The 121,896-nt window shown below is 36.7% G+C and overlaps 2 protein-coding genes across 3 annotated transcripts; both read right to left on the reverse strand.

The window, feature by feature from the left end:
• Positions 1-13,779: 13,779 nt before the first annotated feature.
• Positions 13,780-34,462, reverse strand: LOC145672155 (uncharacterized). The gene is made up of 5 exons (XM_081741492.1): positions 34,042-34,462; positions 30,402-30,553; positions 21,157-21,692; positions 15,833-15,976; positions 13,780-14,174 (listed from the first exon to the last, which is right to left on the reverse strand). The coding sequence occupies exons 1-5, from the start codon at positions 34,122-34,124 to the stop codon at positions 13,959-13,961; spliced, it is 1,131 nt and encodes a 376-aa protein (XP_081597618.1). The 5' UTR covers positions 34,125-34,462; the 3' UTR covers positions 13,780-13,958.
• Positions 34,463-60,304: 25,842 nt separating this feature from the next.
• REG (proteasome regulator gamma) lies at positions 60,305-98,288 on the reverse strand. Of its 2 annotated transcripts, XM_081741493.1 has the most exons (6): positions 97,969-98,287; positions 87,638-87,670; positions 82,271-82,416; positions 80,217-80,388; positions 70,196-70,366; positions 60,305-60,862 (listed from the first exon to the last, which is right to left on the reverse strand). In XM_081741493.1, the coding sequence occupies exons 1-6, from the start codon at positions 97,990-97,992 to the stop codon at positions 60,674-60,676; spliced, it is 735 nt and encodes a 244-aa protein (XP_081597619.1). In that variant the 5' UTR covers positions 97,993-98,287; the 3' UTR covers positions 60,305-60,673. The 2 variants fall into 2 exon arrangements, with proteins under 2 accessions (XP_081597619.1, XP_081597620.1); XM_081741494.1 differs by lacking the exon at positions 87,638-87,670 and having other exon boundaries at positions 97,969-98,288.
• Positions 98,289-121,896: the final 23,608 nt, after the last annotated feature.

Here is a 121,896-nt window from a genome sequence, read left to right on the forward strand (position 1 = left end):
TTAGGCCTTAGTCAAAATTTAAAGAAGGGAGATTTCCCATATTTGTTCAATACTGAAGAAAATCAAAATTATGTTGGTCCCTACCCTCCGATTGAGTACTATGACCCTGAAGGGCGCAGCACAGAAGAAAGAAAACAACTGGAAGCCTGGCACCAAGAACGTGCGGAAAGTGGCGAGGAGTTTAACCTGCAGAGGGATATGCTGGCTTATTGTGAGAATGATGTTAGAATTCTAACAGAAGCGGTCATTAAGTTTAGCGATATCATCGAAGAGAAAACGGAGGGTTTGCAATGTTTCATAACATCATCTACCATTGCAAGTCTTGCGATGCGGACATATCGTACCTTGCACTTACCGGAGAATACTATTCCTATCATTCCCGCGTTGGGATTTCATCATAAGACCAAGTATAGTACAAAAGCTATGCAATGGCTTATGTATATGGAAGACCAATTAGGGATAGAAATCCAGCATGCTAGGAGAGGTGGGGAAAAGTATATTGGTAGGTACAAGGTCGATGGATGGCACGAAGGACTCAACGCTGCCTTCGACTTTTACGGGTGTTATTTCCATGCCTGCCGCCTTTGCTTCCCCTTTAACCGCGACGCGGTTTTGCACGATGCCCAGGACTCGTACAATACGATGGAGAAACGATATGAGCAAACCATGCGCCGCCGTAGGTACCTGAAAAGTATAGGTGTAAACCTATACGAAATATGGGAATGTTCTTGGGACAATAAGGTAAAGACGGATAAGGAAGTGCAAAAGTTTGTTCAAGAACGTTGTACTAATCTACCTGATTTTCTTATTCCTAAGAACTGTTACAACGGTGGTCGCACGGAGGTCTTTCGTTCCTACGTCAATTGTGCGAGTGATGAGCAAACTTCCTACGCCGATGTAACATCGTTATACCCTTGGGTGATGGCACGTAAACCTATGCCGGTTAAATCACCTAAGATTCACACGGGACCGGACTTTCCAGATGTGGAAAGTATTCACGGTGTAGTCAAATGCACAATCGTCCCTCCAAAGGACCTCTACTTTCCGATCTTACCATACGTTACGGGAGATCGATTACTTTTCGGCCTTTGCCGCACATGCATGGAAGAAGAAAACACTAACGAATGTACCCATAGTGACGCTGAGTGTGCTCTCACAGGAACATTTTGTACACCAGAGTTACACCTTGCTCTTAAAAAAGGTTACAAAATAATCGATATACATGAGATATGGGAATTTGAACTTTTAGATCCTGAAGAGGGGAATTCAGGAGGGCTGTTCGGGACCTACGTGAATTCCTTCCTTCAGATGAAGCAGGAAGCCTCTGGTTTTCCTGCTTACTGTACCACTGAAGAAGACAAACAAAAATATATCGATGAATATTATGCCCATGAAGGCACACGATTAAATTATGATAATATTAGGATGAACCCGGGATTGAGGCAATGTGCGAAACTATACCTCAATTCATTGTATGGTAAGTGGGGGCAACGCACAGACATGTCGCAGAGTATAATAGTTAGTGATGAGGTTACCTTTCTTAGGTATTTAACTACGGCAAGGTATGAAATTCAAAGTGTGGTGCCAATTGATGGTGACCATCTCATTCTCACGTACAGAGACATTGAAAATGAAAACGTTCCGTTGGAGTTTTCCAATGTGATACTAGCCGCATTTATTACTTCGTGGGCTAGACTTAGACTTTACGAACTACTGACGACTGTAGGACCTGACAGAGTAACTGTGACACTGACAGTATCATGTACTTACAGAAAAAAGATGAGGAACCCTTGTTACCGCTCGGAAACTATTTGGGTGATCTGACGAATGAAATTCCTGAAGGTTGGGAGTTTACAACCTTTATTGGTCTTGGCTGTAAAAATTATGCAATGCGGCTAACAAACGCCCAAGGGGATGTTCGGCATATATACAAAATTAGGGGGATAACACTAAATGATAGGACCTCTCAGAAAATTAACTTTGAGAGTTTCTATAAATTAGTGTCTGGACAATTAGAGTCCACAGTAATAGAAAACCCAAATAGCATCGTTCGTAGACCGGGGTTCCGTATCTTTAGCTGTAGAGAGACAAAGACACACCGTGAGGTCAACAAAAAACGAAAACGGATTGACGAACCTGACATAACCGACGATGAACCAATACGAAAACGTGCAAGTGTACCTTACGGTTATAGACCCACGAATGAGTGAATGTGACTTGTATGAGTGTCTCTTTCGTGTAATGAAACCCCGAACCATCATCAAATGTAAAAACATTTATTTTTTAATTTATTCTTAATTTATTCCTAATTTATTTAATTTATTCCTAATTTATTTAATTTATTCTTAATTTATTTTATTCTTTTTATATTTTCGTTTGCTGTGCAAACAATGCATAAACTAGTCACTTCAGCTTTAATCTTATATCCCAGTGATTTTTTTTAAATTCATTTCATTACTATGTATACTCCGAACAATCAACGATTGTGAAAATATTAAAATTCAATGTGTGAGTGTGAGTGTGTATATAAAGCAGAGTGTCTATTGTATGCATTCATTTGATTACAAGATGTTAAAGTTTCAACATCCCTCTACTATTTTAATCGCTGGTCCTTCAAGGGCTGGTAAAACTTGTTTTGTAAATCGTTTACTTAATGAACATGATCAAATGTTTAGTATAAAGTTTAATGATATTGTTTGGTGTTATGGTGCAGTAATACCAAAATTAGATGCAAATGCAAAAATACGTTTTGTAGAGGGAATACCTGACATGAATAATTTTGAAATCAAAGAAAATTCATTATTAATATTTGATGATTTAATGTCAGAAACTAATGGTGATGTTGCTAATTTATTTACAAAGTATGCACATCACAAAAAGTTAACTGTAATATTTATCATTCAAAATTTATTTCCAAAAGGAAAACATGCACGTGATATTAGTTTAAATGCACATTATATTATAGTATTTAAAAATCCACGTGATAAATTACAAATACAATATTTAGCAAGGCAAATTATGCCTCGGTATAGTAAAGAAGTCGTGAGTGTGTTCGAAGAAGTAACACGAGAGCCTCACAATTATTTATTATTTGACTTGACACAAAAAACAAACGATGCGTTGCGAATACGTACAAATATTTTTCCGAATGAAATCATGTATGTGTACGCTAACGTAAAAGACATGCATACAGAAATTTTTGTTTAGTCTGCATCAAGATGTTGAAGGTGAAACAACACTACAGCACGCTCCGTGCACTGTGCAAATGCAAGAATACCAAACGAAAACAAATTTTACAAAATGCTTCAGGGGATTTAATAAGAACAATATCTCAAGTAGCTAAGAACACAATAAAAGGAAACATCCCTTTAAATTCTCGTCAGAAGCAACGTTTACGTAGACATAAAAAGATCTTACGTGCTCTATCTCAGCAACGTACTGCATTGAATAAAAAGAAAAAGTTGTTACTACAGAAAGGTGGTGCTCTTTTACCGTTAATCTTGGGACCACTTCTTGCAGCAGTGGGAAGCAGTATTTTTAGTCGTTAAGTATGTCAGAATTACATAAAATGATTTTAGTTCCTGAAAATGCTGTACATGAAATTCAATCGAATCTTAAATCCATAGATTCGCATCAGTCACGTTTAGATGAAGAAATGAATAACATCTTAAAACGCCGTGATCTTAGTGTACAACAAAAGTGGAAATTATATCAACAAGCTTTGCATCGTTATTTACAGTATACATCTTCTTCACATAAACCTATTACTTTACCTATCATTCAAGAAGAAGAAGAAGAAAAATCATCATCATCAACAACTTCCAAACAAGATAGCAATACTTCTATTTTACCATTTGTATCAGACATTTTACAATCAGTACGGAAAACACTTCGTAGGAAAACAGATCTATTATTAAAACAGTTGACAAGTTGTAATAAAATTCAGTGGGATAAGTCTGGTACAGTACGTATTCATGAAAAAACAATACCAGGTTCAAATATTATAGATTTAGTAAATGATGTTGTTCGTACAAGAAAATATTCAAGAAATCCTATAGGTATTCATGAATTTAAAAATTTATTAGAAGATCTTAATGTTCCTAAAGAATTTATTGGTACACCTATTAGCACGCCAGCATCAAAAGTGAAAAGTAGTAGTAGTAGTAGTAGTAGTAGTAGTAGTAGTAGACGACAACGTATTCGTAAAGTAAGAAAATCTCCTAGTCCTGCAGTAGTAGCTAATTTATTTAAACATTGGAAAGAATATAGTATGTAAAATGACAAAATTATCAAAAATATATTATGATTATTCAAATCCTGATTCTTTATCAAGTATACAAACATTACAACGCAAAACAAAGTTATCTAAAAAGAAAATTAAAAAATGGTTAGCTTCTCAAGATGCTTATACATTACATGCACCAGCTCGTAAAGTTTTTGAACGTAAAAAGTATTATGTTAGTGCACCAAATGAAACATTACAAATGGATTTAGCAGATATGCAAAATATTGCAAAGTATAATAATAATTATAAATATATATTATGTTGTATTGACATTTTTTCACGTTATGCATATTGTGTTCCGTTAAAAACAAAGAAAGGTCCTGAAATGGTAAAAGCAATAACAAAAATTTTTAAAAATTTCAAGTTACCTGTGTTTAACGTACAAACAGATTTAGGTGGTGAATTTTATAATCGACATGTAAAACAATTGTTTAAAGAATATGAAATTAATCATTATAGTGTTCATTCCGAAATTAAGTGCGCGTTAGCAGAACGCTTTATACGTACATTAAAAGAAAGATTGTATCGTTATTTTACTGCAAAGAATACTTATCGTTATATTAATATATTAGATCAAATTGTAAAAAATTATAATCATTCATACCATTCAAGTATTAAAATGGCACCTGCACAAGTAAATGATTCCAATGTGAATCAAGTGTGGGAAACATTATACGGAAATAAAAAGAATAAGAAAAATATAACTTGTAAATTTAGTTCGGGTGATTATGTTCGTGTTAGTAAGTATAAACATAAATTAGAAAAAGGATATTTACCTAAATGGTCACAAGAAATATTTATTGTTGACAAATGTATAAAGTCAGATCCTGTCACTTACAAATTAAAAGATTGGAACGGTGAAGAAATTAAAGGAATATTTTATGCAGAAGAATTACAAAAAGTAATTATAAATTCAAAGAAAACATATCTTATTGAAAAAGTATTGAAACGTAAAAATGGGTGGATGTATGTAAAATGGTTAGGATATCCATCAAGTATGAATTCGTGTATTAGATCAGATTCTATTCAGTCTGCAAAATGAATTCGAACTTTACACACGACTTTTACGTTACTCTTCCTTCAAATGCAAGTAGCAATCTTTTTGATAATAATACAACATCATCATTTCGAGTTAAATTGGCACAACCTATTGATTTACGTGATGGGGAATGGGGTGTTGCATTAACACAAATTAATATTCCGTGGAGTTTTTACAATGTTGGTGAAAATGAAGAAATTATAATTACTAGTGTTATCGATGGTAAAGTTGAACGCCACCATGTTCCAATTACACCTGGATATTATTCATCAATTGAATCTATGCTACAATTAATTCCTGAAAATGCTCGTATGTTACACTATTTAAAAAATAAAAATCAAATTGTTATTAAACATTCTTTGAAATTAGAAGATCAATGTATGATTGGTGTTACACCAGGATTACAACACATTTTTGGATTTATTAATGAAAATACGTATGATGTTAAAAAAGTTATATACACAAAAGTTAGAAATGTTGATTTAATATTAGCACGTGGAAAATTTCCATGTGATTTAGATTATAATATTCCCAATACAATTAATGTTTGCATTGATATTGTAAAACAACAACAAAATATAGGACCATTAGTTCGAAAACTTAGTGTATATAATGTACAACACGGTCATGTAAAATCTTTTGTGTTTCACTCACCACATTATGTTAAAGTTGAAAAGAAATATTTTGATACGATAGAAGTAAACTTAAAAGATGAACACGGGTTAAAATTACCATTTCGTTTTGGAACTTCAAACCTAACACTTCACTTTAAACGAAAATGATTTCTGAAAGTATTGATGATAGTTTTTACATTACACTAGTTTCAAATGCTAGTGCAGATGTATATCCTACAAATAGTCCAACACAATTTATTAATCAATTAAAAAATAATATTCGTTTATCAGAATCCGATTGGTATGTAGGATTAAGTGAAGTACATATTCCATTAACATGTTATAATGTTACTGAAGGTGAAAATGTTATATGGTACAAATTTAAAAATGCAGAACCTATGAAAAGTAAAATTCTTGTTGGATATTATCCATCCATTCATCATTTACTAGAGGAATTAAACGCAATATCAAGTTTTATAAAATTTAGTTTTTCAAATGTTGTGCATGTTGAATGTGATGAACGTGTAGAATCAGTGACATTGTCGCCTACATTAGCTTTACAATTAGGTTTTTCTGAAAAATCAGATCTTGTTAAAGAATCTTGTGGATTCAAACAACCATATGTTGATATCGGATATCCACATCAAATTTTTATTTATACAGATATTATACAATATCAATTTTTAGGTGATACAAAAGCACCATTATTACGTATAGCAACAATCTCTGATATTAAATACGGAAAAGTTCAATTACCTTTGAAGATATTCATTATATGCCACTTGCAAAATTTTGTTTTAACACAATTGAAATACTATTAAAAGATCATGCAGGGCGAAATTTGCCATTTCGTTCTGGGACACTGACCGTAACACTACATTTTAAACGCTCTCCTGCATCTGCTAAATAATAATAATTATAGAAAAAAGATGAGAGCAAGACGTGTTACTTATCACCGCGGACGCGGAATACCATATTTTTCAGGACCTGTATATCAAAGGGGACATGGTATAGGTAGTTTCTTTAAAGGATTATTTCGTTTTGCTTTACCATTTCTTAAACAAGGTGCAAAAACTGTAGGACGTCAAGCATTACAAACCGGTATGCAAGTTGCGGGTGATGTATTAGAAAATCGACCATTTAAAGAATCTGTTCGTGCGCGTGTAAAAGAAGCTGGTAATAGTTTAAAGACAAAAGCAATTAATAAAGTTGGGCAGTTGCTAACTGGTAACGGCAAGAGACGGTCACGCAAGAGGAAAGCTCCTGCAATAGTAAAGTTTGGACCACCAACAAAACGTAAACATATACACGACATCTTTTCATAATGGCACTCCTAAATTCAAGTAGTTTTGAATGTTGTACCAATGAATTTGATTTCTTTTCTATACCAATGACACAAACAGCTATTGAAGCAACTACAAATGCTGAATATCGTCCTATTTCACATTAACCTCAGAAGGACCTATTGAATTTGTTATTCCAGGAGAAACAGGGGAATTTATTCATCCTGCATATCTATATCTTTATGTGCGTTGTAAAATTACTAAAGCTGATGGTACAACTTTAGCTAATGATGATACTGTTGAACCAGTAAATAATTTCTTACATTCTTTATTTAGTCAAATTGATATTTCGTTAAATGATAAATTAATTAGTTCCTCATCAGGATCTTATCCTTATCGTGCATACATTGAAACATTATTAAATTATTCTTATGATGCTTCTCAAACACATTTAGCATGTGCATTGTGGCATAAAGATACTGCAAAAAATTTTAATAAATTAGATAATACAAATGCTGGTTTTCAAAAACGTGCTAATAAGGTGAAAAATAGTAAATCTTTTGAAATGTATGGACGTCTTCATACTGATATTGTAAGTTTAGATCGTATACTTCCTAACAAAGTAAGTTTACGTGTAAAACTACATCGTAGTAAAGATAATTTTTGCTTAATGTCTCCTGAAAATACAAGTTATAAAGTTGCACTTGAGGAAGTTATTCTTCATGTACGACGTATTGATGTAGCTGCAGATTTAGCTATGCAATTAAATACACGAATGGGTTCGGAAACGGCCATGTTACCTCTGACGAGAGTGGAGACAAGATCTTATACTATACCTGCACAAGTAAAGTCTTACAACATTGATAATCTTTTCCTGGGTAATGTTCCTAAAGGCCTGGTTATTGGTTTCATCTCCAACACAGCCTTCAATGGGAAATCACATCTTAATCCCTTTGAATTTCGAAACTTTAACGTTAACAAACTGCAATTACAAGTCGGCTCAAAATCATTTCCTCCCAACCCCCTCACTCCTGATTTTAATAACAATTTATACCTTCTAAGTTACTATACTTTGATTTCAGGTACTGGTATATATTATCAAAATTATTCACATACTGTTACTCTTGATGAGTATCCAAACGGATATGCTCTGTATGCTTTTATTCTATCTCCAACAGGAACTTTAGACGATAACACGTGGGATGTGGTACGCGATTCTCCTGTAAATTTAAAAGTATCATTTTCAGAAACTTTAACTGAACCTGTTACATGCATTGTGTACGCACAATTCGATTCTTTAGCACAAGTAGACAAAGATAGAAATATTTATACTGATAACACCTTCTAATTTATTCAGTTGAGTAGGATGAGGGTTGTTGTACACTTCTCGGCGTATCATGATAACGAAGATGACTTTATTGTAAAAGAATTAGCCATTGTAAATCCTGACGTTCCCTTTCTCCAAAATTGGATTTTTAAACCACCATTTCCTTTAAATAAGTTAGCTGAGCCGATCGTAAGTACAAACAAATATCTAGGTGAGAATGTGTATGGCATTACCTGGCACGAAGGCGATGTAGAATATTCCCATCTTAAGGAAATACTTCAATCATATTGTTCAAATACTACAACAATATACACCTACGGAATAAATAGAAAGTGTTTTCTTCAAGAAATTCTTCAAAGAGAAGTTACAAATTTAGAAGAAATAAACTGTCCAAAGTATACTGCATTAAGTTTTCACGTTGATCGGTGTGCACATAATAAGCATCGTTTCGGACAATATAGGTGCAGTGTTCATGAAGCATTACTGTATAGTGAATATGTAAAAGTGTATGACTATGTCTTACATGTGAATAACAGTGATAGTTACATACCTACTACAATTAAAAATAATAATCTTCATCATGTATAGTGACGAATTGTTAAAAGTGTTACTAAGTGATAAAGTGACTGGTGCAAGTGTTACTGGAATTTACCCTATTGACAGACTTCCTGTAACGGTAGAACCTCCTGCTGCACTTGTGATTAATCTTGATACATCTGATTCTGCTGGTTCCCACTGGGTCGCAGTGTACATCAATAAGAAAAAACATGGGTACTACTTTGACAGTCTTGCTATGGACATTCCCAAAGAAATAAAAAACTTTTTGTCGAAAAATACTAAAATGTACTTTACGAATAATCATCAATATCAACATGATAATTCTGTGTTGTGCGGGTATTTTGTGTTGTTCTTTTTGCATCATATTATCCGCACTCAATCATTTCAAAAGTGTTTAAAAATGTTTAACAAGAAAAATTTGAAAAAGAATGATAATATCGTTTATAAACATGTGAACAATTTTTTTAAAAAAAGAAAACAGAAATATTTTTTTTATTTTTTTATTTTTTCTTATTATATGTTTACAATTTTTTTTATTTTTTTATCATATATACAATTTTTTTATCAACTTTTTTTCTTAAATTTTCAATAATTTTTTTTTAAACTTACATCCCTGCATTTTATTTACAATTCCTAAGAAAAATCATTACAATCTTGATAATGCATTAGTTAATGCTGTTGATCTTTCATATTTCCACCAATAATTCAACTGTTGTGCATTACGATATGCACATCCTGATTTCTTTACAATATTTGTATGAAAATTACAATAATCATTAAATGTGTTTCCACATAATTCACTTAATGGTGGACAATGTTTTGTTTCTAAATCAATGACATTATCTAATGCAAATATTCTTTTATTCCAAAGAGATTTCTCTAAACCTTTACAATAAAACGATGAATTCTTTGAACATAATTGATATACAAGGTTTCGTATGCATGATACAGTATATCCAGTTTTGCTATTCCATTTCAAACCATGTAAATTTAAAGTTAACCAATCAATTTGTTTTTGACATCCTAATGATAATAAATTATAATCTATTGGTGATTTTACCAAGCAATGGAAATTTACTGTATCATCGCATGCAGTTAAACAAAACTCACGAATGATAAATTCATTATCAGACATTTTAAAACCTTGAATATCGATAATATATTGATTTACACATGGTGAAATTTCATTTGTGTGATAAATGAAAAACGGAATAATCTGTCCAACAAATTCTGTATTTTTTAAAAGATCACAAATTTTACGCACAAACCATATAAATGAGATTTCACTATGTTCTTGTTCAAAAACTTCAAAAAGTTCACTAAGAGTTTTATCAAGAGATAAGTACTTCGTTGCAAATGTTCCAGTATTATGAAGATGAGTACAATCGTGAGGAAGATTTAACTTGCATTCCATGCATTCAATTGGATTGGTGTTACGTAAGTATACTTTTATAGTTTTTAATACACAGTTCACATTAATGTTTTCATCACTGCATAACACACATGAAACACTAACTCTATTCGAATACATTTTCTCAATCTGAAATATTCGCTTTCCGTTCGTCTTTTCTTATGAAAATGTCCAGTAATTCCGGAAGATAGTCTGTATCACTTAATAATTCCACATACGTTTCATAGAATTTTTCTCTTGTTAATATTCCAATAATATGGGTGTTTGCATACAAGTAAAACACATCTTCTTCAACACTAGGACTTGCAATAATACTCCATGCACGGGTTTCCAATGACTCTGGGTGTACATTCATACAATCATGCGCAAAATCATGAGGGGCTCCTTCTCTACAGCCATCGCAAATTAATGTATCGTTGAAATCCCATTTTTCAATAGCCTTCTTTATACATTCACGGTCCACCTTTTGACTATTACAACAGCAATCTAAACCCCAAAATCGTGATGTTCTTGATAATTTTGCTGGTGATGACGGTGGTGTTGGTGAAACTGTTGTTAGCACTGGTAAATCTATTGCATCAAAATCATATTCTTCATCTGACGATGATTCGTATATTTCTGTTTCAGCATCGGATATTGCTTCAGTGTTAACCTCGTAGTGTTCTTCTTTCTCAAAGCGATGCATGGTGTCTCTATATATATTTTTCCGCTATGACCCGTATTTAAAGTATTTTCATAGCCACAAGGTAATCACGTGTTCATGATTCGACGCGCAAAACTTCTTTTGTATTACCAATTAGCATAGGGGCATGATTCAACATGTTTACCTACCACAACCTCAATCCTCTTTGTATTCTTCGCCGACAATGTCTTGTGTTCACCTACCCTGGCGCCAAACTTGTTTTTATTACTCTGTCGGCACTCTGTGATGTGTACTAAACGTGTCGTCGGTTTTCCTTTGTATTTGTGTTCATGTTTTAACATGCACCTGTTACCCAACAACGCCATCTTTCCCTCTTGCACAACGAGTTTCCAAAAAGCGCGCGAAAACTTCAGTTCATGTCTTAAGTTCACCAGCGAAAGACGTACGAGAACTACGCTCTGTATATGTACCAGCATTGCATATCGTACCGAAGTATACATATTCTATACACGAAATTTCTAGTATGCTCACACAGTGTTCGAGAAAATAAAGATACGATCCGTCAAATTAAAAAGTCCCGCATGAATAAAGTTTATTCCCTCCACCATTTTAATATGATCACAATCAAAGATTGTTCTGAATTTGCTATGCAAATGGTCAAATTAATTAATATAATCACAATCAGAGATTGTTCTATGGAGTATGCTTTAGCATACGATTTGGGAAAAATGATCACAATCAAATTTAACAATGTGTATGCTTTAGCATACGATTTGGGAAAAAAAATAATAAGGAGCTTGCTTAGCAAGCAATCCGTAAAATAAGATGTTCCAATTAATTTATTAGGAGAATGCAAATAAGAATGAGCTTCTAATGAAGCGAATTAATTAATATAATCACAATCAGAGATTGTTCTATGGAGTATGCTTTAGCATACGATTTGGGAAAACATAATATAATCACAATCAGAGATTGTTCTATGGAGTATGCTTTAGCAAACGATGCAATAAATAAGGAGCTTGCTTAGCAAGCGAACCAATACAAATTGTTCCGATTAATTTATTAAGAAAATACAAATAAAAGAATAATTAATTTGATCATAACATAGCTGTTAGAAACAATCCTATCAAAATCATGTCCTTCAACCTCTTTTCTAGAAACTACTCCATCCCTCCTAACACTCAACCTTTTCCAGGAACCCGTCTAACCACCTAACAAACAGGGTAATAAAACCACCTCCCCCTAAAACTTCCCCAAGGCCGACACGGCCATATTGACATCAAATGTATACAGTCATAAAAGCAATTAAGGGGGCAATAAAATCTATTGTCGTTGACAAATCTAGTCATTACTACTTAGCAGAAGATCTTAAGTTGCTTGAAGCCTTATCTTTGGAAATATCTTCATTACGAGACTAATTTTAAGATTTTCAAAGAAATGGAAAGTGGACAACAACAGTACAATGATGGAAAGACTACATGGTGGAATGTACTGTTCATGGTGGAATTACATGTAATCTTTCCACCATGAACAGTACAAGGAAGAAAGCAGAAGAAAAGTAGTCAGGAAGAAGTTTTCAGGAGAGAGTTCATCAACAGAAACTTCTTTAATTGGAAGCAACAAATTCCGTGTCGAAACGTTCAACTACATAATCGACAAATTAGCTTATGAGCTGCGAATGAGAAAGGATAAGTATACACGGAACTATTATGAGAGGTTTGGCTTTCTGACTGAGTTTGCACATCTCAGAGCGCACATTTTTGTAATCACGCTCGTTCCTAGCCATAGGAGCTAAATACGCAGTTCTGATTAGTTAAAGTTATCCGTTTCTCGCCACGTAGCGTCTCATGTATGATGCATTGGAAGAATTCGGTACGATTCGTGCAGCTGCCTTCTGAACGCACATTCGAGAAAAAGTAAAACAGCAGATGTGGTAAACGAGCGACAAAATAAATAAATAAATCAGGGCCGTGCCGTGAAGGGGGCGAGCGGGGCGATAGCCCCGGCCGCCGAAGTAAGGAGGCGAAAAATTCGGGAGAAAAAAGGAAAAAAACATAGGAAAAATTGCTTAGAATATATGTATGGGGGCGCCGTCGTATACTCTCGCCTCGGGCACTGATTTTTCACGGCACGGCCTTGAAATAAATAAAGGATTTAAAGAACTATAACACAAACATTTAAAAATTATTCGAATTAAACAACAACAATAATAATAGCAAAAATATAAAACAATAACAACAAAAAGAAAGTTTGCATCAATCCAACAACACTGCACGTCCAGGAGATTTTCTCTGTATAACACGAGAGATGAGACTAGCAAAATTTCATGAATGGGGACTGACGACTGAGACACACTCTCGCGTTCTATTCGGTGGTGAAATTGGTAAATCTAGGCCAAGCTTCACGACTCCTCGCGATCACTATAGTAGTAAATGACGACTGTTCATATCCTTGTTGTTGAGAGTCCATGTCCGTAACAAGAGAGCGGGTTGTCTCCCATAAAGTGTGTTCTTATTATGAAGTGTCCGTTATTCAGAGGTGTCTATTAAGGGAGGTTTTACTGTCTAATAATATTTAAGCACAAAATTTAAATTAATATTTCCATTAAAACAGAAGGTGTTTACTTTACAATTTTTATTTCTTAAAAATATACATATATGATATGAAATAGGCACCTAAAAAGTGACAGTACAAAATAGAAAAGACGAAAGGACACCAATCTAACCTTAAATACTCTTAATGAATAATGATAACGATTAAGAATACACTGTTGTTGTTGACCTATAATCAAAGAGATATTACGCTTCCCCTTGTTCTTCGTCGCCGCCTGCTAAATTTTCCACTTCCCGATCTATAAATATATACGGATGTTTTTCAAGGGTTCGGATATCCTGTTCTAGAACAGCTAATTCCTCCTCAATCTTCTGTTTGCGTTTTTTCTTAGCTGCTGTGTCCGTGATCACTGGTAACAACATGTAGTCCTTCTGCAGTTCTTGCCAACTTCCCTTCAAGCCCTGAAAAACAATCACATTTGCACATTAACTTCTGTTTACTAGGACTGTGCATAGTGGCGTAGCAAGCATTTGTAGGAGGGGCCGGACTGTTTGAGGGGAGGAAAGAGTTTAGATACTACAGGCCTTATGCAGAGTCTTTTTGACGTATGATTAGCGTCATACTATAGGTCTGACTATTGCAGGAAACATATGTTAGTCGAACTCCTTAGTATGGCACTAATCACGCGTGAGAACGACTCTGCATAAGGCCCTACAAAATCAAATCGAAAGTCTTTTCTCAAGATATGAAATGAAGTTAAATTTCTAATGTCACACGATTATAGCCTGTAGGCTAAAAAAGTTGAATCATTTTTTTTCTAATTAAAAGTAAATGATGATAAAAAAAGGTTCAAATAAGAATGTGTGATGGGTCGTGAGAACTCCGAGAAAACTCACGGACACGACATTTTCCAACGTAAGCTCACATAGCATGAAACAGTGTTGTCATATTAGGCTACAAGTAGCGGATAGAGCGACGTTTTGAGTGTCCTTGCTACCAAAATTTTAAATTGGACGACACGCTACTTTTTTCTTTTTCTTTTTCTTTTCTTTTTTTTTTTTGTCTACCTTTAGTTATCAGCAGGCCATAACTATTCAGAATGCGCTACTTTCATAATTTCATACATAAAATCACAAATTATTAATTTTATATAATACGATAAAAGTTTTATTCGTTTAGTATTCTATTCACAATGAGCAATTGTTTGCTAAAACTAACATATTCAATATTAGTTCAATTCTTCTTTTCGTACTTGTTAATGTCCAGATCTCACAACATTAAACTTTTGCTGAGTTTAAGCTCTTGCAGTATCACAGAGCGAATTGCTGCCTCACTTAATACCTAGGCCTAACATTGTTTTACGGAGCTGTGTGGATATTGTAAATTTAATATTATTCTGTATTATCCATATTAACATAATGAGTAGAATGGAGTTTCAACAAAAATCCATGGCTCTCAGATACAGACTTTAGCAAACGAATTAAAGAAGTGAGGAATAACAGTGAAAAAAGCATGCTGTAAACGTTGTAAAGTGTATTTCAGAACCCACAAAACTGACTCAAGCAAACTTGCCACCTTGTCATTTTATACTACCGCCTTTAGCCTAGTTCACTACAGACTGTAGTTCTACTGCTTCTGACGTAGTATGGAGTTTGTCCTTAAAAACACCATCACAAACAGTCCGAAAACATGTTTAGTCAGTGGCGGATCCAGGGGGGTGATCGGGACGATCGCCTTCCCCAGAAGAGGAAACTTTTTTTTTAATTTTATATATAAATGAAACCCATACCAGAGTTTGGAGCTCTAAGTAGCTCTAAGTAGTAGTATTAGAACCCACCGCCCCCCCAAAAGTCGGTCCTGGATCCGCCCCTGTGTTTAGTATGTCAGGCTCTTAAACAGTATGGCCTGGACATTGATCAATCAGTCACTTACTCACTAAGGAATTCTTATTTTACATATAGATATTTAAAATTCCTATATAAAACGTCTTAATATGTAAGCAGAATCTATTTACAATATTATTGCATTAGGAGAGGAGGGCTTGAGCTGGGGCAGACTACCCCAGAGCTACGCCACTGTCATACATATTACTTCACTTTCCCTGCTACCTCATACATACATTGATAAGTGCATCCCGTTCTTCTTCCGTTAAGCATCTGATTGGTGGAGTAAGGTCTATTTTACGTTGTTCTTCAGCCTCACGACGCAATTCATCTGCTTCCTGTTTGAACTGGATGATGTATCGCGGAAGTTCACCGTATTTCTGAAATATAAAGAAACCAATGAATTGAAAGAAAGTGGAATTTTCAACACCAAAGATCTTTTTAATGCTTCATTTATTATTATTATTATTATTATTATTATTATTATTATTATTATTATTATTATTATTATTATTATTATTATTATTATTATTATTATTATTATTATAACTTTCAAACTATGTAAGCATATGTGAATGTAGTAAGTCTTACGGAAGATGTGTTTATATGTTTATAGAGTGTTGTAAAAAATAGCGCTAACCGTTAGAGCGCCAGGTCAAAATAAAGCCAAAATGCTATAACTTCCGAAGCTTCCTTCAGCCGCTATAGGGAATCAAAAATTCACTATGTGGCAACGTCGTAGATTAACCTGGAACCATTAGCATTGTTCTACGAATCCATCAGTTATATCGATTGTTACACTAATAGGATGTGATAGTATCAACATTTAGTGCAGTCAAATAACCAAAAAGTAAGGAACAAATTAGTAACAAGCTAAAAATTGGTACAGATGTTGGGAATGACATTCTAAACAACATACTAGAAGTGCCCTGAATTCCAAACTGACCTTGTCTGCCACATTGGAAAATGGCCACCGGAAGTGTCAAATGAACAATATCCCAAAAAAAGCAATATCTTCGTTATGGTTGAATATGAAACGATAAATTTAGTGTCATTTTATAGAATATAGGTAACAATATTTTTTGTACAGAAACAATTTTTCATAAAACGCATACGTTTAGAAATATTTAGGCTCACGTTATCCATAATATCCAACATGTTAAAAAATACTTTTGAACGGAAAATACTGTATATTTGACAATTTTACAATTGTTAATGTGTTTCATTTTGTTTCCTAAAACCGACATAATGTTCTAAGAGTTGAAAGTAATTTTATTATTTTAACCATTTTTTTTAAATCTCTGTTATTGAAATACATTTACAACGCAACACGAAAATATTTACCTAAAAAAACTATAGACTCGCGTAGATAATTTGATCTCTAATACAGGGTGTCCACTACACAATGCAACCCGGAGTTTGGGATAGTCGAACTTTTGAACCTGAAGTGATACACAAATATTGTTTATACCAAAATGAAGCCTTGTTCATGCATATATTTTTAAACTAGGAAGCAACGATTGAAGTACACTAGAAACCACACAGTGTTGTCAGATGTAACCGAAGGTGTAAATCAATTTTTTTGCAAAACATGTAAATTGACTCATAACTTATAAGTATGGATGTTCTGTCGTTAATTTTCAGTTTGTTTAGTTGGAGTAGTTTGGAAACTATGGAATGGAAAAAAGAACTTTAATTTCCATCGATAACTAATCGAATGAGGCTTCTGTAAGAGGAACTAGGGAAATTGTAGTTTTCATAAATTAACACTGAATTGGCAACCCTGTTGACGTTTCAGTGAATCAAAAGTTGTGTTAAAGATCTGTCTACATTATGCAATTCCTAAAAACAATGAAAAACAAACTTTGAAATTATCATGATAAAATTTTTACTTACATGCACCCGGCAATACTGCTATTCATATCTATGGGGCTATTTAAAGCAAGAACAATTCTCGGACTATATAAGACCTGGAAACGAACATTCACAGTGCCATTGAGAACATTAACACTTCTAATTTTCATAAAGTTGCTGCCAAGCTGATGAAACGTGTGAACCAGTGTTTGACTCAAAACAGGGGACACTCCCAGCATCCGCTGTAGAGCTGGTAACTCATTTCTGATGGTAGCAGTGTTGCCGGGTGCATGTAAGTAAACGTTTTATCATGATACTTTCAAAGTTTGTTTTTCATTGTTTTCAGTAATTGTATAATGTAGACAGATCTTTAACACACCTTTCGGTGCACTGAAACATCAGCAAAGTTGCCAACTCAGAGTGTTAATTTATAAAAACTACGATCTCCCTAGTTCCCCCTTACAGATGCATCATCCGATTAGTTATCGGTAGAAATGAAAAAAAAATTCTGCTCCATAGTTTCCAAGCCACTCCAACTAAACAATCTGAAAATTAACGACAGAACATCCATACATATGAGTTATGAGTCAATTTACATGTTTTGCAAAAAAATTGATTTACACCTTCGGTTACATCTGGCAACACTGTGTGGTTCCTAGTGTACTTCAATCGTTGCTTCCTAGTTTAAAAATATATGCATGAACAAGGCTTCATTTTGGTATAACCATTATTCGTGTATCACTTCAGGTTCGAAAGTTCTACTATCCCAAACCCCGGATTGCATTGTATATTGGACACCCTGTAGTACTTTTTTTTTTCGGAACCAAATACTATCAACTCTATGCACTATCGATAGTTTTCGTTACGCGATTTTGGAGAACGACTACCTTAACAACATATTCAGCAGTATATGGGGAAGATAAACATACATAGATCCTGGAAGTCAATAATTGAATATTACTTTACTACAAATACGCATATTTTGACGATATCTTATTTTACTCATAAATTACAATATTTTGTTTGTTAAGAATTATTGTTAAGAAAACCACACTATTATATTATTATATATTCACATAGCAACATTTTACTACACAGATTTTGAGAGTGAAAGGTGGGTGAAAGAGACTTAAGTCTGCACCAATACTCAAGAAAAATCTGTAGAACTGAAAGTGACAATGCAAGGAATATGGAGTAAAAGTTAGTAGTCAAATGGAATTTGATTGGCTGATCTAAAAACATACGATACGGAAGCTAAAGCCCGTAACTCCACTGCAATTGATATGTTCTAAAATGCGTGAAGACAAACATACAATTACATAAATGCACAAATGGGATTTTACTCTCTGAAGACAAATAGTAAGTTAATACAGATTTACATAACTATACAATAAGTTTAATCTTTCTGCCACACAACTATCGAATTTTCAATATACGTATACTGAGTTTAAGTACGAGTATTTTTCTTAAAGTTTAGTTAACACTTTTTATTTATTTAATCCTTTCGTAGGCCAATTTTTTTTCTACAAGTGATAGAACGATACCTCCTCCATGTTACCAAACACGCACTCAAAACAACCAAGCAATCAAAAGAAATGATTTCTCTAGTGCAATTCCCATTTCCGTGGTGAAAATGACTCATAACCAATGGGAATATCGCTTCCCAGTGGAGCAAATAAGAGCATACATATGCTCCCTTGGCGGGAAATGTTATTCCTATTGCCCACGAAAGGGTTAAACAAATTTAGCAAAGAGCTTTATAATTATTAACTAATTAACTAATTTTATAGCCTATGGAACCCGGAAGTTCAATGCCGAGCTCACAAAAGCTATCCACTGACTTCTGTCCTTAGCCAACTGGATCCAGTTTCTACTTTGTATTCCTATTTCCGCGAGATCCATAGTAATATTGTCCTCCCATCTGCGTCTAGGTCTTCCTAATGGTCATTTTCTGATTGGTCTTCCAGTCAAGACTTTGAAAGCATTTCTATTTTATTCCATTATGGCTACATGGCCTGCCCTCCTGAGCCTCTAGACTTAATGACTCTAACAATGTTTGGTAAGCGGGATAAATTATTTAGTTTCTCGTTACGAAGTTTCCGTCATTCCTCATTTTCATTTCCTCTTAGGTCCGAATATTCGTCTCAGGATCTTGTTCTCAAACACTTTCAGTTTCCGTACTTCTCTCTGAGTAAGTAACCATATTTCGCAACCATACAGAACAACAGGCATGATTATCGTTTTATATATTTTAAGCTTCAAATTCCTCGACAGAATTCGCGACAACAAGATTTTGAACTGAATAATAACACGAATTCCCTGCTTCTAGTCGACATTTAATTCCTTTGTGAATATGGTTTTCGTCTGTTAATATTGATCCTAAATATTTGGAACTATCCACTTTATCAAAAGTATTATTTGACATGTTAACGCATCCATAATTTGCCGTATTACGATCCCGGTGAACTTCTTTTTCTCTGCATTTACTTCTAAACCCATATCCCTGCAACCGTTTAATAAGACCTCTACATTTCTTTCTATTGTTCTCCTATCATCTTCTATTAAATTTACATCATCAGCACAAGCTGGTGAATACCATACAACTCTAGGCCCTTGGTGCCATCTTTTTCTTATCGCGTATTCAGTGGCGGATCTATCCCGGGGCCGGGGGACCTAGACCCCCCAGTTGTTTCGGTGACAAAAATAATTTAAGGTTTTATTTACATATTTTTGAAAGTCTATAGTAAACTCATGATGTATCTATCATAGTCTGGGTTCTAGCTGCCCCCGAGTTTTTACCTTTAGATCCGCCACTGAGCGTACTCCAGGACATAGCTGAATAATAATGATGACAACGCATCTTCTTGTTTCAGGCCATTCTCGACGCGAAAACTCGTGGACAAAAATTTTCCTACCCGGACTTTATTTTGGGATTCATTTAAACATATCTTAGTTAATCTAATTAGCTTTTTCGGTATTCCAAATTCTGTAAGAATGTTCTACAATGTTTCTTTCCTAACGGATTCGTAAGCCTTTCTAAAATCAATAAATAGTTTATGTACCGGGCTACTGTATTCCCATTTTCGATTATTTGTCGTATGGTAAATATTTGGTCGATATTTGATCGATTCGTCTAAAATCGCACTGATAATCTCCAATAATTTTATCTGCGTATGGGGTCAATCAACATGTTACTTTAATGTATACAAATATGTGCACTTGTATAAATAGATAAACTCTAATACCGCATGGGTTTCTTTTGATCATTAGGATTTCATTGAAATGTGTTCCAAATGCGGAAAGGATTTCAAATATACCATTCAAATACTTTTCGTAAGCCTAATCTTCCTGTGCAAGTAACGGTCATTGTAGGTAGCCCACTATAAAATTCTGCAATGATGCTGAAGAAGACGCTGTGGTGATTCAGTAGTACAGCTTTCACCTCTGGTGCGTGGGGTCCGTGGTTCGATCCCAGCCAGCGCAAAGTGAACTTTGTGGTGAACAAACATCGTGTGCGTGGGAGGACATTACACTAAGATATATATATATATATATATATATATATATATATATATATATATATATATATATATATATATAGTACCTGGCAGGACTCAAAAACGGTTGACTGGGACAAAAGTCGTAACTCAACTGCTACGAGTTATCACATTAATAATGAAGAATGTTAAATTGTTGAATAGCTTACCTGTTTGTGGAAGAGCCGTTCAAAAGTTGGTGAAGGTATCCAAGGATTTTTGTCCCCTCGTCTGGTGTCCACGGGTCGTACTTTCGGATGTCTTGGCAATAGAGGTCTTCGGAAAGGTAGAGCTTTCTTCTTCGCTTCTTCCTTTCTCCTTTCTTCTTCCTCAATTTTTACACATGGACATTTATCTCCATCTCCTCCTCCTCCTACTTCTTCCTTCTTTTCCAACATTTTTCTCTCTACTTGCACTTCTGATGGCTCTTTCTCTCTTGGCTCCTCTTGGTCTGGACATTTAGGACATTCACAGACTAATATTTCAGCATGCTTTTCTTTTGTATGTTCTTTAGCTTCTGGTTTCCTAGGTGATTTAACGGTTTCTGCCTCTTCTAAACATTGTTTGTCATCACATTCACAGGGTTTCTCGTCATCAATTACATCTTCTACATATGCTTTCTCAAGGCCCTTTTTCAGTTTTGATTTTCCCCAATTTCTCGGGCAGCGGGGAACTGGTGGCTTTCTGGTGTTGCAGCTACATCTTCCTGTTTAAGTAAGTTAAATAAAGGAATTAATACAGTGAAACCTCTGAATAACGGACACCAATGGGACATGAATTTTTGTCCGTTACTGAGAGGTGTCCGTTACAGACAGGTTACAGAAATGTAATTTCTCACAACAGTAATTGTATGCAGTAATAGACAGTAAATATACTATGTATGAGGGTAAATACGTAAAATTCAATATGAAAATACTTTATTTAGTACGTATTTGAATTACTGGGAGTGATGAGGGAGAAATTCATTTCTGTTAGATAATATTATTGCTGGGGGATGTGTTAATATATTCGTATGTTTATTGACCCAGCCCCAATCACAAATAATTATCCTCTTAGAGAAAGTAAAAAAGGAAGCCGAGAAAACTTCAACCTAGATTTGTTCCAGTACCATAAGAAGAAAAATGCAGCTTTTCCAAACAAGGTAAGAGAGGAAACATTGCTCATTGAAAATGTCATTGTAAAACAAACATTGAAATTATCAGGAAAGATCTAAGACCCAGAGGAAAACGGATTAAATTTGTTAGGAAAGGGAAGATCTTTCCCATAGAATTCTTGGCCATACGACTGACCCTGCATGAGTGTTATTGCTTATTAAATGTTTTCTAGGATTTCCACCAGAAAGCAGTTTATTACGGGAAGAAAAAAGAAGAATTTTAACTTGAAGTTGTTCTCTGTGGTAGTTCACCAGGCCTAGACTCATGATAGATACACTTGTGGGGAAAAGACTTTTCTGTTTACTGTATTATATCGCAGAACCGAGAATAATTCCTGTCCGTTATGAAGAGGTTATTAAAACGTTTTGGGGAGAAAAGGACTGTGCGCGTCCATATCTGAGAGTGTCCGTAAAAGAGACGGCTTTTTTGTTCCTTAAGAGAACATATATTTTTGCCGGGACAAAAAATGTGTCTATATTATAGAGATGTTCGTTATTGAGAGGTGTCCGTTAAGAAAGGTTTCACTGTATATCAGAAAATCAATTAGCGCAGCATTTCTCAATTTTTTTAAAGCGGATGATATTTTTACTAGTAGTCAGAATGTTCTATTCTTGTCCCCTTTGAAAGCAACTAGTAGCGCCACGGTTGTTCAGTGATCGAATGCTCACCTCTAGAGCGCGGCGTCTCTTGTTCGAATCTAGCTCGCGCCACATGGGATTTGTGATGGACAAACACCGTATACGTATGAACATCGGGTTTTTCTTTTTTCTTCCAATTTTCTTCATTCTCGCCAATTTGTTTATCATCATCATAGTTTATTTTAGCCTTGGAGTACAATCGTGGTAATTTAAAAATAAAAAGAAAAGAAAAGAAAATGAAATTAAAGCAACATATTTATATATTTTAGTATGCTACAATATTATGTTTCTAGTTTACACAGCAAAATTATAGTTTATAGGCCCTATTACGGCGAAATTAAAATACCACTAATTTTACAGTAATTATGTGATATCTTCAAATAGATAAAATATAATCGAAAAGTGCAACAAGAGCGCCCTAGACAATATTATTTTACATGAGATACCGTTATCACGACTCACTTATCTGCTTTCTATTTCCAGCCATTTAGAAAATCGGCATTTATTTTCGCGTTTCTAAATGGCTACAAAGGAAAAGCTACTAGATGACTAGTGATAGCGGTCAGTGGCGTCTCTTGACGTGGATGTTAGGGCGTTGGTAAGAAAGAAAAAATATAATGATCCTCACAACCACAAGCGAAACTAGAAGGGACCCCCTCTCCCCAGGTGCAAAGAAGGCTTTTTTTTTACTGATCAAAAATAATGTGGTAAGTTCACCTCAATTTACGCATAACTATTTTAGTGACATTTGCATTCGACATACGAGTATTTAATAGTGACTATACTTTGCCCACCCATTGCCTTCTTGAATATAGTCTGTGCCTGGAAGTTCTCGCAATTTTCGGAAATAAGAGACCATGGCCATCCCCCCATAATGTCCTAGTTACGTCAACCTCTAAATAGCAATTTTCTTCAAACAATTTAGTCTGCAAATTATAAAGATGAATCACGGAGGATGTTATTACGTAACTAATACACTTAATTTCAATAGTTGTATAAGTAAATATAACCTCAAAATATGAAATTAAAAATCAAAACCAAGCAATTATTTACACATTTACTCGAATTCCAGCTCGAGCCTTCTTTCTTTGCGTAGAAACATCTCGATTACTGCTTTAGAAACAGTAATAGGAGGTCCGAAACCGTAGGTCTTAAGAATGACCGACTAAAGACAAAGTAAGTGAAAATTAGGGGGGAAAAATACAGAATGGAAAACGTTTCTGTAGGTTAATGTCCAGGCTTTTTTTTTTTCATCAACTGACCCTTCGAACACAACTTTATTGGATCGAGAGGGAAAGTGATGTTTCTTTTCACTGTGTTCCTTACATGTATTTTAGCAAGAAGTCGATTGTACCCTTAACTTATGAATTGAACGATATGTTTAACAATAAAAAAAGTGCGTAAATCATCTCCCGCTTCCCAAAAATGTATTCCGTATTGCTATAAAGAGTCTGTATATCCACAGATAAATCTACAGACTTGGCAACGCTGGAGACAAACAGAAAACTCAAGACGTTGACTTTCTAAACATCGCCTTGGATCACAGAAGCACGAGGTAAGAAACACGAAACGCATGCGCAATATGAGTTTTCTAAAGCAGTCAAAATGTATCCAAAGCGTTGCCAATGATTTACTCGCAGAGGCGCCTCCTCAACACATGATGAAGATCGCACAGCACTTCTCTGCAGGGTTCCCAAATGTCCCGGATTTCAAGGGACAGTCCCTTATTTTATGATTTTGTCTCGCGTCCCGGAGAGCTTCAATACGGGACGGCAAAAGTCCCGTATTTTGCCCAAATGACAAATTTACCTCACACAACGACTTTAAAGCCCGCATTTTTTAATGACTCGTCTGCCTGCCCGGCGCCCGTGTTCCTCGTCTGTCGCGAGTCGTCGAGTCGCGCGCCTGTCCAGCCGACAAAACAGCTGTTGCAGTCGCGAACAGTTGAAGCTTGAAGACAATTGTAACAATTACGCTCTTAAACTTTACAAACAATTGTAACAATTACTTTGTTAGACGATTTACATGGATTTTCTTCAGTAAAATACTGTATTGATGTCTTGGTGGCGGAAAAGGACATGAGTGTGGGTAGTAAATGGCAAATGCCATTTCAGAAAAGCTCTGAGTTGCCAAATTTATTTAAGTTCGTCTCATTTTTCTCAGCATCCCACCGTCAAATTCATGTGTCGAGTTTTCTCACATAAATTTGAAATGGACTGATTCGAGAAATAGGTGTTCTGCCCAGTTGATGAAACCTGAACTTACAATAGCAGTCAACTCTTCGACTTTAAATTGCAATGATTTTCCAGCAGCCTAAAGAAAAATCCAAACTTGAAAATGATTATAAGTGCAATCATGTCAAACGTGAAGTTTAACTAACCTAAATCCAATGTCTTAAAAGTAAGATTTATGTAATTTTTCTTATAATAATTTTTTGTATTAGTTCATACTTTCGTATTTCTTTCAGTCCAAAATGATTACTCTTTTTATTCGAGGCCTGGATCATCTTTTACATCTAAATCATGTTTATCAAAACTCTTCCTGTAATACTCATTGACACTCGTCAACCCGTCCCTTATTTTGACTATTTTTATTTGGTAACTCTACTTCTGTTCTTCTGCAGTTCAACAGTTGATTCTGTTTCGTTGATTTTTTTTAAATCCCTAATTCTGACGATCTGTTTAATTAAATTAAAATACTCTTTTCTTCATTTTTCGTTGGGCGTTAACATACAACTTGCACACTCAGAGAAGACGCTAATGATAGCGATACCTCATGCAAAATAATATTATCTAGAGAGCTCTTGTTCCACATTTCGATTATCTTTTATCTATTTGAAGATATCACATAATTACTGTAAAATTAGTGGTATTTTAATTTCGCAATGATTAGGCTCTTAAACTTCACAAACAATACTAATAGAAGAAACATATACCCATTAATTTTATATATATTCCGATCCATAGAACGGATAACAAAAAAATTCGCTACGAGTTTTCCAAGGGGCTATTCCAAAAAGTGCGTTCTATAGCAGTGGAGTAAAATAAAATAAAATTTTAGTTTAACGTCCCTTCAGGATAAAGGAGACTGGATGATTAACGAAAGTGAAGATTGTGAAATTATTTTGCGTGTGTGTGTGTATGTTCTCCCATTAGTAATCGAACTCGATACCACCTGCACCAAAGACACACGTGCTAGTCACTAAAGCAGCAGAGAGGGCGCTTCCAGGAGTGGAAGACGAACTGGAAACGAAACTATGTATTAACAGTGGTGGAATCTATTTTGAAGGAAATACATATGAATAAATTCCACAAATGATAAGTACCATTATATTTATGAAGATCGGTTCCCTTGTGGACAGACAACGTATAATGGGCGCAAATTTTGGCAATATTCAACTCGAAGTTCATAATCCAATGACTTCGGAAGCTTGTAACACATAAACCTTCATTGCTGGACATGGATTGATAGGGAAGGGAGTCTACTAAAATTCCAAAATGAAATTTCGTGACTTTTACGTGACCTTTTCTTTATCAAATCATAAAATTTCGTGTTTAATATTCTCAAGAGTGAATTTGGATGTGGATTAAACCGGTTTTGTCTTGTTTTCGTCTCCAAAGTTCATAAACACCCTATACATTTGTTAGAGGAAAAGCTGATATTCTGACAGCAAAGTGATGTTATTAAATACAGAGAGAACAAAATCATATTCCTTTCATAATGGAAGAATAGAAGAGTAAACGTAAATGTGGAACACCTGACTCATCTTCGTTTCGTTGATGACGCCGATTACTTTATTTATCAAATTTTACATTGGCCTCATTATGAAAGTCACCTTGTGGTTAAAAAGCAAGTATTCAATCTTCAATACAAAAGTATGATTTTCTGAGGATATGGATGTACTTCTGATCTCATATTAAACCGTACATAACATCTAACATATCGTCGGTATTTGAAAGAGACAATAAATTGCTAACAAGCAAACGAACAAGCAAATGAAATAAAATTGAATGCAAACCCAGAAGATTCACTGAGCGGACATAAGCTAGTACTTAGAGTCTTTCCTGAAAGATACCTGGTTCAAACTCCGTGACGAGTAGTTAACTTCCGAAGTAGTATGGGAAATCGCATGGAACGGCTGTGTATGTCCGTCCGTCTATCGGTCGACAGACACCAAAGAAAAAAATAATTATATAAGAAGAGCATTTGAAAATATACGAGGATGATTCAGAAAGTAATGCCTTCAAGCCCACTACTTGTCCAATACTACTGCAAACATTCTGAACTGCTTATCTTTAATGCACTGATATTTAAGCTATAGAATGCCACTTGTTTCACCTTCCTATCTCTTCTCGTTCCAGAGTAATAGAACAATGGATGGCATTCAGTGGCGACGTCCAGTTGAAATAGTGGGCTGTCATTGAATTTCTGACTGCGGAAGGTTTGCGCCCAGGAACATTCATCGCCGGCAACGAGTCGTGGATACACCAATACGACCCGGAAACGAAGCGTCAGTCGATGGAATACCACAACACGTCCTCTCCTCTGCCTCCCCCCCCCAAAAAATCAAAGTTATTCCACCTGATGGCAAAATGTTGATATTCTGCCTCATCCAGTCTATAGTCCGGATCTTTTGCCCTGCGAATTTTGGCTCTTCCTCAAACTTAAAGATCACCTTAAGGGCCAACGCTACAGTTGTGACGCGAAGGTGGAAGCACCAGTTCGGCAAGGTGTTGCCAGAAGCTACCATAATTCTTCGCCGACGGCATGAAAAACCATGCTTCGCATTGGTGGAAGTGTGTTGCCCATAATGAGAACTATGTTGAAAAATGATACCACCATTTGCAGCTGATATTACAAGCTTTTCACTGATACCTGTGTCGGTGCTATCTGTCAAACACATATAAAGATATCACTTTGGAGGCATGACTTTCTGAAACACCCTTGTACATGATTAAGTATCCCAAGTATAGGTTCCATTTCCTTTGTTAACAATTTATTCAATCCAAAATGATCACAAAGGTTTTATAGATATTTGAGGTTCTATTAAAATAAAATATAGATAGTGTAATTGTGAAACCGACATAGCTAAAGAGTTACGAACGTCCTTTACTTTGTTTTTGTTTCAAAAGGGATTTCATTCTCAAATTTTTAGAATGAGAGAGTTTAGAACATTAAGCGTTGTCTTTCACCAGCGAGTGTAAATACCAAAAGATTATTTATGAATATTATTGAATGGACATTTTGTTGTAGGAAATTATTCAATTTGTTCTCAAGGTAATGTAAGAGACTTTATCAAAAAGTGATAGATTTTTACATGAATTTCACAGATATTTCTCATATGGTTGCTTTACCAACGACGCCGACTTTCCAAAATTTATGTGGGTGCATATCAATGGCGGGACGTATCAGCCTATGCGTTTTCAGGGAAGTTTCAATGTTTGATTTATTTTTAATTAAAATCTTTCATGCACACTGTCATAAAGTGCTGTGTGTGCTAAAACAAAATACATCGGTACTAGGCCTATAAAGATAAGTTGGGGCTGCCCTAGCTCAGTCGGTAACACGGTTGACTTAAACGCAAGAGAAACGGGTTCAAACCTGGGTCCAAACTAAAAATCTTGTGGGTGCCGGAGCCCCGGAGCACCCACGTAGTCGGCGCCCATGTGCTTTACGCATCTAAGTATTTCACAAACACATTTTAAAGCTTATTTTCTTCGACTAATCCAAATAACGAAACAATGTGAATGAAATCAATATGAAATGGATACTTTACCACGTTTTGCATAACAAAACGTAGGCTATCACTTTTTGATTGAGTCGTATTTGTGCTTACAACTCTGTTTCGGCTGGTAAGTTTACGCATTGAGAGATGAGCGGCGCTACTGTACGTACAAGTGGCAAAACTAAACTTTTTTTGTAAGTTGTGCAATAATTGCATGCTTTTCTCGAAGTATAGGCAATCAAATCTAGAGCAAATTACTAAACGCTTTTCAAAATTTCACTTTATATTATGACACATTATCCTACACATATATGTAAAGATTTATGCAGGGGTAAAAGTGGAACTGAAACGGTAGGGGGAAGCAGGACGTCACGCGTTTCCCGTGCCTATCTTTGCCCATTGTATTTTTTTAGAAACTAGGGGGACGCGGCAGATATTATCTGGAAGTGGGGGGACAACGTCCCCCCGCGTTGCCCCTCATTTTTACCCCTGGATTTATGTAATAGAAGATAGCTTAAAAGTGAATTTTACTACTACACAAAATATTTTGACTGAGCATATTCACATTCAAAGCTTTTTATTACAAACATTAAACAGGATATAACTTTACAAACTATTTCATTTGAAAGTAGAGAGTACAATAAATTTTTGATATGAGTTCCATTTCTTTTCTGTCAGATTGATGAGTAAAACATTGCTATTGAAAACCCTAATTAATTATTAATTGGTTATTTTCATACCAACTAGAAACATGCTTTTATGACTTACTTTGATGGTTACAACTAATTTCATTAATATAAAGTTATGTTGTTAAAAAAAAAAAAGTTTTGAGAGTAATTGATCCTTAAGGTTTATAACAGAAAGCCGCCGTAGCACTGTTTCATCTGAAATTAACTCATTTAAATCCTCACTTATCTTAACAGCAACCTGCCTGGAACTTAATATTCTATCTTGCTTAGCAATCTTTCATTGCCCTGCAGATTTACGCGTTTGTCTTCTTTTCATGGCCACACCAATACCTTAAATTTGGCATTCTAGTTTCTGCTTGTTGTTTTAAAACGTTACCATTTTATGATTATCTAATGAGTAAAATTCTAGCAAGTTTTCTGTTGAGTATTCCTTTGGAATTCCATGACAATAATTTTGGCTTGGTTCCTTGAAGACGAGTAGTTAGCCTTTCCTATAATATAGAAACTGATAATTTGAATAGAATTACTGGTAAACCACTTTTATATAACTGTGAAGTTAAGAATGAAACGACAGTTCACTGAAAAATCAATCATCTCATTAGACTTCGGACATTTTTCTCCTGGTGCTCTGCTTTTATATGAAATCGGCGGGATAGTGTTTGAACAGAGAGGAAAGTGGAAATTAGCAAAGTCACGCCACGCAGGGGAGATGTTTTGTAAACTGTAAACGCATGAATGTCATCTTCTACTCGATTGGTGTAGGCCTACTAATTCTTTAATGAAACATTTATGAAATTCTAACTTACTCAATGAAACCACATGTTGAAAAATACACACGAATCTGCTTACTTACGTTTGTTTATTTTCGAAATGATCAATAAATATAGAGGCAAATATCAATAAAAGTAATTCTACGGATATCACAAATTACATACAATATCCTTCTAACCTAAAGCCTCTGACAGAAAGTAGATATGTATCAAAAGCTGAATGAAAATACATTTAAAGTAAATATTCACATTTTTTTAAAAATGTAATCAAGTATTCAGACATTATGGGCCTTATGCAGAGTCGTTTTGACGTATGATTAGCGTCATACTAAAGGGTTAACTACTGCAGGAAACGTATGTTAGTCGAACTCTTTAGTATGGCACTAATAATGCGTCAAAACGACTCTGCATAAGGCCCTGTAAGTCTATTTGGACTCACCTACTCGAGGCCGATCAACCTTTATCGCCCCTCTTCGTTCTCGAGATTGAGGAGGAGCATCATCGGGAGGTCCCATTGTTTTCCAGTGTCCTTCTTTCTTTTCTTGATACTCTCTTCGTACTTTCTGTGCGTACGGAGACACATAGGGTTCCCTGAAGAAATAAAATACAGTAAATGTAAACAGAAATTTTATTTCAATTAAAAATGAAAGTGGGTTTATCTGACTGGTGAGTCGTGGCCTTTTTAAAAATGTTCAGTGTTCATTAGTTATCTCACACCAGTAGCGGGTATACCAGAAGAAGAACAAAATGGAATAAGTAACAGTTCAAGACTGTGGCGACCTCAGATTTTCGGAGTTGATTCAGAATTCTGAGGCATTAGAGAATTACTTGAGTGAAGAGGTAGCGACTTCTGATCTCGAAAACTAGAAACAAGACTAAAAACTAGACATAAAACTAAACTAATGGAAATGGGATTATGCTGACTACGCCTTCCCAGTTGAATGTGGTATACAGTGACATCAATTTCTATATAACTCTGGGAGACATTCAAGTAGTATGTGTGTTTCGTTGTCAGCTGTCTACTAAGGCATCAATGAAGATTTTACTATAAATACCAAGGATGTTATAAAATAGTGGATCTGCCCATACGTATCTTCATCCTATTAACTCAACGAAGCCAAAAGACAACCGAGCATCGTCCGAGCCTGCACGTCTGATTGGCTACTCTCGTTTCCGCCATGATTGTTGGCTCGAAACATTGCGATCTTAGTGGCGCGGAGCGGGCAGAGTAGGCGTGGCGAAATTGTGGCGTATGACTTCACGATTTTGTTGTATGGGCAGATCCTCTATTTTATAACATCCTTGATAAATACGGACGGCTCAAGAAATCTCTGGGAGCCCGGGTCCCCTTAGCCCCCAGAATTAGGATTCATGATCCCATAGTTGCCAGTTAGATAAACAAAAACATTTTTTTTAGTTTAATGTCCCACGTTTATATTTTATAGGTTAAAAGAGACAGATGATTAATACAAATGAATGATTATAAGATTAATTATAAGATTAATATTTGTGCTCTCCCACTTCTTCGAAATGAATTGAAATCTTTCAGTTTAACGTCCCACGATTATGCCCTTTTAGGCTAAGAAAGACGGATGATTAAGGCAAGCGAATGATGATGGAAGAATCGGTGGAATGCGAACGTGGGAGGAAACAGGAAACCCATGGACACGATGTTGTCCACCACAAACTTGCTTGGCCGGGGATCGAACTGGGAACCCCAGGTACAAAAGGTAAGCGCTCTACCATTGATGACCCACCATGTTCCTCTCTCCGGAAATCAATCGCCGAGCACGTGCACCAAAGGCATACGCTCTAGCAACTGGACCAGTGTGAGAGCATTATATTATTATTATTATTATACCTTTACAATGTATTTAATGCATACTTTATTGTTGAAATGAATTTTCTAGCTAGTATTAAGTTCCAAGTTTATGACCTACTAAAGGAGACAAATGATTAATGCAAGCGAATGATTATGGAATAATTAGTAGAATGAGAATGTGGGAGGAAACGACAGAACCCAATAAAATCTACGGACACGATGTTGTCTGCCACAAAGTAATATATCCTTGGATTAAACCAGGAAGTCCTTGACCACCACTAAGCCACATTATATATATATATACTTAAACTGTATACAATAACAATAATAGCATTAAACTGTATTGCAAATTGTTGTATTTTGCTTTGAGCTGTTTTCATCACGCTAATAAAGATATTATTCTTTATAGGGAATATGGCAGAGTGACTCATGCTGCTTTTGAGCCTCCACATGCTCTGGTATCTTTGGTATATGAACTTCTCAGTCAGGTAGACATATCAACTCACGAAGTTTGTATAGTATCAGAGGAGTCGCTAAGGGTGTGTGATCCACACGAAGGAACGCTTGTAGCATGTTCAAATTAAAACAAACAAAAATCATCTTGCCAAATTTACTAATAAGGACGTTGCGAGCTAGAAAGGTATTCGTCCAAAATCAACCTTTAAAAGAAAAAAAAAAAAATAAATCGTGTATTCTTGTAAGCTTACTTGTTAGTAATTATGCGTTCGATATTGTGTACAGTCCACAGTGAGGAAAAATTTCGGTGCTTTCCCAACATCGTAAGACATTGGCGACGTGCTAGAATTGTAATGGTGAATTTAGATCTAGAAAGCTGGAAATAGAGATGGGAGCGACACACATCACAAACTAAAGTCATTTGGCTGGTCATAATTCTTCGTGGCTATAATTGTGCCAGAGATTGATTGGTTTCAGATACTGGCTGGCCGCCGGGCTATTGAGCATATGTCTGATGCCCTCTCTCCTTCGTGGCACACATCAAAAATCTATTATACAATGAATAAAGCTTTCTGAATTTTTTCTGGAATAATACGCAAAATAATTTCCGTATCTTGAGAATCTTTGCTGGTAATAACTTTTCCTCTCATCTCTCTCGTTTCCTTCTATCAATTCCTTTCATGATCATTAACTTCCATTAATCATACGTTTCGTTTAGCCCACATGACGCAGATGTAGGGGGTGCAATCAAGAAATCCTGGGTTCGAATCCCGTGATGACTGAATTTTCAAAGAACTTTCTCAGTCACACCAGGTTGTTGCTGAGATAGTTCGTTTAAATACAAATCCAAAGCCTGTTTTCATATGTTAATGTTAATTGTATCCATAGGCGCGCACTACATAGGTGTTCCGGGACTTAAACACCTATTGAAGGTTATTTATGGGTATTCAGCCCCCGTAAGATTTATCTGATCTCTTTCCTTTAGACAATGCTGCTTGAAAAAAAAAACAAATTCTCAATATTTACTTTGAGTGTTATTCAAAACGTTTAGGTAATCATGGTTAAGAAAGAAAAGGATTATTTTCAGTTGAAAAATAATTTCACTGTTCCTTCATTTTATTTCAGCAGCCTGTGTGTCCTTAATGGTCTTTGACGCCTCTCACGGACAGTCCCTCCCGGATTTAGAAACTACTCTTCTATTAGATTCCCTTCGGCGCAGAAAATACGGGTTCGATTCCCGATAGGAGCTCATCTGATTCGAATCCCACGTACGTTAACCTATAGGTCCACGTTTTATATAGCCTCGGTGCTGAAAGGGACGCAAAACAAATCAAACAACCAATCAATCTATTTGATTTGTTTAAAAAAGAATAGAATAGATACAATAGTAGGCGGAAACGATGTGATTTATCTCATAATTACAGACACCTTTATTGAATCAATTATTGTTAAATGGGTTAGTATTTTCTCTTATGAACCCATAACGGGTAAACTTTACAATACACACTCCAGCTGCGCATCGATAAGTAGGACCGCCTTAAAAGGGTATAGTAAAGTAATGTAGGGTAGAGTAGAGTAATAAGTAAGATAGGGGTAGGAACGGGTTAGCTTAAGGTTAGGGAAGTTTTGACCCATTTTCTTAACATTAATAGTGTGTGGTTTCTCGTTTCTGAGTGAGTATACCAGCTGGAGCTGGCATTGTAAAATTAACCCCAAATAACTAACATTGTTTACATGCCAACTTATCATAGTAGCCTACGTCAAATTCTACAACTTATAAATTTCTTACATAAATACGTACTTTTCAGGCACAGTTTCATCTGGTTCTTCCTGAATAAGATTGTAAATGTTCTCATCGTGGTTCTTCAGATACACCAAAGCCATGCTTTCGATAATCTAAGAACTTGAATTCTGTTTTTAGAGAAGTGCTAGGCATCAACTGGAAAATACAGGTTCTTGATGTTTTCTCTTAAATTTCATTCTGAATGTGGCAATTTAAAGGCCACAAAATAAACTCATTTTATAACTTCATCTCGTACAGCATCGGTTACGAACGAAAAACACACTAAAAATTGATTACTTAAATGTAAACACCCAGTTAACATGCGTTGACAATTCCTCCTAGTTGTTGATCGGTTGCTAAGCAACGCAGGGGTTACAGCTTACACTGAGTACCAGATGCTTCTGTTTCTTTCATCCGAAACATGCTATTCTTATCAGATTCTTAGGACATGTCTAATTAGAATAATTTATTGTACACTGTGAGAAATGAAAGCAAATAAGAAGGCAAACAAAATAACGAAAATTTTCCTACATAATTCGGTTAATTGCTAAATATAGTATAGCGCCTTCGCGAAGAGTTCTTCGCACCTGCACATAGTTCCTACTCTTGCCACTCGGCGGCGTTGGCGAATGGGGAGCCCAAATGATTAATCAGTCTTTTATCCAGGTGTGTTATAGATGTCTAATGAATATGTTCTCCCCTTCTAGAGCCCAGTGGCGTAGCAATAGGGGAGGCAGGGTATGCATTGCCTACGGGCGCAGAACGTTTCGGTATATTAGTGGGCGCCTCAGGATTTTAATAAAAAAGAAGCAAATTACATAAATGGAGCCTCAAGTTTTCGCCGTCTTCATTTCCGAACATGGCAAGAATCAGGCCCGCAACTAGCCACAGAGGTTTGGGGGGGGGGGGGGAGCATGAATATGTTAGGGAGGGCCAAGTCATTAAAAATTGTCTTGCATATCTAAATTGTGTTTTTTGTGTTGAGGTTTGGAGGGGCCACGAAAAGTTTAGGGGGGAAGGCCCCCTAGCCCCTTCTAGTTGCCGGGCCTGACAAGAAAAAATTCTGATCACTCTACTCGCAGTTTACTACATTTGCGTATCAAATCATTGGTATTACTGTAAACTCGTCAAGGTTGTAACACTGTGATTAAGAAATTAATCCTCCTGTATTAACACGATATCAGTACTAGAGGAAAGTGGGTGAATATCGCGCACTTAAGGTTTAATCGCAAATTACGCTAGGGATGGCCAGACGGATCCGGATCTCGGATATCCGGATCCTATAAGATCCGGATCTCGGATCCGGATTCGAAATTTCGGATCTTGGATCCGGATCCGGATATCCGGTTCCTGGATCCGGATCCGAAATTTCGGATCTTGGATCCGGATCCGAAGTTTCGGATCTTGGATCCGGATCCGGAATTTCGGATCTTGGATCCGGATCTGGAATTTCGGATCTTGGATCCGGATCCGAAGTTTTGTATCTTGAATCCGGATCCGGAATTTTGGATCTTGGATCCGGATCCGAAGTTTCGAATATTGGATCCGGATATGCGGTTCCTCTATCCACACCCGAAATTTCGAAGTTCAGATTCGGATTCCTGATTTGAATATTTTAGGCCTTAGATTGAGACCCAGAACTAAAATATCCATATGTATAAAATTGACAGGGTGAATTTTATCTAACTCAGTGGGAAGACATTTCAATTTAAATGACAAAAGATTACATGAAAATCTCATTTTCATATTTTTCGGGGTTAGACCACTGTTGCGCACACCACATCATTTAGTCTTTAGTATATCTTTAAACGTACTACAAGTATGAAACTTTCATCTCAAGTCAGTAATTGTATAGATCTGCCTTTTGTTATATATTAATCGAGTTAGGATTAAAACTCGATTGTTTGTGAGACCTATGATAATATTTTCAGAATGAGTTATAACGTTGAAAAACTGCATAGTAATGCTGCATATTTTCTTTGTGCCACATTGGAATTTAATGTAGTCTATGTTATACAGTCGGCTCTTATGATTAATTCAATGATCTGAACTCCTGCAGCATTACGGTAAAATCATGGATGTCTTTGAATTTTCGTCATTATTTCTATTCTTTATTACGAGCAAAATAAATATCATAAGCGGCATTTTACATAATACATATAGACGCAGTTCAGTCAGTTGATTGCTTAAAGTTTATAGCAAAGCTATTACATTTCTAAGACACTGGCGGCTTTAGGACAAAATCCATGGCTTTCCCATAAAATCTTAAATCTCTCTATATAAAAAGGGCAAAGTCCTGAGTGAGTGAGTGACAGATCACCGTACAGGCCAAATCGCTTAAGCTACAAACGTGAAATTTGGACAGTTTATAGGCTTTGTGACGTATGATACTACTAAGGAAGGACTTTGGGAAATTCGACGAGGAAGGGGGGAAATGGGGTGGAAAATAATGATGATTCTTGACGTTAGATACTTCAAATTTGGTATTTGGGTTTCTCATTGAAAATAATTTGATACTTGTTAAAGTGCTTTTTGATATTTAAATTAGAAGGGGCAGGGAAGATGTAGAAAGTAAAAGAACGGGTGGTAATTGCAATTATTGCAATTAGTATAATAATATGCCTATATCTTGGAAACTTAAAGGGTTAGAAACATGGAATTTGGTATTTGGACTTCTCACTTAAAATAATTAGATACGTATTTCAACGTTTTTTTGATATGTGGCCCAGAAGGAAAGAAAAAGGGCGAGAAGAAAATTAAGTGGAGATTAGAATTATTGTATTAATATGTTCAATCATTTAAGGTTAGAGACTTGAAATTTGGTATTTGCATTTCTCATTGAAAATAATTTGACATGTGTTTCATAGTTTTTTGACGTTTTAGTAAAAAGGAAAAGAGAAGAGATGGAAAGGAAAGAGGGTGGGGATTGTAATTATTATAATAACATGTCGATATCTGGGAACCTCTGAAGGTTAGGAGCGTAGAATTTGGTATTTGGACTTTACATTTGAAATAATTAGGTATGTACTTAAGCGTTTTTTGATGTATGTCTTAGAGGGGAAGAAAAGGGGCGGGGAGAAAAGACTTTTATATCTCGGAATCCTGGAATGTTAGAGAAATGAAACTTGTTATTTGAACAAAAATTCGTTATGAAATGAAATCTTTGAGTTTTACGTCCCACGCATATGCCGGTTAGGCTAAAGGAGACGGTGATTATGAAAAATAAATGAAATGAAGAAAGTGGGAGGAAACGGGAAAACCCCGAGAAAACTCACGAGCACGATGCTTGACCACCACAAAGTCCACACGGCGCGAGCTGGGATCGAACCAGGGACCCCAAGCACCGAAAGTGAACGCTCTACCACTGAGCCACCGCACCCCCTTAAAAATTCGTTATGTTTGCAGGCGTATGATGTGCGAGGCCGTAGGCCGAGCAAATGTGTGGGCTGGGGGGAAAGCCCCCATGTACTCGCACTGAAATTCGGTATGTCTCGGGATACCGGAATGTTATTATATACAATTTGATATTTGAACTGAGATTCGGTATGGTTGTAGGTTTACGAGGTACGGGGTCATAGGCCGATCAAATGAGATATCAGAGGGTCTAAAGGCAAATCCCCAGACATTTCTTTTTAAATTGATTATGATTAGAGGCTTTAGTGGTGCGAGGCCCTAGTAACGGGGGTCTAGTGGCGAAGCCCCCAACTAGCCGAGGTCTATTAGGTACATAAATGTATTTGCTTAATGACTGGAAATTGCATGTATGCCTGTGGACAAAATTGCATAAGTAGCCACGAGAAATGACAATCCTTTAAGATAAAAATTTTAAAAAGCTACCAAAATGTACTCTTGAATGAGTTGTATATTATGTTTGCGCAGGGCAGAATCCAGAACGGACTCCTGGAGGGGGCGGATGGATTCTTAGGGGGCGGTTGGGGATGCTAGCAGTGAAAAATTACTTAGATGATCTGAAATTGCCACAAATTACTACTAAAGTACACTATTAATGGTGGCGCTGGGTAGAGGTGAACGACGTTTCGCCCTCCCCCTGCATCCGCCTATGTGTTTACATGAATGATATAGCTCCTTATACAACCTATGCAGAGTTAATAGTAGTGGATTACTAATTACAAAGATACGTGTTACTGCTCGAGGCTCCATATGGTATTTTGTATACACATACAGTACATTAATACATTGATTTTGATACATTAATTGCCATTTAGAACTTCATCTCTACTACAATTCTTAATTCTAACTGGAGTGGTACGGTCACAGAGAAACGTATTTTTAAAGAAAGAAAAAAAATCTCATCAAGAGCAAGAAAAGGAAGTTGCTCCTTAATTTGATTTGATCTATATTTTATGGGCTATTCTATTAGCAATGGCCTAGCCCATCACGACTAGGAAATGGCCTCATTCAGTGACCACAATAACTCAGAAAGAATTAGAAAAGTAAACTGCCTGAGTCTAATGAAGAAGCTTGGGCTTGAGACTAAGGTTTCATCTAGTGCTCTCAACGGGTCGGGTCGGGTCGGGTTGAAGACCGACCCGACCCGACCCGTGACCCGAATTGACTGACCCGACCCGACCCGACTGACCCGAACCGTGATCCGACCTGATTGACCCGACCCGACAACCCGACCCGATCTGACCCGACTGACCCGACCCGAGTGACCCGACCCGATAACCCGACCCGAGTTGACCCGATTGACCCGACCCGAGCTGACCCGATTGACCCGACCCGACAACCCGACCCGAGCTGACCCGACTGACCCGACCCGATAACCCGACCCGAGTGACCCGACCCGATAACCCGACCCGAGTTGACCCGATTGACCCGACCCGACAACCCGACCCGAGCTGACCCGACCCGACAACCCGACCCGAGCTGACCCGACCCGACAACCCGACCCGAGCTGACCCGACTGACCCGACCCGATAACCCGACCCGAGTGACCCGACCCGAGCTGACCCGACTGACCCGACCCGACAACCCGACCCGAGTTGACCTGACCCGACCCGACCCGTAACCCGACCCGAGCTGACCTGATCCGAGTCGGGTCGGGTCGGGTCACGGGTCGGGTCGGGTCAACCCGATCCGTTTGAGAGCACTATGGTCACAACACTGGGTGAACACCAAAATGCACTCCCATTGGGAATTGAACCCGGACCACGTGTACCGAAGTCTTACACGTTAACCACTAGCTAGATCAAGCGGGGATTTGTATATGCATCTTAATGAATATTTGGCACTTTTGAGGTTTGGTTATTTCTTTTTATAACTGATACCAATGTCCGACGTGGGAGAAATTTATTTTTATTTTTATTTTATTTATTTATTTATTTATTTTTATTTTATTTTTTTTCTTTAGTTCTATGTGACGAAATTTTTCTTCAAGGTCAGTGTTCTCACCTGCTGGGACGGCAGGGCGTCTTCTCGGAAGGCAGTAGCAAGAGTCTCTTGGCGGAGACAAAAGGAAATCGTTTAACTACAATGATAAGGGTTGAGGAAACAGGAGAACACCTGTGATTTTTTCCAACCCTTCAACTTTCATTCCAAAATAGGTTCTTACGATTCCCGGACCCGTACCACTTTGATTTTTCTTTCTCGGTAATTAAAACGTATTTTACAGTATATATAGTTGCACGTAAGAAGATACATAATATGAATTTAAAAATACAGGTTGATATTTAATTATAAAGTACTAATTTTATTTCATCACTTTCAACCCAACAAATGAAATTCAAACAATTCGCTCCCTAGGTCTTGGTCATCAATATTGCGTCTTATTCTTTGTCTTGCAGACAAGTCTTGGTCCTGCATTTCGTAGTCTTGGTGATCTTTCATGCTATACAAGAGCCAAGAATGCTCACCTCATCGGTACAAATGAAGACCAAGTGTGATTTTGATTATGGTATTTCATACTATACGGAAAGCTAGAAACTACGCTCATCGCTACTTGGTGATCACCAAAACAAGGCCAAGAGCAAGATTACTATGCAATTCGTCTTGCATATCCAATCTTTATCTTGTTCTTGTATCGATGTCCTTGGGCTTGGTGAAATAAAATGAAATATTCGCTTTAAGCAGGGGTGTAGCCAGCAGGTTCGTGTAGGAAGGGCCCGTCGTTTTTGAGGGGGGGGCGGCTACAATGTACAAAGCATAAAATGTGTTGCTGCTAGTGTTTTTCAGGACTAAAAGAAAGGAAAATTTTGGTTTCCTTCTGGAAAGCTAAAAACACTATTTTATCTTATTTATTATTATTATTATTATTATTATTTATTATTATTATTATTATTATTATTATTATTATTATTATTATTATTATTATTATTATTATCCATAAATTATATTCAAGATAGTTTTTATTATGCTTAATCAAGAACTACTGCCCGGGACCAAACGCTATACTTTTGTGCATAACTATAAAAATAACCAGAAAGTTCTGTCCCTTTTCGTGGAGGTCTGTGTTCAATTGGACCTCCACCGTGAGTTGAATGCGAGTGGAGATTAGGCGAACGTCAGTTGTTGGTGTGGGTATATCCAACATACTACCTGGTTGTGGCAATTCAGATACACAGTGAACTTGCGTAAAGACAGAGGGAACATGGGACATCCACAGAGCGTCATAAGAGCATGTATGCTGAACGAGTTCAAATGGAGGTCAAACGCCGCTGTAGCGGGACAGAAAATATGCCAGGCCTTTGTTGAGGGTGTCGTGACGACGCGGACAGTGCAGCGATGGTTTAACAAGTTTAAGGACGATGACCAAACACCCGAAAACACCACATGCCAGAAGACCAACACATGTACGTACAAAGAGGAACTGGGACTACAATTCAGTGTGTGGAGAAACCATTCGGCAGCACATCCATCAAGTTGGGAAGCACTACAAGTTGGGTCTCACATGTTTTGACTCCGGGCCAGAAGGCAACGCGGCAGTCGCATGGGTTTATTTACTGTTTCGGAGCCATTTCTGGAGAGGGCGTTGACATGTGATAAAAAGTGGGTCCTATACGAAGCTCCACGGCGCCGTCATCATTGGTTAGCATCCCTTTGAACCGATTTCAAAACAGCCGAAACCAGCACTGTACCAAAAGAAGGTCCTTCTGTGTGTTTGGTGCATCGTGCATCGGGAACTGCTACCAGCTGGTCAGAGTATCAATGCAACTGTGTAGTGTCAGCAGTTGAGCTGTGCTCAACAAAAACTCAAAACTCTGGAGCCATCACTTCTGAATTGCAACTGGGTCCTCGTTTACGGGACAACGCTAAGTCCCACGTGGCTAGGATGACTCAGGGCACCATTCTCCGCCTTGGATGGGAAACAATATTGCAACCACTATATTCCCCGGGTATTGCACCGTCCGATTATTACCTGTTCCATTCTTTGGACAATCACCTTAGAGGCCGCCAATTCAAATCCCTAGTAAAAGTCCAAAATGCACCTGATACCTTCTTCGTTTCACGGCCCACCAACTTCTACCGCGATGAATTCCATGGCCTTCAGGAACGTTTTCAGAAGGTCGTCGATGTTGATGGGGACTATTTTTGATCTTCCAGGTTAGGTGACGTATCGATGTTCGAAGGTGGTGGGTGAAAAAGCAACAAAACTTTTCTTGGTTACCTTTTTATTTAAATTTAAGACCTTGTATACAGAACCTATGTACACAAGATTGATTTTCTTTAAATTTCACTTAATTTTCTTTATAGTTTCCTGACAAAAATATTTATTTATTATTCGTGACTTAAAAAAAAAAAACAATTATTTTATTACACTGAGTAGAAATAAAAGAGAGCGAATGAAATCCAAACTGAATAAAAACATTGTTTCTCACAAATTTTCCATTCTCTGTCTTTTAAAATACTTGTTAAAGCATATAAAAATATAATGTACTTACAAATCAGTTTAGTACCTTTGTTTTATGGCTGTATTTATAATATCTTGTTAAAATGTTTGTCTTTAAACTGTCAAATACAAATCGCATTAATTGTGTAATCTGCTGTCATAAAAATGTATCCTATTTTTCGATCGGTATGGAAAAACAATATTTCTCCATACTATTTTACCGTATATTATTAATTGTCAATAACTTTGTTACTTTTAAATGAAGGAAGCGAGATAATTTTACTATGATGTTTTTAAAGCTGGTCATTTGGGGGGGGGGCAGGAAACCATTTGGGGGGCCTGGACCCGATGGCCCCCCCTTAGCTACACCCCTGAGTTTAAGGTCCCTCGATTCTGTTTCGAGGCTAAGGGATATGGTGACCATGAGAAATGAATGAAATGGTGGAATGAAGAAAGTGGGAGGAAACAGGAGAACCCCGAGAAAACCCACTACACGGCGTTTCTCCACCACAAAGCCTACTTAACACAAGCTGGGATCGAACCATGGACACCATGCACCAGAGATTAATTCTCTACCACTGAGCTACCGCGGCCCTGCTTGGGCTTGCTTGGTCGTCCATATCCAATCTTTCTTTGGGCCTTGCTTAAACAACTTCTAGTTTTGTTCTAAATCCAGACTCCATATTGGCGTAGATATTAATATTACAGTCGATTGGTAAAATCAATCTTCCACATTTAAAAATTAAAGTACACACAAGTACAAAAATAAGCATTTACCATAAAAACACTAGCTACAAGTGTTCAAAATACATTTATGGCTTCTATAAAATCAATTGAAAATTGCTATTTTTAATTACGCAGGTAGTGTAAAACAGCAGTTTTCGACTCCAGCCGAGTTTAAGCTCAACCTAAACTTAGTTGACCAAAGTGAACTGACCCGACTGACCCGACCCGACAACCCGACCCGACTGACCCGACAACCCGACCCGATAACCCGACCCGAATAACCCGACCCGAGCTGACCCGACTGACCCGACCCGACAACCCGACCCGATAACCCGACCCGAGCTGACCCGACAACCCGACCCGAGTGACCCGACCCGATAACCCGACCCGAGCTGACCCGACTGACCCGACCCGACAACCCGACCCGAGCTGACCTGACCCGACCCGACCCGACCCGTAACCCGACCCGTTTGAGAGCACTAGTTTCATCCCAGCATTTGACTAGTGTTACAGAAAACAAAGGACAAATTTCCATCAGGACGACCGCTTTAAAAAAGATTTACTACGTTTTCGGTCAAGTATTTCTACTAGAATCGAATCTGACAATGAGATTGCTCTCACCTAAGTCGACAGTTTTACTCAATCAAATTTGGAGTAATTATGACATATTAAGGCACGAAAACCAAATATCAACAGAATGAAGAGAACGCAAGGCTGTCACACGATCAGATACCAAAAGTGTCTTAAAATCTTATTTTAAGCATAGGAATGAAAATCACTTTGTCAATAATTTCGAAAATTTTGCTGATTCGGAACACCCGAATTTTCTGACACGGAGTTTCGAATCCGGATCCAAGATCCGGATTTTCGGATCCGGATCCAGTGTCCGGATATGCGGATACCAGATATCCGAACCCAAGTGGATCAGGATATCCGGATCCAAAAATATCCGGATCTGGCCATCCCTAAATTACGCAAACATTTCAGGAACTCAGGAACATATAATCACTTCCTTAAGCTATTATGTCAACTTCATTACGTCATGAAAAACAAGCAAGAAAGTGAGTGAGGCAAATGCGCGGTATTCACCACCCCCGTAGGGTAATAGCGCACAGATAATTTTCTAATATTAAATAATCCAATGTAACATACGTAGAAACCAAATATATGTTTATGTATTTAATAATCTACTGCGTACTATAAACTTGAAATACTATACTTGATATGAAATACTTGAAGTAAAACTTGAAATAGGGTGTACTGCGAGCATTAAGACAAACTATTGTCAAGTCTACTTGCACAATGTTTCTTCTGTTCAGCTTTTGCGTTTGGTTTTCTTTAAGTACTTTCTCGGTATCTCCGAAAATAAGAGGGGAAGAAACTTTTGAGTATATTTTGTTTCCTAAAAAACAATAAGGGGAAAACCGCGTGCTAATGTAATACATTGCGCGCCATTACCCCATATGAACCTTCACACAGAAAAAAAAATTGAAAATAATGTTGTGTAGTTGTTTTATATTTTAAAGGAACATAGTATCCTACGTACGTTAGCAACATAATTTCGTTCTACTTCAAAACACATCCAACACAAAACGTTTTAATGTCTCTGCTCAAATTATAAGCACCTTCCCACTTTGTCTTTTAACATTAATTGCGCAGTTATTATGGTGCGCACAGCCAACTGTTACATGTTGTATTGTTTCATTCCTTGTTAACTACCTGTCACTTGCCATTAGAAATATCATGCTCTACTATATCATGGAAGAAACTTGTACGGAATAACTTCCTCTATCCGTTTGTTGGTTATAAGAATTTTGATAAAATAATGAAACTAGCTTGGCCTTAGCATTTCTTTCCGTTAAATCTAATTACAATAGTACAACTAAGATAATTTCATCGCAATATGAACTATTTTTGGTATTGGTAAACAGTATTACTTCCAGACCTGTTTTTTTTGGGGGGGAACACTGTCCCCCCGGAGTTCTGAGAGTGACACCCCCCAGAGGAGACCAAAATAATACGTCTACAATATAATAATAAATAGAAAACTACCAGCAATGCACCCCGGAATACTAAGTATGCCCCCCCGGAACATTTTTTTCTGAAAGAACGACTGTTGGTAAATCTTACTCAGTAGTGTTCCCAGCAAGTTTTCCTAGATGGAATGGGCGTAATTTTCTTATAAGGGAAAGTACCCAGGTGATTTACACCGATTTTAAAGTAACTCATACAGTGAACCATCGCCCGCTGGAGTCACTCCTCTCGCTCGCCTTCAATACTGCCTGTCGAAACGACGATTTATTGCGTACCGGTACGACAAAAACAAAAAATGACCGCTAGGTGGCAGGGCCAGCCGAGGCTTGTTCTCGTCTATTTCAATGTAGCTATACAATAATTCAGCATATTTTCCCCCAATTTTTGTAGGAAATAGTACACTTTTTTAATAATTTATTTACATATGGCAAAGTTATATATATTTTTTAAATAAGAATTTTACTTTTAATTATCAAAACAAGAAATTCTACATATCTATTATCACGAAATAATAGAAAGGTTAACACAAAAAAAGAGCGCAATAGACATGTAGTCGTTGTTAGCTGTATCAGTCAGTAATGGTATGTAATTTGTGATTTGCATACATACTTCACATATAAAAATAAATAATATTTAAATGAAAATACATAAAGTATCATCCTTATTTTCTCAAAGAAATAAATCCAAAATAGACGAAATACACTCCAACCAATTAAATTACGATATACTCAGTTGATAAGGCCCAACATAAGCAGATCACATTGCTTGTGTTGACAGCACCACCGTCATTATGCTATTATTATTATTATTATTATTATTATTATTATTATTATTATTATTATTATTATTATTATAACAATAATAATACGAAACGGTAGAAATTCTATAATACTCATTTTTAGAATTTCGACTGTCTTTCTGGAAATGAGTTTGAATTTGTAAGAAAATCAAAACGCTTCATTTATGCTTTCTCCATATGTGAATAGTGGTTTCTCAATTTTTTTCACTATTTTTTCTGATAACAGCAATTTGTACTTTTCATCACCATAACAGTTCTAAAAAGTGCATTTCACAGAACTGGCAAACATAATGGCTCATATTACTCAATGAATCTACCGATTTCTTGAAATCCGGTATAGTAGCTTCAACGAACGTAACACAGTTTAGATTATGGAAGTTCGCCTTTCTAGGTGGTTCTTTTAGTCGTCTATTAAGAACACATTGGGCGCAGAGTCTTGTTTCAGTTTCCGAACATTATATTAAAAAAAAAAAAAACCTTCTTTTACAGAATATTGACAACAAACAATAGATCTGTCTGGAGGAATTCAGTTACTTCCCTTCCTAACATCATGTCTTGATATTTTATTTATTAACCATTTTTCTGCAGTTGAATACTCGATGGTATTTCGTGAAACGATATCCCAACGTATTCTAAAATACCTCTTCGTAACTTAGAAAAGACCATATAGCCTCCAGTAATACATTTTAATTTGCGAAAACACTGAACCCTACAATGTATTTTCCTCTATGAGATGTATGCTAACAAGCCTCGCTTAGTGCTGCACCCATGCGGCGGAATTTGGAAAAATATTCGTACGGCGATCTCTATGTTATTTTTGGTGATTCGACAGGCAGTATAGACAGCGAGCGAAAGGAGGAACTCCAGCGAGCAGTGTAGTGAAAACAGACAAAATTTAGAGACCGGTGTTTTGTTATATCGGCAACTGTAAGAGTTGAGAAGCAAGCCCTTCCCTTCCAGCTTCAATATTATACCGGTGCCCTTTCTGTGGCAACAGAAACCGCACAAATACATATCCAATATTAATGAAACTTATACAGCGCAAACTAGAGATAAAATAAAGAGACCCATATTTTGTATCGGCAGCAGTGGGGTTTAAGGATTTTAAAAAAAAAAAAAACTGTAATTTCGAGATAAAAACAATTCCACATTTTGTGAATATTGAATGAAGTTATCACAATTATGGCACTCATGGAAAATAATATTTTAAACAACGAGCGCCTGCACCAAGAATGCAACGAGCGCCTGGCCTTAAGAATGCAACTTTACTACAAGTCGCATATTACTTTTTCGTTTTTCGTTGCAACAAAAGATTAACAGTTGTTTCAAATATAGTACATAAGGTGCCCTGATTTGTACCACGCATATTTCAATACACTTTAAAATTGTGGTGAAGAAATTGATTGTCCACAAGTAACTGTAATTTGATAACGTCATTACGAATATTAAATTTAATATCCGATCCAGGGATGTATCCAGCAATTTTTTCTTGGGGAAGCCAAGGCTTATTTAGGGGAGAGTCGAACTTTTACATACTAAAAACCTCGTGAAAGAATTAATAACTCGCCATGCATCGAATACAAATATATTATACATTATTATTTTTGTTTGCAGCTGAAACATGACTTTTGACCCTGAGTAAAATTAGAATCACAAGTTGCAGGAAACGTGTCAATAAACTATTCATGGTAAAAGAAAAATTATTTTATTTTAGGAAGAAGAACATCTGTTTGACTTCGTATTTAAACGAAAATAAAAGGTACGGACCACCGTACTGAGCTTTCTCACTTTAATTTCTTAAAATAAATTATGTTATGCTGCAGTTATTACTGAAACATTTATTTATAAAATACGAAAAAATGGGGGGGGGGGACTTCGTTCGAAGAAAACTTAGCCTCAAAAGTAAACTACCGTTTGTGGACTTTTTAATGACAAATAGCTATCATGTATTAGGCTTATTTCTGAAATATTTGTTCATGATGAGATATCAACAAAATAGCATGAGTCGTATTTAAGGATACTGTATATAGTAAATAACACTAAGAATAAAAAGGAAACTTCTTGACAAGTGATTTGCGCAACATTGTAAAATTATTATTGACGCGAACAAAACCGTTTGAGTCTTTAAAAAAACTCCAAAATTAAAAACTACCCCTTTTAATTTGTTTCAGGGCAAATGATTTATTCCATAAGATCCTAGTGGCGTATTTTGTGAGCTACCGGACCTAACGGCGGTAGTACTAGGATATTACAAAATAAAGTTATTATAATATAAACTAAATTATATTGATAATTTTATACTATAGTATCTTCTTTCAATGATATTTTTTTTGGGAATTGTATGTATTTAGAAACATCCACTAAATTCTTTGCACGCAGTTTGTCTCGCTTCCTTAAGAGATGTTCGTCAAAGCAACGTAGCAGAAACACTTCTCTAGTCAAAAGTGTGTAGTTATAAGCGCATTCTCCTTCGCTCTACCTACACACATAGTACGATTGGGCTGCCAGATAGCATAAGTTGCCTCTAGATTAATCGGATTCTTGAGTGTGAGCCAGTGAAATAGAGGATGTGCGTTTTGGGGGTCTCTAGGAATTGTCTCGTATATCATGAGTCTCTTTTCGTAGCAGTTTGCGTCAACGCAAAGAAAATTTTGTGTTTTACAGTATTTTGCGATAGTTGACATAGCTGTTATAAATATTTGTTGCACTATTTACGTTTCGTTGCGAAGGACCTTACAGACTGAGGCTCCGTTGGTTAATCGCCTATCAGCGTTTTCTATTACTCGCACAACTTCCATTTACTCTGTCAAGGAAGTGTTGCCATTTATCCAAAGCAAAAATGTAGGGATACTTCATGCAGCAAATTAAGGTAAAAATATACCATCGTTTTGCGTAATACTAATAAGATAATATGTCTTTCTAATGAAGAGAAAATCATATTTCTTTACTTGATAAAAGGAAAGTGTGTTCTTTTATTTTTAAGACTGTATAATAACGTGGAAAGTAAACTCCAATAATAATAATAATAATAATAATAATAATAATAATAATAATAATAATAATAATAATAATAATAATAATAATAATAATAATAATAATAATAATAATAATCACAACTTTATCAATAAACATGAAAGTCGGAACATTTTAAAGTCAGAAAAGCACTTCGGGCAAGGGCGCCGATTTCTCTGTAAATTTGGGGGGGGCATTCAGATGCAGAAGGCATATATGAGGATTTTAAGACAAATTGCATTCAAATTATGCCAAATATTGTATATTCTTAAATACAATATGGGGGCCAACATGAGCTTACGGGGGGCCCGGGCCCCTTTGGCCCCCCAGGATCGGCGCCTTTGACTTCGGGCCCAGTTCATTTTCTCCGAAATCAGGATTGTCCTTACAAAATCGGGACGGTGGTGAGTAATGTACTGGAGTTTTCTTCTCTTTCAGGAGAATGAAAGTTAAAAATAAACTAAAGAAAGAAACCGCCTTATGCAGTCATTTTGACGCATGATTAGAGTCATACTAATGGCCTGACTACTGCAGGAAACATATGTTAGTTGATCTCTTTAGTACGGTTTTAATCACACGTCAGAACAACTCTAAATAAGGCCCAAAGTGTCTAGGCCTTATGCAGTCGTTTTGACGCGTGATTAGTGTCATACTAAAGGGTTCGACTAACATGTTTCGTGCAGTAGTCAGACTTTAGTAAGACACTAACAATACGTCAAAACAACTCCGCTTAAGGCGGTCTGTTTATATTTTTATCCTGCATTAGTGTGGTTACAGAAACATGCTTCAAAGTAACTAAAAGACTATGAAAGTAATTTCCAAGTAACCAAATCGAAAAAAAAAAAAAAATCGAATGATCCAAAGAGATGAACCAAAAATAAAAATAAATAAAAAGTAGTGTAAAATAGCATTAGAAGAGGCGACTGAATTTGTACTTTGTATTTTGAAGCCGTGTTTTGTTTAATTGTAAAAACTGAAATCAAGTTAATAAATTGTTCATTGAGACATTGTGGGGGAAAAGAATGGTAGAGCAAGCCTCAGCAGAGGTTTCTATTTACTACTACTGTATTACAGAAAGTTTATTAAATATGCCTTTTAATCGTCGTTCATACAACGAAAAACTAGAAATTGTGAAAATGGCAAGTCCATCTCTTGAGTTACAATTATCTACAGATGTGCTTGTTATTTTGCAATGAAGCTAATGTGTGGTCGAAGAAAGGGTATTCTAATTTGAATTCCCTTTGCGCTACTGCCCAAAAATATGATAAATTGAAGGCTGACATTTACAGCAAGCACGAGTGTCGCACATTTTGGACATACAAGAATTGATTTACAGTTAGATTAACAACAAACGCTGCACATTGCCCAACATATTGCTGTTGTGAAAAAAAAAAAAAAAAAAAAAAACGGGAAGTTTTATTGCGTTTAATTAATGCAGTTTGTTTTCTTGGAAAACAAGAATGAGCTTTTCGGGGTCATAATGAGAATGAAGAATCTGATAATCAGGGCAATTATATTGAATGTTTAAAATCTTTGACCATTTACTCGCCAGTTATCTTGAAAGCTCTAGGGTTTAGTAGTACTTCTTTAATTCAGAATAATTTGATACCGGCAGTAAGTAGGGTTATGATAAATAATATAAAGTCTTAAATACGTGAGTCACCTTAATTATATTTGATGAAACTACTGACCGTTCCAATCTACTGTGTTGAGATGTATCGATATCAACCCATTGAATCCCGGCTATTCTAAAGGTCATAGATTCAAGTGAAACACTAATTTGAATATTATCATATTACAGTTATATTTACTTATTACATAAATAGGAAGAAGGCATCTGGATCTGAACGGTCGTGCCTATGAAGAAGGCGTCCAAGAGGAGGCCGAAATGAAATGATGAAATGATGTATCGATTTACGGACGTCAGCTCAAGAGAAACCTTAACTGATTTGTTCCAGCACATGGAAAATATTGTAGAATATATTGTCGCATGAGAACTAGAGGAACGTAACTTCATTTTCGTAAGTTTACAGGCGAGAGGACAAAAATAATATTTTCTTATATGTGTTTTTAATAAGATGGTAATTGAGCTACATTGCAACAGATAATCGACAAGAAGAACAGATAGCGTTACGTTCCATTTACACCAAGTGGGGCTTTAAAATTATGTCCAAACATGAAAAAAATGAAAACGGTATTTTCGGAATTATGTTCCTCTGGTTCTCATGCGACTATATAATATCAGCAGTAAGTTAATTGCACACAAATAAGATGGTGCATCAGTAATGACGGGAAATATGGATTAAAAACTAAAGTTCAAATATATATATCGTCGAGCTTTATTTGTTCATTCGTACAGCTCTATTGTAAATTTAATTTTGCACCAAACTGCTCCTTCTATTCCACAATGTCACATTTTCTTTAAAACACTATCAGCTTTAGCTGCTTTCCAAAAGATTTTTTTTAAATGGATAAATACTTCCAAAAGTAGCACCAATCATGTATTAACATGTTCTGACCGAGAATTAAACTCGGGACCACGTCCATCAAAGGTGCGCGCGTTACCCGGCTAGCGACTACATCAATAGGGAAGGTATAGGTGTAACTAAAGAACTGGGCTCCCTAGCAAGTATTAATTACTCCAAAGATGGTGAGCTCGTATTATTATTAGTAATGTATAGGTGTTGTAAAGGTTACTAGTAGCCCAAACAACTATACGCCAGTGGGTGACCCTACACTCAACATCCTCAGGGACGTTTCCACGTGTGATTAGCGACGCACTAAGTCTGACTTCCGCGTGACACTACCTTCTGTATTTAAAAAAACACATTGGTTATATTATCTATGATTTATATCGAAAAAGACAACTACAACTTTACTGCAAGGTTGTCCACACATCCTTTTTAGATATTAATCATGGCTAACCACCAATGTGTTTCTAAATACAAAAGTTACCATCACTGTTAACTCTCGTTACTAATGCACAATGTTGGGTAAGTTACTTGTAAAAATGTAACGCGTTACTTTATTTCTCTTACAATGTAACGCGTCAGTAACGCGTTACTTGCCCCCAAAAAGTAACTGTTACTTTACTTCGAAAGTAACGCGTTACTTTTAGGTCCGAAACTTTAAATATGTGAAAAAAATATTACTTCAATTTTCCATACTACTATTACTACCGCTATTATTATTATTATTGCACGTTCTGAATCGCTTTATGTAAATGCAAGGACAAATTTTAACTTGATATATGAACATTTTCATATAATGTAACATTAATAAAATACCATACTACGTTACTCGTAGGGATGGGCACGAGCGAGTTCGAGCGAGCTTTCTTTGAAACTCGATTCGACTAGAAAAAGACATCTTTGAGCTTGACCCGAGAATTCGGCTCGAAAAATTTCCTCCAACTCGACTCGAATTGGGGTCGAGTTTCGAGCCGAATCCGGTGTGTAGTTTCGAGTACATTCTTCAAGTTTATTACATAGACAATATAAGTATTATCAATGACACTACTACTACTACAACTTTTATTATTATTATTATTATTATAACAACACTGTATATAAACATGAAAGATAGGCGGTTTGTATTTGAATACTGAAAAACTAGTTGACTGCCAACCTCGGTAGTAGTGAAGTCTAGGAGTCAAAAACATTGCTCACAAGCTTCTGAATTTGGGTTTAGGGTCTAGGTTGAGTGTTCGAGCTCGAGCCAAACACTGTTAAAAGTTATAGGGCACTGGCCAAACATCTTCAAAACTGCTCGGTCCGGGTTTAGAATTGTCAACGACCCTAGCAGCTCGGCTCACAGCTCATTCACTATCGACCCAAGCCAACAGCTCACTCAACCGACTCGGCTATAGCCTTCGGCTCAGTTGAACCGAACCGAGTAGATGGTTCATCCCTACTACGCCAGCTCGAGCTGATGGTTCACCCCAAGCGAGCCATCTTCTCAGTTGAGCCGAGCCCAGCTGAGCTTGTTATAAAAAATCTCTTGTGGTCTCGCTATCGAGACGAGACGAGATGCGAGCAGTGTCCCCTCTCGTGAGCAACACTAAAAGAATTCCACATTACTGTTTAGCTTACATTTCTCATGGCTTTTGCTTTCCAGTGTAATCAGCCCATGATTTCAAGACGAGTTAAAACGAACGAGCCATTTATCAAACTCGACTGGACTCGAAACTCGACGCGAAAAACTGAATCGGCTCTAAACTCGACTCGAGAGTATTACCTTTGACTTGACTCGAAACTCGACTTGAATTCGAGCCGAGTCGAGTTTTAGCTTGACTTGTGCTCATCCCTATGCGTTAGAAAAAATGGTTGCTTATTATTATTCTGCTAAACTAATTATGTAATAATAACAATGTTGTTATCTAAAATTAAAAATACAGAATATAGAGAAACATTACACTACAACTAATGAGAACACATGAACTGGGGGTGAATCGAAACTTGCCAGTAACTCTAAAATCGATACATGCTTTTTAAAGCGAGTTTCAAACTCTATAATCAACGGGACTCTAGGATAAGCAAACTGATCTGAAAGAACTCCAATATTACATACCCCCCAGCAAACTATTTTCTAATAATAAAGTAGGCCTGCTCATCAGAACACAGTTTATTCATATTAACCCCTTACTGTAAATCGTTAATTATGGCACCCTAGTTGTTGATAAATATTTTTCGCCGGGGCACTTCAGATACTTTACTTTTAAATTCTGTCCACCATCATCCTCAACTGTTAAGAAAAAAGTATTCTTTCAAATGTTCGAACGGTAAAATATTTTCGTTCTCCATCTTTATAAAAACAACACCAATAAAAGTAAAATAGAATGCCGGTATCATTGCACTCCTAGTTCACTCATTGAATGTATTGATTTGGAGCTGTCAAAATCTTCTAGGTGCTTGCAATCAGTACGTGATTATCCTAAGGCTGTCCTCATCTTCCAAAAACAGCAAGTGGCATTACGAACTTATTTGTTTCTCTGTGTGTCGGTGACTGTCGGTGTCGGTAGTTCATGCTTGATTATTTCATACTGAGAATCACTTACAGGAAAACATTTGTTTCAAAAAAAAAAAAAAAAAAAAATCGTTACTCATCCGAAATGTAACGCAAAAAAAGTAACACAAACTAGGTACGTTACTTAAAAATTTGTAACGCGTTAGTTACAGTTACTTTGGAAAAAATGTAACGCGTTACTAGGAAACGTTACTTAAAAAGTAACGCGTTACTTGCGTTACGTTACTTCCCAAGACTGCTAATGCACACCGTTAGTCAAACTCTTAGTACGACGCTCATACAGGGTGCCCCAAAAGTAGGTTTACAGTCCCATACTGATCACCCCACTCTATTTTATATTATTTCTTATTGTTATCAAACAGGTAGACCTAGTTTCTTTAGTATTTGTTCTTAACGTCCTTTTACTTATAACTTAAGTCTGGAACAGTCGAAGAAAAGAAATCCATAAACTAGAATGGTATACTTGATCAATGCAGGGGTTTATACCTACTTTTGGGCCACCCTGTATATGAAAATGTCTCTGAATATGGCAGCATGTTTCTTCCTGGAAACAGCATTGTAATGCTTTCTCTTGCTTACGTGTACCCAAAAACAGCGCACAGAGTCAATAATATGCCTGTAAAAATATGCCATTGAGTGTATCCGCATAAAAGACAAGTGCGAGAAACACTCATCAACATTGCTAGATGGTCATTACACACCATAGTAACCACAATTACTCGTGGAGCTTTGGCTCTACATCTATCATACAACCGTTTTGCTTCACGTGTAACATATCGGAAGATTTCGGTACGATTCGTTGAGCTGCCTTCCGAACGCATACTTGGAACATCAGAAGTGCACCAAAAATGTTATTAAATTTTGAAAACATGGTGAACAAGTGACAAAAATAACATCGAAGATGTAAAACAAAAATGAACAAAACGACACCTACCAGGCAATCTGACAACACTGTAAACTCAGATGATCTTCATAAAGCGCAGGAATCGACACTGGAAAATTTTATGGACGGAAGTTGACTGGAACACACCCTGGTGTTCTATTGGGTGGTGAAATCTGTAGACTAGGTTAAGCTTTACGACTACTTGCGATCACTATAAATTTGTATTATAGTTGAAGAATAATCAACTATACTAAACGAACCAATGGGTACTTCAGATACATCAAAGCAGAATGTCACTCCAGTAATGTTCGTTGATAGTTCTGACCAGGGTTGGATCAACTTTTCCTTAGGCTCTGACGAGAAAATGAATTACTGAATTTTTGGTCGTCTTTCGCCGCGTCGCGTTTGAACGATAAATGGTCTATGGGAAACAAAGTCTGCAAATGGGAATGGGACAATATATTCCTATTACTGCTGCAAGGAAGCCTGCCGGTAGGCAGTGTTACATGTAAAAACTGAAACCTTATTCTTCAACAGAGTCCTCTGTGTTGCGTGGTCCTGTACCAACGTCCCACGGCGAAACTATTCAGCGAATTTTGAGACCAAATACTTGCCCGGTTCCATGTCAACTGTTTCAAACCATCTTCTTCGTAGAAAATGTTTATGGGATGAAACATACATGAAATGGCAGGTTTGTGTTGTATGCAGAATGTTGCACCAATTCCAGAAGTTTCTGGGTAACTACGCGTAACCAGTGACACGGAGTTACCGACCTCAAACCCACTTCCTGTTAGTCAAAGTCTGATATTTCCGTAGCGTAACATCATAGGCCTCTGTAATTGCTCAGTGTAAAGGTTCTCATAGTACGGTGTCAGGAGAGAGTTCCTAGGATATTCGACTTGATATTTCACCATATATTCCACAGAACCTTTATTTCAAACCTCCCCATTTGGACAGTTGGCGACGCTTCTTGGACCAGTTATTATTGCTGATGACTATTAGCAGACTGTAGAAAGGGATCCATTGTTCATCATCTTGGACGATCTGACGCTAAAACCTATCGACGTTAAGATTTCTATAGACGTTTCCAGACAAAGCCCAGATGATGTAAGACACACGGTGTTTGGGATGATATCATCTAAAATATCCTGTCTTCATGAAGCTGAGAGCAAAATATGTAAGGCTGACTGACAATATGTGATATCTTGTTGATTTCTGCTCGAATAAAGGTTTTAGCCCACTTACATAACAGCGGGAATTACAGCAATAATACAAAGAGTGTAGCCATTTTCTCGTGGTTCCCAAATGTGTACGGAAATTGGAATTTAAGAAACTGAGTACAGCTATAGATATACATAAGGAAGAACTGAATTATTGTGATTGCATTACAGGCATTACTTGTACACGTCATATAACATTATTGTGACATAAGTTCCTTTGACGTGACAGATTTTTCTCTCAATTCACCCAATCTTCCCCTTTCACAAAATTATTTTGGACATATTCAAGTGCATTGAAGGTGATTTTTTTTTTTAACTCGTATTAAAATTCAATACCATATAAGAAAGTAACCCAATAATCATCATGAAAACGTTATACGTATTAAGTCACCAAATTTTCATCTTAAGAACTTTACATATCATCACTTCCATATTATTTTAGTCGGTTTCAATATTATACATCTTCTAAATCAAACTTCTAATAACAAGCAGCCAAATGTTTTTATGCATACTTCACTAACTTGCACCCAGTCTTTTTTTTCAAAATCAATAAATCTATACTAAATTCAGACTCATTCAAACTTTATATAACGTGTTTCAACTATAGTCTTTCAGTCGGAAACTTGATTGGTAGACAATTTCTTTGATTTGGTAGACAATATAACATGTAACGTTAGCTTTGTCTCAAAGATTTAGGTAGTTCTAGAACAGAAAGATAACTGTATCTAACGTTTCTTTCATGTTCTTTGACTTTGGCGTATTTCTTCTTGTCCTACCAAATATAGGTCTGAAAATAACTGCAAACAGTTTCGTAAACTCCAGATGTGTCTAATAACAAAGTAACTTGTATAGGCCGCGAAGTTCTCAATGTTTCTTTGGGGGTGTTAGAACTGCTTTAATGCTTTTTTTTTTTTTTCTTTCTAAACATTTCAACTTCAATTGTCTCTATTATGTTTAATCTTAAATAATTACGACTTTAACCCTTATGCGGGCAAGACATTTTTGTAACGTAAACGGGCAACCGGGGCCTGTGAGGCCCAGTATATATTTTAAGTGCAGAATACACAAAATCAATGCCTATTGTCACTTACTGTTTAGACTAGTCTAGAATGTACCGGTATATATTTTTGTCAAGTAGCGAAACTTCGTGTCACGCTTTTGTAAGCCGCCAAGCAGAATAGCAAATCCGGTCCAGACATTTTTGTAACGTAAACGGGCAACCGGGGCCTGTCAGGCCCAGTATATATTTTAAGTGCAAAACACTCAAAATTCAATGTCTGTTGCCGCATACTGTTCCGACTAAAGGTTACAATAGTCACGTGTTCAATATATAATTATGTGACAATTTGATCTAATATTTGACAGGAATTTCACTAAAGTTATACGGGGCCTCCTAGGCCCCGGTTGCCCGGTTACGTCAGGAAAAAATTTTCAAATAAATAAATTAAAAAAAAAAAAAAAATAGCTTTACCAACTCGATGTGTTCATGATTTTAACTTCGACGAAAGATAGAAGAATTCAGTATTTTATGCCTTCCAAATATGTATGGTTATTGAGAAATTTTAGAAAAATGAAGCTACTGGGCCTGGGAGGCCCCGGTTGCCCGGATAAGGGTTAAATCAATTTTGGAAAATATGCTTGTTAACATTTTTTTTTTTAAATCTCCTTCATATAAAAATGAAATTTGTTTTAGCTTTTACAGTTCTTCTGAAGTAATCTTCTTGTATGTGAATTTTAGTTTTATTTGAGTGAGATGAATAAATGTTCTTTCTTTATCTGTATTTTGCTTTCAGTGAACCTACGTATGAAAGTTTCCTTCCTTTCTGTGAAAATTTATCGGCTCAAGACTTCCTTTGTACTTACGAAATACTAATGCCCTAATATATATATTTATAGGGTGTTTCTAAACAACACCGACAATGTTTGGGAGGTGATTCCTAACACTAAGATAAAAGATATAGACCAACCTGGGTGCAAAAATCCATCACTTCCGAGTTATAGGCTGCTGAAAACACGGAAAAATGAACTTTAAAGGTCCACAGCTTCAATACTACGGGACCTATCGTAGTCAGACCAAGACTTCACTTAGGAACCAGTATGTACCCTATCCAAATATCCATATATCTAAGACCCTGGGGTACTTGCGCAACGATTTTTATAGAGGTAGTTGGTGAATACTTCAAATTATATGCTCGTAGCCAAACTACCTCTATAAAAATTGTTGTGTGAGTACCTTAGGATTCTGAAACACGTATTTTTGGATAGCGCATATAGTGAAGTCTTGACCCGATTACTGTAGGTCCCATTGTTTTGGAGCTATGGACCTTTTGAAGTTCATTTTTCATGTTTTTGGCAGCCTAGGAAGCATTTGTGCACCCAGGCTGGTCTTTACTTTTCGCCTTTTCTTTGTGTCAGGAATTACCTCCCAAATGATGATGGTGTTTTGAAAGATCTTTTATATTATATATAGGTCCTATATATATAAGTAAAGAAGGATTTCATACGTTATATTAGATGCATCAGGAGTTTGCAAAATTACTTGCAATTGTTGTCAAGACCTATATTACTGACAAATATATATATATACACTACCCCCGAAAAGTTTCCGTACAAAGTAGGTTTATGCATACTTTACGTGTATTCGAGAAAAAGCAAAGACATATCAATGGAATTTATTTTTATTTGGAACCTACAATATGTATTTGAGTGGAAAATACGGAACTTTAACAGAAATGGACCATTGTTTTGTCAAAAATTTAAAACTGATTCATCAAAGTAGCCTCCACGTGCTGTGATAACAGCTTTACAGTCTTTGGGCATTCGCCGTATTAGTTTCTGTAGAGTTTCGGGCTTGATTGCTATCCAGACTTTGCGAAGACACTCAAATAAGTGTTTCACGCTAGAGGGACGCATCTTTCGAACTGCCCTATCAAGCTCATCCCACTGTAACTCAATTGGATTACAATCCGGTGATTGTGGGGGGCCACGCCATATTCTTGAGATCTCCCTGTTGCTCTTTTTCTGACAAATACCCTCTACAAAGTCGGGATGTGTGTTTTGGGTCATTGTCTTACTGCATGATGAACCCACGACCAATGAGCCTCTTCCCAGATGGTACTGCGTGTCTGATCAAAGTCTGATGATACTGTTTTTTCTGCATTGTACCCTGTATTAGAACTAAATCCCCCACTTGATTGTTACCAAAGCAACCCCACCCCATCACAGAACCACCCCCGTGCTTTACCGTTGGCAAAATACACGACGGAAGCAGTCTTTCGCCCTTGGAGCGACGCACGAAAACCCTGCGTCTATGACTGAAGAGCTCAAACTTTGATTCGTCAGTAAATAATCACTTGTTCCACCGCTCTGGCCCCCAGCTTGCAAATTTTCTTGCCCAGAGCAATTTCTTCTTTTTGTTTTGAGGGTGGAAGAGTGGTTTCCTAGTTGCCACACGACCGTTTAGTCCCACATTAACTAACCGCGTCCGGACAGTTTCATAGCTGATCGGCTTTTCGCGAGTTTCATTCACTTCAGCTTGTATTTGGGGCACTGTTTTCAACCTGTCGTGTTTGCTTGTCTCTATAATGTACTTGTCCCCCTTGCAGTAGTAGCTCTAGGCCTTCCAGATCTTGCTCGAGAGCGACTTTCCCCTGTTTCAGCAAATCGTTTTAAGGTATCATGCACTGTAGTATGGGGTATTTTTACTTTTGCGGCTATTTCCCGTATTGTATAGCCGTCTTCTCATAAAGTAACTATTTTTGCTCTCGTTTCAATGCCCAATTCCCTTTTCGTACGGGGCATTATGATGACTAATAGGGAACACTTTACACCTCACTTCAACACACACACACACAACTAGCGTGCAATAGACAACTCCCAACAGTGAGATCTGAGAGAGAAGTAGACAGAGCAGCTTGAGAGACACCTATGAGGCATTTATTGTGTGTTCGAACTTAGTTTTGCAGTATAATGGCCGTTTTGTATCGCACGCGTACGTAATGCACCATCACAACGGCGCGATATTTAAGTTTATTTTTCTTAATTCATCCACAACAGGCCAAGACCTTTTCTCCCGTCGGATTCTACAATGTTTCACCTTTTATTTGTGAGCAAATTATAATGCATTCTTATGTTACATTTTGAAAATTTCTTTATTTCGTGTTTGTCCGGAAACTTTTCGGGGGTAGTGTATATATATATCTTTAAGAAGAACAAGATATAATTATATTCTTCTTTCAGAGTTATTTCTACAATTGAGACAACATAAACTTACCCAAAATCATCATCAAAATTAAATATGTACACAAGTTGCTGATGTATACACAAAAATTTTTACTTGCAAGGAATAAAAAGGAATCATGAATAGCAAAATTACTTTTTCAGAAAAGTTTGCTTATTATTATTATTATTATTTAATATCTTCTCATGTGACGTGTTGCAATAATGATGCTTTCAGGTTCAAGAGATGACAATATAGGGTTTTAATTATAAAAAAAAAAAAAAAAAAAAAAATTACTAAGGATCATTACCTTATGTTGCATTAGTTCCTTATATTGCAATGATTCTCTGCCTATCATATAAACGTTGAGTTTAATAATTCATACAAGGTGATTTGGAAATAAGTCACTTTTTATCAAACACGTTCACAAAACTCAATAATGAAAATATGTAACAATGTCTTAATAAATAATTAAACTTGTTGGGAACAAGGAGAGGAAACAGGAAAAAAATCATTAAAGAAACCTTGTCATTTACTATTTAAAATTTTACAGAAATTATGCTTACAGACAGTAGTAATTATCCACCACAAGCAATTTCAAGTGAGGCCTTGACTTTTCTTTATAAAAAAATGGAACGTGGCCTATACACAAAAGAAAAAAAAAAGTACAATTAATCACATCTCGTATTCCTTTCACGCAGTCCTTGCTGTCCACTCACATCGCTCTTCACTCATCTCGTCAGAGCACTGGGAAACATAAACCAGAAAAATAATATTATGTATCACATGAACCAATTCTTTTTTGTTTTAAAAGACACGTATCAACAATTACCACGTACCAATCTTCACTTTCAAAAATTAACTGCAGGCGATGGAAGCAGTTTTAGTACAATGAGGCCGCGTTTGAAGATCGTGGGCGTTTGATCTTTTCAATGTTCTTCGTAACAATATCATGGAGTGTAGAGTAGCGGTTTCGCACTTCACAAAGTACCAGCCACAAGCTCACATACTCTTTCTCGTCCAGCTCCTGAACAGCTCGTCGGTAATCCTCAATGTGAGGATATTTGGCCACCTGAAATTAGGTTTGAAGTAATTATTACTGATTCAATACCTAGTTGTATAACCAATTATTTTTACAAAACATTGCAAAATTAAAAATAACAAATTGATTTCGTTTTACACTGAGAAACAACGGCAGAATTTCAGATTATAGTCTTCAATACTGAAACCGAAAGCGATGGACTTTCCACTTCCGGTTTCAATAGAGAGTTGTTTGGAATACGCTTCAGCTATATCGCAAGCAGTTTTTAGCTACCTGTTATAAGTTTTGTTCTATGGGATCAATACTGATATTTACAGTGCAAAGATAATGGTGGATACAAAACTTCCTTGCAACGATGCATCGTCTTATGATAGGATCTTGAAATTATCGGCAAGTCACTTGCCGCAACTGCAAGTTCCATGATCCACAGTCTTGAACTGACCTTTCTGTCTTCACGTACGATTTTTCTGTTTTGCTATCGTCCATCAGCTGAGCCGCCGCCTCTTCCTCGAGTTCCTCTCAATTCAAAGAAACGGGTGATTAACCCTTAGGATGGCGAGCATCAACCGAGAGTAAGTGAAACTAAAGTAGTAAGTTACTAAGAGGGAAGGAAATCGGCGACTTCCAGTCGAGAGTACTGAACTAAAGGAGTAAATTTTTCGTTTACTACTGTAGTAAATTTATTTACTCCAAAACTGGTGGAGAGCACCATCAAAGAGTAAGCTACTACATTAGTAACTTAAGGAGTAAAGTTAGAGAGTAAGATGAGTTCTTTGGTTTCTACGTGTTAAATATCGAATTCTATGGATTACCTGGACTACGAAGAATATATGGAGATGGAGGAAGAAGTAGACATCCCAAGAATGAGAGTTTTAGTGGAGAGAAGAGACCTATTTGCAATGTATAGTGACATTGATTTCAAAGAGCGTTTTGGGTTGCTTAAGGAATCTTTTGAGCGGCTGCTTGATATGCTGGAGCCGTTACTGCAGCATAATTCTGACAGGAACCGTGCTTTGTCTCCTAGGCTGCAACTTCTTTGTAGATTGCGAATCCTTCGCACTGGTACTTATCAAATCTTAGCAGGGGATCTCATTAACATATATCGTAATACTGCTGGAAGAGCTTTTAATAGTGTGATAGACAGTTCAATTGCCCACGCCACAGAACAAATATATATATATATATATATATATATATACAGGGTGACCGCGTGACTATGTTACAAAATTTAAGGGATGATTCCTGACACGGAAACAAGAAAAAAAGTTCAAATAAACTTTTGTCCAACGTACATAATTTCGGAGCTACAAGGTGCCGAAGGCGTGGGAAACTGACATTCTAAGCTCTATAGCTCGACTATGGTGAATGATAGAGCTAATGCGGCATGGTCACATCAAAGACACCGAAGCTGCTGTATTCAAAAATGCTTAGGTCGAGATCGTGCAATTCGTGCACAAGGGATTCCCCAAAGAAGCGTAGGGATTCCCGGATAATCTGTCAAGAAAGATGGGTCGAAAAGGATACGGATGAATAGCTGTCCCAACTGCTAGCAATAATGCGTCTGTACTAAGTCGATATCTCGCGCAAGCACAAAATGGCGAACAGTTTTATACATGCCATGTGTGGTTGCATAACGCGCACTAAATAAGAGTGGGGAAAATATGAAAGGAAAATGTGAATAATTTAGTACAAATGGTAAATACATGATAGTACACTGTCCTGTTCATTGTACGTATAGACGCGTTTAATAAAGGGAATAATTATGAAACGTACTAAAATGTTGTACAAACATCACACTATCATTGTTTTCTTTCATGTAGTTTTGTCATTGAAAGCAAGTAAAACTAAGGGGAAAAACCGGAGGATATGGGTGCTTTCTTCCAGGCAGAATCTTTATTTCATTTGATGATACGAGCCGAGGATACTTTTTACGAGAGGGGGATTTTTCCGCCATCCCACGTTAATTTGACCACTGCCAGAGAACAACAGTAAAATATCCGTTTCTTATCATTAGCCGTAATGTGCGTTACCCGAACATTGAAAAAGAACAAGGAAAAACAATTTATCAGGACGTTTGTTTTAGTCGCTGCTTCCGATGTTTGCAGGACTAATTCCGAGATTTTGTCTAGAATGCTTAACATGTCGTATTGTTATCGTTTAGAAGATATTTTGTTTTCACAGACGGTGCTATCACCTGAAGTACACCACAGTTTGCAGGTTCGATCACAAGCATTTGTTCTTCCTTCTGTCGTAGAAAACAATCGAAGGTAAGGAAAGTATAAGACAACCCTACTAGAAGGTGTTGTGGAAGGTGGAAGGTCATTCTTCATGTGGTTTTGTTCGTAGCGTACGAGTTCCTTAGTGCAGTTTGTGCTTTGCTTGTTCGAATGTGAGATCAAATGGAGTATTCGATAGCAGAACTTGCTCACATGATATTTGTATACGGTCAAGCAAATGGCAACAGTCGACAAGCTAATAGGTTATATCGACTGAAGTATCCAGAAAGAAGACATCTAGCCCATACTATGTTTGCCAGACTTTTTCAACGCTTACGAGACACGGGGAATTTACAACCTCAATACTACGACCAAGGAAGACGAAGAACCACAAGTACTCCGAACTTTGAAGAACAAGTGCTTGACCGTTTCACCCAAGACCCAACAGTAAGTACCCGGAAAGTAGCACGTGAAAGGGGAGTAGCACAAGATACTGTTTGGAAAGTAGTACACGAGCAACAGTTACACCCCTATCACCCGCAGAGGGTTCAGGCCTTACGTCCAACTGACTTTCAACCTCGCGTTCGGTTTTGAGAGTGGTTTCTCCAACGCTCTGTAATTGATCCACAGTTTGCTTCCTACCTGCTTTTCACCGACGAAGCTTGTTTTACGAAAGACGGGATATTTAATAGTCACAATAGTCATGTATGGGCAGACGAAAATCCTTATGCAATTGTGGAAAGGGGCCACCAAGACCGATTCGCCATAAATATGTGGGCGGGTATTATCAGTGATCAGATAATAGGTCCATATTTACTACCACCACGATTAACTGCACCAGTGTATACGAGATTCCTGCGAGACATACTTCCAGAGTTATTAGAGGATGTCCCTCTCGGTGTTCGTCAACGGATGTGGTTTCAACATGATGGCGCCCCAGCCCACTTTTCAGCTAGTGCTCGAGAGTATTTGAATCAAACGTTTCGTGACAGATGGATTGGAAGAGGCGGTCCTTGTAATTGGCATGCACGTTCCCCAGATTTACATCCACTTAATTTTTTCTTGTGGGGTCATGTCAAAACACTTGTCTATAAAACGTCTATAGACAACGCAGAAGAACTTAGCACGAATACTCGCTGTCTGTGATACTATAAGAACAGATCCTGGGTTGTTACAGCGGATGCGTCAGATCTTACTGCGACGCTGTAAGCCTGTGTTGAAGTAGAGGGACGCCATGTCCATCACCTATTGTAGGATAATTGGGAGATTTGTCTCGTTTACAGGTAATTGATGATATTCTTGGCTGCATTCAATCCTGCTGTAAAATGTTGATTGAAGACATTATTCCCATTCTTGTGACTTTTGCTTTTAGGAAACAACCTCTTTTGCATTATGGTTGTTTCGCTCAGTTTTGTTTATTTGTTTTCAATGACAACAATACATGGAAGAAAGACTAATAGTGTGATCCTTTTACAACATTTTAGAACGTTTCATGACTATTGCCTTTTATTAAATGCGTATGTTCAATGATAGGACAGCGTAATATCATGTATTTAACATTTGTACTAAATTATTCACATTTTCCTTTCATGTTTCCCATTCTTATTTAGAGCGCGTTATGCAACCACACATGGCACGTATAAAACTGTTCGCCATTTTGTGCTTGTGCGAGATATCGACTTAGTACAGACGCATTATTGCTAGCAGTTGGGACAGCTATTCATCCGTATCCTTTTCGACCCATCTTTCTTGACAGATTATCCGGGAATCCCTACGCTTCTTTGGGGAATCCCTTGTGCACGAATTGCACGATCTCGACCTAAGCATTTTTGAATACAGCAGCTTCGGTGTCTTTGATGTGACCATGCCGCATTAGCTCTATCATTCACCATAGTCGAGCTATAGAGCTTTGAATGTCAGTTTCCCACGCTTTCGGCACCTTGTAGCTCCGAAATTATGTACGTTGGACAAAAGTTTATTTGAACTTTTTTTCTTGTTTCCGTGTCAGGAATCATCCCTTAAATTTTGTAACATAGTCACGCGGTCACCCTGTATATATATATATATATATATATATATATATATATATATATATATATATATATATATATATATATATAGTGGCGGATCCAAGGTGGGAGCTATAAGGGCTATAACCCTCCTTGACGCTCAGGTTTACACTGGATAAAATGGGCTTCAATCCTGCTTTACACTCGATAAAACGGCAAACTATGGTTTAGCCCCTCCCTTAATCATATCCTGGATCCGCCACTATATTATATATATATATATATATATATAAGAAAAAAGTGAATTCTATCGAATTGGTTGATTCCCGAATGTCATAGGGGTCATGGATTGTGTACCTATACCCATACTTTGTCCTTTTGGAGCACAAGCAGAACTATACAGAAATGAATTAGGGGTTATTTCATTAATAGGGATTATGTAAGAATCAAATTCTGTTAAGAAGAAGTCGGAATATTCATTTGCAAGAATTTCTTTTTTATCAATACACAAATCATTTCTGATGCCAATATGAAGATTTTGAACGTGGTAAGCCATTGGCTGAGTTCCACGCATGATGCACGCATTTGAGACAATAGTAGAATTCTCCAGAATTGGAAAACGAACAATATAATGGGTTGCTTGTTGGAGATAGTGGATATGCTCTCTCCAAACATTTTATGACTCCTATGTTTCGACCTCAGACAGGAGCCGTAGGGCGCTACAATATAGCTTATGTTGTTACAAGATGTGTAATAGAACGTACATTCTGTGTTTGGAAGAACCGTTTTCAAATTCTCACTAAAACAATGAGGTATAAACAAAATATGTGTGGGAATGTTATTGAGGAAACTGCAGTTCTGCACAACTTTGGAACAGAAGTAGATGTGTTTCACCCTGATGCTGTGCAGTGTTTCTTTCAAAAAATGTCCCGGAGGGAACACTTAGTATTCGAAGGGGATCATATTATTTTTACATGGTACTATTCTATTTATTATTATGTTATAGAAGTATTATTTTCGTCTCCTCCCGGAGAAAACTCTCAGAGCTTCCGAGGGGCAATCCCTCCCCCCTCCCCGAAAAAAAAAAAAAAAAACATGTCTAGAAGAAACACTGGTGTTGTTGATGTGAATGGCATCAACCAATATGCATTTCAGCCAGAAGCAGATGCTGTAGGACAAGCTGTCAGAAAAATTATACCTAATTTGCTAGTAAAATAATAAATTAGTATAAATACTTTTCCTTCTTAAATGAATAAATAAGGCACTGGATCGTCACCACTGCAGTGAAATGTCATCCATTTTATTTAAGTATAATTTTAGTTATGTTTCTTTTTCTTTCTTTTCTTTCTCCTTTATTTTGCAATTAGGGGATTAAGATTTTCATTTTATTTCTTTCTTCAGTACACAGAGTTATACAATAAAGATGTTTTGATTATTTCTAAGAAAAATAAGATGTCTAGTTTTATAACTTCGCTGATACAAATAAATATTAGAATGTGGTAATTAGAAAATTAAATGTACTGATGCTTAAACACAAATATTATGTCATGTGAAAAACAAGAACATATTAACCATTGGAAAATATATCAAGCAAACAGAATATGTTTCATACATATATTCACATTCATTTATAAAAACATAAATTTCTGGAGCACATTGCCTGAAGAACCGGGACCTGAAGTCTGTTCCATTTCGTTCTTGAATTCGTTCTTATTCATAACTTCCATTTTAAGGTTATGGTCTTCCACGATTTCTCTTTGTCTTTCAATTAACAACATTTTTGTAATATATTCCTCTCGTATTAAACGGATTTTTAACGAATGAAGCTCGTCTGCTTTTTCCAACAACTTGCTGTTCTTCACTACAATCGCATGTTCTCTGCCTTTTTTCATGGGCACTTCTGATAAGCTTCAGCTCCCAATAGGAAACGAAATGCACGTGCTAGCAGTGGGCAGAAATGGCTTACTTCTTTAGTAAAAAGGCGTTACTACTTTAGTTACAACTAAAGAAGTAAATAGAAATTGAGCTCTCCAACAGTTACTAAAATAGTATATTACTTCGGAAGTAATTTACTAAAGTAGTCCAGACTAAAGAAGTAAGTTACTACAAGAGTAATTTACACTAGTTTGGTGCTCGCCACCCTTAAAGTACCCAATTTGACCCCAGCGAGACATCATCTATTTTTTATTGCATTAAAAAAATATATGCTGAAATGATCTTCTAGGAATGCTTCTATAAGAGTCACTTGAATAATTTTGTACATTTAACAAGTATCGTAGAATCTAATTTGTCTTTTTATTTACAGAAATGAAAATGGGATCAAAATGACCCAATCTTGATCAATCATGGAATAAAGGAGTTTTCAGTAATATTCCGGGGGGAGAAAAAAAAATTTCTCATCCCGCCAAATGTAGATTGCGCTGAGGGCATGGCATTTTCGTGCAAGCGAGTTTTGTCGCCAACCTCATTTTGTTAGTTTCTCTTATGTGGTACATTTTCCTCTTTACAATAAATGTTCATTGCTTGTATTGTAACAATAAAATATCATTTGATCTCTTTACTGGCCTTAGAGTCTCAAAAACCTATGGGGTTAAATTGACTCCATCTTGGGCATCTAAGTAAAATTTATATCTTGGTACTCCAAAGGTTAATGAAGGTGAATGAGAATTGCTGGTACAAAAATGTGGAAGGAAATGGGAGAATACCAAGAAAACCCAGGGACATGATGCTGTCCACCAGAAACTCACATGGTCTGAAATCGAGCCAAGAACGCATGACGTCAGAGGTGAGCACTTTGCCACCGAGCCTGTTGGAGTAAACAACCTACTACTATCATTCCTTGTTAACTGAATAAAAAAGGGCAACAACGGTCTGATATTGCTATTATCCGTAATTTTGACACTATGTCTGCAGTGGTTAATATTCACAATTTTATCAACAAAGAGGTTAAAAAGAGCACTGTACATTTAATCAAGGACGTTACCAAATCTGATAGTGTAAAATACCTGTAACTGTGAATATACATTATAGTATATTTTTAGTTTAAAATCAGATTTTGAAATTGAATCAGCTGCTTCAGTTTTTGTCTGTTGTTTCTAAAGCCCATCAAATCGACGGATGAGTGTGTTTAATTACCGAAAGAATGCACATTCAATATTTTGAAAACTTTCCTCTAAACACGTCTTACTTTTTGCTTGTACTATTTACCGCAACTGCTTAGATGAAGAACGCAGTTTCAAGGCTCATAATGGTCTGGTCTCTTCTAAATAGTTGAAAAGTGACCAGAATTTCATTAAAAAGTAACTTTAAACCTTGATGCCAAACTTGAGCATAAATTGAATTTTTCGCAAAGTTGGTAGAAGGCTTCGTTCTCACTATTTCCTTGCCCATTTTGAGATTACATAGCCATTTGAGTCCGTTATGGAAAGCCATTCACTTCTAAAATAGCACTTACCCATTATTAACAATCAATGTCACTAGTATACAACACAGCGACTATAGTCTAACCTGAACCACCCAACTGCTGTGGGGTGGGAGAAGACAAGGCCGAAATCTCAAATCAATCAAGGATCCCCGCCGGGCGCAACACCAAATTCACGACACCCTCAACCAGTCTCAACCATCTCCCCTCTGCCCCGATCCCAAATTTTATAGATCTGTGATCCAGGTAGCAAACTGTGATTGGTTCAAGGTATAGAAAGGATCGCGTCGCTAGTGCGTGAGGGCACATCAGCTTTATTTTGCAAAGTAGAAACATGAAATATATTAGTTCAATTGATAGAAAAGATAAGCAACAAACAACAAACAAACAACTGCTTGATTATCACAATAGACATGAACAAAACTAGGATTATACAAAACAACAGCAATGGCTGCTGCTAAGTATTCCATAACAAAAATGGGGTAAGATTTTTGAAATTGCACTTAAACTAAAATAGTACCATCATCATGAACCACCGCTATGGAATTGGGAGTGGCGTCACACAGCAAGATAATGGGTGTATACACTGCGGGAGGCCAAATTGGTCTCGGTACACTACAAATACGCGAACAAAAATAATCGGCTAATGGAAAACAGGTCTGATTTAACACTGCCCAGGCTAATGGGTATGACATATTGATGAGTGGAGTACACCAGATAATATATCCTGCTAACACTTGAACACGTTTGGATTTAAACATATGCCATGGGCATGATTTTACAGTGTCGAGATAGCGCTCTTGTATAGATATTTGGCTGTTGTCAGGATCCAGTTACATTCCTATATATAGGTGAGAACACGGACAGGTTGTAATATAGATTTTTGTAGAAATCAATAGTTAAACTACAGAAATGCATAACAGAATGTTTTGAAATATTCAAATTTATCACTTACTCTAAGAAGAACATACAAGAAGCATAATACAAGACGAACATGATGAACAGCACAAACACACACACAAACGTGGAGCGAAGCGTTATTATTACGAGAGAAAACTAAAAGACAATTACAATAGAAGAAAGAATAGACACAGAAGAGCTCTCAAACCCAACTTGAGAGCTTAAGCACCCACCACCCACCTACTGCGCTTTAGAAAGAATAAAGGCTACAGTGCGAATAAATCTGACTTGGTTCACATGGCAGCAAGTACTGAAGTTTTCAGAAGAGTAATAAGTAACAAGTTTCTGCCTTTTTCCATTTATTTTTATAATATTTTTCTTAGAAAACTACAATGCAAAACAACTCACACGAAAAAATGACTTTACCCTCCAAAAAGGTAACTTTAGTGACAAACTTGAAAAAAAAGTAACTCGCTATGAGCCCTGCAGTTTCATTTCTTAGTTGAAGGTTAAAAATTATTCTAATTTATGTGTATTTTGGATATGCAAAATTCATTTTACATTACATAGTACAAGAGACAAAATATACATAAGAAGTTTAGAAGAATAATTTTGCAATCTTCCACTAAGACAGGTAACTATTCTTTATATAAGCAATACTAGTACGCAGTACAAGATGATAATGTTCCGTAGTAAGATATAATGTAAGAAAGTCACAGAAAACATGAGTTTCGCTCGGTGTATTTTAGACAGAAAGGCTGTCAGCAAGAAGTGTATTTCACTAAAGATTATTCCATCTAAGCTTTACTACACTTACCTTGGAAACAATTTTCCCCCGTGAAATGAAATACCGCGAAATCTGATCAAAGAAGGCAGCTGCTTCAGATTCCACAGACTGGATTTCTGCTAAAGTATCTTCTTGAATGGAAACTCCAAAATTGTTTCCATCCTCAATCTTGGGAATCATAAAGGATATCCACATTTTCAACTGAAAAGATATAATAAATATATGCTTAGATCGAAAAATAAAACATCATAATTTTTGGAGCATTACTTATCTCCATTGGAAAAAGTGAGTGTAATAACAGTAACCTTAACTTTTTTTTTTAAAGCAATTAGTGAATCAAACTATAAGCTTGTACTTACTTCACGTAACCGCAGGGACGGCGTTAAGGGTGGGCGGGCCCACCCGATGGATGGACTCGTTCACCCATCCGCCCACCCCAACATAAGTAGAATAATGAAGGTGACATTCTGTACTTCAAAAGCAATAGGTATTACTTTCGATTGTAATGTAATAGATTCTAGGACTCTGTTTAACCCTGCAAGGAACAATGATTTTAAGACAGTGAGCAACACTCATGGGATACCAGGTCACTGATTCACGGATGGACACCACATGTGCTCAACGTCACCTGCAGGGCTCCGCGAAAGCTTCAGTTGTGTGTAAGACTGCGCTTGTCTGAACGACATTTAGCCGGCGGGGTTGATATTTTTAGGGTAGGGACATACCGAAGATACATTGCGATCGAGGTTGAGGTTTAAGTCGCGCTCGCTACCTCGATGTCTAGGTCACGATGCGAGGAGGTCGCACCTTCGCTGTTAAGTTCTGAGTTTAAGGAGAAACATTGCTGTGACGCATATGAAATTATTCCGTCAGTGCATGAAAATCACTACGAAACCACACTCTGAAATTGAAAGGAACAAACAGTTTATAGATAGAGATGGACGCGAGACGAGATAGAGAAATGCCAGTCTCGTCTCTTGTTTCGCAAAAATATTTGAAATAATGAAATATTTAAGTTTTTACTTTCCACGATTATACCAGTTAGGCTAAAGGAGACGGATATGATTACGGAGTACGGAGGAGTAATTAATGAAATGGTAGAATGAAGAAAGTCGGAGGAAACGGGAGAATCACGAGAAAACCCACCACGAGCACGGTGTTTGTCCACCACAGTCCACACGGCGCGAGCTGGGATCGAACCTGGGACCCCAAGCACCGGAGGTGAACGTTCTACCACTGAGCCACCTTCTATAAGGCCAAGACAGCTGTTTTCCACATCCTTCTTACTCCCCTATTTCGGTCTGAGCCTTAGCTAACTAAAGAGTATAGAAATTAAAACTTAATTATTGTCAAAAAAATGTCTACATTGCCCAGTTCTCATTTTCATTGTGCGCCCACCCAGCAATTAGGTCCACCTCTTTCCGACCACCCCATCAAGCGTTTCTGGCGTCGTCCCTGCGCAACCGAGTCATTTAGCGACAAAAATTTAAAAGAACGAACTATATAAAGCATTTTAAACATAATATCGTTGGAGACAAATACTTTAACTCTTACGTTCTGTAGATTCGGTTACCTTTTTGTCGGGGTATATATATATTATTATTTTTTTTTTTTCTTATGAGAAATGAATTTTCATGGCGTTATGGTTTACATCTGTAACCTTACAGGATTTCCCCCATGCCATCGACAGAATTGTGACAGACACTGGTAGATGTTCAAGGTTAGATCGTGCTAGTTCCTTGATAGCTAGATGGGACGGCAGTGTCCTTTCTGCAAGAGAATTCCCTGTGGTCTAATTAGAGATAGGCGAGGGGAAAAACCCAATGGGGGGAAAATATATTTTGGGTTTAAACCTTTTTTTTTCCAAATAGTATGTTCCCACCTAAAAACTGGGTTTTTATTAATAAAGTAAAAATATGTTATTTTTAGTTGATGTTTATTGATCTTAATTTTCAGAATATTTACCACAGTAACCTACGTCAATTTTACTCACTTCTTTGAATCTGGTGACATTGCAATCATTCACTTATGCATGATGTAAAAGTTGATCTGACTATGTAGTCAGTGTCATTTCTATTGCTGATATTCGACAAACGTTTAGCTCGAATGGGACTGCGGAAAATCGATATTATATCTATTATTATATAGAATTATATCTATTCATCTACTCTCTCCCTCTCTCTCTATTTTATATATATATATATATATATATATATATAGAGAGAGAGAGAGAGTAGATGAATAGATATAATTCTCTTAGGAAACAAACCATACAAGCTAGACAAACGCAAACTTTTTACTGGATAACACAAATAACAAGTAGGGACCTACACCATTCTAATACAAGGTGGTCTGACGAAATTGAGTTGAGTTGATTTTAGTTTAGCATCCCTTTCAGCAACGAGGCTATATGAGAGTGGACGTACTGATTAACGTGGAATCCAAACCACATGAGCTCCGGCCGGGAATCGAACCCGGGTCTTCCGCACCAAAGGCGCGTACGCTAACCGCTTAGCCACGGATGAGCTCCTGACGAAATTGAGTATCACTGCCAATTAGGGATGGCCAGACGGATCCGGATCCCGGATCCGAAATTTCGGATCTTGGATCCGGATCCGAAATTTTGGATCTTGGATCCGGATCCGAAGTTTTGGATCTTGAATCTGGATCCGAAGTTTCGAATATTGGATCCGGATCCGGATATTCGGTTCCTGGATCCACAAACGAAATTTCGAAGTTCAGATTCGGACTCCTGTTTTGAATATTTTAGGCCTTAGATTGAGACCCAGAACTAAAAAATCCATATGTATAAAATTTACTGGGTGAATTTTATCTAACTCAAGTGGGAAGACAATTCAATTTAAATGACAAAAGATTACATCAAAATCTCATTTTTACATTTTTCGGGGTTAGACCACTGTTGCGCACACCCCATCATTTAGTCTTTAGTATATCTTTAAACGTACTACAAGTATGCCACTTTCATCTCAAGTCAGTAGTTGTATAGATCTGCCTTTTGTTATATATTAATCAAGTTAGGATTAAAATTCAATTGTTTGTGAGACCTATGATAATATTTTCAGAACGAGTTATAACGTTGAAAAACTGCATAGTAATGCTGCATATTTTCTTTGTGCCACATTGGAATTTAATGTAGTCTATGTTATACAGTCGGCTCTTATGATTAATTCAATGACCTGAACTCCTGTAGCATTACGCTAAAATCATGGATGTCTGAATTTTCGTCATCATTTCTATTTTTTTTATTACGAGCAAAATAAATATCATAAGCGGTATTTTACATAATACAGATAGACGCAGATCAGTCAGTTGATAGCTTAAAGTTTATAGCAAAAGCTATACATTTCTAAGACACTGGCGGCCTTGGGACAAAATCCATGGCTTTCCCATAAAATCTTAAATCTCTCTATATAAAAAGGGCAAAGTCCTGAGTGACTGAGTGAGTGACAGTTCACCGTACAGGCCAAATCGCTTAAGCTACAAACTTGAAATTTGGACAGTTTATAGGCTTTGTGACGTAGAATACCACTAAGGAAGGACTTTGTGAAATTCGACAAGGAACGGGGGAAATGGGGTGGAAAATATTGATGATTCTTGACGTTAGATACTTCAAATTTGGTATTTGGGTTTCTCATTGAAAATAATTTGATACTTGTTTAAGTGCTTTTTGATATTTAAATTAGAAGGGGCAGGGAAGATATAGAAAGTAAAAGAGCGGGTGGTAATTGCAATTATTATAATAATATGCCTATATCTCGGAAACTTAAAGGGTTAGAAACATGGAATTTGGTATTTTGACTTCTCACTTAAAATAATTAGATACGTATTTCAACGTTTTTTTTTAAATATATATATATATATATATATATATATATATATATATATATATATATATATATGGCCCAGAAGGGAAGAAAAAGGGCGAGAAGAAAATTAAGTGGGGATTACAATTATTGTATTAATATGTTCAATCCTTTAAGGTTAGAGACTTGAAATTTGGTATTTGCATTTCTCATTGAAAATAATTTGACATGTGTTTCAGTGTTTTTTGACGTTTTAGTAAAAAGGAAAAGAAAAGAGATGGAAAGGAAAGAGGGTGGGGATTGTAATTATTATAATAACATGTCGATATCTGGGAACCTCTGAATGTTAGGAGCATAGAATTTGGTATTTGGACTTTACATTTGAAATAATTAGGTATGTACTTAAGCGTTTCTTGATGTATGTCTTAGAGGGGAAGAAAAGGGGCGGGGAGAAAAGACTTTTATATCTCGGAATCCTGGAATGTTAGAGAAATGAAACTTGTTATTTGAACAAAAATGCGTTATGAAATGAAATCCTTGAGTTTTACGTCCGACGCTTATGCCGGTTAGGGTAGACAGTGATTATGAGAAATAAATGAAATGAAGAAAGTGGGAGGAAACGGGAAAACCCACGAGCACGGTGTTTGTCCACCACAAAGTCCACACGGCGCGAGCTGGGATCGAACCAGGGACCCCAAGAACAGGAGGTGAACGCTCTACCACTGAGCCACCGCGCCCCCTTAAAAATTCGTTATGTTTGCAGGCGTATGATGTGCGAGGCCGTAGACCGAGTAAATGTGTGGGCTGGGGGGAAAGCCCCCATGTACTCGCACTGAAATTCGGTATGTCTCGGGATACCGGAATGTTATTACATACAATTTGATATTTGAACTGAGATTCGGTATGGTTGTAGGTTTACGAGGTACGAGGTCATAGGCCGATCAAATGAGATATCAGAGGTCTAAGGGCAAATCCCCAGACATTTCTTTTTAAATTGATTATGATTAGAGGCTTTTGTGGTGTGAGGCCCTAGTAACGGGGGTCTAGTGGCGAAGCCCCCAACTAGCCGAGGTCTATTAAGTATATAAATGTATTTGCGTAATGACTGGAAATTGCATGTATGCCTGTGGACAAATTGCATAAGTAGCCACGGGAAATGACAATCCTTTAAGATAAAAATTTTAAAAAGCTACCAAAATGTACTCTTGAATGAGTTGTATATTATGTTTGCGCAGGGGCGAATCCAGAGCGGACTCCTGGAGGGGGCGGTTGGGGATGCTAGCAGTGAAAAATTACTTAGATGATGTGAAATTGCCACAAATTACTACTAAAGTACACTGTTAATGGCGGCGCTTAAAGATTTACGACTTTTCGCCCTCCCCTGCATCCGCCTATGTGTTTACATGACTTATATAGCTCCTTATACAACCTATGCAGAGTTAATAGTAGTGGATTACTAATTACAAAGATACGTGTTACTGCTCGAGGCCCCATATGGTATTTTGTATACACATACAGTACATTAATACATTGATTTTGATACATTAATTGCCATTTAGAACTTCATCTCTACTACAATTCTTAATTCTAACTAGAGTGATACGGTCACAGAGAAACGTATTTTTAAAGAAAGAAAAAAAGCTCATCAAGAGCAAGAAAAGGAAGTTGCTCCTTAATTTGATTTGATCTATATTTTATGGGCTGTTCTATTAGCAATGGCCTAGCCCATCACGACTAGGAAATGGCCTCATTCAGTGACCACAATAACTCAGAAAGAATTAGAAAAGTAAGCAGCCTGAGTCTAATGAAGAAGCTTGGGCTTGAGACTAAGGTTTCATCCCAGCATTTGACTAGTGTTACAGAAAACAAGGGACAAATTTCCATCAGGACGACCGCTTTAAAAAAGATTTACTACTTTTTCGGTCAAATATTTCCACTAGAATCGAATCTGACAATGAGATTGCTCTCACCTAAGTCGACAGTTTTACTTAATCAAATTTGGAGTAATTGTGACATATTAAGGCACGAAAACCAAATATCAACAGAATGAAGAGAACGCAAGACTGTCACACAATCAGATACCAAAAGTGTCTTAAAATCTTATTTTAAGCATAGGAATGAAAATCACTGTCAATAATTTCGAAAATGTTGCTGATTCGGAACACCCGAATTTTCTGACACGGAGTTTCGGATCCGGATCCAAGATTCGGTTTCTCGAATCCGAATCCACGATCCGAAATTTCGGATCCAGATCCAAGATCCGGTTTTTCGGATCCGGATTCAAGATCCGGTTTTTCGGATCCGGATCCAAGATCCGAAATCTCGGATCCGGATCCAAAAATATCCGGATCTGGCAATCCCTACTGCCAATATCTTAGAAACAAATTATTCAAGATATATAGTTGTCAAAAAATATTGGAAAGATCATACTCCAGAAATGAATTGACAACTGTTGATAATGGTATGTATACGTTTGACATTTAAATAACCCTCACAACTACACTCATGTGGTTCAGTTCTCATTCTTGATATCGGAGCATTTGAGATTAAGAAATAAACGCTATTATACTTTGTTCTGACTCTCTTAGAGATCATATGTTTAACCCAGGGGTAAAAGTGGATCTGAAAAGGTAGGAGGACGGTAGGTAGCGGCATCATGTCACGCCGTCCCCCAGCGTTCCCCCTCACTTTTAACCCTGGTTTAACCTATAGCTATTAAACTAAAATTTACTTTTCCTAGGTATAACTGGGTAAAATTTACTGTTATGTTTGGCTATAACAAACGGTTCTTCGAACTGGAAATATTTTAACAACCGGTTCTAGCGAATCTGTGCGAACCGGCTGAATAGCACCACTGCTCGTACATACGAAAAATATAGGATTCTTACCGTTTTATGTGTGTGGCAGACAAGTTTTCTTGATTTTTCCTAAAGTTTACATAATTGGCGTTTCACTAGCTAACTAAATCAAGCTAACCTAAGCTAATACCCATAATCGGAAGTCCAGCTATGATTTACTTTACAAATTTGAAAAAAAAAAAAGTATTCATATTAAAAAGTACTTAGTTATTTTTTTTCTAAAGTCAACGTAATTTTAAATGACTTAGAGAGAAGTTACGGGCAGTGCGGGCTAGCAAACCACCGAAATCTACCAGAAATTAGTGATAATTGTGATCGAAGGTTCGTAGCTTGACCTTATAATCATTATTTATTAGTCATTAAACAACTTTATGCTACAATAGACTGTCAATCAATACACAGTTGCAAACTTTACAAATAATACACTATTATTAGCATACTTGGTATTCTCTTATTTCACACAAAATTCATTTGGCTTAGATTAAGTTGTCTCCAGTGATACTTAGTTTGACTCGGACACGTGGCATTTCCATAGGCTACTATTTTTGTCTATCGTATCGTATTTATAATGGTTTTGAGAGGCGTCCTAAGCAGGCCCATATTTATATATTGTGCGCCCCCTGTGATCTAAATAATTTTCCGACTCCCACACAAACTTATGTCTCAAACAAGGAAACAAGCCGTGATTTTGCAAACATATCAACCTTCGCTGAGTAGCAGTTTAGGTATTACAAATTTTAAAAAAAAGTTACAACGTAATTTTGAATGTTCTAATTTTATCAGTGATTATGATGTGGATTTCTGCCAGAAGGTAGGTGTTTGACCCGAAGGTCCCTGGGTAACGTGAACCCATGGCAGTTTGCCGTAGTAGTTCACAAAGTTCTTTTGCTCAATTCATTATACTGGAGCGAATTAAACATATTAACATATTTTCTCGCACTTGCACGGGACTCTGCAGGCTGCTACCTTTAAATATTAGTTTATTGTCAATCTTAAAAGGAATTCCAAAATTTTGCAGCCTCCTAAATTCTGTCACCCTGTGCTCGAACACAGAATAGCACTTACGTAAATACAGGCCTGGTCGTAAGTGATAAACCCTGAGAAATTTTCATAAAATTGTAACATTTATGAGAACTGTATTATTATATTCTGAAAGAATTTGTTATTTTTTCCATGCCAAAACAGATACACTTATAAATAAACGATATGTGTAGATAAAATATATTTTTCTCGTTGTTACACGAAAAAAAAAAAAACATTTTCCCAAAATGGGGAAAACCCCGAAAAAAAACAAATATTTTCCCGGTTTTTTGCCCATCACTAGGTCTAATACATAACTATGCACGCAATGGACAATTTTATAAGTACGAATAAGAGTAAGCAATTACACGGATCCGCCAACAAGGTGTATTCGCACCCGTTCAGAACCATAATTAAAAATCATATAAAGAAAAAGCCGAGAAAATTACAATGCAAAAGAATACGAGCACACCGAAACAAAGAGAAAACGATAGACAAATATCAGCATATAGCAGAAGGTAAAAATAACTACTCAGTTTGACCAGATACACATAGAAGATGATATTGGTTAAAACAATGACAGATTAATTTTCTTGACCGGGGCTGATCGGCGAGAGGTGTACGTGACGTTCGCCCTGATTATTACGATACAACCGTAAATAAGGAAATATAAGACCATGAACAAATAATATGACAAAACAACACCAAGATAAAGTGAATCAAAAAGCAATTTTAAAAAAGTAAGAAAAACTCTAATCAAGTACGGAAAACACGATTAAAGATATCCATACACAAAGCAGATTAAATCACATGCAAAAGTTGGGTGTTGTACATGTATAATCCTCACGGGTCAAGGAATAAAATGTGTGATCGACAAGTAGTAATCTCAGGTCGAGTGGGATGTTGTAACGCAGTTGAAGCCGAGCCAAAACGGGGCAATCGACAAAATGATGATGAATTGGCAAGAATGTACCACAAAACGTAGAATTCGGAGCTGGAACCTCATGCAAAAGATATGAATGCGTAAGATGCTTATGTTCAATCTCCAGTCGAGTTAAAATATTTCTTCCCGACAAGACAATTACAAACTAGAGAATCACATAATTGTCATTCTTGCGAAAGAAAAAAAAATTGAACGCCGGATAAAGATCAGTGCAAGACAGGAGCATCAGGAGTTTAATACCATGAAGAGCTCGATCTTTTGCTACAGAACCCGCCTGCTCACTACCAGAAATACCCACGCGGTTGGTGATCCAACAAAATTGGAGAACGGAACCAGCAGCAAGTAGAAATTAGCAATTTAACAGAATAGGTTGAACTAGCCAACATTAGTGAGGCTGGTATAAGAGCACTTTTGGAATCAGACAGGATCAGAATAAGGGCAATAGTAATAGTTACAGTGTAATCCACGGCTTGAATAATAGCAAGCAGCTCAGCACTCAAGATGGATATAAAGGAAGGTAGGTGGTATCCATTGCTGGCATGGAAATGGAGAAATGCACACCAACAGAACCATCTTGTTCCGAGTCATCTGTATAAAAATGCAGAAAGTCGGCAATAGGGCGAAACTGGTTTGACACTGGTGTTCGATTGTGGTAGATTTAGAAAACGCCAGCTGAAATGATGTATATGAGGACAATTTATATGCCAAAGCGGAATAGCAAGAAAAAGGATACAAAAGGTCGGCTCAGTAACAGACAATTCATTCACAAAGTCTAATGCACGAATTCCAAAAGATCTGGAAACACGAGGACGTGTCGCATACCGGCGGTAACAGTCCCCCCCCCCTCTTCAAAAACTAAAAAAGAAAATTGCTTTAAGACGTGCAAAGTAACGGAGGATCAAGTAACGTTTTCGATGTTTAATGGAAGGATCATGTGCATCAATATATTGTATATATAGGGCTTGTACCTGAACCCCTCGCACAAGAAATAAGCGCTACCAATGAACCATTGCTTACCCATTATAATTTATTATTCATCCTATTCTCTATGTTTAGTACAATTTGTTAGTTACGTGATTAAGATTTGGCGTTTCTTTTTAAACTATAGGCTACTATCGGACGGGATCCGTACCATTACTAGGTTTTGTATCCAACGCAAACACCCCAACCGAAAATCGAACCCAGAAGCACGCGCATTAGTCAAATTATAACCTCACCCAAATCCTCACTGTAACAATCTTAACAAAGGGCATCGCTGGAATAATTCACTGATTCATACGAAACAAGTGACCTGGAATTTTATACCGCCTTCTGTTCGTACTTGGCAGAATTCGTAATTCTTGAAATGTCATGTTATTGAAATGTATATAAGTTTTTAAAAAAAACAACTGTTCTAAAATACTTACAAGGTTCGTATCTTCTACCAACTGACGAATGTGAGGCTTCACTGTGTGAACTAGTTCACAGATATGCTTGTTGCATGGAACTGTTCCCGTAGGAAGGATCATCACTTTCGTTCCAGGGATTTCATCTGTATTGTCATACTTCCACTTCTTACTAACTGGCTGCTCCACGTGACTGTAATTACAAAACTTAACAATGAAATAGACTGGCTCAAAGTAAGACAAAAGATTGATTATAGTGTGAACATGTTATACAGGACAATCAAAAAATAGGTCTACCTGTTATAATATGAAGAAATGATTACCGAATGAGACTACATGAAATTAAATTTCTAGTTTAACATTGCATGTTTATGTCCTATCAACTAAATGAGAGAGATGATTAACGAAAGTAAATAATACCAGGGACCCGTCGCACCAGAGGTGAGCGCTCTACCACTGCCCCATCGTACCTCAGAATTTTAACTATCTTAGGAATGCCATAATGCCTTAGAGCTTCCTCGTGGCTAAGCGGTTAGCGTACGCGCCTTTGGCGTGGGAGACCCGGGTTCGATTCCCGGCGGGAGCTAATGTGGTTCGGATTCCACGTTAATCAGTAGGTCCACGTCTCATATAGCCTCGCTGCTGAAAGGGACGCTAAACTAAAATCAACTCATAATAAACTATCTTAGGAATGCCGTTTATTAATACGTCAAACAGACTTTTTCATGACAAAAGACCACTACGAGTGACAAAAAACTACGTAAATTTACTATTATAAAAATAAATGATCGAAACAACTACATTGACTGATTTAAATGGTCTACACCAGCCATTTCCAACACGAAATTGTATGACGTAAGCGCGCGGTTTTGTAATCTGACAACAGCCTATGGTAAAAGGAGCGATAGAAAGATGTAGGTAAGCAAGTGTTGGCTGGCAGTGAATGTGCAATCATGGATTCAAGACTAGTATAGTGTGAGGATTGGAAGAAGATAGAGACAAGGATGTCTATTCAACATTTACAGTGGATGTTTAAGGAAGGAAGCATTAATGGAGATTGGAGAGCAGATCATTAACAAGATTAGGTATGCACATAATAGATTATAGATAGAACCGAAGAAAGACTCCAGGAAATGATTAACGAAATAATTGACACGAGAAAACTATATGGAATGGAAATCAACATCCAAAAATCGAAAGGCACAAGAATATCCCGTAGAAACGCACCGGTACGGGTCAAAGTAGAACAAAAAGAACTAGAAGAGGTCGATAATTTCAAGTATCTGGGAAGTATTTTGACGAGAGACGCTTACTGCACTAAAGAGATCAGGTCCAGAATTACCATAGCCAAAGAAGCATTCAAGAAGAAAAGCTCACTCTTACCTAACATGCTCAATATTGGACTTAGGAAGAAGTTGGTCAACTCCTATATATATATGGACAATTGGACTGTATGGTTGAGACATTAAGGAAGTTAAAGAAATATTTAGAGAGCTGCGAAATATGGTGTTCGACTAAGATGTAGAGGATAAAATGGACGGAGAGGGTAACACATGCAATGTTTTAAAACGGATAGGAGAGAAGAAAACATTGTTAGCAAGAGGCCAATTGGATTGGACACTGTCTTCTTCACAACGCCATAGAAGGAAAGATGAAGAAAGAAAAAAAAGCGAGCAGTAGGAGGAACACAAATGCTCGATGATTTGAAAAACAGAAGAAAATATTGGGAGTTAAAAGAGGAAGCTGAAGATCGAGAAACGTGGAACAAACATTTCCAGGTCTAAACCTTGAAAAATCATTAATCCCAGGACCTGCCAAAAGATAAAATACTTAATAATACTGCAAAACCATCGACTATGCTATCAATGTTCTTGTTTGCCTGGCACCACTGTCTTTTATCAACGTCAAGCTACCTTCGAGTTTCTCCTCCAACGAAGATGAAAAGCAAACTGTCACGTCACAGATCATTCAGCTGGAAATGACTGGTTTATATAGACACAGAACATTAATATTCACTGTTAACTCATCTTTTTTCAAATATGGAACTCACAGCGGGAGAAATGAACAATTCTTACCTATTAACGATCACGGGATCTGGAATAGGCACATTGAGGCTCTGATGAACCTCTGACAAATCTTTTCTGTTGAGCTGTGAAGTTTTCAGTAAGCCATCCAGCTCGATTATTTTCTTCGGGAAACCATTGATTACCAATTCCTCCGCCTGGAAGAAAAAAAGAAATTACGATGTTCTTAATTTTAGGACAAAAGAAACTGGACACTAGAACCTTTGAAAGAACTGAAATTCTGATTGAAGCTCTTCGATTTAATGAGTTAGTAGAAATTATAATTTTTTGTATTGTTCTAATTGAGTGTCCACTTTCTTTTGCAACCCCTAAAGATACAATAGATGCTTACATCAAATGTTATCGATGTTACAATGTGTATAATTACCAAGTAATCCATTAGAATTTTTAATCGGTTCCGGAATATTCACGGAACATTTCTTGAGATATCGAAGAATCCAAACGCTACATTTTCCTTATCGATTCAGCAACTTGTTACACTTTCTGTTAACACAATCTCTACTTAGATGTTGGGAGAACAGAGCTATGTAATTATCTACACATCATTCTTACAAATATGAGGTATAAAACCGAACTCGTCACTTCAATCACTTTCTTTAATGTTCATTGTGATATAGAAAGATCGGAAATATGACTTTTTAAATTTGACATTCGATTAATGTATTACTGATCTGACAGTTATTTCCTTCACTTCACTTTTGACACTGCATTGCTTCTGTCTTTGAGAATGAAGTTATACTTGTAAGTTTGGAGATCCTATCGCAAATATTGTTTACCACAATATAAACTGCACCAAAATACTTCAATATACGTAATAAAGTGAAGTTAAACGAAATATAAGAATGTTCTTCGATTAATGGTTGCATTTCTTCAACTCATACAGTCTCTCTCATTTTCAACGTCGGGTTGTATTGTTAGGAATACCTACTTACTAACAACAAGCTTACAACACAGCTAGAATATAAATGTACCTCGTAGCACTATTTCGGAATTACTACAACTATTAATATGTACTTAAAAGTCAATAGTAGCATAGTAAGCCTTAAACTGACACCTCAATAGTACGTAAAATTACTTTGTCCCGGCAAAAGTACATGTATTGTCACTATCGAATAGAACCCTCGCTTTTACGGCCACAGTCAGTCTTCTCTCGCTCTTCCCCTACCACCATTTCATACCCAATAACCTGATGAACCACAACACAGAACAGTAGCATGCTAAACTTAAAATTCTTTTGCCTGTTCACAATAAATTTTCAGTAATTAATAATGTTACTCCCATCTTTAATATGGTCACTATGCGAATTAAATGATTTTTATGGAGGGATGACATGTATTTGAAGAAAAATTACTGGCATTATCCCTTGAATGTCATTTTTTTAAAAACCAAATTTCATGTAGAAGGATTGGTTTTTTTATTCAAATCTTTCCAAAGAAAGATTTAACTATGGAGTTGAATGATGGCACGCCATCAAAAAGATTACATAAGAGAAAAAAAATCATAAAACGGCAACTAAAGACATTTTGCGTCCCGTGGGCATGTTTCTCGGTACACACTGCACGATTTCCTTAAAAAAACGGAACGTTCGGAAACCCTATTTTATATGATTTCCTCTAGCGGCCTAGTAAACAGGTTGGTCACCCCTGTTATAGTGTGTCTTTTTAGTGTGTATTCTTAGGTTTTCAATAGAGTCCAACAAGTAAAATGGAGATTACCTGCTTAAACAAGCTATTTGTGTCTCAATTACTCCGGAAATGGCCCTTAAAGTGTTATAACCTTGATGGAAATTTTGCTTTTGATTATATTGATTATAGCGCAGAGTTCTAATAGCTAGAGACACGATTTTTTGGTGACACGCGAAAACGCGAAATGTATCAGTTTTGTATGAAAATGTGTATACCTAAAAGATATATATCTTTTCACTATTTGTTAGGTCATATAACGCTCGCGATTAAACGCGAAATTCTGTCGAATTAGCAAAATTTGCAACAAGTCTCGATATTCCACGAAATTTAGGCAAAAGTGACAATTTTTCGACGCTTTTACGATTTATTCATTGCCATTATTTGGCAATTACTAGCAACGTGATGAAAATAAACCGCTATGAATTTTTGAAATTTTATACGCAGTTACAAAATGAACTCCAAAAACACTCTACTGGTGAAATGGATAGTGTGGAAGGAGTGTTGCGGGGTATGTTAGATGAGCATTCGGAAATCGCTGGAAAGTGTCTCCAACTAATGTACATATCAGTTGCGAATGTTGATGTGGAGAGGGTTCTCTTTTCTTACAATGACATACTTACCGACAAAAGAACAAATTTAACACCAGAAAATATTGAAACAATGCTCGCGTATTATTTGCATAAGTAAACTGTGAACACAAAGTTATTTTTTTTCTATTAATATTCTCTCTGTATGTATTTTTATTCTCCAAATAATACTTTTATTCAATGAGGATGTTTAGTGTTATTTTATAAAAACTCAAATATTGTTTAATATAGTTACGCATGAGTTCATGTCATGATGATTGATGAATGGAAATTAAGGTGAAATAGTGTTCTTACATTGAATTTTTATTCACCGACTTTATCCCGCTTTACGCATATTTTTATAACGGAATTCTTATTTACCACAAAATCGTGCCTCTACTAATAGCAAATACCCTCCCAATAACCCACAAGCAACTTATCTATCTTAGCTTAAACTTCCATTTTAATAGAATTGATCCCATAGAGAAAACAAAATCGCGTCAGAAATGTGAATGATGCCCTGCTTGTTCCTGCACTTATAGATTCAATTGTATAAAATTAACAACCTACAAAAATAAATAATCCGAAGCTAAACTTTAAGGACACTTTGAATCTCCGAAATTTACTTAGTATATGGGATGATATCCAATTCTTGTTTTATTATTATTCAAATTAATATTTTCACTTTTCCCTTACTTTTCTCATACCGGTACTTCATTTCGTACCACCTATCTTCTATCTTCCTCCATTCTTGTTCATACACATTTCAAAGGCATTTTTATTGCTCTTTAGCAGCGTTTAAGAGTAAAATACTTCATACAAAGAAATCAAGTGAATCTTTCTCGCAACTCGTTTTCAAAAGATCCACAAAATACACTTTCCTTAACAACTTAAGGAACTAAATTCATCTATGATTACAAATATTAACTTGGACTAACCTTGGTATACGTCTGTCATTTAGTAACTGCCGACATTTTCAATGGGAACTCCCATCTTCCTCAGCGTCTTAAAGCACTTACTGCACTCATCCTATTATTTATAGAATCGGAGTGCTTCTAGTTCAAGGTTGTTAATGGTGACGGAATTGATAGGCGTAAATTAGTTCTACTGGGTTTTGGTTCCAATACCTAACCGATTTTTCTGGAAAAGCGACTCCAGGTGCGGAACAAAGACTCGGTACCGAATTTTTTTCTTCAGAAAATCTGTTCTGCATCGAAACAGATTTTCTGGGAGAAAGCTTATTGGATCAGTTACTGGAATCAATATTGAAATGCAAGCGAAATTACAGTGAAATAAGTTTCTGTAACAAAATTTTTTTGTTGTTTTATGTGGTTCCCTCGAATTAGCATTTTACAACTGCTCACCATTGTCCGCAAATTGTAACGATATTTGCGTATAATGATATAACAGTTTCAGAACATAAATCAATGCGACTTTGGTTTCCTATTTCGTGAAGAGAACCAATATGACGAAATGCATTTCGGTTCTCTTTCAACCGGAACTCGAAACGTTTTCGATTCCCTTACCACTAACAACACTCTTTTAATTGATAAGAAAAAAAAATCGGGTCAAAAAGTGCATATCCCTAATACTATTTCTATTCAAAATATCATAAGAAATTTAAAAACAATGTTATCAACCTTAAAACAAAATAATTAAATTTAATTAAAAAATCGAGTTAGCCCATCTATTCCGAAGGTACTGACAAATTTATGAGAGGAATGCACGTTTTGAGCCCGATCAATCATTAAACTACTCTTTATGATTCTAAATGTCACTATAATAATTCTTACACACTTAAGTCTAACGAAATAGAAGCAAATCCTACGCAACGAATTACATTTCCATGGACAGGGTCAGATGTTGCTAGCTGCATCAACCTTACTTACATAACTACGGCAATACTCCAAAAAGTAGATATTAAAGGGTTTATCAACAGGAACGTGCCACCAGTGCTTATATGTTCTTTTGAAACCAATCAAATGGGGGCCGCAGTGGATCAGTAGTAAGAGAGTTCACCTCTGGTGCATGGTGTTCTTGGTTCGATCTTAGCTCGCGCCAAGTGAACTTCGTGGTGGACAAACACCGTGTATGGGTTTTCTTGGGGTTCTTCAGTTTCCTGCCACTTCTTCATTCCACCATTTCACTCATTTCTCATCATCACCGTCTCCTTTAGCCTCGCCGGCAAAACTGTGGAATGTAAAACTTAAAGATTTCATTTAATTTTTTGAAAGTAATCAATAGCATTACACTTTAAAGATATTTAAATGTCCTCCTCTGCTATGGACTTTGAAAGTACAATTAAGCACACACATTGCGCAGTAAATTCATTGTAGTGCGCTTAATATTTATTTTCAGTTCACTAACTGTTCGTGGCATATTCTCATTGACCCACGATAACCCCTGAAAAATAATCAAGGAGGGAGATAATATTGATCTATGCAGCACGTTCACATAATTTCTCAACCGAAAGCATCTGGGAACTTTTCGAGCAAAAAGCCCACGGTCTGCGGAGCTGTGTGCTAAGTTTGAACTGTTGAATTTATTCAACCTAAATGAAATGAAATCTTTGAGTTTTACGTCCCACGATTATGCCGGTTAGGCTAAAGGAGACAGTGATTATGAGAAATGAAGGAAATGGTGGAATGAAGAAAGTGGGAGGGAACGGGAGAAACCCGAGAAAACCCACGCACACGGTGTTTGTCCACCACAAAGTTCACTTGACGGGGGCTGGGATCGAACCCGGGACCCCAAGCACCAGAGGTGAACGCTTTATTCAACCTAATTTGCCACAGACTACTGCACACAACTGTCAGTTTAATCTCGCCAATCTAGTCTGTATTGCCAGAACACAATTTCGAAGTTTTGACGTTCTTATTGCTAAACCCTTTACACCTAGATGTCATTAAAATTACTTTTAAAAAAAATACAATAAATCTCAAATATCCAAACACACAAAGCATTCGAAATTACTAAGATTGCAATCGCCATAAAGTCAATATTATATTTTATTAAATATACCAACTGCTCCAGCTAGTGCTGTACGTAATTTAAAAGACTACAGCAAATAATAACTAGGTGACAGACGAATGTTCCATCGGCCTCACCTGGGTTTTCACACTGTCCTTGTACTCCTGTACCTGAAATAAAAAGGGGTTACACACAGGTGTAGTTTTCATGTTTACTAAATAAGGTAACGAAGTAAACATACTTCAGGAATTTGCTGAAGGATGGCTAATGATTATAATAAAATCTTACCTTCAAATATATCGAGCAAACCATGCCTATTCTTGAACAAAATGATAGAAGTGCCAATTTTCGATAAGTGCTACAAGTAATACTATCTCCAAAGATGTGCCCCTTTAAAGCACTGATAAAATTACAATATATAAGTAAATGAAAATGATTGCAACACTCGATCAAATTTAGTTTCCAACTGATCAATATCAATAGAAATGTTTTTGAACAACAAAACCATGTATTGAACAGAAGACAGTAAAACCCTTTTTTCTCAAAGAAATATTCAATACCACTAAACGCTTCAGAAACTCATTTGAAGATGTAATCATAGCCTTATTTGTAAAATTCCCTTATATTGGAATGTAAATGGCTTATCTCGCTTGAAGCTGTCACATCATTCATATCTTGACATTTTCCATGACAATTTTTGTCACATTCGTAATAATTGGCATCTCTAAAATGGCACAAATGATTTTTTTTCTATAAAATCACATCATCAGTTATATACAAGAATACGGAATAATTACAAACTTACAATACAGCAAATCCTTACAATGTTTTGATGGACATGTGAATATTAAAACACTAAATGACTATATGTCATGTAATACATTATCTCTTAACGGTAAGTTTTACTAGTTTTTCTCTAATAATTATTCCTCTGTTATATCCATTTATATAACCTACATTATTTATCTATCTTACTTTGTGCTTAGAATGGGCATAGGCCTGCTTGAAAAAATATATATAAAAATTAATTATAATTTATCGGAAGCTGACATGGTAAAATTTCATAAAAAAGTACGATTATTCTGTTCTTTCAATTTATATATCATGAAACAATTTGCATGCGAGGAAAATCTTTCAGAAGAAAAAAATCATGGAAAAGAGAACTGATGCAGTTCAGTAGGCTGGTAAGTATGAAGTAAATCTCCAAAGCTGTACATATTTATATAGTCACATGTGTATTCTTGTACTTCTTTTTACCTTTTGATAACAATGCACACTTTTGTATACACAGCAAACCAGAAGCCAGGCACCATAGTCAAGGCTAAAGTAAACAAAAAGATCATGACCTCCAACTTCTGAAATTTCAATTCTGTAGTGACAATCCTTGAACTAGGAAAAAATCTCCTTTCCTTTTCTCTGGTTAGAAGTAACAGAACTAAAATTTCCTACAATTCAAGATACAAACGGACCATATGGATAGGCATAACCTTTATGAAAACTGCAGCTGCTTGGGATTCTTGTTCAGGTGTTTAGAGGCTGGTGTGGTACGCAAGAATCTGGTAACAATTTGAGCCTGAAAGTTAATATGAGTCTTATTAATTGTATCAGTTATTAGATCAGATTCCAAGTAAAGAATCTCGAATTTATAAATGTTTATGAGTGTCTGATGAAGAACACAGGCTTAAAATACTACCAACGGAAGAAATTACATTCTAGTGACTTAATCCATGCCACAAATCACGATTTCATCATCAGATTTGCTGCAAGAAATTTATTTAGGAAGTTACATAGTAATAAATAAAAATATGTTTTAATCCTACGGTGCATGACTTCTGGTTTAATTATATAGCTATCTAATGTTTCTTTGCTTGTACTCAGATACTTCATAGTAAACTATTGTTTTAGTTGCTAGTTCAGTGGAAGATTTCTGAAAAACAAATTCTAGAACTCTATTGAACATTCTAGCTCTTTCGAAAGTTGCATCCCTCTAATAAAATATGTGACAATAACTTCGGAATGGATGGGCTGTCTGTATACTTTTATATACTTAAAGTGTGTGCAAAATCATAACTTCCTTAACAATGTCTTTCACTAACAGTGAATGAAATCATTTCAGTTCATATTCCCGCAAGTTAAAGGTGGCACACTTTTCTACTTACACCAACTACACACAGTAGTCAAGTTAGTTAATCTGTTTACAAGTTCGAAATAAGAAATTGTAAAGGAGGATATCGATTTTGCTATTAACTATATTGTATTCGCAGTTTGAATTTTATTATTATTGATTACTTTTGATATACTACAGCATTCTACACTAAAGTTTGGAAATATTTGTTGGGTTCGAAGAAATAAAACAATAGTTGTGTCTATGTACTTCTTAGTTTATAGTTTTATTATCAAGCAATACACACATTAACATGCTTATCACTGAAAGAATTCAACTTTGAACAAACTGTAGCTTTTAGTTACATGGGTGTTCAACCATTGAAGTAATATCATTAATTTTACTTAATGACGTAATAGAATGCACGCTACTAATTCAAAATTATAATTATACTCACTTAAGCACACAAAATAGGAACGGCATATCAATGCTATGTTTCAATGACATTAGTTATTATCTTCATGCGTGTATTTTTGAAGAAATTTCGCTTTTTGTAGAACTAGATATTTTGATCAGTTTTACTGTAACGGTATTAAAATTTCTTGTCAAAAAGCACTCCTTACTCTTCTACAGTACTTTCAAAAACAATATAAAAGATGAAATCTTTTAGTTTTACTTCCACGGTTATGCCAGAAGACGGTGATGATGAGAAATGAATGAAATGGTGGAATGAAGAAAGTGGGAGGAAACTGGAGAACCCCGAGGAAACCCACACACGGTGTTTGTCCACCACGAAGTTCACTTGGCGCGAGCTGGGATAGAACCAGAAGTGAACGCTCTACCACTGAGCCACCGCGACCCCCTTTCAAAACAACAATCCATCATGTTTAATTCCTCTTTAGTATTTTCAAAATCTTGTAGATGCCTGTTAACTGAATTTTTATGAATGATCTACTTCACATATTCACCTTATCTGAACTGGAGATCGGTATTAGTATCACTTCAAATCATTTGGAAATTACTTTTTTCCTGCAGTACACCGCAATTTAGGAATTAAGTTATGATGAAAAAAAAAATACTATTTTCACAACGCAGAAAATCGTATCTGCGTATATTCTTACAGTTTGATTTATGCTAAAGTATGGTTGTAAAATTTATGACTAAGAGGTTGTATACTAAGAAAATGACAACAGGTCATTTACAAACAGTGTCGATTTGCCGTTCTCATTTGAATGCTTTAGTAAGTACAATTTAAAATTTTAATTAGAGCTATTGATCTTAATATAAACGGAATGCAGCCGTCTTCTACATGATTAATTTTCTGGGACAAATTAATGACGCCATTATGATTGCATGTCAAGATAAACATTATACGTCAATCAACATTTTATGATCTTTTAACCAACTAACTTTCACTGCTGCCTCATTTACTAACAAGTAATTCCATATTTTTGCGATACATCCTATGGTAGTGTGCAGCACATCAGTGTGTCGCAACCCACTGCTATAAACTGGCATTAAATGGTGTAAAGACAATAAGATTCATGAATACAAGTTCAATGAAACTCCCTTCCGAGGCATACTTTTACTGTATTGAAAAAAAAATATTTGTTTCACAAACCATTCTGTAACATTCAAAATAATACTATATATTCTTTTACTGAAAGACATATGTTACGAATTTCATCCCTCCTACCCTCGTCCACCTCTGCAGCCCATGATGCTAATGACTACAATCGAGATTTGTAGTATTATTGGTTCTTCCTACGGCATAATTTTTGCTTGCTTTCCGTTCAATCACTGCGTGAACTATGCTTTATTGTAACATTATGGCTGCAACGTTACTTTTTCAATTATCATTGTAGAGCCAAAACTGCTGGTCCGATTTGAAAAATTCCAATACTTTAGATTGAAAATCTATCATTTTCAACAACTTTGATCTCTCTACATTTTTTCGCATCTGCATATTATATATATATATATAGGGCGTCTCAAAAGTTCCCTAACACAGGGAAACTGTTATTATCATAGTTACAACAAAATGTAAGAGGAGAAACCGTCTCCAGATATGATGTTTTCAATCTAAAGTGAAGGAAATTTTTAAATCGGACAAGCCGTTTGGGCTGTACACTCTTTATGTGCTCAGTGTGAAATGGAAATACAACGTTGCCATGTACCTAGACCAACTACATAAGTGAATGAAGTTAGTGTCTTTTACGCTAACGTGTCGATTGCTAGCTCCCATTCAGCATACTCTTACGTTAGAAGTAAATTCACATATGTTGTTGATCCAGGTACATGGTAACGTTGCATTTACATTTAACACTGGGGCATAAGGAGTCTACTGGCCAAACGGCTCGTCCGATTAAAAAACAGTTACCCTATGTCAGGGAACTTCTGAGACACCCTGTATATGAGAGAGAGAGAGACCCATAGCACAACATGCCGCGATCTGCGATGTGATCGCAGAAAATCTGCCACGCCTGTGCAGAAAAATTGCCAGAGGAGAAAAAAAAAGTAGCCCACAAAAAAATATAAAAACATGCCTGCTATGTGTAGGTCTTAAATGGACGGATTACCTGCGTTAATATAATTTGAGCTGTTTTTTTACGTCGCGTAAAACGTATTTTGAAGAATCACAAGTATTTCTTCTGCAGAAAACTTTTGACTTACGAAAGCCCATCGCAGAAAGACAAAGAAAGTTCTGCCACCGGGAAAGAGAGAGAGGCCTATATAATAAATACCAGAAGTACGAAGTAAATACATTAAAAAATGTCACGCTCCGATGCACATTATTTTCGGGACCTCCAGACACATGGATAAGTCGGAAATCTACCGGGTTAACTGCCGCAGATGGCAGCCTCGAAATACAAAACTTACGGAGAAGTGAAAAGAATCGGAAGAAATGTCAGCATGAGAGTAACAAAAACAGGTACAATAATAAAGATGTTCAGTGTATGGTGACTAATTGGAAAGAAAACGATAATTGGAAAGAAAACGACGTTAAATTCTGGACTATATAAGTTCGCGTCATGACGCGATATAAGGTAGACAAAGCAATAGAGTATAAATGACAGTGTTTTAAACCCACTGTCTTAATAACTAACCTAGAATGTGCTACAGTAGTAGAGGGAAATACGGAAATGTAGAGCAGGAATTAATAAGAGAAAGCGTTGCATCTGATGAATAAGGGTGATGAAAAGGTGCAAAATTTGCGATGCTATCCCATTTTATGGGGGCATAAATTTGTAAAATCCACCGAAGAAGTATGTTACTTGATTTCACAATAGGATTGTACCAGTAATCAAAATCTATCGGGATCTTACTTCTTAAATGTATAATAAAGTAGGCTATTGATATGAAACAGAAATTGTGCATTTTACCACTTAGTACTTCATTAGAAATACATGCTGTAGTGAAGTGCTATGTAAAGGCAGTGTACAAAGTGGTCACAGATGTACCGAAAAGCTGTGCGAAACACGAGGTGTGTAATTGTATATCACAGAAAGTGCTATTTCACTATTCACGTTTTAAGTGTACCCACTGTCATTGACAAGCACGCTCCCTATAAACACACCCCCTCACTATGGCTTTTCTCACCTGTTGCACTCCCGTCCTCACTTGGTGAGATAGCATTCCTGCTTATCAACGGCCATCTAACACACGCTGGTTTCTTACGAAGTTCATTTGGATTTTATGCCAAATGTGTATACGCTGTATTTATACTCAGCCCTCCTAAAGTCAATCTGCACCTATTAATACAACACCTTCCTGTTGTGTGGAAATCTAATACAGGGACGAAGTATTTTCGTATGCTTTATGCATTTTTTTTGTTTCAGGAACATTATTTGATATTGGGCTTCGCTTCCACCCACCACCTAAAACTTTATTTACGTGCAGTTTTAATATATGGATCCATAGTATAAGTACACTAGACTCTCGCTAATCCTGGCACATATGGGTGAAGGATTAGCGGAAGTGACAGATTGAGTGACATTTATTTGATTTATTTATCTTTTTTTATTTATTTTGAAAACATACAGGATATAGTGTACTGTACTTTATTAAATCAAAGGATATAATTTTAAAACACAGAGGATATACTTTATTAAATCCTAATATACATTAATTTTCAAAGAAAACTTAGTCCTTAAATAGTATCACTCACTATGAAACATATCCCTAATTTTCAACTGTCGCAACTTATAAGCGACGGTGGCATGCTTTATCACGCAACCGAACTGTAAAGAATGCTACAATTTCGAATACGTACAGTATATAAAGTATTGTTGCGCTTGCGCACGATAATTCATTGTGCACGTGTTTTTGATTGGATGTGCGCCGGATTAGCGAAAGTCTAATGTAGTAGGAGTAGCAGTAGTAGTAGGAACGGGTTTGAAGATTCGCAGGGGTTCGTTGGGTTTTGTTCTCGACATAAAATGGGCAAATTAGACTCCCCAAATTTTTCCGTACATTTTACAATCTGTAACCGCACCTTTATTTACATACCGTAATACAGGGTGTCTACTGAGTTTCATTTTCAAAATTCCAGTATATTTCCAGTATATTCAGTATAACTATCAGCAAAATTCCAGTACATAATATAATGATTTTTTTTAAAGTTCTTTAGGAATAATCACAATGATTTCATGTTTGTAACTGTTTTATCATCAAAAGGATAATTTTATTTTTATTAAATTTAGTTTTCCTTGAGTTTTTAAATACAAATAATTTTTTAACATTTTTTTAAAGGGTCTCATAACTTCCCTCACAGCCCTCCACTCTACCCATTGCTTTAAATGTCTAGTTACAAAATATATACACAACTCTTGCTTTGAAAAAATGTAAATCCCAATGAATACAAAATTGTTTCTAAGACTATTAAAACAATTACAAAAAAAGTATTGTTGACAAATTATCAGTTTCATGATTTTTCCAGTATGTGGATCAAAATTCCAGTATCAGTAGATAACCTGTAATATTATAGCAGAGCGTTCTTTACAGTCCTAGTTGGACACGAGAAACTACGGATTTACTGTGTTCATTATTTTCTAATATTGCGTAATTTACAACAGTTGTAAGATATCAATTTTGCGCAGTAATGCAATAAAGATAAATACGTATTTGCGAGGAAAGCATGAAAATAAGGAATATTTGTGATTACCAGTTAGAGTGAATGATGGAAATGAACGAGGAGTAATTTTAAGGTATACTAAAAGAACAACAAAGAGTAATACAACATTGAAAATAGATTCATGGGAGTCCAATCCGGAGCCGCCATCAATAGATTTAGATTTCTGGGCTTTCGGCATCTAAGGCTATTTAGCCAGTCACTTTTTGAGGGATGACGTCTCTCGGCCAGCACACTATCCGGGGAAACGGAAGGAAAGAAGTGGCCTGGGACCTATAAGTTAGGTACCACCCCAGTATTTGCCTGGTGTGAATGAGGAAAACCCAGGAAAACCTCATTCAGGGTGGTTGGCCGGAAAAAGCCTTTTACACTTTTTCGACCGAGTGCCCCCACCGGAAATCGAACCCGGGACCGACCGCCATCAATGGAATTAGCAATTAAATCACTTACTATAATAGTGTTAAGTTCCAAAGTTGCTCGTCCGTATCTAGCAAAATTTTGAAGATCTACCGGGAAGAAATGAATAATTTGCTTGTTAGTGTGCTTGATAATGTATAAGGAGTGCGAGAGTTGTGTTTATTTTTTATACAAGCGGTTTTAAACATGGAACTATTTGGCAAGTGGAGGGAACTACTTGGCTCAAGGTTACTGCATGCTAGCATTGTGGGAATGTAATGAGCATTTGTTTTGTAAATATGGCTACAGGTATAGAGACACGCAGCCCTGGAAATAAGGTTGCATTACAGTTTGTAAAACAATAAGATGATAATCAGGAAAATCTATTAAAAGTAAAAATCATGACTTAATAAATCTAAAAAATAAATTGTAGAAAATGTGCTAAGCAAATAACTGTAAAGAGACGAGAAAGTAATATTTTTCAATGTAACATAACCAATATGGCGGCAAGGTTCTAGAACACGATCCCCCTTCCCATTTAGCTGTAATAACGACAGAAAAAACATGTCCTGCGGGGCTCTAACCAGGGTTCGCTGGTTTAAATCACTTTTTTTTTTTTAACCAAGTGGTTTAAACCAAAAAACGAAAAATGTTCGTAAAAGTGTAAGGGTTCGTAAAATCTTGATGAACACACATTTGTGGGTTACCACATTTCACTCCCGTATTTGATTCGTATTATAATCAAACCTAAGTTGCCCATTCAGTACTCAAAGAGATTATACTACAAAAGCAACTATTGTGTTTTTGTAAGTTTATGAATGCTTCTTTTGTGATCATTTTAGTTTGTTATTATTGTTATGCAATTGCAATTAAAAAAAATCTAAATATTGTTTCATTTGAATAATGTTGACTATTAATAAAATACATCGAAATGCCGTACTTTTTTGAGGGGAGGGGGGGTCAAACACCACGATAGGCATTTATTGAAATCAGAAGTATCTTTAGTATTTATCTATGTATAAATGGGTCAAAGTGAACTCAAATAATTCGTGTCTTTATTCACTTTTCCTACTGGTATGCAAATTAAGTTTTGTATTTCTTTAACTTGGACTAATAAAAGTTGTAGTGAACTAACTTGGACTAAATTAGTTCTTCTGCAGTCTGCAGTATTTTGAAATTGTCCACATGTAATTCTGTATAATGGTTTCACTTGTGCAACTGTTTATCTTTTTGTCCTTTTGAAGTGACTCTAGACAATTATATTAACAAGTATGTAAAGATCATACAACGTATCAGGAGTCCTTCGTGAGTGAGTCGGCAGACATCTCGCATTTGAGGCCAATTAGTCCCGGTTTCAAGTTCAAATAGAGGACAATTTCTCTCGGATGTAAGCCGAGAAATGGCTTGGATTACGCTTTAAGCTTATGTGACCCCTTTGAGCATAACCCGGTTATTGCATAATAATACCACAGCGAAACAAACTTCTTTCTGTCCATATGTGATATAAATACATAGAGCAAATTATTTAAACCAAAGAAACCTGGTTTAAATAACAACAACGGGTTTTTTTTGTTTTCAATAAAAACCACGGGTTTTTGCCAACCCTGGCTCTAACCCGGGCTTAAGTTTAGAGTTGCCCCTCCAGTCTGAAGTTGCCCTTGGACTTTGTAACATACAAATAACAGTGCTTAAAGTATTAAAAATTGTTACATTTCACTTAACTTCAGTACTCCGTAGGCTTCACAAAAATTTAAAAGGTTTTCTTCATTATTTTTGCGCATCCGTTACACCTGTTCGCCATATTTTACAACTACCATGCTACTGAAGCCTTCCACAATGCTTCCGCATCCGGCAAATAGTACTAACTTCCATATATCTTTTCTCGTATTAAACATAACTCTCCTGCCGAATTTACATTCCTAAACATCAAATAAAAACTTCAAATTATCATTTCTTACCTCATTTCTCCTGTAAATTTTCCTGATTTTTATAAAAAGCGGAGGGGTAACTCTAAACTTAACCCCTAACCCGCCTTCACTCGCTAACGCAGGCTTGGCAATACTATGTGAATTAAATATTAAACTTTGGTACAGAAAGGAACCAATGATTACGCTTTTTGGCCAAAAACTAGGCGGTCGACCAACTTCGGATTAATGCCCTGTAATAATTTACTTGACGTGTTAAGATTCAAATGAACTCAATTGATGAGTAATGTCGATATCGGACTCGATTTGCAACTTCTGCCTTCGGAACAATACTCGGCAGGTACTTGAGAAGTCTTAAATATTGCAAAAATATGTATTAACATTTATTATAAATGCAAATTTCAATAACAGTTTCTATTTTTTGTCATTTATTAAGCCTATCTATAGAATGTAGGCTCAACTACGCAGTAACATTTTGACGCAATTCCTATTACTGTGACATATCATGAGGATACCTTATCGTTAAAGGCTGGTATAATTAATTTCACTATTTATCAATAAGTACAATGAAACATTTTACAGCTGATTACAGACAGTGTGAAAAATAAATAATACTCCCACGTCGAGGATTGTCCGATCTGTCTAATACATGTATTAGTTTTTATCGTAAACCTTTACTTTAAAACAGAGGAGCTGTCCATTTCACATAATATAAAATGTTCTACCGTTACATTCATAAGCGTAAACTGTAATTTACATACATTTTTTAATAATTTCCTTGTGAATGATTCACACACATTACGTTATACAATGTAACGGAAAAGGTACTTAAAACGTAAATGTATAAAAGAAAAGTGAAACGCTATATATCTAACGAATACTTTTACTGACGCTAATAAGATAAGAAATTACCTTCTTAGCAGCATCATCAGCCATATTACATATAATAAAGCTGACAAATTTATCCGTTTAAAATGTTTCACACTTCCTCTGCCAAAACGTGCAATTGCAATTGCTTGCTTGCTGACAGGAAGTACTGGTAGCAAGTGCAGTAACAAAGGATTCACCAAAAAGCACAATAAAACACACTGTTATACGAAATGAAGATTAAATTAATATTTTATAAAATAAATATTTAAATTTTGGTCAATAAATGTCTGAAAAGCGGAAAAAAGAAAGACAGTATTTCAAAGAACACTACCAACAAACAACAGCGGAAACAGTATTCGTAGGGATTAATACAAGTAGGTAGCCAGTACTTGAATCCACCATGATTACTTTGTTCAATTTGAGTATTAATACCATTTGTAGGTAAGAATTTATATTTGCACACGTTTATACACTCAGGTACTTTCTTAATCAGTCCAAAAATATGCTTCAGGATTATTAATATGAATAACCGAATGTTTTGACCCCCCCAGTGTGGGAATTGGGGAAATATAAGTTACAACACTGAGTTTATGGATCACATTAGTAACGGTTTTCGTCAACGCTACACAAATCTGAGCTTCAGTTTGCGACAATAGACATAGCAGTTACAATTGATTTTTCTTTGTATTACGCCCAGTAGCGTAGTAGAATTTTTTCAGGGGGTCAATGAAGGGCCCAAGAAAATTTTTGAGCGGACCATCTCCAATGAATAAAAAATTATATTCAGACACACACACACACACACTTTTACACTGAAAATGTAAGAATTTACTCCTCTAACAACTAGGATACATTAATACAATAGATTTATAATATAAGTAGGTAGTTTCATCACTGCGTTAAAAATATGTGTGGCTGGCAGATTTAAGTGCAAGCAGAGAAATACACTTTTACAGGTAAAGAAAATAACTTATAGGTTCATGCCTCCACTTAAAAGAGGATCTTTCTGTTCTTGTGGGCAGCAGCAAACTTATCAACAACTTCTTCAAGATTAACGATTTAGTAGTTTTCTTCAATATAAAGTAATCCTAAGTTTTTCAACCTACCATCAGCCATTGAATTGCATATATATCAGTCAACCTACCATCAGTCTTTTCAAACATGAGATTGGCCTTTCACATGTAACACTAGAAACTGATATAGTCACGGAAATTACATCGAGCATCTAGGTTTTTAGGAATGTGTTTTTGTAGACAAAAAAGATGAACGAAATTCATTAAGATATCAACTTTTGTTTTCTCTCCTCTTCATACAACTTAATTGTATTTGGGAGGATTTTGAGTTCACATTTAAACATTTCCAGATCACTTCCATAATACTGGGACATAGGCTCCACAATGTTGTAATTTAGAAAGTTATTCCTTCTTGGATGTAGCCTGGTGAATGATTTTGCTACATGACCCAAATCGTTTTCCGTCTCAGTGATTGCCTTATCAATAGTAGACAGGAAAATGTCTCTTAGTATATTATCTTCAGAAAATTCGTTTTCTGCCTCCAATGAAGGAAGAGATTAATCCAAAATGAATTTTTGATATTTCGATGACGAATGTCTAGTTCGTTTCCACGAGGAACCTCTAAAATCTATCTGTTTCCGGCTCTGGAATTTCAAGACTATTTTTCTTTGCATATCTCCAAACATACTTGATAAATTTGTCTGAATGTTGTTCGTTAAGAGTTATATTCTCCAGACCTCATCTTCGACAGCGTTTGAACTAGTGAATCTACAAAAATCAAACCTTCCGACATGTCTGCATTTACTTGAGATAAGGCGAAGTTCAAAGTTATAGCATGGCAGCAGTCATCTCAAATTTACCAGCCCAAAAACATCCTTCTCATACAGACCACACTAATTTACCGGATGGAATGATGGAAGTAAATATATATCACAAGTTCCAGATTTGGTTTAATACCGCATAATAATATAAATAGTTATTTGGTAGATAAACTGTATTATTATTAAATAAAAATTTTGTTTGTTTTTTCCCGCAAAATATTGGTTTCAGAAATTTTATTTTTACCGGTAAACTGATTCAGAAAAGAAATTGAAATCGTTTGGGAATTTGATTTTTAGGAATAAAATAAAATACAGAATTACTTTGCTTCTTTATGTTTCTGTACATTTATTTTAGGATGTGAAATAAAATACAGGTGTCCCCAAATTAACTTACTTTTTGCGAACCACTCCGACATGGCTTCTCCCATCGAAAGTTCTTCAGTTGGATAACTCCCTGAAAACATCTTTACAAACAATAATAAATCAAGTTTTAAATGAAAGTCAATGGGCTCAGGCAAGTTTACCAATACGATTCGGTGGTTTAAATATTCAAAGAGCATCCGATTTGAGCCTTCCTGCATTTCTGTCTTCTTGCTGTGGGGTGTTGTCACTAGTCTCCAACATTTTGAAAATTTCAGTTGACGAAGTGAAAATCCCTCATCTGTCAGAAGCATTGGAATTATGGAAAGGCATCTATAATAATACCATTCCGGAGGCCAAGGAATCACAAAGAAAGTGGGATGAAATCCTACTAAAAGAGATAGCTGGGAAGGAGGTAATTTCACAAAATAGTTTTGACGTTGCTCGCCTAAAAGCACTTCAGAAAAAAGAGTCTGGCGCCTGGTTAGAAGCTACACCTTCAAAAAACATTGGAACTTTTTTAGACGATAATATTTTCAAAATATGTGTAGCATTGCGCTTGGGACTAAATGTTTGCCACACATTCACATGTGCGTGTCAAGATCGAGTGGACGAGAAAGGCTTACATGCTTTGAGCTGCATTAGAAGTGGTGGTAGAATTACACGTCACACGGAATTAAACCAAATAATCAAACGAGCACTCACCAGCATCGATGTTCCTAGCATCATTGAGCCACAAGGATTGTATCGAAATGATGGTAAAAGACCGGACGGAGTAACTTTAATCCCTTGGAAAATGGGCCAGAGTCTTGTATGGGATGTAACATGTGTTGATACTTTCGCTCCTTCATACATAACACTAACTTGTGAGGAAGCAGGAAATGCAGCAGAAGCAGCGGTTAAACGTAAACATACAAAGTACTCTAGACTGAAAGAAGACCATCTTTTTGTTGCCATTGCTACAGAAACGATGGGGGTTTTTAGCAAAGAAGCCAGTGCATTTTTGAAAGAGTTAGGATCAACTTTAACTAAGAAGTCAGGCGACCCAAGAAACAAACACTATTTAATACAACGAATAAGCCTAGCAATACAGAGAGGAAATGCAGTCAGCATTTTAAAATCCTTCCCATCAGCACAAGAGCTGGATGAAATTTTTACTTAAAGTAGTATAAACATGGTGATGGACAGCGATTTGTTTTTCTAAGTTTATTTAGTAAATCCGTTCTATTTCCTTTTATATTTCTTCGCTGGCATTATATTCTTATTTCAATTTTTCATCACTAATTCCAAAAAGATTTGCCTAAGATATTGAACTTAGACGGACTTCTTTCTTTTTAAAAAAATATAGTGCTAAACTGTGATCTCCAGTTCCTGTTCTGGTAACATTGAATGTGTTTGTCGTTGTCGAAAATGGAGTGCTAGGTGTAGAAGTGTGTGATGAAATAGATTTTTTTTTACATTTATCAGATGTTTAAACATATTATATGCGACTGTTTCACAAAATGTAATACTAAAACAATAGCGTGTAACAATAGATGTTAACAATTAAAATAGATAATTAACAAAAAAAATACAGAATTTCTTTTTCTCCATGTTTGTGTGCATTTAGTTTTTCTTCAAGGAAAGACGTGTCCGTGACGGGTACAAATTCTGTAAAGAGAAAATAAAACAAACATTTGTGATAACAAGTGCATAAACTAACTGATCAAGAGAGGGTGAGGTGAGAAAAAGAAAAGCAAATGTGACGTACCTGAATTCCTTTTTTCTCCACTGGGATTCTGCAAGGTGATGTCATCTTCTGCACCTGAGTTTGTCTCCGCTGTAGCATCAGAAGGAACTCGTGCATCGTTGAAGCATGTCTCGCGTTGCGGTTGACTCTTTGCCCGTCTTTGGTAGGTGATGTCGGTGGGATAAGGGAAAATATGGCTGTTATTCTGTTTTAGCTTTTTTATACCCGTAGGGCAATGTCTCGTATGTATCTGGTATTAATCGGCGTTTTTTATAGTTGAAACTGTACATATTTTCTTCAGGTTTTGTGACAAGATGATGATCTTGGGTTCTGTAAATTTTGTGTGGCGTGCTAATGGAGATTTTTTCACTGGATTGATTAGCGATCATTTGCTCCAGACTATTGAAATTTAACTTCTGGCTTGCTGTATAATTATGTGTGAATCCACGATTTTTCATACATAACTGGTTGATTTCGTGTCGGGGTCGTAGATTTCTAATGCGTACTGTTTTGGACCACCAGACACGAATTTTTTAATGTATGCTTTTGGTCCAATTGACTCCAGTTCATTTGACATTGAACCAACAAATACTTCTGGTTCTATTGTGGGCTCTGATGGTCGTTGTGTGAATATCACGGAATCTGTATCGAAATATAGTACTCTTTCTCGCAGCAGTTCTCAATATTTGTAGAGTTGCAGACGAGCTTGACACGTCGTAAATGCTCCAAGGACAACATTAGCATTGTGATTTTGTACTGGAACATCATCTTCATACTGCCAATAAAGGTATAAGAACGAATCATTGACAGGTAAAATTTGGTTGATTTGTATATCCGGAGCAGTTAATTTCTGATACAGTTCTTTGGGGTTGTTAATGATGGTCGTTTGGCTGAAATTGTCTCTTATAGCAAGTCGTCCCCAGAAGGCATTCAAACAGAGTTTTGCAAGACTTCGACGTGCTGAATTTGTCATTATATTTCCTGCATCTAAAGTTATGCCTTCACGTTGTTGTACCATTTGAATGTACTGCTGCTTTTCTTCTTCGGTGACGCAATTGACCGGCCATCCAGAAGCTTCCAGCTTGGATTTCAAAAATGTGTTGCTGTATTCGCTGAATAATCCGCCAGTCTTGGTTTCAGGATCATATACGGTGATGTCGTAATCCCAAATTTCGTAAATTTCAATTACTTGATACCCAGGTTCAATGGCTTTTTGAATTTCATAGGACACCCACGTTCCTGTTAGACTTCGTTCACTGTCGGAATGTATACATTCAGAATCGTGATTTAATGCTGTGGCACAAGAAGCACAAAGTGGAAATAACAACTTCTTATTTGAGCGAAATGGCAGTACTGGATGAAACACATTTCTGCTGGGCAAAATCTTTAACTTGACTAAACCGTTGACATTTCAATGGCGGGCATTTCTGGATCTTCCTGTAGATATATTCGTGGGTGTCCTATTGGATACCGTCCACATTTATTGACATATGGATACAACGAAACAATATCCAAATATTTAATTTCCTTGCCTTCATTTTCACTTGCGACGTGATACAATTTAATGGCATTAAAACGGCCACCATAGAAGCTGTCTCTTTGATTTAATTGTGTCTTATTAGTATAAGGATGTGTGCTTAAAGAAGAGACCAATGCTGGATTGGATTTTAACATTTGACGAAATTCACATTCCCACATTTCATGTACTTTATATCCCATGGATCGTAATAATTTCATTTTACGCTGTGTTCTCTCGTGGCGATTGTTCATAGTTTCTTCGGAGTTCTCATAAATGGGCTGATCACGGCCTGCAGGGACACAGAGAGGGCAGGCATGGAACCTACAACCTTGAAATACATACACGTGTTCCTCTTCAGTGTCGGGATGTTTGTAGTAACCGTCCAGATGAAAACCAGCAACAGAAACTTCTTTTCCTCTTGCTGCATGTATAATTGGATGTCCCTCTTTTTCCTCTATGTAGGCAAGCCACTGCAAAGCAATCCGTGACTAATTGTTTCTGTGACGGTATCCTCGTGCAGGTATGCTAATGGTATTGGGTTTTAAGAAATTTCGTCGAAATACTAAATTGCCCGCACTCGGCAAAGTGATAGCCTCCAGGAAAGGATTAACGTGAGTTTCTTGTTCAAAAGTGGTCATGAAAGATATACAAGCCATTCGAAGTACGTGACGTCCTGAATACAATATTTCACCAATTCTTCTTGGAAAATAAACGTATCGTTCTGGTGTTCTTTGTACCATGTCATGAATTTCTCTCGTTCATCCACTTTCATTTCATCTGCACCATAATAATGTATGTCCGGTAATTTTCCCACATACGCTTGATTTGCAGCAGTATTAAAAAAATGTGGAAAATATCCCTTGGTCGCTGGTAAATGAAATGCCTTGGATAATTTACTTAAAGCCATTGGCATGAAATTTAAGGAGTCAATAAACGATAAGTGATTCACTTCCATGCTTAAAATTTTTGCTCCGTTCAAGATCAAAGTAGGTTTCAATTCATGTTCTTCCACTAAGGATTTGAGAATAAAATGACCATTATACCCCTTAGAGTTATGTGCCAAAGATACAATAAGTTTGATGGTGGGTCGTGGTAGACGTAAATACACAAGAAAAGCATTGATCGGATCATCTTGAAAAATATGTTTCCGCTGTCCACAAACTTCACACGGATGATGTATATGTTCATCTTGAACACAGTCGTAACATACTTGTTGGGCTACCAGTAAATTAAGTTTATGAATGAACGTGTCTTCATCGAAGAAACTATCCTGTGTGGCTTCGATATCATAAATAACAATCATAGCCTTGGCATGCAACACTGATGGAACTCCAGGCTTCAATTGAGTTGCATCAGGCAACTTGTAGCATTGGTGGGTAGACATAACGTTTTTACGACACACATTACAAAAATAATCTGTACAATGATGTTATCTTTTTCCTGTACGGACAAACGAATAAATGCGTAGATATTTGGAACACTGTTTCACCATCTTGCATATTGGCTGGCCCTTATGATATGACGCACTAATCCAAATACTTGACGCACTAATTCAAATCCACGGGGCACATCCACATGATGAAAATGTACAATGAACGGTTCATTCAAGAGAAAACTATCATTACTTTGCAAAATGCGATCGAAGGAAGCCCACAAAGTTTCCAGTGTCAAATTACTTACACGCCGAAAAGATAAAAAAAAAAACGGTTTGTTCTTTCATCGTGAGTTAAAATCGATAATCCAACCATCGATGATTCGTCGACATTTTCCAATAAATAATCCAACATATGTTGAAAGGAGGTCTGCACCCACTCAATAATATCGGTGCCACTGGTCGGAGCATTTACTTGAATTTCCAGCATTCGTCCTTCGAGATTAAAACGCCGATATTGGCTATTAATTTCTCGCAAGACAGTAAACACAGAGGTAGCCATATTCAAACAGGAAAAGGTAAGGTAAAATAATAATGAATAAGCAAAGAAAACAAATATCGAAAACGAGGGGAAAAAAGCACGAATTAAAATTGAATGAACAAATAAGAGATCGCTTACATGTTTAACATATCAAAATGACTACACGATCAATCTTGAAAGAATTATCATATCTCAAATAGTTCTACTGTTAAAAAATTTTATTGTCGTCATACTGGAAATCAAACCAGGTACCAACATCAACATGTAACTGACCTACGATTCTGTAGTGATAAAAACAATAAATGAAATTGTTTTCTAACTGTGCTGAGAGAATCATTGTAGTAAGCATTTTTCTCCTCACACTGAACTTTGACGAACATGGAACGGAAACAAAATCTCATGCGCTTGCTTTTTCGAGCTAAGCTGTTAGACAAGGAAGACTCGAATTCGATTCACGACGAGAGATCAGATCCCACATTAAACTGAAGGTCCACGTCTCGCTGTAAAACTTTTTCGGGGAACAAATTCGTGCGTAGTTTTTGAAAAACTAAAATTTTGTAATTTTAAAATTACGTTAAGGGTAACTTTCAGAATCTGAACTTCCTCATAGCTAAGTGGTTAGCGTTACGCACCTCTGGCCCGAGTTCAATACCCAGTATGCGCTCAGATTAAACATGAAGCTGTATTCCTAGCCCCACTACTGAAGAGACGCTAAACCAAAATCAAATCATACCATTTCTCGTGCTTACTTCTAATGTGTGAGCGTTTCTGATTCGATCCTCGGTCAAGTAAGTGAGGATACTCCCACTAATTCTTCCATTTGCTCTCTCATAGACTAAATATTTCATGCTAAAATAAAACAGTGATATCAATGTTATCCTCATGCGTAATACATTTCAAAAGCACTCCATTGATATTAAGTAACGCGGCTGATAAACTTGTCTGAGGATAAAATCTTAATGAACTTACCTCAAATTCAAGGAACGGAGTAAAGTCACGCTGACACAAGAGGTACACCTGCTCAATTTCAAGATCTTCGTGGAAGTAGGACTTGGAAAATGAAAAATGGATTTTTATTTAGGTCAGAAAGGTATTCAACTATAAAGTAACATCACTATCAGCCAATCAAAAACAAGGAAATTAATAAATGACATCACGGAGAACCAATGAAAACAAAGCTTTTATCATGTATCATGAGCCGAAGTAACACTCGATCGTGACATTAGTCACGTTTTCTCCTTACACATCAATAGTTACGATATACTTTAATTAATCATCTAGTATCGCGATTCTGGTCATGACATTATACCGTTGACAAGAAATATGCTTTCGTTGGTTTATTATGACATTCAAATTAACACACCTAAAATGTAATTCATTTTCCTTAAACTTGATTGAAAAAATGTAACACTCATCGAGTGACTGTCTTTGACATAAATGTAAAGTTGTTTTAAAGAGACCTTCGTTGTACTAACAGCTGAGGAAAATGCTGATGTAGTACTCTTCGTAATAGCAGATTCTGCAATTTCACAATAACAAACTTCTATGCGTAACAACGAGCAGAAATGTGTAATGTAACATAATCTGTTTAAATCTGCTCGTCTTCTTTTCATACGCAAAACTGCTCGCACAGAAAATTAAAACTCCTCAATGGGACACGGTGGCTCAGCGCTAATTTCTGATGTGTGAGGTCTCTGCTTCAATCCGCAACCAAGTAAGTTTATGATGTTTTCTCATTTCACCATTTCTCATAATCGTTTCGCCTAGCATCGAGGGGGACGTTCAACTCAGCGTTTCCTGAAACTAGCACCAAGGATCGAACTCGAACGACTGCAATGTCTATAACATAATAATCAACATATGTAAGGTATCCATGTTCAGCCCTGAGGTGGAACGAAATGGATCACGAAGTACATATCAAATTTAAGGAAATAATCTTAAGTACACCTCCAAATAATCATATAACGTAATAAGGCTCCAAAATCAATCATTGATACTCATTAAAGGAAACGGACTATACATACAACCTATAAGGTAAGAAATAAAGATAACAATCTCCAAAATTTTATACCCATAAAAGAGAATAAAATTGACCCCTTCGGTAGGTCTACTCCATAAAGGTGGAGTATATGAACACAAAAAGGCATGGCCTAACATCACGTGACCCCATGACGTGATCCTAAAGGCAATACTAAGGTTGTCGCAGGGGCGTATCAAAGGGAACAAAAATAATGTAGGCTATAGTAGTAGTATTGCTGCACTATAGGACACTTTTTGGCCCCTGGGTCCCTGCCTCAGGACCCATGGTCCCTGGCCGGGGTCAATGACCTAGGGGTACATAGGACCACCCCCTCTAAATTTTGGCAGGGGTACCTTGGCCCACCCCCTAAATTTTGGCAGGGGTACATAGGACCACCCCCCTTAAATTTTGGAAATTGCCAAATCTAAAAATTTGGTATGGTAGCCTAGGACCATAGTATGTACCTCTATCAGTATTGGGTGTCTATGTCGTTCCCTTTTATGGGTAAAAAATTGCCAAAAATTCAAATTTCGGAGGTTTTTGACCTAATTTATCCCCTTTGATGAGGTGTTATTACCCTATATAGTTATATGGGCGTATACAGGGGTCCATTACCTTTCATAAGACATGGGTATATTAATGCACCCCTTTAAATTTTTGGGAGGGGTACCTTGGCCCACCCCTTCAATTTCGGAAATTGCCCAACTTCTACATTGGGTATTATAGTATAGGACCCTAATATGTACTATGATAAATTTGGGTGGTCCACCTCATTCCCTTTTAGGGGTACATAGGACCACCCCCTTAAATTTTGGAAATTGCCAAATCTAAAAATTTGGTGTGGTAGCCTAGGACCATAGTATGTACCTCTATCAGTATTGGGTGTCTATGTCGTTCCCTTTAATGGGTAAAAAATTGCCAAAAATTTAAATTTCGGGGTTTTTTGACCTAATTTATCCCCTTTGATGAGGTATTATTACCCTATATAGTTATATGGACGTATACAGGGGTCCATTACCTTTCATAACATATGGGTATATTAATGCACCCCTTTAAATTTTTGGGAGGGGTACCTTGGCCCACCCCTTAAATTTTGGAAATTGACCAATTTAAACATTTGGTATTATAGTACAGGACCTTAACATGTATCATGATAAATTTGGGCGGTCCACCTCGTTTCCTTCCATGGGGCACAAAATTGCCAAAATATAAACGTAAGCAATACGTTGTACCACGTGTTTGGTCTTTTGGCCCAATTTATCCCCTTTGATGAGGTTCTATTACCTTATATGGTTATATGGTCATGTATAGGGGTCTATTCCCTATCATAAGACATAGGTACATTTGTGCACTCCTTTAAAAATTTGGGAGGGGTACTTTGGCCCACCCCTTAAATTTTGGAAATTGCCCAATTTAAACATTTGGTATTATAGTACCGGACCTTAACATGTATTATTATGATAAATTTGGGTGTTCCACCTCGTTCCCTTTTAGGGGTACGAAATTGCCAAATTTTAGTACAACCACGTGTTTGGTCTTTTGGCCCAATTTATCCTCTTGGATGAGGTTCTATTACCTTGTATGGTTATATGGTTATGTATAGGGGTCTATTCCCTATCATAAGACATAGGTACATTTGTGCACTCCTTTAAAAATTTGGGAGGGGTACTTTGGCCCACCCCTTAAATTTTGGAAATTGCCCAATTTAAACATTTGGTATTATAGTACCGGACCTTAACATGTATTATTATGATAAATTTGGGTGTTCCACCTCGTTCCCTTTTAGGGGTACGAAATTGCCAAATTTTAGTACAACCACGTGTTTGGTCTTTTGGCCCAATTTATCCTCTTGGATGAGGTCCTATTACCTTATATGGTTATATGGTCATGTATAGGGGTCCATTACCTATCATAAGACATAGGTACATTTGTGCACTCTTTAAATTTTTTGGGAGGGGTACTTTGGCCCACCCCTTAAATTTTGGAAATTGCCCAATTTAAACATTTGGTATTATAGTACCGGACCTTAACATGTATTATTATGATAAATTTGGGTGTTCCACCTCGTTCCCTTTTAGGGGTACAAAATTGTCAAAATATAAACGTAAGCAATACGTTGTACCACGTGTTTGGTCTTTTGGCCCAATTTATCCTCTTGGATGAGGTTCTATTACCTTATATGGTTATATGGTTATGTATAGGGGTCTATTCCCTATCATAAGACATAGGTACATTTGTGCACTCCTTTAAAAATTTGGGAGGGGTACTTTGGCCCACCCCTTAAATTTTGGAAATTGCCCAATTTAAACATTTGGTATTATAGTACCGGACCTTAACATGTATTATTATGATAAATTTGGGTGTTCCACCTCGTTCCCTTTTAGGGGTACGAAATTGCCAAATTTTAGTACAACCACGTGTTTGGTCTTTTGGCCCAATTTATCCTCTTGGATGAGGTCCTATTACCTTATATGGTTATATGGTCATGTATAGGGGTCCATTACCTATCATAAGACATAGGTACATTTGTGCACTCTTTAAATTTTTTGGGAGGGGTACTTTGGCCCACCCCTTTAATTTTGGAAATTGCTCATTTTATATATTTGGTATTATAGTACGGGACCCTAACATGTATTATGATAAATTTGGGTAGTTCACCTTGTTCCCTTTCATGAGTAAAAAAAATTGCCAAATTTTGCTACAACCACGTGTTTGGTATTTTGGTTCAATTTATCCCCTTGGATGAGGTCCTATTACCTTATATGATTATATGGTTATGTATATTGGTCCATTCCCTGTTATAAGACATGGGTATATTGATGCACCCTTTAAAAATTGGGAGGGGTATCTTGACTCATCCACTCAGTTTTAGAAATTGATTAATATAAGCATTTGGTATCTTCGTACAGGTCTTCAATATGTACCACTATAAAATTGGATGGTCCACATCGTTCCCTTTCATGGGTAAAGAACTACCAAAAATCAAACTTCGGAGGTTATTGACCCTATTTAATACGTTATATGGTTTATTACCTCTATATGTTTATGTTCTCTTTTAAATTTGGGAATTATCAAATAACAAAATTCGGTAAACGTTTTCTAGGACCCATTGGTATTCCTCTTATGGCCAAATATTCAAAATTTAAAGGTTATTGACCGGCTTTATTATTGAATAAGTACAGGATTTATTACTTTTTCATAAGACACAGGTGTATTTGTGTACCAATCTTAAATTTTGGGAGGGGTACATTTCTTATTGTCATATCAATAATTGGTAATTGTTCTTTGGGTAAATCATTGTGATCACGTGATCAGTTATTGACCTATGATGGGATTAGGAGTCCAGGACATTGGTACATTTAAACTTTGTAGGATAATTTGAGAATGCGTCATTGGTATTGATTATTACAGCCAAATATAAACGTAAGCAATACGATGTACCATGTGATTGACCTTGATGAGGTAGTGTACAGGGATACATAGCTAACCTTATTGAATCTTATGACTCATAGTCTTAAGGGAATACATGCTACAACACTGGCAAAGTTATTGTTAATGTAATTTCATTGGTTGATCACTATCTTTCGTGCAATCTGATTGGTTGATCACTATCTTTCGTGCAATCTGATTGGTTGCTGATTTTCAAATCTTTGCTGTATTCAGTTTTAAGTTTTGTTTAACTTAAAAAGTTTTTGAAATTTTTGTTTGAAATTTTTTTTGTTTGAAATTTTTTTCGTTTGAAATTTTTAGTTTGAAAATTTTGTTTCTAGTTTTGTTTAAAAAAATTTTTGTTTGAAATTTTTGTTTCAATTTTTTTGTTTAAAAATTTTTTGTTTTGAAATTTTTTGTTTTGAAATTTTTCGTTTCCAAATTTTTTTGTTTAAATTTTTTTGTTTCGAAAGTTTTGTTTGAAATTTTTGTTTCAAAGTTTGGTTTGACATTTTTAAAGTTTGTGCACTCATTAGTAAAGAACCGGAACTGTTAGAACTAAAACCTCTGTCAATGTTTTGGTGCAATAGTACACGTCAGAACATGGGGTTGTACTTGAAATGAAAAAACACAATTCATTGAAATGGATCATTTTATTACACTCCACATACATCCATACCAGATAGTGGTTCTGGATATTGTCGATACAATGTATTTTGAACTTCTTGCACTAGTTTGTCTTTAGCGTATAATTTTAATTCCAATTGAAGTCTTTTAAGGTCTAATGCAATATCAATTGGTAGAAACTCAATGTCCATTTGATCACAAATAAACTGTTTATCAATACAGGTATGCACCCACGAACGATGTTGACAACCATCACAATATCTAGATACATGTTGTACAATATGCATAACACATTTTTCAAAATAGTACTTTTTCAGGAATATACTTGTTTTGTTGCACACTTCCACTGCATGTTTCACACACTGAAATACGCTGATGAATTTGTTCCATTCCGTTTGTGTTAGATACACCATGTTGCGAGAGACATGAAATGTACTCTTTTTACGTAACAGCACCATCTTCTCTTCGAGGACTGTACGCAGCACCACTTCATGATTTGAGCCTAATGATTTGACTATGGTCACATTTAGCTCATCATGAAAATAATGGTTCATTTGGTCGATTCGTGAACATAATATTTGCCATTCTTCACAGTTCAGTTGTACACCAAATTGTTCTGCTTTGCCCAATCGAATTACTGGTTCAAATGTTCTAGCACTGATACCAATCATCACATGTTTTGTTTGAAATATATTTATTGGATAATAGCTTGCGAAGATGAACTCTTTATCGTTAGAAGTACACATCTTTCCTCCTGAAAAGCACTTGCTCAAATGATTTCGTGGGATGACAGTGTATTGGTTAATTTATAGAACTACGGCTGACGTCATTGGAAAGGAATGTGCTGACGTTTGAATTAATGTTTTCATCACAGTTGCTGACGTCATGCTAACCAACCACATTCATACAACTATGTCTGACGTCAAAGGAATGTGCTGATTCATGATTTCATCACAATTGCTGACGAATCCGGCTATGTACTAAATTCAAATTGATGACTTCGACCCAAGAATCCTTTGTAACATAAAGATACAGATCCAGTATTTAAGAAACGCAGCAGTTCTTCTTGTTTTGATGCTTCCATGGGAAAATATCTTGCTGGTAAAATTATATTCTTATCATTTTCAAGCTTCACTACGATTCTTAATCCAAACTTTGTAGGTATCATTTGGCTAGCTAAGATTCTATAAGGTACATTCTGTTGTAAATCAGTAATCTTGGTAAATGATTTCATCACATCACGCGTGTTTAGAAACTGCAGACAAGTAGCCATGATGACGTTGTTATGAATACTAACTCCAACGATACTTATATATGATGCAAAACTGATGACGTTGCATTATCGTGTTCTGACGTGTACTATTGCACCATGTTCTGACGTGTACTATTGCACCACAATGTTGCCAGAGGTTTTTGTTCTAACAGTTCCGGTTCTTTACTAACGAGTGCACAAACTTTTAAAAATGTCAAACCAAACTTTGAAACAAAAAATTTCAAAGAAAACTTTCGAAACAAAAAGAATTTAAACAAAAAATTTGGAAACGAAAAATTTCAAAACAAAAATTTCGAACAAAAAATTTTAAACAAAAAAAATTTTGCAACAAAAAATTTCAAACAAAAAATTTTCAAACAAAAAATTTTGATACAAATTTCAAACAAAATTCTGAAACAAAAAATTCAAACACAAATTTGAAACAAGAGTTTTCAAAAAAAAACTTTTAAACAAAAAATTTTCAAACTAAAAAATTTTACGTTTCACGGTTAACCGTCAAACTTTATCCGGTTTTAACTATTCGATTAACAAATAAACGGTTTTGATCATATTTATCAGTGAGTGCAAAATGTTGAACGAAAACCAAGATTTTTAAATGTTAAACAAAACTTAAAACTGAATACAGCAAAGATTTGAAAATCAGCAACCAATCAGATTGCACGAAAGATAGTGATCAACCAATCAGATTGCACGAAAGATAGTGATCAACCAATGAAATTGCATTAACAATAACTTTGCCAGTGTTGTAGCATGTATTCCCTTAAGACTATGAGTCATAAGATTCAATAAGGTTAGCTATGTATCCCTGTACACTACCTCATCAAGGTCAATCACATGGTACATCGTATTGCTTACGTTTATATTTGGCTGTAATAATCAATACCAATGACGCATTCTCAAATTATCCTACAAAGTTTAAATGTACCAATGTCCTGGACTCCTAATCCCATCATAGGTCAATAACTGATCACGTGATCACAATGATTTACCCAAAGAACAATTACCAATTATTGATATGACAATAAGAAATGTACCCCTCCCAAAATTTAAGATTGGTACACAAATACACCTGTGTCTTATGAAAAAGTAATAAATCCTGTACTTATTCAATAATAAAGCCGGTCAATAACCTTTAAATTTTGAATATTTGGCCATAAGAGGAATACCAATGGGTCCTAGAAAACGTTTACCGAATTTTGTTATTTGATAATTCCCAAATTTAAAAGAGAACATAAACATATAGAGGTAATAAACCATATAACGTATTAAATAGGGTCAATAACCTCCGAAGTTTGATTTTTGGTAGTTCTTTACCCATGAAAGGGAACGATGTGGACCATCCAATTTTATAGTGGTACATATTGAAGACCTGTACGAAGATACCAAATGCTTATATTAATCAATTTCTAAAACTGAGTGGATGAGTCAAGATACCCCTCCCAATTTTTAAAGGGTGCATCAATATACCCATGTCTTATAACAGGGAATGGACCAATATACATAACCATATAATCATATAAGGTAATAGGACCTCATCCAAGGGGATAAATTGAACCAAAATACCAAACACGTGGTTGTAGTAAAATTTGGCAATTTTTTTTACTCATGAAAGGGAACAAGGTGAACTACCCAAATTTATCATAATACATGTTAGGGTCCCGTACTATAATACCAAATATATAAAATGAGCAATTTCCAAAATTAAAGGGGTGGGCCAAAGTACCTCTCCCAAAAAATTTAAAGAGTGCACAAATGTACCTATGTCTTATGATAGGTAATGGACCCCTATACATGACCATATAACCATATAAGGTAATAGGACCTCATCCAAGAGGATAAATTGGGCCAAAAGACCAAACACGTGGTTGTACTAAAATTTGGCAATTTCGTACCCCTAAAAGGGAACGAGGTGGAACACCCAAATTTATCATAATAATACATGTTAAGGTCCGGTACTATAATACCAAATGTTTAAATTGGGCAATTTCCAAAATTTAAGGGGTGGGCCAAAGTACCCCTCCCAAATTTTTAAAGGAGTGCACAAATGTACCTATGTCTTATGATAGGGAATAGACCCCTATACATAACCATATAACCATATAAGGTAATAGAACCTCATCCAAGAGGATAAATTGGGCCAAAAGACCAAACACGTGGTACAACGTATTGCTTACGTTTATATTTTGACAATTTTGTACCCCTAAAAGGGAACGAGGTGGAACACCCAAATTTATCATAATAATACATGTTAAGGTCCGGTACTATAATACCAAATGTTTAAATTGGGCAATTTCCAAAATTTAAGGGGTGGGCCAAAGTACCCCTCCCAAAAAATTTAAAGAGTGCACAAATGTACCTATGTCTTATGATAGGTAATGGACCCCTATACATGACCATATAACCATATAAGGTAATAGGACCTCATCCAAGAGGATAAATTGGGCCAAAAGACCAAACACGTGGTTGTACTAAAATTTGGCAATTTCGTACCCCTAAAAGGGAACGAGGTGGAACACCCAAATTTATCATAATAATACATGTTAAGGTCCGGTACTATAATACCAAATGTTTAAATTGGGCAATTTCCAAAATTTAAGGGGTGGGCCAAAGTACCCCTCCCAAATTTTTAAAGGAGTGCACAAATGTACCTATGTCTTATGATAGGGAATAGACCCCTATACATGACCATATAACCATATAAGGTAATAGAACCTCATCAAAGGGGATAAATTGGGCCAAAAGACCAAACACGTGGTACAACGTATTGCTTACGTTTATATTTTGGCAATTTTGTGCCCCATGGAAGGAAACGAGGTGGACCGCCCAAATTTATCATGATACATGTTAAGGTCCTGTACTATAATACCAAATGTTTAAATTGGTCAATTTCCAAAATTTAAGGGGTGGGCCAAGGTACCCCTTCCAAATTTTTCAAGGGGTGCATTAATATACCCATATGTTATGAAAGGTAATGGACCCCTGTATACGTCCATATAACTATATAGGGTAATAATACCTCAGCAAAGGGGATAAATTAGGTCAAAAAACCCCGAAATTTAAATTTTTGGCAATTTTTTACCCATTAAAGGGAACGACATAGACACCCAATACTGATAGAGGTACATACTATGGTCCTAGGCTACCACACCAAATTTTTAGATTTGGCAATTTCCAAAATTTAAGGGGGGTGGTCCTATGTACCCCTAAAAGGGAATGAGGTGGACCACCCAAATTTATCATAGTACATATTAGGGTCCTATACTATAATACCCAATGTAGAAATTGGGCAATTTCCGAAATTGAAGGGGTGGGCCAAGGTACCCCTCCCAAAAATTTAAAGGGGTGCATTAATATACCCATGTCTTATGAAAGGTAATGGACCCCTGTATACGCCCATATAACTATATAGGGTAATAACACCTCATCAAAGGGGATAAATTAGGTCAAAAACCTCCGAAATTTGAATTTTTGGCAATTTTTTACCCATAAAAGGGAACGACATAGACACCCAATACTGATAGAGGTACATACTATGGTCCTAGGCTACCATACCAAATTTTTAGATTTGGCAATTTCCAAAATTTAAGGGGGGTGGTCCTATGTACCCCTGCCAAAATTTAGGGGGTGGGCCAAGGTACCCCTGCCAAAATTTAGAGGGGGTGGTCCTATGTACCCCTAGGTCATTGACCCCGGCCAGGGACCATGGGTCCTGAGGCAGGGACCCAGGGGCCAAAAAGTGTCCTATAGTGCAGCCAATACTACTGCTATATATATATATATATATATATATATATATATATATATATATATATATATACCCTATAAGGTAAGAAAGAGAATAACATTCTTCAAATTTATACCCATAAAAGGGAACAAAATAAATCCCTTTAGTGGGACTACCTCATAAAAGCGGAACGTAAAACTATGTAAACTAGAGGGGACGGGGGCGCAAAATTTCGGCGGGCGTCACACTCCAGGGGGCGCAAAAGTTAAAATCAAATACCACAAAATAAGCTATACATACACCTGTACTCCGTCATAAGGTAACAATCCCCAAATATGTCATAAAAGGGAACGAAATACACCATAGGTAGGACTACCCCATAAAGGCGGACGGGGTGTGGCCTAGGGCGCCGGGGGCGCAAAAGTTGAAATTAGATACCACAAGGTAAACTATACATATACCTGTATTCCATCAAAAGCTAACAATCTCCAAAATTTCAAGCCGTAAAAGGAAACAAAATCAACCGCCTCAGTAAAACTATCCCATAAAGGCGTGGTCTAACACCACGTAACCCAAAAAGGCGTGGCCTAAATCACGTGACCCCATGACGTCATACCATGTAACACCAAAATGGGCGCCATGTTCCAGGGGGCGGAAAATTTCGGACAAGTCAGGCGCTTACTACTATCCAGCTCTGTGAACCTTGCTGTTGTCGTTTTGAAAATGGGGGTGTCTATAGTAAAGTCATCGGGAAGAAAGTGACTGAAGGGCAACACCTGATCGTCCAGGATGTTCAAATAAACGTGCTGGTTCATGTTCGTGGACATCTCAATGAGTGAGCCCACCCCATAGTACGAAAAACACCCCCAGAACATGACAGACCCAACCCCGGTCTGCACCTCACCTTCCACACACTGCGAGTGAAATGCTTCATGAGGTCGTCGGTGGACACGACGCCGGGCGTCATTCGAATACAGGCAAAATCGTGATTCGTCAGACGATATGACACGGCGCCAGTCTGCTACTGTCCATGTTTGATGATTTTTGGGCCACTGCAGACGAGCAACTTTATGTGCATGTGTGAGCAGTGGCCTTTTGCGAGGTACCCGACTCCATATGTTTATTGCATGCAGTTCCCGTCGCAATGTTCTCTCGCTGACATGTTGGACTGGGCCTGCATTCACGGACTGCAGTAATTCCTGGCAGGTTTGGAAGCGATTTCGGTTCACAAGCCTGGCAACTCGTCTTCGGGCCCGATCTGTGAGGATCTTTTTCCGACCACAGTTCTGGCGTCGTGTTTCATGGCCACGTGTGTTACACCACTGCTTGTAGACAAGTTGAACAGTCCGCCGCGAAACACCAACAAATCGAGCAACTTCCATCACAGTGACAGTGTGGCCATGGGCACGGCCAAACACAATTGCCCCTTTTTGCCACTCCGTCACGTCAGCGTCTTGCCCATCTTGCCGGACACACACCGCTTCGATCGGTTCGGTGTCACTCCACAGTAATACCCTCTGATCGCCTCGAGGCAGTGTATGCACGTTTGGCCATGTGATTCGACCAATACGCCATCTGTATCTGTTTGCCGACGCAGCCTTGCCACCGCGTGGGGGTGACTAATTTTTTGTCCGGGGTGCTTATGGGCCATATGCATAGTTATTCTGCGGGCTACTTGAGGGCTACGTACGCGACACTTGATAATTTGCGTTGCAGAGTTCTCCCACAGGGTCTAACCCAGGTAACAAAAATGACTTGCAACAAACTTGCAGCAGATTTGCAATTCAAGTCTGGCAAACTTCCAGCAGACTTGTGATGCAAGTTTGCAAGTTTGATGTAAGTTTAATGCAAACTTCCTAGTTGACGCTCTTCGAACTTGCAGCACGCCTACAGTGCAAGTGTATGATAGCTTTGCAAAGCAAGTTTCTGCAAGGAGCTTACTTGCACAGCAAGCCTACTGCAAGTTTCCACTTGCACTGCAAGTACAAAGCAAGTCGGCAGCAAGTTAGTGCAGGTTTGACGCAAGTCCCTGCAAGGATACCACTTGCACTGCAAGTCTACAGCAGGTCTTCTGCAAGTGAGTGTAGTAAGTCCTCTGCAGGTATATACTTGAATTGCATTGCATGCCTTTTACAAACCGAACATTTACTGTATACGAACAATCACACAGTATATTTTTCTCAACAACTTTGTGAAACAATGCACGTTTAAAATATAAATTATCTCTAGATACTGGATACTTACGTAATTATCTTAATTATCCACTTGTTTTAATGCTTCACACACTTCGCACATACTACAAATGGCGGCCTGGCGTGGAGATTTCTAAGATTAGACTTTTGTGCCACCTGTTGGTGGAAACTAGTACTGAAACACTTGCTACAAAGTTGCAGCAAGCGTCCGAGGCAAGTAAAATCTAGCAAGTGAAAATCAAATTATGACATTTGCGGGTAACTCTTTCAAAAGACCTGCAGCAGGTGTACAGTGCACGGAAAGTCTAGCAAGTTAAAATCAAATATAGTGAAAGACTTGCTGCAAACCAACATGCTATTAGGGAACTAGCCCGCAACCTCCCCGTAAGTCAAGGGAAAGGCTACGGGAGCTTCAAAGCACCCCTTGGTAGCCCGTAGCAGTCTGTTTTGTTATAGAAGATGGATATGCTTGGTGCAAAAGATATAATATATAATAATTTTGAAGATTGAACAAGTGGATGAAATATCTAGAAGATATGTAACGTCGAGAATGTTCATTTTTTAGTACATCGATTGAGTACAAGATGTGAAATGCAGCTGACTGTCATTCTAGAGTAATAAATACCAGGTGAGTGTTATGGTTATTTTCTACATATATAATATATTAATATTTAAAATATTGTGCGGGCAGAAACTTACGTTCAATGTTAAACCAATATTACTGTTTATCAATGAAAATAAGTTTGGAATCATATTATTTCTGATTTTTCCCCGGATTAGGCAGCTAAGTATGTGTCAACTTTAAAGGAAAGATATGTTTGTGAAAGTTACAGTTACATGTCGAACATAAAATATATCAATTAAGAGGTAAATCTATACCAATACAAAATATCAAAGGTAAAAACGGAAATATCACTTCTAAAATCTGTAACCGAGCTAAATAAATTTAGGTAGAAATGGGAGTTCAGGTTAAGAATACGGGGCCAATTTTGAAAATGAAAGTGTGATAATTCACAAACGAAGAGTAACGTTTAGGCGTAAATAGAGAACATCCAAGTCATCTGTAGAGATAGAAACAGGGTAAAAATGTAGTTCAATACTATAGAGTCATAATACAAAGCTACCTATATTGAGCAAGTACCACAAGTTAGTCCTTAGATTTCACATTTGTTTTCCTTTATGCGCATATCCATCATCACTGGCGTTCGTGTTCGATGAGGACGCCTGAGCAGGTTGTTCAAGCTCACTTTGCTCTGATTCGGAGTAGATGTAATGCTAGCTTGTAGTGGTCACGTAGCACAGGTTGGTGCGTGCTTTTGCACTTGTCTTTTTTAATATATAAGAAGTTGCAAGTATACTATAAATCCGTGTGCAGTTAGTGGGTAGGCGCCAAGAAAGTAAAAGAGTAGAAAGTATTAGGAGAAAAATAGTGAAATACTTGTAATCAGTGGCGAACCTTGAGGGAAGTTACAACAGTAAGAATTAAATTTTTGTCACTTCAAATTAGGATAAGAAGATTTACCCAATTTACTAACCATTCTTTAGTATACGAAATTAAAACATTAGGCAAGTTTGTTAAGTTGAATTGAAACGATGGAACTGTAATTTTAACCGATGTGACTTCCTCCTAAAGGCACCATTGCTTATAACTTTTGTTGGTGCATTTCAACATAACTTGTTCCTAGTAGGGTATCGGCATGCGCCAAGAAAAGAGGTGTTTAGAACACATGATGACACTATTCTCATGAAGAAATGAGTCACTGTTATATAAATTTAACCCCATATTCTTAATCTGTACGAAAATAAATGATGTAACGTCACTGTCATATAATCTACCCAATATGCTGCAACCTCTTTACATACTCCAATATGTTTATGAGTACCTTAAAGTGTTGACAGCAAAAAGCGCTCGCCTCTCTCCTGCGCCCCCTAAGAATGTCTGACGGGTGTCGGACATAAACTCACCGGCAGTCTTATATTACAGGGGCGGACAAAAGCTCACCGATAGCAAATATAAGTTCGCTTGAGGGACTTGCAATAAAATTCACTGAATATTGAAATATAGGCTTTGGCAACTTTCTAAGCAGAAAATGGAGAGCTACTATCTTATATTACTTATCAGGTATTTAAAAATAATGACATTGCTGAGTTGTGTTGCATTAAACGTGGGTAGACCTTGAGGAACTTGTAATAAAATGCCCTGGATATTAAAATCTAGCCTTTGACTACGATTACAAATATGCCTAATAACTCAATAGAAAGTAGAGCTACAAAAGTCGTATAGCAGTTATCACAGGAATCAGAATAGAATAGGGATGTTGCAAGTTTAATGTGTTATGAATGGGTGGCAATAGGCCTAATTTTGGCTGGGAAATTTGGAACCAAATTTTTTTAATAGGCCGGACATTTCGTGTTTCCAAGACGGACCACATATGTTCAATTATGTTGAGATCTGGGGATTGGGTGGCCAGGGGAGGTGTTGAACTTCATCCCGATGTTCCTCAAACCACGCTGCAACAACGCCAGCTGTGTGAATGGGTGTATTATCATCCTGGAAGATGGCGTCATTGTCCGGGAACAAAATCCGGACCATAGGATGCAAGTGGTCTCCTAAAATTGCGACATAATCGTTGGCAGTGATTCGTCCGCTAAGTGTGACCACAGGACTCAATGAAAACCATGATATTGTGGCCCACAGCATCACCGAGCCGCCACCATGTTTCACAGTTGGGGGAAGACACTGCAGATCATAAGCTTCTTTGGGCGTTCTCCACACATAAACACGGCCCGTGGCTGGGAATAGGGTGAAGGATGACTCATCCGACCATATCACACGTTTCCAGTCCTCTACGGTCCAAGTTGCATGGTCGCGGCACCATTTGCGGCGTGCGAAAGCCTTATGGTCCCTGATGAGCGGTTTGGCCCGTGCAACATGACCTCGTAAGTTCATGTCATGTAATTCGCGGCGGACTGTGATTGTCGAAACAGGGTGGGGGAGGTGCTGATTGAGTTCCTCCGTCACTTGCTCCGCAGTGGCACGACGGTTCTGCGTGACAATGCGCTTTAATACCCGGCGTGACCTGTCACTCATGATTTTATTCCGCCCACTGTTCCGCTTCCCCGATGTGGTTTTCCCGTGTGTTGTGTAGGCCGTCATCACCTTCGACACTGTCCCACGCGACACACCTAACACAGTAGCCACTGCCGTCATACTCACTCCACATAACCGCGCACCAACAATTTGCCCTCTTTGAAAATATGAGAGGTTTCCCATTTTACACTACCTCCGTCTGCTGCAGCCACTGGACACTGCTGTTCCACTGCGCCTGACGTAGTATGGAGACTGACCT

Source organism: Thermobia domestica, chromosome 15 (assembly GCF_964235325.1).
Source record: "Thermobia domestica chromosome 15, izTheDome1.hap1.1, whole genome shotgun sequence".
Classification (NCBI taxonomy): Eukaryota; Metazoa; Arthropoda; class Insecta; order Zygentoma; family Lepismatidae; genus Thermobia; species Thermobia domestica.

What these genes read in the sequence shown, in the direction of transcription:
- LOC145672155 (XM_081741492.1), bottom strand. Translation starts at nt 34,124, where the DNA reads ATGGCTTTGGTGTATCTGAAGAACCACGATGAGAACATTTACAATCTT. An exon ending in GATGAAACTGTGCCTGAAAA is followed by an intron (nt 30,554 to 34,041) that starts GTACGTATTTAT and finishes TTATTTCTTCAG; the next exon opens with GGAACCCTATGTGTCTCCGT. An exon ending in AACGGCTCTTCCACAAACAG is followed by an intron (nt 15,977 to 21,156) that starts GTAAGCTATTCA and finishes TTTATATTTCAG; the next exon opens with AAATACGGTGAACTTCCGCG.
- REG (XM_081741493.1), bottom strand. Translation starts at nt 97,992, where the DNA reads ATGGCTGATGATGCTGCTAAGAAG. An exon ending in CTGATGATGCTGCTAAGAAG is followed by an intron (nt 87,671 to 97,968) that starts GTAATTTCTTAT and finishes TTTTTATTTCAG; the next exon opens with GTACAGGAGTACAAGGACAG. An exon ending in AGGACAGTGTGAAAACCCAG is followed by an intron (nt 82,417 to 87,637) that starts GTGAGGCCGATG and finishes TTTTTCTTCCAG; the next exon opens with GCGGAGGAATTGGTAATCAA.